This window comes from Marmota flaviventris, chromosome 2 (assembly GCF_047511675.1).
Source record: "Marmota flaviventris isolate mMarFla1 chromosome 2, mMarFla1.hap1, whole genome shotgun sequence".
Lineage (NCBI taxonomy): Eukaryota > Metazoa > Chordata > Mammalia > Rodentia > Sciuridae > Marmota > Marmota flaviventris.
Window position 1 is genome coordinate 197,094,506 of NC_092499.1, and position 127,527 is coordinate 197,222,032.

At 41.7% G+C, this 127,527-nt stretch overlaps 2 protein-coding genes and 1 pseudogene across 3 annotated transcripts; 2 read left to right on the forward strand and 1 right to left on the reverse strand.

Annotated features, from left to right (window-relative positions):
• The first annotated feature begins 13,469 nt into the window (after window positions 1-13,469).
• Window positions 13,470-67,762, forward strand: Stau1 (staufen double-stranded RNA binding protein 1). The gene is made up of 14 exons (XM_071609004.1): window positions 13,470-13,558; window positions 23,161-23,231; window positions 29,920-30,208; window positions 38,675-38,813; window positions 39,883-40,048; window positions 52,098-52,196; window positions 57,741-57,971; window positions 59,419-59,562; window positions 62,271-62,417; window positions 63,546-63,621; window positions 63,808-64,127; window positions 64,748-64,870; window positions 65,804-65,889; window positions 66,337-67,762. The coding sequence occupies exons 3-14, from the start codon at window positions 30,004-30,006 to the stop codon at window positions 66,350-66,352; spliced, it is 1,752 nt and encodes a 583-aa protein (XP_071465105.1). The 5' UTR covers window positions 13,470-13,558; window positions 23,161-23,231; window positions 29,920-30,003; the 3' UTR covers window positions 66,353-67,762.
• Window positions 25,658-25,755, forward strand: LOC114101479 (U6 spliceosomal RNA; annotated as a pseudogene).
• Window positions 67,763-77,121: 9,359 nt separating the features above from the next.
• Window positions 77,122-120,879, reverse strand: Cse1l (chromosome segregation 1 like). Of its 2 annotated transcripts, XM_027946423.3 has the most exons (25): window positions 120,735-120,867; window positions 109,871-109,966; window positions 105,568-105,710; window positions 102,946-103,047; window positions 102,729-102,874; window positions 102,274-102,364; window positions 98,811-98,918; window positions 96,086-96,178; window positions 93,543-93,710; window positions 93,299-93,428; window positions 92,109-92,174; window positions 91,509-91,711; window positions 90,849-90,933; window positions 88,168-88,229; window positions 86,307-86,443; window positions 84,738-84,841; window positions 83,195-83,292; window positions 81,849-81,999; window positions 81,513-81,721; window positions 81,030-81,127; window positions 80,848-80,933; window positions 80,374-80,455; window positions 78,773-78,919; window positions 77,931-78,162; window positions 77,122-77,365 (listed from the first exon to the last, which is right to left on the reverse strand). In XM_027946423.3, exons 2-25 carry the CDS (start codon window positions 109,953-109,955, stop codon window positions 77,276-77,278), a joined length of 2,916 nt encoding a protein of 971 aa, XP_027802224.2. In that variant the 5' UTR covers window positions 109,956-109,966; window positions 120,735-120,867; the 3' UTR covers window positions 77,122-77,275. The 2 variants fall into 2 exon arrangements, with proteins under 2 accessions (XP_027802224.2, XP_071465106.1); XM_071609005.1 differs by lacking the exon at window positions 109,871-109,966 and having other exon boundaries at window positions 120,735-120,879.
• Between the last annotated feature and the right edge of the window lie 6,648 nt (window positions 120,880-127,527).

The following is a 127,527-nucleotide window of genomic DNA, read 5'->3' on the forward strand; positions in this document are numbered from 1 at the left end:
GAGCCCAGGAGGATCAAATGCCAGTCTGGGCATCATAATGAGGCCTCAGCTAAAAAAAAAAAAAAAAGTAATTTTACCATTTATCAAGATACAAGCCATATTTTTTTTTTAAAAATATTTTATATTTTGTTTTAGTTGGACACAATACCTTTATTTTATTTATTTATTTTTATGTGGTGCTGAGGATCGAACCTGGCGCCCTGCCCATGCTAGGTGAGCGCTCTACCGCTGAGCCCCAACCCCAGCCCCAACAAGCCATAATTTTTAACCAATAAGCACGATGCATGTTTACATGTTTATATAAGGTGTGTTCTCTTTGTAAATTAAACCCAACAAAAAGTATAAGTGCCAAATCTCTCTCTCTCTCTCTCTCTCTTTTTCGTGTAAATGAAAGTCTATGTTAGAAAAAGAGTTGTGTGTTCTCTGACAGCTCTAGAGTTTGGAAATCTAGTAATGCAGCATTTTTCTTCACCAGCAAGAGGAAGAGGGTGGGGGAGAGAAGGGGACAGAGAGGCAGGGGGACAGGGGAGACAAGGAGAGAGAGGGGAGCTGGTTTCCCATCTAGGTCTAAAGTAACTAGGAAACGTAGTTTCCCCTGGTCTGTGAAGCAACTCCATTTCTGAAGGTGGCTGATTTCTAACCTGGCATTCCATACCCAGCCAAACTGTCTATGAAGTGTGAGGCTAGAGTAAAGATATTGGCAGATTTGAAGGAATCCAAAAATTATTTTTTATGTCCCTTTATTAGGTAGTGAGTGGATCACGAGAGAGAAAATCACGCAAAAGAACTCAGGGAATCCCGGACACAGGGGTGTAGAGGAGGAAGCACCAGTGGGTGCCTCAGTAGCCCAGGGATCTAGAGTGCTAGTCAGTAGGAAATGGAATTAGAGGGTCCAGCATGTCACCAAGGGAAAAGAAAGCAAGGTAGGGAGGGGGAAACTTAGAGGTTACCTGCTGTTTTTAATCTGTTGAGAGGTTTCCATTTCCTTCGGAGAGTCTGTGGATCAGCTGTAACAATACATAGACAACTAAGTGGAGCCAATTTGTGGAACAGATGGACCCCATGGGGTGTAGGCAGAAAGCGAGTTTATTCTTGGATGCAAAGTTTATTCTTTGCTCTTTGCCTGTTCAATTTGTCTTTGTGAAGTCAGTTCTCCCCACCCCCCTCGAAGGAAGCCTGGGGCAGGTCCTCTGCTGGTTTCAGTCACTGTCAGGTAATACAATTTACTGGGTTGCTCAAAACCCCAGACTCAGTTCGAAAATTAAGATGTCCCCACATCCCCAGGGCTGGGGTTGTAGCACGGTGGTAGACCACTTGATCAGAATGTGTGAGACCCTGGGTTCAACCCCCAGACCTCCATAGGTGTGCCTTAAGTTAAACCATATGACATTGCCACTTTTGTGAGTCATAAGTGGTTGAATGTTGGCAATTTCATTCGATTCAATTTGATTTGATTTGTTTAAATCATCTCCCCTTTGGTCCCTTAGGCCTGCTTTGGGCTGGCCAGCTAGGGAAGACAGAGAGCCTGGGGTGGGGGCCTCTCTTTCCCTACCCAGGTTGTCCACTCCCCCTCCACTCCTAGGCAACCCCTGACTCCTCCAGGAGCCTTGGAAGCAGGAGGGAAAAGAGGTGGTGGGGGCACTCTTTGACCTTGGCAGGTCTTACAAGAGCACTTGTGCTCATTCATAATGAGAAATGACTTCCATGAGGCCAAAGCCTCCATGAATGACCAGAACACGTTCAATCCTTATTGAAAGAATGAATCCCTTTGGCTTGGTCCCTCCTGTACCACACCGAAATTCACCCTCCCATATACAAGTTACCTTGAGATAAACAATGGGTTCTGCTACAGGATTGTTTTAAACTTATATTGTGAGGGAGTTGTTTCTCCCCACATTGGGTTATTTGATATTAAATTTGAGAAATAACCAGTTCAGTTAAGCCAACAGGGGCTTCTTGTTGATCTGGAAGTAACTCACGGTATTTACTTCTCACCTCACTTCCCTTGAAACCCATAACACTGCTGTACAAATCCTGTCAGGTTTTTCTAGACCAGTAGAAACAAACAGATATGTTAAGCTGAGCACTGTGGCACACAAGCCTGTAATCCCAGCAGCTCGGGAGGCTGATGTGGGAGGATCATCAGTTTAAGCCAGCCTCAGCAACTTATCGAGGTCCTAAGCAACTTAGCAAGACTCTATCTCAAAATAAAAAATAAAAAGAGCTGTGGATGTGGCTTAGTGGCTAAGTACCTCTGGATTTAATTCCTGGTTTAAAAAAAAATACAGTGAATATAAAATCTACCATTTGCCTGAGGAGGTATGCAACAATGTTGATAATTGTTTATAACAGTAAGAAATGACATCAATCTAAATGTACCTCAGTATAAGGCTGGGTAGATACAAGATGGCATATCCATTTGATGGCATACTATGACAGCAGTGAAAATTAACAAATTATAGCTTTGTATATAAATATAGATAAGCCCCTGCAGAATGCAGTTTTGAGTATAACGAGCAAGTCATACAAGAATTCAAGTGGTATGAGGTCACTAATATAAACACTTAAAATTATAAAACAATATTGTTTTAGGAAGTCTTCATTTAAAGTATAAGCATATAATTTTGCCACGCCACAGGACAAGCAAGCACTATGCTATTTAGACTTTTGGTTTCCAAAACTATGAGCTAAATAGACCTCTTTTCTTTTCCAAAGTCAGCATGCCTCAGATGTTTCATTATAGTAAGAGAAAATGGATTAATACAATATCTCAATTAGAGATCACTTTCTTACTTCATTACCCAGGTACTCAATTCTCTTCAAGCGCAAATACAGTTATCACTTTTTTTTTTTTTTTTTTAATACCAGGAAGTGAACCCAGGGGCACCTAACCAATGAGCCATATCCCCAGCCCTGTTTACTTTTTATTTTGTGACAAGGTCTCACTAAGTTGCTCAGAGCCTCGCTAAATTGCAGAGGCTATTTTTGAACTGGGATCCTCCTGCCTCAGCCTCCCAAGTCACTGGGATTACAGGTGTGGGTCACTGTGTCTGGCTGTTATCACTTTCTTTTGTATAATTCCAGACCTCTGGAATCCAGAGGTGCTCTGGATTATTTGTGTGATTTATATCTGTGGAAAATTTTCTGAATTTTCCTCCCTTGATCAGTTTGATTAGAGGCTTATCAGCTGTATTGATTTTCCCCATCCCTCCAAGGAAGGAGAATTTTTAAAAATGAATTTTCTCTATTTTCCTGCTTTAAATTTCATCAATGTCTGCTCTTTATTTTTCTTTCTTTTTGCTTGCTTTGGATTTAATTTATCTTTTTCTAGTTTCTCAAAGTGAAAACTTAGGTGACTGATTTGAGATTCTTTTCTTTTTTAACTTCACTCCCTCCTCCTTCCTTCCTTTCTTCCTTCCCTCCCTTCTCTCTCTTTCCCTCTCCCCTCCCCTCTTTTGTAGGGATTGAACCCGGGGTACTCTACCATTGAGTTACATCCTCCCTTTTTAATATTTGAAACAAAAAAAATTTTTTTGAGACATCTCTCTAAGTTTCCCAGGCCAGACTCCATGTTGAGATCCTCCTGCCTCAGCCTCCTAAGTAGATGGGATTACAGCCATGCACCACCTTGTCCAGCTTTCTGTTCTATTATAAATATTTAATGTTCCAACCTTTCCTCAAAATATTGCTTTAGCTGCATTCCAAATTTTTGATATGTTGTAATTTCATTTTAATTCAGATCACAATACTTTTAAATTTCTCAACCGTGCTAGAAACAAATTTACCAACTAGAGTGTAGCGGGCGGTCCATTTTGCTGGGGCTGCGGTACCAGTCAGCACGCCGCCTTCTCAGGTTGATTGTTAGCTTAATTTTCCCACCCCCATCCGGGAGGTCCATTTATCACAGCCTTCTTTCCATCCTGGATCCTGGTACATTCTTATTGACTTTCACACACTTCCAGATAGCAAAGTTTATTTTGTCAAGGATCAGAAATATTCAGAATCATGTACCTACCACTTTAGTAGCATATGGAATATTTCAATCACCTAAACACCTAAAAATTCTTCAAGGTAGCCTTGCTGAAGTCAATGACATTTCCCTTTCCCAATCTTTGATCTCTGTTTTGTCTTTATGATCCCCGCCCCCCAGACTGTCATATAAATTAAAGCAAATAATACATAGGCTTTTGACCTAGGTTTTTCTTTTCCTACCTAGAGAGGCATCCACGTTGTTTCATGAGCAGAGCTTCTATTCCTCATTACAACGGAGAAGCGGATCATTGTACAGATGTACCACGTTTGTTTATCCATTCACCTGTTGGAGGACATTTTGGTTGTTTCCATGTTTGGGCTGCTATAAATAAAGCTACTGCAAATATTAGTATAAGGTTTTAGTGTGAACGTGTTTTCATTTCTCTTGAGTAAATGCCCAGGATTGGGATTGCTGGGTTGTATGGCAACTGTATTTAACTTTACAAGAAATTGTCAAGGGCTGGGGCTGGGGCTCAGTGGTAGAGTGTTTGCCTAGCACATGTGAGGCACTGGGTTCAATCCTCATCACCACATAGAAATAAACAAAATAAAGGTATTGTGTCCATCTACAAAGAAAAATATATTTAAAAAAAAAATAAAGTAAATTGTCAAGCTGTTTTTCTGAGAGTCTGTACCATCTTATAGTCTCATGAATGACATGGGAACAATAACTAAAAGTGCTTGCTCTGAATTCTCCCATTTAGTATTGTTGTTCTGTACTGGGAATTGAGCCCCAGGGTCTTGCTAAATTGTGGAGGCTGGCCTGGAACTTGTCATCTTTCTGCCTTTGCTGCCCAAGTTGCTGGGATTACCAGCCTATACCTTCTATAGGTATAGGCTGTTATTTCTTTTTCTTTTTGGCAGCGCTGGGGATTGAACCCAGGGCTTTGTGATGCAAGGCAGGCACTCTACCAACTGAGTACATCCCAACCCTCCTGTTGTTGTTTCTAAGAACAATGTGTTATTCCTTTCCCTGAGCCATCTGTTACTGTTTCATTCATGTTTCTATTGGGTTTTTAATCTTTTCTTTATTCATAGAATCTATATGTTATAAAATTTGGCTTTTCTGTGATTGAAATGTAAACTTTTTTCCTAGTCGGTCATTTATTTTTTTCACTGCTGATTATATTTTTCTTTTAATGAAGTCAAATGTATACATCTAAGCCATATCCACAGATCTCTTCTTTTTTCCATATTTTATATTGTCACATTGTAATTGTACAGAATGGTGGAAATTCATTGTTACCTATTTGGACATATACACAAAATAACAAGATAATCTGACCCATATCTTTTCCCAGGATTTCCACTTTCCCTCCCCTTCTCCTTCCCCCGGTCCCTTTCTCCTACTCTACTGATCTCCCTTTAATTTTCACGAGCCATAGATATTTTTATTTAAGGGTTCTAAATTTGTCATTATAAAGTCTCTTCCCCCTTTAGTCATGAAAGAATTCTTCCTGCCAGGCTTGGTGGTGCACACCTGTAATCCCAGCTACTCGGGGGCTGAGACAGAAGGATCACAAATTCAAGATCAGCCTGGGTAATTCAGCCAGACCCTATCTCAAAACAAAATAAAATTAAAAAAAAAAAAAAAAAAAAAAAAAAAAACGCAAAGGGGCTTTGGATGTAGCTCAGTGGTAGAGCACCCTTAGGTTCAATCTCCAGTAATGTGGGGTGGGGGTGGGGGTGGGGAGAACTCTTCCAAGATTCTTCTGGCCTTTTATAGTATTCTTTTTTTTTTTTCCATTTAAATCCTTTATTCATTCAGCATCTTTCTTGGTATACAAGAAAGATGTAAGGATTTAGTACCTCCCCCTTCCTGAAGGCTACCTTTTGGTCCCAAGCTATTTAGTGAATGAAATCCATCTTTTCCTCACCAATTCAAAATAACACCTCCCCATCCCCCTATACTGGGAATTGAACCTAGGGACACTCTACTGCAGAGCATTCCATCCCTTTTAATTTTGTTTTGAGTCAGGTTCTTGCTAAATTGCTGAGGCTGGCCTTGAACTTGCAATTCTCTTCCCTCAGCCTCATGAGTTCATGGGATTACAGGTGGCGCCATTACACCTGGCCTCGAAATACCACTTTTACTGAAATATTAAATTCATATACATGTTATGGTCTATCTAGGAACTTCTCTTCTACCAACTTGTGGAACTAATCAGGCAATTAATTGTTTTAATTAGTAGTGCCTGGGCTGGGGGTATAGCTCAGTTGGTAGAGTGCTTGTCTTGCATGCACAAGGCCCTGGGTTCAATCCCCAGCACTTCAAAAGAAAAAAGAAAAATTAGTAATGCTTTATATTGTTTGCCATTTGCTCAGACATTTTCAGAATTTTTTTTTAGTTTTTCTTATTAATTTTTCCATAAGGGGGCTGGGGATGTGGCTCAAGCGGTGGCGCGCTCGCCTGGCACGCGTCAGTCACTGGGTTTGATCCTCAGCACCACATACAAACAAAAATGTTGTGCCCGCTGATAACTAAATATACATATATATATATTAAAAAAATTCATCTATTTACAATCCTGTTTGCGTTTTCACTGGATCTGTTACATATCTATATTAACTGATATCTTAAAACTAGTCAGAGGATATCTAACCAAGAATATAGCTTACATTTCTCTTTTCTCAAGTCCTTTTTGGGTCCTTCTGTAGAATTTAATATTTTTCTTTATGTGTGTTGTGTACAATTCTTGTTAAGTTTATTCCTAGGTATTTTTTTTTTCATTGCTTTTGAAATGGGATCTTCCATTGTGTCTTCTAATTATTGACTCCCTGAGCTTTCAAAGATCAGTGAGGCTATAGTTTTTCATCAGTGGATGAAAATCTATCATGCACCTACTGTCTACCTAGTGCTACATTAGGGGCCAGGGACACCATGGTGACAGTCTGAGTCCCTTCTCGCCTGGGAGTCATCTGGCTAGTCCTACCCAAACAGTGATACTTGGCAAGTAACTGAATAATTATAAGGGTGCAAAGTTCTCTTAAGAGGCCAGGGGTGGGGGCAGAGCAAATCTGTCAGGTGTTAACATCTGGTAACATCCTCACCCAGGGCTCCAATTACCACCCAAACTCACTGACTTACGTGTCTGTAAACCTGGCCGACTCTCCTGTGAGTTCCAGACCTGCCTGCTTGCTGGCCACTTCCACCTGACTGTTCACAGGCATGTCAAGCATGAAACCTGGAAAAAGAAAATCCTTACCCTCCAGAAATCGAGCAGTCATTATTTTTTTTAAATGCCTTATAATCAGTATTTGTTTGTTTGTTTATTGGTACTGGGGATTAAACCCAGAGGTGCTCTAACACTGAGCCACATCCCTAGCCCTTTTTATTTTTTATTTTGCGACAGTGTCTTGCTAAGTCCTTAGGGCCTCACTAACTTGCTGAGATTGGTCCCGAACTTGGGATCCTCCTGCCTCAGCCTCTTAAGCCATTGGAATTACTGGCATGTGCCAGTCTCCTTGTAATTAGTTTTTTTTTTTTTTTTTGTAGCAGGGATTGAATTCCGGGGCACTCAACCACTGAGCCACATCCCCAGCCCTATTTTGTATTTTATTTAGAGATAGGGTCTCACTGAGTTCCTTAGTGCCTCGCCATTGCTGAGGCTGGCTTTGAACCCACGATCCTTGTGCCTCAGTCTCTCAAGCAGCTGGGATTATAGGTGTGTGACACCACACCTGACCTGTAATTAGTATTTTAAAGGATACATTTTATATATTACAAGAATTGCCTGAATTCTGATACTGAGATTTAAGAGTGTGAATGTACCATGTCTTTTAAACACACAATCAAAGCCATTCATCACTGCTCATCAACCTGCTCTACCAGCATTCTGTAGCCGTTACTTGGGAACATCCGTCAGATGGCTTAAAACAATCCCCTAACACACCTAAGGAACGTTTCCTGTATGTTACATGGATATTACTTTCCAGGTAATGGTCTCTTCACTTTCTTTCTTTTTTCTCCACTTTAATTTCTTAAGTACCCAACTCTGCAAGCATGGTTCAAGGGCTTAGCATGGTTCAAAGAGATGGGGGAAAGGATACAACCAGGACTAGCAGTATCTGATACCTCTCCTGCCCTCTCCCCCATCATATCCATGTCCCCTACATTCTGCTAAGTAACTCCTGAAACCATCCACTTCCCTCTCACATCCACCATCACCTAACCCAGGCCACTGTCATCTCTCACCTGCTTGACGGTTGCAGCTAATTCATGGAGCCCCACTGGGACCTCTCTCCAGTCTTCTCTAACCAGACCAGCCAGAGGATCTTTGCAAAACTAAAATCTGAGCATCTTGCCTGGCACAGTGGGGAACACCAGTGATCCCAGCAGCTTGGGAGGCTGAGGCAGGAGGATTGCAAGTTCACAGCCAGCCTCAGCAAATAAGTGAGGCCCTAAGCGAGATCCTGTCTCAAAAAATTAAAAGGGCTGGGCATGTGGCTCAGTGGTAAAACACCTTTGAGTTCAATCCCCAGTCAATCAATCAGACAATCTCATTCCCTATTTCAAACTCTCTGGTTGCTTCTCATTGCTCTTTTTTTTTTTTTTTAAATATATTTTTAGTTGTCAATGGACCTTTAATTTTTATTTACTTATATGTGGTGCTGAGGATTGAACCCAGGACCTTGCATGTGCGAGGCGAGCACTCTACCCCTGAGCCATAACCCCAGCTCCTTCTTGTTCTCTTAACATGAAGATAGGGCATCTTAACAAAGGTCCATGCGCAAGGTACTTTCTGACCTTTGCTGGTCTCCAGTCTCCTCTGAGTCACATTCCCATCTACTCTGAATGGCAGCCACAATGGCTGTGTGTGTGGTGTGTGTATTTTTAAAACCTGGGTCTTTCTATGCTGCCAAGGCTGACCTCAAACTCTTGGGCCCAAACTATCCTCCCACCTCAGCCTCCCAAATAGCTGAGACTACAGGAATATGCCATTGTGCCTGGCCCACATGCTGTCCTTGATCTGTGCTGCTTCCCTATCAGAGGTAGAGGTAGTTTTTCTACCCTTGGATCTAGGCAGGCTTGAGTCTCTTGTGCAGTCAACAAAGCACAGTGGATTTTGCTCTCTGTGATGTCCAAGGTCAGAGCACCTGAGCAACGTGGCTCTGCTTGATGGGTGAAATATTTACCCTTAAAGCTTTCAGCTGCCATGTGAACAACTGGACAACACTGAAGCCACCATACCGTGAGGAAGCTCAAATTCACTCCTATGGAAAGATGAGATAGGTTGACTCTGTTGTAGTTTGTTGCTGGTTGCTAATAACAAAACACTGGAGACCTGGTGATTTACACAGAGGAGGCTGGAGCTGGGCACATGCAGAGGCACAAGACTAGAATTTCAGCTCCACCAGAGACCCAGGCAGGAGGATTGCAAGTTCAAGATCAGCTTGAGCAACTTAGCTAGACCCTGTCTCAAAAAAAAAAAAAAAAAAAAAATACAAAGGCTTGGGATGTAGTTTAGTAGTAGAGCATGCCTGGGCTTAATCTCAGGTATTGCAATAAAATAAAATAAAATTTAAAAAAAAAAGAGAGAGAGAAGGGGCTGGGGATGTGGCTCAGGTGGTAATGCACTCACCTGGCATGCGTGGGGTGCTGACTTTGATTATCAGCACCACATTAAAAAAAAAAAAGATGTTGAGTCCACCGAAAACTGAAAAATAAATATTAAAAAATTCTCTCTGTCTCCTCTCTCTCTAAAACAAAAGAAAGAGAAAAGAGGTTTATTTTCCCTCACTCCCAGTCTGGGAAGCCCATTATCAGGTAGCAGCATCTGTTCAGCCTCTGGTGGGGAAGGTGCTTTTTCAGTGCTTGGTGGAAAGTGGGAGGGCCAGTGGCTCATGAGGAAAAGGGAGGATACCAGGATGGACTTGCTTTGAACCAAATAGTTCTCTCAGTAAATCCAGTTCCACAAGCTGCATAAATTTGCTCATGGGAGAAAGGCACGAATCCATTTGTGAGGGCCCCACCCCATGACCTGACTGCCTTGCACTAGGCCCCGCCTCCCAACACTGCCCTATCGACAGTCAAGTTCCATCATGAGTTTCAGACCAGGAGTTTCCACCATGAGTTCCACCATGAGCTTCAGTGTTCACACTGTAGCACACGTTGAGGCCTTGGTCAGACTCATGTCTTACTAGACCTATGATGTTAGAGTCTGTAAACAAGTCAAAATAACACCTGGCATTTTGCCAGGGGAATGTTAGAGTTGTAAACAAGTCTGGATGGTGCCTGGCAAAATGCCAGAGGGAGTGGTTTGAGAAGTAACAAAACCGAGCCATTAAGTGTAGAGATTCCTGATTGGTTGACTGATGTATCTAGTTTATGCTAATTAGATAAGCTGTGTGGAATGTATAAATACTGCTCCTGTCCTGCAATAAAGGGCTCCCACTCCTGCTGTATCAATGTACACAAGTTGTTCGTCACCCCCCGGTTATTTTGCTGCAGCTGGACTGCAGCACTATGAGAGAAAGCAAAATGATCGCTATTCCTCTAAGCCACAGAGTTTGGGAGTGATTTGGGTTGGAGCAATAGTAACCAGAACCCGGGCTACATGCTGTCCCTCCCCAGGGCGGCGTGCGTGCCTTGCCCCGCTAGAAACACTCTCTGGGTCCTTTCTGCCTAGTTACCACTTACTTATCCTTCGGAGCTTTGCCAAAGCATTTGTTCCCTGAACCTCTGTTATGGTTTGGATTTGAAGTGTTCGCCAAAAGCTTATATGTGAGACAATTCAAGATAGTTCAGAGGTGAAATGATTTGATTATAATATTTAACCTAATCAATAAGTTAATACACAGATATGGATTACTGGGTGGAACTGTAGGCAGGTGGGGAGCAGCTGGAGGTGGTGGGTCACTAGGGGCTTGCCTTTGGGGTTTATAATTTGTCCCTGGTGAGGAGAGCACTCTATGCTTCCTAATTGCCCTGTTCTGAGCTGCTGCTTTCCTCTGCCCTCCTGCCATGACCTTCTGTCTCACTTTGGGCCAAGAGCTATGCAGCCTCAGTCTATGGACTGAGACCTCTGAAAACATGAGCTTATCTGACCAGGGCCAATGAGCCCTCTGTGTTCTAACCCTGCCCTGGGTTGGTGCATTTACACAGAAGGGCAGGCATTGCAAATGCAAATGTCAACAGAAACAGGAAAGTAACATCACTGAGGCACAGGCAGGCCAGAGACTGTGGTGCAATGAAAAGGACACGTCCCACCTGTAGGGTGCAGTGCTTTCCAGCATGCTCTGCACAGCCACATGGGCCTTCTTAGTCCAGAGATGATAGAGAACTAGATGATTATGTGTTAGAGTGATAGCAAGTAATTTAAACTAAAAACAAAAAAGAAAAAGAGTCCCTCCCATGACAACCTCAAGATATAACACTCCCCGTTTTGAGAACTACTCTGAATTTTGGCTTTGTGTAACCAAGGAATTATATAATAGGGTTTCTTAGGCTTGTATTTTTCTATTTGGACCTAAAGGCTGAGAGTCAAGTTCTCTTCCAAAGTCCAGTTGACCTCTTGATTACTGCCAAGTAATTTAGGAATCATTTTTTTTTCAGTTGTAGATGGACACAATACTTATTTATTTTTATGTAGTATTGAGGATTGAACTTGGTGCTTCACAGTGCTATGCAAGTTCTCTACCACTGAGCTACAACCCCAGACTGCTTTCCTTTTTCTTGGAAAGATGGAAATAAGAAATAGTGACTATAAAATATGTTACTCTAAATCCTGTGTTCCTTCCAAGATAAACTAGAAATATATATATATATATATATATATATATATATATATATATATATATATTTTTTTTTTTTTTTTTTAAAAATATTTATTTTTTAGGTTTTTTTTTTAAAGGTGGACACAATATCTTTATTTTATTTTTATGTGGTGCTGAGAATCGAATCCAGTGCCTCAACCATGCTAGGCTAGCACACTACCACTTGAGCCACATCCCCAGCCCTAGAAATACGTTTAAGAAGAAACGGGAATATGCAAAGCTCATGAAAACCCAAGCAGAAGTTGATTTTTTTTTAAATCAATAAATTACCTTTCTTATTTTTTAGCGTTCCTACTAAGAAACGAAAAGCAAGGGATTTTCCCATTTCTCTCAATATAAACAATCACCTTCGAAGAGACTGATTGTGCCCATGACCCCAAATTTGGTTTAGGGAAACCCTTGAGTATCTGCATCTTTACTGGTGAGTTAAGGGATCCATTCTGCTTGGAAGTTAAATTTTGAAAGTTAAAAAAAAAAATCCCTTTCAGGAGAGGACTGAAATTCAGTTTAACTGAATTTGCTTAGTACTGTCTTGGATGGGCACTAAAGGGACTGACCTGTGACTGTTTTGGGTGTCATGAAATTCAGTGTCATTGTATTTTACACCAAGTAAAGTAAGGAGGCCAGGCGCAGAGGCGTTCTCTAAGGCTTGGGCAGCCTTCAGAAGATTTTTTGGAGGGCTTCAGCCACAGTATCTCACGTTGTAAATTTTACAAAGCCAATTACATTTATTTGGCAAGGAAGATTGAGCAATAGATTGAGAGAGATTGAAAGAGATGGAACTCGGGGCCTTGCACATGCCGAGCACGCTCTGCCACGGAGCCGTCGATTTTATTTAGGAGTGAAGAAACAGGCCCTAGGGAGTCGCAGAGTTCCTCATTCACTGTTTCCGGACCTCGCTCGATCCGTGCGTCTTCCTAGAGCTCCAGGAGCGCCCCCTCCACCGGCCTGGGGCAAGAGAACTGCTAAAAGACGACGAGGTTATCTAGAGCTGGGCCAAAGCAGCAGCGAGCTGGCACTTCCGCTTTCTGTCTCACGTAGCAGCTGATTTTATTTGCCGTGTTTCCCCCCACTAGAACGGAAGCTCCACGAGGGCAGGGATTTTTGTCTCTACTCTCCAGTCTCAATTCTTCGAGCAGCACCATCCTTACACATAACAGGCGTTTAACAAACTGTATAGAAGGCGGAAAGAGGGATTGGGAGCGGGGAGAAAGTAGTGGCTGAGAAAGGAGAAAAGGGCTGACGGACGGAAGGAAGCAGGAAGCGTCAGGGAGGGCGGGGAGGCCCGCGGTCCGGGCCGCGCTTTGGGACCCACAAGCAGTGCGCGACTCCTAGCGGGACTACAACTCCCAGCAGGCTTCGCGGCCCGCCCCTCCGTGGCTCCCCGGGTGCCTTGCGAACGCAGGCTCCGCGCAGTGCCCGCCGGGACTTGTGGTCTCCGCCAAGGGTGGGGGGTGGGGCCGGGCATGGAGGCGGGCGGGGGCCGGGGGCGTGCGCCGGCCCCTCCCCCGTCACTTCCTGCCGGGCTGCGGGCGCCCGAGCGACTCTTCAGCGTTTGCGCCGGCGGCCGCTGCGTTTCTCTCGGCTCCCCCTTCCTTTGACCCCCGGCCCGGCGGCGCCCGCCTCCTCCGCGGCCACTCCGCCTCTTCCCTCCCTCCGTCCCTTCCTCCTCTCCCTCTTCCTTCCTCCTTCCCCTCGCCGCCGCCGCCCAGGACCGCCGGCCGGGGGACGAGCTCGGGGCAGCAGCCAGGTGAGGCGGCGGGCCGGGCCGGGCCTGGCGGGGCCCGCGCGGGCTCCGCGGCCGCGGGGCGGTGGGCGGCGGGTGGGCTAGGCCTCGGCGGGCGCGCGCCCGGCTCCCCAGGCGCGTCCCCGCCTGCGGGGCCTTCCCGGAGGAGGCGGGTCCTGCTGCGCCCCCTGCCCGGCGTCCTCGTTCCTCCTCTCCGGCTAGGACTAGAAACAGGTGCCGCGGCCGCCTCGGCCCCCTCGGCCCGCGCGCCGCGGCGAAGTTGCTCCGGGCGGGGTCCCCGCCGCGCAGACCTCCCGGCCCGGGGCGGCGGCGCGGTGGGTGCGCGCTCCAGGTGTCCAGCGGGGTGCAGATGCGGCCACCGAGAACTCTTTGTGCCGCGTCGGAAGAGGGCTAGCGCCGCGGCTGCCTCTTCAGGCTGTTGGGTCCAGCGACGTGGGGCGTGTGGAGCGCTTATCGGAGCGCCAGACCCCTGCGCGTCCCGGCAAACTGCCCGCGGGGTTTGCGAGCGATACGGAGGTGTGCGGCGGGGGCCGCGCGGACGGAAGCGGACCTACCTGCGCGGTGGGCTCCTGGGGCAGGAACGCGCTCTCCCGCCGCCCGCGCCGGCTTTGTGTTGTGCTCGCAGCCGAAAGGGCTCCGGCTCCACCGGGACGCTCCGTAGCAGGCGGGCTGTAAAAGGTAGATGCTGCTATTTCCATCGTCTCTGTTTGACCAACTGCAGGTATTCGGCTCCCGCAGTATGAGCGACCTGTCCCCGTTTCTGCCATCAGCCAGCTTCTCGTTGTCATTCCATTTCTGGGAAAGTTGCTGGCAGAAGCTTCCCTTGAGTTCAGCAGACCTTTCTGAAGCACTCGCTGTGTGTCAGGCTCTGGAGGGGAGTGTACCATGTTAGAAAAATGTCCTTTCACGCACTACCTGATTTCTCACTTTATAAGCCACGACTTGGCTTTGATTCCTCCTCCGTTCCTGCATGCAGACTTCCCTTTGAAACCCTGGCCCCTTCTCCCTGTTGCAGTATTGCTTGTGTGGAAGTTTTCTTCTGTTCCTTCCGAGATGCGCGTTTCAGTTTGCTCTGCCACTGATATTGGGGACCTTCCTAAGGCCACTCTTCCCTTCTGCTTATAGCTTTAATTGTTGATAGGATGGAGGAAAAAGACTTAGACGAAGTTTTGTTTGATTTTGATCTTTGAAGAATCGTGTGCTTACCAAATGTAGATTACATTGCTGCTTGTTGAAGTAAAAACTAAAAATTCAGCTGGAGTGCAGAGAGAGGAGTTTGGTCATCACAGTGACAGGTGGGATATTAATTGCATAGAGTTGCATAGGTATACCCATCTTTGAGGAAACGCAACTGGTAGATGTTAAGGTTTACCAGAATGTAACTGTGTGCATTGTTGAGAGTGATTCTCCTATACCTTAGGACCCTTTTAGACAGTAAATTTCCTTAGTGAACTCAGACTGGTTTTTACAGCCATCTCTCAATGATGCTGTGTCCTCTTTTTTTTTTTTTTTCTTTTTAAGTTATTGATGGACCTTTATTTTTATTTATTTATTTATATGCAGTGCCTCTCACATGCTAGGCAAGTGCTCTACCACTTATCTATAATCCTTTTTTTTGACACTTTCCTAGAATTTTCTGATAGAGTCAGGAAATAGTTTCTAGTTTAAAATCATTTTTCTAGTCTAAAATCTTTGTTTAAATGACTCCCCCGGCCCCCATCTTATTACTGGGGATTGTACCCAGTGGTGCAGAACTAATATCTATAACCTTTTTTTCCCCCCCCATTTTATTCTGAGACAGAGTCCTGCTAAATTGACCAAGCTGGCTTTGAGCTTGCCATGGTCTTGCCTTAGCCTGTGACTGGCTGAGAGTACATCCATGTGATGCTTCTCCTTTGTTTGAAAAACTTAAACACTTAAACAGACAATGGGAAGCCTACCTTCTGCCATATTTACGAATTATAGTGGTGCCAGGGAACTGGTGTTGATACACTATATAACATAAAAGTTTTTTCAAAACTTTTTTATTATGGAAAATATACAAAAGTCAAATAGTATGGAGGACCTTATGTATTGGTCACTCAACTTGACAATTATTAACTCATAGCTAATGAGTCTTATTTCCTGTTGTGCTCCTTCCCGTAAACTGGATTATTTTGAAACATCCTAAATACCATGTTACAATATTAATGATTTTGATTTTTTCCAAATTGCTCCAGGCTGTTAACCTTTTACAAAAATTAGTATTCTGGTGGTGTTTATTTATTTATTTTGCTGGAATTCTCATCTCAGTTTATATGTAATTACTTTGGGGGGGGGGGCGTTGTGTAGTTGAGTTGGCTCTTGATTCAGTGCTTTTCTCTCTTCAGTCATCCAGAATTTGATCTTGCTTATTTGTGCACAAAAGCAACACTTCTTGAGCTGTGTATGACCAGTTGAAAAGCAATCAGAAATAGATTCCCCTAATTTTGTTTTGGTGGAGACCTATGTGTTAAGCCACTTTAAAAAGTCCTTTGGGTCATAGTTAAATTACAATTAATAATTCATAATGAAAACTTGCAGTTTCTTTGTAGTAGTTGTGTAAATATATTGCTTTTACCTTAGATTAAGTGTTTAGCAAAGAATAGTTGATTTAAAAATTTTTTTTGTTGTAGAACTTTTTCCCAAAGATTCCCCATCTGTATAATTTACAAACAACAAATTTACTAAGTATAAATGAAACCTTAATTTTTGTCAATAGTATGAAATCACAAGCATAGGTGTTCATATTTTCTTTCTTGTCTGAGAAGAAATACCTTTTAGAATGGTAGTAATTAACAGGAATACTATAAATGTTTGCCATTGTTACTTAATTTTTAAATTTCTAGTCATTAAAAGTTTCTAGCATTTAGACCTGTAACATTGTTATTTCAGCTCTGTAGATTTACTTTTGAGCTTGATCAGTTACAGTGGAAATGTTATACATTATGTTTTAGTTATTACAACCTGGGAGGTGGGGAGGGATATGACTCTTAAAATTAATTTAGGAAAAAAGCCCAAATTTAATATCCAGAAAGGACATGAACATTTTAAAAACTTGTTTAAGCTAAGACTTGAAGTAAAAGTTTTTAAGTGTTTGGAATTGTTACCATAAATATAGTGTCTTCAGAATAAATTGCTCTCTTTTTAAGATTCAGCCAGAAAGCCCATTTATATACAAATTATTTTAAGTTTAGAAGTGAACATGACTCATGGAACGTTTTCCCTCATTTTTGAAGGAACCATCAGTTATTCCGGGTATAATCACAAAACAAAACTGCTTCTTCATCCGGAGTTGTCCCTAATAAGACAGTGTGTATTTTTTTTTTTTTTTTAACCTTTATTTTATTTATTTATATGTGGTGCTGAGAATCAAACCCAGTGCCTCACACATGCTAGGCAAGCACTCTGGTCACTGAGCCACAACCCCAGTCCCTACAGGTGGATTTTTAACACAGGTGGCACAACAGGAATCCAGTTTGAAGGCAGCTTTCTTTGAGGCCCTTTACTGGGAGGATAAGAGTGAAATTCACCAGTTGGAAGACCAAAGTCACATGAAAAATGTATCTTTGAGGGATGTTCTAGTCCTAGAGGGTTTATTTTTATGAGCCTCTAAACTAGATGGTCTTATTTGTTGTGATACTTGGTGAAACAAAATTGCTCAATTTGAGGATATATAAATTCTTCCTTCTCAGATGAGAGCTTTTGGATTTGCTTTCTTTTGTTTTAGATTGGAGTTTTAGAGACTTTAAAAATGTTTACAGAAATTTTATTACAGATTTGTTTGACACTTGATCTAAAATAAGTTGTTTAAATTGATTTCTGGTAGAGATCTTTGTGGTTGGAATGCTTCTGAAATCATTTCCTATGTGAACTTTTTTTTTTTTAATAAAAACTTTATCAGAATCAAAACTAGCATTTATACTATTTCAGAAAATATAAGTTAGAGATTGGGTCATAAGAAGACATGTTTGTTGCTGTATTTCCCCCCCAAGATTTTATTATGAAAAATTTCAAACATATACGAAAGTTTATGTGGTGCTGAGGATCGAACTCAGGGCCTTGCACATCTTGGTGAGCGCTCTATTTCCCAGCCCCAGCCCCAGCCCGGTTTTTTTTTGGATACATTTCAAAGTAAATTGTGACAGCACATGAAATACTTCAGCATGAATATTTATTACAGTTTTTGTTGTCATATTATATTTATTCTTATTTTTTTTTGTGGTGCTAGGGATTGAACCATGCAAGGCAAGTGCTCTGCAAGCTGAGCTATATCCCCAACCCTGATGTCATTTTATTTTTTTGTGGTGCTACCACTGAGCTACTTATCTAGCTATTCAACTTAATTTTAAATTAAGATAGCTCTATAAGTTACTCTAAAAGCCAAGAGATTTGTTGATTTTTATTTCCAGTTTTGCTTTAACTCTAGAACTTTCTGCTTTTAAAGCAAATTGTTTATTGAACTTTTGTAGTAAGATACTCATCTATAAATAAAATATTACAAAGCTTAAGTCTTGTTGACCAAATCCTTTGTTCTCACCTACTAAAGAGATAATAGGATTACAAATATATAGCTCTGTTGATCTTATCAAATGCCACTGGGTGGATGGCTTGGTTATCTTTCTTGTCAACAACTTAATGCTCTGAATTAAAAATTTACTGTAAAGAAAACTATTATTTTAAAAAGAGCTAAATAGGAAATAACATTTTTTGAGTATTTACATTCCTTAGTAGTGAATCAGATTGATGTAAAAGTAATGTCACCAGGTTATCGGAGGTAGAAACCAAATCTCTGTCGATAACCTATTTTCTGGGATTAAATGTAAAGTTCAACTTTTTTGTTAAGTGCAATAGTTAAGGGACTCCCTCAAAGTGTATTAACTGAAAACAAAAGTGGAAAAATCTACCCAAGAAAGTATTTGCTTTTGATTAAAAATTAGACTTCTAAATATTAAGTCTGTAACCCACCTGGCTTCTGTTTAATCGAAGATCTAATTTGGGAAAGAAGTATGAATAACTGTGGGGTTATAACAGTAATGGAAGCAAAACTGGCCATTTTGTTATATGACAATAGAAGTTTTTTTGTCACGTAGGCCAGACTATAAAGGCTATGAAATCTATTTAAGGCCCCTGGGGTCTTGCCCCTAAATGAAAGTGACTGTGAAGGACTAAGCCCTCACTAGGTTGCCTCTGTATTTGATGAGCTGTGGGATTGGTCACCCATTGAGTGGGTTGATTTTAGTTAGCATGTTCTCTGTTCCAATATAAAATTTTTTTTTACAAGTAGTATGTAGCTATAATTTATATTATGGATGTTCATGTGATTGAGAACAACATATGTGAATTTGATGGGTAATATTTGCTACTGTTTATTGAGCTCTTACCATGTGCCAGGTTAGAATTAGAATTACAGGGTGAGGGTTATTCCATGCAGAAAAGGAATCTAAAAGATCAAGTTGAATTTATCTAATATAAAAGCTGCATTTCATCGAGCCTTCTTTTGTACTAAGGATTGAAGTAGACCCGTTATGTTGTATTTCTAATACTCTGCAAGCATCTTTGCAGAATGAAGATACTGAGGCCCTTGAGTGGCCAAGTCACTGGGCAGGGTCCTGCGCCACCAGGTGTTAGTGCGAGAGCACAGGTTGGTTGAGCTCCAAAGCCAGTGCCCTTTCTGTGCAGCTGTGCGAGGACCTCTCTAATTGTGCTACCTCTCTGATCTTGCTTGGCTGCTTTTGTCTAGGATAATCGATTCTGCTTGTCACCAGTGCAACCCTGGCTGCCCTGGGATAAAGTTTTTTTTTCCTCCCAGAATGAACTTTGTTCATTGGAACCTTAGATCAATTTGAAAGAAGGTCTGCTTAGGTAATACTCAATGTTTTAAATCGGCCCTTTTGTTTGTGTGAAAATTTTAAGATAAAACTTTAAAGCTGATTCACAGGTTTGTGTGTGGAAGGGGTTAGAGGTATATGGGGAGGGAGGATATTTAATAACTTTGGTTGAAGGACGCTGTCTCCTGAATTATTATAACTCATCATTGAAATTAGTTGAAAATTATTATTGACTGTAGTCAAGGTTGCTGCTAAGGAAATAAGTTTCTTTTGAATTATCATACTTTGCTTTATTGGAAAAGAGTTAACTAAGTTTCCAGTTAACTTTGTAGGATAGGTGTTTGCTGCCCTCTTTACTTCCCAGCTGTTTCTTAAGCTAATGATGCTTAAGGCAACGTGCTGTTTAGTATTGAATTGTTTCCTAAACAGTCTCTCTTTTACTTTCTTTGAAGCGATGGTCTCCTGAACCAGCAGTCCCTCTGGTTCTTCACCAGGCAGTTGTCCCTCAGGGCTACTCTTGAAAATCTGGGTCAGTGAAATTAAATCTACCTTTGGGTTTGTGCTTTTAGGAGATGGTATATGAGATTCCATTCTATGTTTAACCACAATTGAAGCTAAATGTGTCTCAATCATAAAAAGGTGTTGGAAATGTGTCTTTCCTGGTCATGAAGCAAACAGATAATACTGCTTAGGTTGTTAGAATATTGGCTTCACTCAGGGATGAGTTTTAAGACCTCCCTGGGTCTTGTGTCATTCTCTCACATCTTTCCTTTTTCCAAAGTCCTGCTTTCTATAGATTAAAATTAATTAAGGCATGAGTTTTCTACTTTTGAAGATTCCACCCTGATATAAACAGGACCATTGTCTATTGATGCCATTGTGATCTTATGCAGAATGCTAGGCAGTCGGCTGTCCCAAAGAGGATAATTTATATGCAATGATAAGTTTGCTTATGCTTGGAAGCTTACATTCTTTGTTGTGCAATTTATCCAACCTGCTCATTGAGGCTCTCTGACCCTTTACCTAGATGACAATCAAATAGAGATAGGTAAATAAAGTGTCCTTTTGGTTTCTAGTAGGGTAAACCTGTATAGTCTGTAATGTTTAGCTGTGACTACTGCTAGATTAGTGATTTCTCTGTTGAGAATTTATTTAAGCACTAACCATAAAAAAGAGTAAAGTAAAATAATATTTTTGTATGAGATCCTTTCTAAAATTTGCTACATTTTTTCTTAATAGAGTACTTTAATGTGCTTTACTAGTAACATTTTATATCAGTTATGGTGTAACTTAATAAAGTAATGTGTAACAGCTCACTTTAGTGTGGTATATCATAGTTGCATCTCACCTACATTACCAGTTAATCCACCCAGGAATCATGTGATTACTACTTTAGTAATCTTATGAAATTGATGGTGGTAGCTCCATTTTGTATATTAAAAAGTTGAGCCTACATCTAACTTGCTGAGGTATATTCAGCTGAGTGGTGGAGTTGGGAGCCAACTCAGATCCCTGTCAGGCATCTTCCATCATGCCCCGCAGTGTGTGCCAGCCGGCTCTCTCTTCTCCTAAACTTACTGTTCACAGCCAGGGAGCTTTTATGGTGTTAGGTGTCTTTTTCAGTGATGAGGTGATATGTATTATAAAGTATTTGTTACTAATTAGAATGCTAGTGGGATTACTTATTTTAAAAATTTGTATTGGTTCAAGGTTTTATTTATACAAATTCCACGAGGATAGGGACTGTGTCTTATTTGTGCACATGTCTTTGTCCAGAGCCTAGAGTAGAGCCTGCAAACAGCAGGTGTTGATGTGAATAAAGCAGTGAATTAATTCACTCTCTTGCATTCTCGTATGCCTTCTTGAATGGGAACTAAGGGAACTGGACTTTCCCTGTAGTCTTTCTTACCTCTGCCATTGCTTCGAGTAAGTGCTACATAGGTATTTTATTAATAATCATGGTGGTTTGTATTTTCTTTTGAAGTTGATTGGGAGATTTCTAAAAATGGGTTTGCTCACGGAAGCATAGTCTCTGCTATGGGGAAAGATGTTTGAGATTCAAATGGTCGTAGACTTTCTGTATTTATTCTCTTTTGCTGTTATTGATGACAGTTGTTTCTTCTCCCTGTCATTATGTTGTGTATGACTCTAGCAGCTACATATTCTTTTTGGTACCAGAGATTGAACCCAAGGCCCCTTAACCACCAAGCCACATCCCCCCATTTTTTAAAATATTGATTTTTTTAGTTATAGTTGGACGCAGTACCTTCATTTTTTAATGTGGTGATGAGGATTGAACTCAGGGCCTTGAATGTGCTACGCAAGCACTCTACCACTGAGCCCCCACTCCCAATCCTTTTTATATCTTATTTTGAGACAGGGTCTCACTAAGTTGCATGGGGCCTTGATGAGTTGCTGAGGCTAGCTTTGATAGTGTGATCCTCCTGCCTCAGCCCCCTGAGCCGCTGGGATTACAGGCATGTGCCACTGCACCTGGCAGCAACTACATTTTCTATTCTAATTTTTTTTTCTGCTTTTGGCTAAAAAATTAGATATGCAAACTTAAAATAATTGTTGGGCCTAGCGGAGCAAGGCCTGCGTTCACTGTGTTTTGTGGTCTTAGGTATTTGTTTGGGCTCGAAGACTCTTTTTGGTTCTCTTCATGTCAGTTTTGGATAAGAAAGGTTATGGAACAACTGTGAGGTCTAGATTGGAAAATTGTTAGTACAGGTTGGATATACCTTGTCTGACATGCTTGGGAGAAGAAATGTTTTCAGATTTCAGAATTTTTCAGATTTTAGGAACTTATTCATAGACTTACAGATTGAGCTTTCTAATCTGAAATGCTCTTAAATCTGAAACTTTTTGAGGACATTTTAGATATTTTGATTAGGGATGCTCATCCTGTATACTGTTTACAATAAAAAGAATCTAAGTTATTAAGATACTGGAGAACAGATGAGAGCTCATGATTTTATTTCTGAAATAATTTAGACAGTGAGCATCAACTTTTTATTGTCTGTTAAGCCGGAGTGACAGTGAGAAACCAAAATGAGCAAAAACGCTTTCTGTGATAAAAATGCACAAAGCAGCTCACGTCCGGAATTCTATTAGTTATGGACTATTGCCATTTAAAGGGGAGGGGGAACCTTTAGATAAATCAGATCTGAGAGTTTGAAAATTAAATTTTGTCATTTCATATCCAGTTCTAAAAAATTGATTGTGATTTGTACTTACTAAAGATAATGCTTTTCTTGTGTTTTGCAATTTAATGTAATATTGCTTATGTGCACAATGCCTTTTGGTAATTTTTCCACATGAATGCATTTGTATTGTCAAACATATGGCAAGGACACGATTAAATGAAATATTTAGCTGATAGTTATTGGGGGGGCCCTCACAAGTTTGAAAATCAGGCTTGTGTGATTGGATCGTATATGATATCCAATTTCTTTAAAAAAACAAACAAACAAAAATCAAACCGTGAGGTAGCCAGGGCATTCTCATCAGGAAGTAATTGAGACTGAAAAGGGAGAGTTCTGTCTCCCCTGTTCGTGTCCCTGTGAGGCGCTCTTCACCCTCTTCTCAGGCATTGTGTCTTTTGTGGAGTCTGCCATGTGCTGCAGACCATGACATCATGCTTTCAGAAATTTTCTTGCTTGTAAATTTTAGGTTTTCCCCAAACTCAAGCAATATGTGTCTTCACTTTCAGAAAAAAAGATGTCCCCTGGTAAATTATTGTTTCTTATTTTCCAGGAGTTTCCTAACCACATAACCTCTCAGAACTGAGCAAAAAACAACATTGTTCCTGGAACGCCCTCTTTAAGGTACACATAATTTGACTTTATAATTTCAGGCTTGTCTTTTGTTGGTGATGCTTTGGAATAAGATCTTCATTAGCCTGTGTGGAAAATTATTTTTTAGAAATTTCTGACTATAATATTAGAGAAACAGAAGACACTTTATGTAGTTTTAATTTCTTTTTTTTTTTAAATTTTTTGATTTAATTAGAAAGTAATGCAGGAAAAATTGTTGGCAAGAATGTAAAACCCTCCAGCCAGCCTTGCCATATATTTTAAACTTACCTACCAGACTGAGAAGGGACCACTGAAGTTGTCATTAAACATAACTCCTTCAATCAGCATCTTGACCATAGAAGCTTTTGTGGTTTGCTTTCTTTTAAAAAGCCTTTGATTTCTCAGGATGTTTAGGTTAAATTTGGTTTTCAAACTTGTGGAACTAATTCAACATTGTTTTCTGTTGTGAGATAGGGTTATAAAGCAAGCTCCATTTACCACTGGCAGCTTGTGATCATCCAGACAAAAAAAGAGTTTTATTGAAAGAGAGTGTTCAGGATTTTGCAGTCTCTAGTCAGGGTACTGCAGAACACACTGCATGTGTTAACACTGCTTGTGTTTGTTAGCACTTTGCCTCTAAGAACTGAAAGCACATCACCAAACTGTCTTTGAGATAGTATTCATAGACAAGTTAACCTACTTGGGGGAATGAGGGAACTAAATACAAGGAAATTAGAGAAACTGTACAAAGTTCAGTGACTGAATTTACGCTCATCACACTGAATTTGTATAATGCTATACAAAAAATTGTATTACCAGGTCTCAGGATTCCTTCAGTATGTTTGCTCTCTGATTGCTTTAAGTGAGGCTTTGTCAAATATCCTATTACAAAGCTATCTGGGAAACTGAGGCATAGGGAAGTGGATCGCCAAGAGCTGGACATAAAATTACCATCTGAGTTGGGTGTGCACTGAGAGCCACAACTACAGGTTTGTACTGCTTTAACATTGTTGGTTACCGTTCAGCAGCAAGTCTGGTTTCTGAGAAACTGAGTCAGTTTTGTATGAAGATGTTGGTCAGTACACTCATGTTTCTAGGTAAATGGCACATGGTTACAGATAAAATGTTTCTTTTCTGAAGGGATAGGTATTCATTTTGGCTGGTTGAAAACATTTTCCTGTAAAAAAAAAAAAAAAAGAAAAGAAAACATTTTCCTGTGTTTTTCATAATTTTAAAAATAAAAACTGTATTTACAGGGCTGGGGTTGTGGCTCAGTGGTAAAGTGCTTGCCTAGCACATGTGAGGCACTGGTTTAATACTCAGCACCACATAAAACAATAAAGTTTAAAAAAAATTAAAAAGTTTTAAAAAGATTGTATCTACAAAATTAATGTGTTTGAATTTAGTTACTTTTAAGAATGACTTATTGGGAAGAGGGTGAGGGGAGCTTGATAAGGTTTTAGGGCTAGAAATGAAAAATAAGGTTTATGGCTTGTTAGACTCTAGAGGTAAATTTTTTTAACTTGAGTATTGTGTTATGGTTTTTCTAGGGTGAACAATTAATAATGCATTCTCTTTTAGTGTTTCTTTAAACAGACCACCCAACAGTCACATTTGTATGGAAAGAAAATCTTCCTTTGCCTACTTGGCATTGGGCCAAGTGTGAGACAGGGGCCACATTCAGTCACTTATACTGAAGGCAGACATCTTAAACAGTCTGGGTTGTTTCCAAGTCATTATTTTCAGCTAATTTTATTGTCTTCCAAGTGAGAGTCACTCCTCAGGAATAATTCTCCTGTGTCTTTCTCTTGAGCATCAAGTACATAGTGGTCCCCCCCCCCCTTTTTTTTTTTTTTAGTAGTTTGGCCATATTTCTTTTAAATAACTTTTTATTATTTTGTAATTTCATGTGCTTGACATTGACCTTAAAGCTGTCATTTTGAAAATGATTATGTAGGATGATAGTGGCTGCCATGTATTTATACTTGTGGCTGTACTCACTGTAGATGTTTGGATAATGTTTGGAGCGAAAGAATATTTCTTGGGGAGGTGGGTGGGATAGAGGGAAGCAGTGGAGGGGAGTGAGCTTACTTACAGAAAACCTATATAGTCACATTGTGGTTAGAAAAATGGGTCTGAAAATGATCTTGGAAGTAACTCTTGGATGTATGGAATGATTAGGCATTTTAGGTGTATTTCAAGGGTTTTGAAAAGGATTTTATATTGTAGGAAAAGTGACCAAATTTCTCTGGGGATCGAGTCTCTCAAAAACTAAAGGCATTGGGAATATAGCTCAGTCAGTAGAGTGCTTGCCTTGCATGCACAAAGCCCTGGGTTCAATCCCCAGCACCCCCCCCCCCCCAAAACATAAAAAACCACTAAAAAGAATAATGAATTTATACTTGGTTCTTTAAAGATCTCTTCTTGTGTCTTTGATAGAAAGTTTAACAAGTAGTGCTTGCTTCCACAACAGATACTAAAATTGGAGTGATACTGAGATTAACTGGCCCTGTACAAGGATGACACACAGATTTGTGAGACATTCCATTTGTGTTGATATTGAGAAAGCATTTCTTTGTTTTACAAGAAAGTTGTAAATAGGTTCTTTTCAGCACTTGGGAATGTTCACTTTGCCATTTATGGATTCACATGTAGTAGATGGTTAATAAATTTTTGTTGAATATTGAATGAATTTGTTCTAAAATTGCAATTGGTATTATTAATGCTCTCATCCTCTCCCATACTGGGGCTGGAGTCCAGAGAGTCAACTGTGCATGCCAGGCAGGCACTTCTGAGTTACACCCCAGCCTGTTGATGTTTCATCATGGTAAAGAACTGGAGCGCTCCTTTGTATCTGTGTCTCATGTTACATGAGATTTACTGAAGGACTTGCAGCGGGTGAAATGTTTGTGGTAATCTTAAAAGGAAGTTTGCCCAGAATTGAGATACCTTCTTTTTTTGTTCCTTTTCTTTCTCTATTTTTTTTAAAAAAATCACTTATTACAAAGGAGAATGACATGTTGATTACATAAAAGTGGAGCAACAACATTATAAGTCATGTTAATTCAGTTAAAACTGGTTAATGGAAATGCTTAATTAGTTATACTATGAAGATTTTATAGTTTGTTACTTGACAGTAAGACTAAGCACTATTGCAGATAGTTTTATAAAAACTGTTTCTAAATGGATCTACTCTGCCTTCTTCTGTATTGAATCACTAGGACTTTGTGCTCAATATGTTCTAGTGATTGTGGATTTCTGCTAAGTGAGGCTTCTGGTGCCTTTTAAGCATATCATGTGTAATTTATTTTTTAATTTTTATATTTTGGGTACTGGGGATTGAACTCAGGGGCACTCGACCACTGAGCCACATCCCAAGCCCTATTTTGTATTTTATTAGCGTCAGGGTCTCACTTAGTTGCTTAGCACCTCACCATTGCTGAGGCTGGTTTTGAATTTGCGATCCTCCTGCCTCAGCCTCCCTAGCAGCTGGGATTACAGGTGTGTGCCATCTTGCCGGCCACTTCATGTGTAATTTAAAACAGGGAGGGGTGGCTTTCATAGGGATCACAGGCCAATGTCCCCCTTCCTTATAACCTACAGAAAGTTCTTGACACTTGTGAAGTGATAGCTGCCACCTAAGGTGAGACGGTATTTGTCTGGGTAGTGGGAGGACAGTTTTGGAATTAAGGAGTCTTTTCAAGGAAACACCTACAACTCCATCGTTTCTCCCCTTTTTGTGTTGTGGTGCTCATGTATGCTCCATAAACATAGGACTGAGAGGAAGCTTTCCTGAGCTGGTGGATAAAGCCCTTCAAACAGGACAGAAATGACCTGGCTGTGTGGGAGGCAGGAGCGACAGCACAGGCTTCACAGGCAAAAGCGTTTCCAGCCAGGACTGAAGGATCTTTGTATTTCAAACTTTTCAACTTCATTTTACTATGTATAAAATATTGTTCTTCTCTAAGATTCCTTTTTGGTGGGGAGGGTACTGGGGATTGAATTCAGGGGAACTCAACTACTGAGCCACATCCTCAGCCCTATTTTGTATTTTTTTAAAGACAGGGTCTCACTGAGTTCCTTAGGACCTTAGTTTTCCTGAGGCAGGCTTTGAACTCTCATCCTCCTGTCTCACCCTCCTGAGCTGCTGAGATTACAATGCTGAGCCACTGTGCCTGGCTCTAAGAAGACTTTTAATAAAGCATTTTGATCTCTTGAGTGAGTCTTTAATTTATCTGGTGGAAACAGTCCTCATGGACATTTAAAGGAAGAGACTGACGTTTTCATTTAAGGATGTAATCCTCAGGACAAAGTACGGGTAAGCAACCCATTCACAGTTTATGCAGAAGCAGTGGCTCCAAATAGCCATGATTCCCTGAAGGCTGCCGTGAACTTTATAAATAGCAATAGCTAAAGCTTTGTTTGTTCTTTGAATTACTGTAAGTAAGCTTTATTTATTATTATTATTTTCCCCATTCATAACTACAAGGTTTATCCTGGTGTCTCTGGCCCCTTTACACAGAGATAGTGACAACCAAAGAATATCTTCAGGCATTGGCAGATGTTCCCCTGAGTGGACAGGATTGTCTCCTTGAGAACCACTGCTATACATTTTCTTTTCAGGCTTAAATGAGTCACATTTAAGTGTTAAATGAGCAATTGACTAAAGTTTTATTGTCAAGTGAGTAGTGCTTGATGAATTTTACTTTAGTTTTTGCAGAGTTAGGGATTGAATCCAGGGCCTCCCGCATGCTAGGCAAGCACTCTTCCACTGAGCTACACCTCAGCCTACTGCTTGGTAAAATTTAATGTTGGTCTTATTAGAAGTTTAAAATTTATTAAGTACCATCTCATTGGAGAATTTAAGCATTTTTTTATTAGTAGTTTTTAACTACTTGTTTCAACCAGTTGTTAGCTGTCTCCTCCAGATGACTTGAGGTGAACATTTTGGGGGCAGTTTCTTAACTTCTGGAAACCCCACGTATTTATGACTGTAACTGGAAATGCTGGCACAGGGCCTGCTTTAGACAGCATTAGCCAGAAAGGATCCCTTTGGGCCCCACCCTTTCTAATTTTAGGTGTTCATTCAGAGTCTTAGACCCAGGGTAGAGTTGTTGCTCCTTCTGGGATGGGGGTAGATTCTTGGCTTATTTTCTGACCTTGTGACTTATTCTCAGTATCACGAAGTTGTGTGTACACTGTAAGTGATTTTGTTGTTCTTGTTGTTAAATAGTGCTCTCTAGACAGTGGGGAGGGAGATTGAGTGGGGAAGTGAGGTATTTCTTATTTTGGCAGCTGAAGGAAAAAAATGAAACAAGATCATGGCTTTCTTAAAAACCATTCTGGACTTGTTTCTCGACACTGGCAACTTGTCTGCTGAGACTATTATCTAGATCGTCAATGGACCGCCTCTGTTGTTTTGTTCTGATTCCAAAAGTAAGGAACTTTTGAAACAGCAGCACTGCTGGGGATTTTGGTAAATGAGGTTGTGCTTTGCCTTGCCATCCCAAGTCACATTGCAGCTGAGTTTCTTTTGGGTTTTGTAGTCTTTTTTGTTCCTGGGCAAGAGAATATGTGGCAGGACTCCTGTAGTAACTTATTTGCTCTGCTCATTGATCTTTTTCTAGGTGTCTGGCTTTAAAAATCATTTTGAAACTTTTTAAAAAGTTAAAGTAACAAGCAATCATGTTGTAATAGAACTTCTAGTTAGTCAGTGTGTTGGCTTGGCTTTGGTTGGCTGTTTTCCTGAGAGATCTGTCATTTCTAGTCTTTGTTGCTACACTGGTTATTTGTGACTTGCTTAAAACAGTTTTCAGCTTTTTGAAGGATGGAGGTGACTGTAAGGAGACTGTTCCTGTTTTTGATTTGTGAAGAAATTTACATGCACGTGTAATGATGTCTTTGCAGCCCTTCTAACTTAAAAACACAAAGTGAACAGTCTCCCATGTGCGCCACCCCTGGCCCCAGGAGCAGCACCAGCAGTCTGAAGTCCACCCCTCTCCTCTGCATCTTCTTCACTTTCACCTGTAACACTTCAAATATTATGGAATGGTCTTTGCTATTCTAATCATTCCTTGTGGGTGCAGCAGTTTTCTGGTTTAAGGTCTATAATAAAATGAGACCACCTGATACAAACAGATTAGGAAAACAGATATGTCTTCTATCATCATAAGAAAAAAGAAACAGCAAAAGTGAGAACTTCCTTCCTTCTTTTAGTCAAATAAAGGAAATACTCCAAGAGTACCAGTCTGAGCCTACGGACCTTAGACGGAAGCAGTGTTTATATTAATCTGGTGATGGTGTTACTAACCCAGCTTGCTTCCAGTTTCTCATAATTTTGAGACCAAAAACCTTTACTATACCCATATACTATAAAAACAAAGCAAAACAAACCTCTCCATGCTTTTAAATTTGTATTTTTGAGTGTAGGCTGTAGTTTGCAATTCCCAGTATTCAACAATAAGTACTCAACCCTATTGCCTCTCTGTGAAATGAACATGCAGGACATGTGGGTATTAGAAATCATTCTAAAAACACTGTAGGACACACAAGGCGAGACAACTTGATGTATACCATGGAGAAACATTTCTAATAAATCGACATAGCTACATGCTAAATGGGACTATTTTCATAATTAAGTAGGTAACACCGATTTTGACTGAATTACATATCTCCTCTATAATTTACCTTTTTATTTTCTTTCCCTTACAACTTTTAGGTAGAACTTTAGACTTCATAGCACTGAATTAACCTGCACTGAAAGCTGTTTACCTGCAGTTGTTCACTTTTGTTGAAAGTGACCATGTCTCAAGTCCAAGTGCAAGTTCAGAACCCATCTGCTGCTCTCTCAGGGAGCCAAATACTGAACAAGAACCAGTCTCTTCTCTCACAGCCTTTGATGAGTATTCCTTCTACTACTAGCTCTCTGCCCTCTGAAAATGCAGGTAGACCTATTCAAAACTCTGCTTTACCCTCTGCATCTATTACATCCACCAGTGCAGCTGCAGGTAAGCGTATGAATCCAAGTGTCTTCTGTTTCAAATGTTTTCTCAGCTTGTTTTCTGATCTGTCAAGTAGGTTGCAGGTGTAGGTAGGGCTCACATTTACCTTCAAGGAGCAGAAGAGAAGATAACCAACCATGCTTCTGTATCCAGATCTAGAACACTGGTTGTGGGGTTGATGGAACCTCATGTTGACAGACCATTTGTAATTTGTGAGAAAGATGATTGGAAGCTGCTTACACTGTAAAGCCTGGTCTGTTATAAAGTGGTAGCTGAAAGAAAGAATTGAACAGTAAGTACCACTTTGGACAGTTATTGTTCTATGGGAAATTTTACTTTTAAAATTATTTCCCAGAACTGATGATTCTTGTTTGTGCAAGCCTTCCTGTATGGCTACAGGATTTTATCCCAAGGAAGGGGCAGCCAGATTCACTGGAAGGCAAAAGAGTACGTTGGCATTTGTTGATTTTTATTTTGAACAAGTGACTTTAAATTTGGGAGGTTCCAGAGGTAGTTCAGAAACCACAGTTGGACCAATTAGAAATGGAATAAAGAAGCAGAGATTTAAAAAAAAAAAAGTATATGTTGTATATATACACGTATATGTGAATATATATGTATATATATTTAGAAGCATTTAAATCTGATTATCAGGAAATTGAAAATGAACTAAAGAAAAGACTCAACACTTGGGGGGAAAAAATCTAAAAATGACATTATGTCTCCCCTTTCCCTGCAAAGTGGCAAGACCAATTAAAGAAGTGAGGTGGAGTCACCTTGCAGCAAAGTCTCCTCAGCCCTGCCTCATTGCCTGGCAGTTTTCCTTGAATTTCCTCCTTTATCCTCTCATTTCCTTTATTTTGTAAATCTGTTCCTCCAGCTTTGCTTCTCCTACTCAGATGCATGGCATCTTCCAGAGAACCTCCAGGATTCCTTGGACTGCCTCTCCAGATGGCATTCTTGACTTGTCACCATTCCCTAGAGACTCTGTTTCCCCAGATTTGCTGTGTATGACTGTCTTAAAAGGAAGAGGCACAGACTAGTTCAGTCCTGTGGAGTTTATTGCTTTTTCTTTTCATGTGTTCTTTTACCCACATTTTATTGACTTTGTAAAACTCCTACCCACTGTGGCCATTTTATTTTATATGTGTAATTGTCAGAAATAGATCATTGGAGGTTGGCAGACTCTGGAGAAAGGACTAGGGATGCTCCAGGAATGAGAAGTCGGGTCTGTGGAAAATGACAGACCTGTTTGATAGATGGTATTGGCATGTTGAATTTGGTGAAATACCAACAGGCTGCATCTGATAGCTGCCACGGTAACCAATTTCTCTCTGCTCAGAAGACTTCCTTGCTACCCGTCTTTTGGGCTGCAGTAGCAGTGCACCATCAGATTCCAGATGTTGCTTGCTTGCTGAGGTTTGGTAATTCCTCTGACTGCTGTTCTCTCTCTTTGGAAGACATATCTGCTCCTTGGTTACATGGCTTTAACTAGTTCAGAAAAAAACTCAGTGGTGTCTTCTCTATGTTTGAGCTCCCAGCATTGTTTGCAGATTTGCATCACTGCTGCTGATGTTCTTAGGTTTGTTCTCCCTCTGTTTTTATATCCCTGGGGGAATAGCAGTCTTGAATACTCCTAGTAGATTTCAGCACTCTTACGTTATTTTGCAGTTCCTTCTGACGTGGCAAACCCCAAAGAGAAAACCCCAGTGTGTCTTGTGAATGAGTTAGCCTGTTTCTCCAAGATTCAGCCTGAGTGTAAGCTTTTGCGTGAGCAAGGTCCAGCTCACTGTAAGGTAAATATTGTCCACCTGCTTATGCATTTGTAATCCACCAGGAAATTTTATTTATTTATTTATTTTTACTACTTTTGAAAGTGGTACTGTGATTTAAAATGTGTTTTCATACTGTTAAGGCAACAGATGCAAATATGTAGATTTTTGAAGAGTTGGCTCTTTTTTCATCCTTGTGGATTAACTCAAAGAAAATATGTGCTGCTTTTGGGGATATTTGGCTTTTAAAACTCCAAATAGTGTGTGGTTGTTTAGGATTCTGAATAGACGTTCCCAAGTGCTGTGATTGATTTCCCATGAGTTGTCCAGGCCCTTGGTTGCCTCCTGTCTGTGGCTGTCCTCTGGCTCCTTTCCTGTTTGTTTGCACGTAGACAGACAGGGAGAGGTAGTGCATGTGTGCTTGTGTGTGTGTGCGTGTGCGTGTGTGTGTGTGTGTGTTGCTGGGAAAGCAGTGTGCCACTTGTTAGCAATCTAGGTCAAAGGTTTGATGATGAAAGGTAGAAATTGGTCTCAGTGTTTTGGATTGTCTGTAATTTCAGTTATCCTTGTCACTTTCCTAATCTTAGAGAGTAAGGACTGGTTATGGCTTTAAGTTTTGCTAATTATTATTGCTTTCGGTTCTTAAAATTTGCTGCCTGTGCTAAAGTTCATTTTAGACTTTAATTTTGGCATATCTGGCTTTATCTTTTTCGGAAGTGGTTCAAAGGGATATGGTGTGGGTAAGGAATTGGGCCATCTGTTTCTGATCCAGGCCTTGCAGCAAAAATATTAAGGTTGAGTTACTTCCTTCATTATGCCTTATTTTTCTTCACATGCAAACCTCAGGCCTTGAATGAAGTTAGATTTCATTTTACTGAAAGTAACATCAAGGTCCATGGTAAATAGGCACCACAGTATACCTGGGTGAGTTGCCTTTGGAGTCAGATGGCTCTGGGTTTGAACCCTCACCAGCTCTGTGACCTTGAACACATTGCTACTTTTTTGAACCTCAGTATCATCTATAAAATGGGGATGATAATACCTACCAATTAGGTCTGTTGTGAGAATTAAATGTGAAAATAACAAGTATGGAGTGCAATGCCTGGTTCTTCGCAAATGCTTGGTAAATAGTAGCTACTGTTATTAAGCAATAATGTATTTAAGAAAAACAGAAGTTTCACACTCACCTAGTTTTAAAATGTTATTCTAAAGCATAGAATTATGTTTGAAGTGTTCCTTTGTATTTGGAGGACAGTTAGTCATTTTCTGTAACTGTTGTGTTTCTTCTACAGGATTTTTTTCCTTTTCTTTTGCAGACCTTAACTTTGGGATTCCCTTTACTAACTATTTTTAGTATTTTTTTGGAACATGTACTTTCTAACTTGAACTTTAGCCCCTTAAATAGTTTCACTATATTATATGTTTGTCTATAACTGCATTTTTTTTTTTTTTAAATCCACAAGTTGTTCAGAAAAGAAGTTCTTCTCTCCTTGGTGATGGTTAAGAGTGTTTAAAAAATTAGAAGTCTGATGTAGTATCAAAACCCAGATTCTAACCTTGCTGCCAGACTTCTGCATAGAAGGCCGCAGAGTGGCAGCACACTGGAGGGCGGGTCCTGGGGACTGGCAGAGCTCACTGTTCATGAGGTTAACTGCTTTTGTTTTTTAGCATTTTTTCCCCTCCCAGCTTCTTTTCATGAAATGATCACCAAAATGAACCAGGGATGACACTGCATTGTGGGCGTCTGCTATTGGATTTCTAGGCCAGCCAGGGTTTTGAGTTATGCTGTTTGGTACTTCAGTGAGTAACCGAGTGAACTGTAGTATGGAGAGACCCCTAATGTTTCAATGGAAATAAAAATTCTTTAAATTTTCCTATGAGTAGAATCAAGATTCACTGAGGGAACCTTGAAGTTAAGACCTGCAAGAAAAATCTGTGAAGTCAGCCCCATTGCCTTAGGCACCAAGTTTAAATGTCCTAGACACAGCCAAACTGGTGTTTTCTCTGTGAATTATTTATAAATAAGGAAAAGTGATATCTGGTGATAAAGGAAATCAGAAAAATAAAAGCTGCAGTTGATTTTGTTAAGTTCCAAATTTTGTAGTGTCTCAAACCTTTTTGGGGCGTATCAGGCAGAATCACTTGGGAGCCTACTGAAAATACATCAGCCCAGATGTCCCTCCTACTGTTTGGTCCCAGTCCTGGGAGTGGGACCCCGTGTCTGTGCTTTTGCAGGCTTTCCCCCTGCTGCCTCAAGTGAAGCCACAGTTAAGGAATCACTATGCAGTGATGTTTTTTGACAGAGTATTAGTTTAATAGTGATGGGATTGATAGAACCTAATTTTAAGAATGAAGATGTGCATTTGGAGCACCTTTATAAAGGAAGAAAGCCTTGCCTTCCTCGGCCTGTATTGAGGTCAGATTGAACTGTTTTGAAGGCCTTACCTTAGATTTGGGTTCAGAAACATTTTCAGGTCTTTGCTTGCTGTGGGACTGATTTTCTTCTGAAAGTGGAGGCAATGTCTGAATAGTATAGTCTTAGGAGAGTAGAGGACAGCAATTTAGAACCTTGTCGGCATTCCCAGATTTTTTTCAGGTTTTTGTCTAATGGGTTTACATTTTAGACGAGTCCTCAAACACATTACATTGTCTTAATTTGTATGATACTAATATGTTTAAATCAACTTTGCAATATCTCTTCTATGAGAAGTAATTGGAAGACACTATTTGGATGTCTCCCAAATAGTTAGTTGTTTGTTTATGGTACTGGGGATTGAACCCAGGGGTGCTTTACTGTTGAGCTACTTCCCCAGTCCTTTCTTTCTTTTAGGTTTTGAAACAGGTCTTGCTGAGTTGTTCAAAGTTTATTAACATTTAAGAAAATAGTCTTTGGACTCTCTGCTTAACTCCATCTTTCAAAGAATAATATTTTCATGGAGTGCTGTTCAATTCTAGTCAGTGGATACTAGAAAAACTTTTTCTACTTATAAAAACAATAGGAAGGAAAATAGGGTAAAAGAATAAATTACTAAGTCAATGACCAGGCCTTGTAGCCATGACCATAAAATGTGTTCAAGGTCCAGGTGACATGTTACAGCTGACATCAGATTTCTTGAATTGAGAGCTTATACTTTTTATTTGTTGGTATCTTAGTACCGCTAATGTTTGGAGATCAGCACTGGGAAACTGAAGGAAATAGTATTTTAAAAAAAAGCCCAACACAGCAGGGCGTGGTGCGCATACCTGTAATCCCAGCAATTTAGGAGGCTGAGGCAGGGGAGGCTTGAAAGTTTTGAGACCAGCCTCAGCAGTAGTGAGGTCCTAAGCAACTTAATGAGACCCTTCAAAATAAAAGATAAAATGAGCTGGGGATATAGCTCAGTGGTTAGACCTTCTGGGTTCAATCTCCAATACAAAAAGAAAAGGCAAGCTTGAACTGGAGCTGCTGTCAGAACTTTGAAAGAAATATTTTTTTCTAAACCCATAGCCTGCCCTTTTTATAGCAAAGGAAGAAAATAGGTATTATGTGTGGCCCAAGACAGGTTCCTTTCCCAAAGTGTGTCTGGAAGTACCTTTTGGTATGCATGTGGATAGTTTCTTAACTAATTTATAGGTTTTGAAAGCACAGATCCTACACTGTGGCATACACCCATCTGTTGCTTCATTTTGTTCATTTGTTTTTATGTGGTGCTGAGAATTGAACCCAGGGCCTCAAATGTGGTTGGCGAGTGCTCTAACACTGAGCCACAACCCCAGCCCAGGAATTCTTATCCTGACCCTAAAGCAGAGTTCTTTTAATTATTTATTTATTTGTTATTTTATAGTTGTAGATAGACAACATGCCTTTATTTTATTTGTTTTATTTTTATATGGTGCTAAGGTTGAACCTAGTGCTTCACACATGTTAGGCAAGTGCTCTGCCACTGAGCTACAACCCCAGCCCCTAAAGCAGCACTTCTCAGTCTACAGTCTCTCTTCTGATGATCTGCTAAGCTGGTCACGGGCAGGAGGCTTCCCCAAAACATTTCTAAGATTTCAGAAAAGCATAAGGAATGTACATTTTTTTTTTCTTTGATAAGGTTGTACAGATTATTAAGAACATGGACTTTAGGTGGGATCATGTCAGGTCAGTGTGTAATACTGATATAATCTGTTGATCAGAAGCGCTGATGTCAGTAATGTTTCCTGATGGTTCAAAAGGAACTGAAAATAACTTATATTTTTACTTACATATAAGTAGGAGGTCATAGCTCTTTAAACAAGGGCCTCAAGCAGGGACAATACAAATCAAGAGCTATGTCTGTGGAAAGTTGGGGACTACTGACCCAAAGGCTGTGGTTGAAGTGGCTGTTTTGGCAAAGTCCCCTCCCATGAATGAAGTCTCCCCAGGCTGGGGGTAGGCAGGGACTAGTCTGGAAAGTCTCAGTCAGACCTTTCTTTTTGTCTTTGATTTCTTTCCTTTTTTTTGGTACCAGGGATTGAACCCAGGGACGCTTAACCACTGAGCCACATCCCAGCCCTTTAGAAACAGTTGGTAGAGTGCCTGCCTCGAATGCACAAGGCCTTGGGTTCAATCCCTAGCACCACAAAAAAAGAAAAATAAAGAAACAGGGTCTCGCTAAGTTGCATAGGGCCTTGCTAAGTTGCTGAGACTGGTTTTGAACTCTCAACCCTCTTGCCCCAGCCTCCCAAGCCACTGGGACTACAGGTGTGCACCACTGCACCTGGCTGCCTTTAATTTCTTTATGGTAGTCTTCGAATTCATTCTCTACTGCAGGTAAATTCTCTGGGTTGTGCTGTTCTTAAAATGATTTAGGCTGAACTTAAGATGCAACTATATAGATTTTGTATAAAGTAGAATTCTAACACAAGGATGAAAGGCTGGTGACTACTGTGACCCTCTGGTTGTATAGACCCCAAGGATATTCTTAGAAATTGGAAGTCAAGCGCAGTGGCTCATGCCTTTAATCCCAACTGCTTGGGAGGCTTTGGCAGGAGGAGTGCAAGTTTAAAGCTATTCTCTGCAGCAGCAAGGCGCTAAGCAACTCATTAAGACCCTGTCTCTGATAAAATACTAAGTAGGGCTGGGGATGTTACTCAGTGGTCGAGTGCCCTTGAGTTCAATCCCCAGTACCCACCACAGCCCCCCACCCCCAAAGAAATTTGATTAATGCACTGAGTTTGGTCAAAATAGTCTATTTTTTCTTTGTTTTCCTGTGGGGCGGGGCGGGGCTGGGATTCTAACCTAGGGCCTCATGAATACTAGGCAAGCTCTCTACTACTGAGCCACAGATCCCTTCCCCATAAAGCAATTCTTTTTTTTTTTTTTTTAAATACCAGAGATTGAAGTCAAGGGCACTCGACCCTTGAGTCATATCCTCAGTTCTGTTTTGTTTTTTATTAGAGACAGGGTCTCACTGAGTTGCTCAGCACCTCGCTTTTGCTGAGGCTGGCTTTGAACTCTTGATCCTTCTGCCTCAGCCTCCTGAGTTGCTGGGATTATTGGCATGTACCACTGCGCCTGGCCTTGTTTTTATTTTTTGAAGGATTGTTTTAAAATGTGCTTGTGCACTGTCATTGACCTTTTCAGGCTGGTTTTCTTTCTTTCTTTTTTTTTTTGAATGGGGATTTAGCCTAGGATGCTTATATCCTGGAGGCACATCCACAGACCTTTTTATTTTGAGATAGGGCCTGGCTAAGTTGCTAAGGCTGGCTTTGAACTTAAGGATCCTCCTGCCTCACCCTCCAAGCTGCTAGGATTACAGGCATATGCCAATCCACCCCACTGATTTTCTTTTTAAATGGTTTATGAAAGTTTATGAATTGCATGAACAGAGAGAACAAATTAAAAAATTAATAGTGTATATTTTCTAAAGACAAATATGAAAATTCTGAGGTAAAGACTTGCTCTGTGATGAATGAGAGTGGATCTCGTTTTGCTAACAGATATGATCACTAGTCAAACGCCTTGTGATATAAAGGATGGAGGTCATCTGAATATTGTTTGGACCCAAGCTGGCTTCTCCAGATGAACTTACTTGCTGTTGCCTCAGTGATCTTGACCTGGGGCGCCTGCCCATTGCATTGTCCTTCTCCTGTATGTCTCTCAAGCTCAGCACAGTGCTTTGCATACAGTTAGTATTTAATAAATGCATTATTCAAATAAGTGGTATGAACAAACATACTTCTGCATGTAAGCCAATAATAGTAAATCAGAATAAGCAAATTTATATTGGTAAAGCATTCTCAAACTATAAAGTAATTTGGACAGTGAAGCAGGTTTTTTTTTTCTTTTTCTTTTTTTTTTTGGTAGTGCTGGGGATTGAACCCAGGGCCTTGTGCATACGAGTCAAGTATCCCCAGCCCAAACAGGGTTTTTAAAGTGGGAAAACTGACGCATATTGTAACTTATTTCTGACAACTGTACAGTAGGGCTTTTACTGGTAGTGGGTTAAATTATTGTGCTCTCCGATAGCTCTTCAAATATATTTTATGCTGTTGCCTGTGTATTAATCTTGAGAAGTCACAGCAGATTCTTGGATTTCCTGACCTGATTCTAGCAGTGAAGTACTCAGGCCCTTTTTGTAATGCATCATGAATATAATTAGTAGAAGGTATGCTGTTCTTTTTTATTTTAGTGATCATCATTCTTATGTCAGGAAAAAAAACCCCAGTTCTCTGTGTTGATTCTGTGTTGCAGAAAGCATAACTCCTACTGTTCAACTAAATGCACTGTGCATGAAACTTGGAAAAAAACCAATGTATAAGCCTGTTGACCCTTACTCTCGGATGCAGTCCACCTACAACTACAACATGAGAGGAGGTGCTTATCCCCCGAGGTACGTATGTGTGACCTTTTGTAAAATACAGGTAAAAATATATCTGATCTCTTATACAGACTATTATCTGTGAATTATATGAATAATGACTTTGTCTTCTTTGGGCCCGCCAAGTGGAGAATAAATTTGGTACTTGTGCCTTTGGAACTGTTTTAGTGCTCTTTTAACTTCTGTTTTTGGAAAGAACCCAATCATATTCCTCATGAGCACTGTTCTTGGGCCCCCAGCAGTCTAGCTGGAGAGCACCCTCGTAGCTACTTTGTGTAACTGAATCGTATTTGAACATGATTCCTACAACACCATGATTCTCAGCATTTGTAGATTTCTTGATTATTGTTTATTTGGTATCTTTTGACTTTTGAACTTGTATGTTTTGTAAATGGCTTTGGTGAACTAAAATATTGACATTTGAAAATGTCCCATGTTGAAAACCTCTGGAAGTAATAAGACATAAGACATTGACGATCAAAATGGAAGTATTTCTTTCTCTGCCTTCCTTCTGCATTTTAGAAATAGAAGTTTGAAGTGCAAGAAAGCAAACTCTGCAAGGTTATGGACAGGTGGGGCTTCTAGAAATGAGAATCCTTCCTTTCTTTTTCTGTGCTGGGGATGGAACCCAGGGCCTTCGGCATGTGAGGCGAATGCTCTCCCACTGAGCCACCTTATCTCACAATGAGGGTCCTTTCTAAAAGACTTCCTATGGAGACAAGCAAGAGAAAATCTAAGCAGAAGCAAAGCAAATTAACTTTCTGTTTCAGCCAAAGTCTAATCCGTTTTAGATTTTGTCAGAATAGGCTAGCATTATAAATTAAACTAATGTAATTTATAAGCTCTTGTGTATTAAATGAAGAGTGAATTACCACCCAGTATTTAGTTATATAATAATTGGAATTCATTTTAAAACTTTTACAAAATTTCTGGACATATTGATTCATTATTTTTTGTTGTAGCAAGCGAATGTTAATGTGATTAGGTCATAATGAAGGAAATATTTGGAATTTGCCAGAGAACGTATGGGTGACTTATCAACAACTCAAAACTAATCTTCTTAACTCCCTTTTATTTTTAGGTACTTTTACCCATTTCCAGTTCCACCCTTACTTTATCAAGTTGAACTTTCTGTGGGAGGACAGCAATTCAATGGGAAAGGAAAGACGAGACAGGCTGCGAAACACGATGCTGCTGCTAAAGCCTTGAGGATCCTGCAGAACGAGCCTCCGCCTGAGAGACTGGAGGTGAGGAGTAGCAGAGCTGGAGGGCCGGGAAGGAGCCTGTCAAGGTCCTTTTTCTAAGGTTCATTGACAGCTGCCTGTAATTTTTATTATTTGATAGTCTACACGATTTTGTATCCTATATCTTCTTGCCCCACCCCACCTTTCCTTTTTCAATACTTAGCAAGAAAGTCAAATGTCTTCTGGTTCACTCCTGACATGGTTGAGTGACGTGAGTGTGGGGTAAACACATTAGAAAGACTGGACGAGTGCTGACTGTTAGGCTTGCCAGAGTCTGCCGACAAGGTACCAGGTCAGAATTTTTGACCTGTTTTACGAGGTCACTTTTTATTTTGTAGAAGTGGTTGCTATTCATTGTTGTGTAACAAACTATCACAAAACTTAATGGTGGTTTGAACATCACTAGGCATTTATTTTGCTCATGAATCTGTGATTGAGTTAGGACTTGGCAGGGGTGGTTTACCTTTGCTCCATGTAGCTTTGGGGACCCACTTTCAAAATGGCTCATGTGGCTGATAATTCAGTGCTGGCTGTCAGCGGGAAGCTAAGCTGGCTTTTTGTCCTGGGAACCTCAGTTCGTCTCTTAGTGAATCTGCAAGAAATGCTTACACTTTCTCAGGGTATGATAGCTAGGTTCTAAGAAGGAGCATCCTAGAAGATGGGAAATGGAAACACCTTCCAGTTTCTTAATGCCAGTGCCAGTATCACTTCTGTTATTTTACAGGGCAAGCTAGGCACAGCTCTCATTCAAAGGAAGGAGATAATGGAAGCTTACATTTAATTTTGCTTACCTAGAAGTAAAAAAAAATCACATTATTGCTAGGTGTGACGGTGTAACACCTGTAATCCCAGCTCTTTGGAAATCTGAGGCAGGAGAATTGCAAGTTCAAGGCCAGCCTGGGCAACTTAGATCCTGTCTTAAAGAAAGGAGGAACTTTGGGGTATAGCTTGGGGTTCAAATCCCTGGGTTCAATTCCCAGTACTTTACCCCACCCCACTCAATTTATATAAGTCCACCATTTTAACCATCTTAAATGTACAATTCAGTGGCTTTTAGGACATTCACAATGTGTAGAACCCTACTTCTGGATGAGAGGCATATCAAAGAATTTGGGACCGTGTTTTAAAACCACCATGACAGGAAAATGATTCTAACTTTTTGTGACTAAGTAGGAATATCATTTTTAGGAAATCAGTGACTCCATTGCTACTGAGGTGACAGGCCAAAGCTTTAGTGACTTTCTATGGTAGGGTAGAGTTTTATCACAAATTCAGTCACCAAAGGTCTAGAAAGAAAGCTAGTGAGTCGAGAATGTTGAGGTCATGGTTCTGTGTAATCCAGTAGGGATTGTCATCTAAAAATGCCCATGGATGACATTCCACTTTTCCTCCCCAGGTAGCAAAGTCACAAAGAAGATAGTCTTGCCCAGAGCATAGGGCTAAGTGTGTGATGCCAGGTGGGGACGCACATAGACCCTGGGCAGCGTCTTGCTGAGGTCTGACCTATACCCAGCTGGTGGCAGTGTGACAGCCCAGCGCAGGAGGGTGCTCTGTGGCTTCATGGCTAGCCACACAGGAGCACTTGGTGTTTCTTTTGTTTGCAGTGTTCCCGTTTTCCATCTTCATCACATATCCTAAGTCCAGTGGTCACAAAAGATCAAATAAAAGAATCGGACGGTAACTTAAGAGAAGATGATTTAATGAAGTTAAAAAGAAGAGTCTCTCAGTGATGAGATTTGTTAAAATACCAAAAGGGTAGTGTGATCTGGGTTATGTTGGAGACCTTTCATCCTTTTCACTTGACTTTGATGCTCATATAATTGCAGTCAGATGGAGTAGGTATTTCTCAGTTCCTTCTAGCCAACAGTTGATAGATGATTGCTGAATGGTGGTGTGTGGGTTGCCTGCATCAAAATCACTTGAAGTCTAAGAAAAAATTCCTAGGCCTACCCCACTCGATTCTAAAGCAGCAGGGCTTGGGTAAAACCCAGCAGTCTGGCTTTCGCTTTTGTTGTTTACTTGCTCTTGGGGTCAGTCTAAAGCAGGAGCTGAGAACCATAGCTCCTGAGTATTGTCAGTGCTTCACTGTTGCCCTTCGAGTCCTCCTTGGGAGTGTTCACAACATTGCTACAAAGGGAACGTACCTGTGGGTGGGAGTCTTGGAGTCTGATGCCTGGGCTGGGGCAGTGGCTGTAGCAGATGCTTTCCAGGGCAAGTTCCTTGAGGAGCTTTGCTGGAGTGATGTTTCAGTCTCCTCATGAACTTTGGCTTCCCTTCTCTTTGCTCCTGAGCAGCTCTGCATGGTTTGAAGTAGAGACAATGCCTTTCGGAAGTGTCTGGAAGACAGTGATTGAGAAACAAGGAATCAGAAACTGGGATGAGAGTTTTTCTTAGAAGTAATAAATCACCTAAATGTGCTGCCCCCTTGATTTTGCCAGGCCATCTTGTTGGTGGGGAGCAGGGAGTAAATATAGCCTTTTTTTTTTTTTTAATATTTATTTTTTAGTTTTCAGTGGACACAACGTCTTTATTTTGTTTTTGTGTGGTGCTGAGGATCAAACCCAGCGCCCTGCGCATGCCAGGTGAGTGCGCTACTGCTTGAGCCACATCTCCAGCCCAAGATAACCTTTTTAAAATACAATTTTATTTTTTTTAAAGTAATGCATGTGAGCCAGGTCATGGTACACACTCCTGTAATCCCAGCTGCTCAGAATTTCTGAAGTAAGAGGATTGCAAGCTTGAGGCTACCTGGGCAATTTACTGAGACCCTAAATAAAGTGAAGAAGGTTGTGGATTTAGCTCAGTGGTACAGCCTTTGCCTAAATGCATGAGACCCTGGGTTCAAACCCTAGTACAGAGGGAAAAAAGAAGTACATATGAATTATAAAAATTTTTGAAATAAAAAAAAGGAAAATAAAGAATTTATGAATTTGCTACTTGTAGTTAATCACTCTACGTGTTTTGGTGGATGTTAGTACCCACATAAGTAAATACACGCACCTGTGTTATTTCATAAAAATGGGATGATATGGTACAGTAACACCTTTTCCACTAAAGTGTTTATCATGAAAATGTTATTATGTCACTTACTTATAATTCCCTGGGGGACTCCTTTAACACATACCTAAGAAATTTTAAAAATACATATTTTTAGTTATAGATGGACACAATACCTTTAATTAATTAATTTATGTGGTCCTGAGGATTGAACCCAGTGCCTCAAACGTGCTAGGCAAGCACTAAGCCATAACCTCAAGCCCCGCTAAGAAATTTTTAATGGCTGTAATGTTCCATTGTGTAAATATAGCAGTGCATTTTTTCAGGAGGCCCTTGATTGAAAAGCTAGATTATTTGCAGTTTTCCTTATGATGAAATGGGTAGTGAAGAATATTGCTGTAGTGAAATCTTTGTGTCCATGGTATTTCCGTGAGCCATAATCAGAGGAACAGAATTCTTAACCAAAGGCAAGGTGATATGTGGCTTCAGACCCTGCCAATAGGGTGTAAGCAGCCTGTTTTCCCTTGTAGGAAATGATCATGTTACACGTATAGTCAGTTTTGCTGTTGAAAACTTGTAGAGCATGTGATTGCGCAGTGGTCAGTTGCTCCTCTTCAGGAGATAGCTGGCAGAGTAGCATTCTTTGTCCACTGCAGGTTGGTCAGGTCCCTCCTCCACATTATGCAAGGCTTGCAGTGAAAACTCCAGTGTCCCGCATGGGCCCCGCCCTCTAGAGCCTAGTGCAGCGGAGCCATCAGACGTTAACGCGGGTATCCTCAAAAAGCACAGTGAGTGCTAGGAGGGAGGAGTGGCAGGATCAGAAGGGCACTAGTGCTGTGTCCTGAGGTCTCCCCGGGAAAGTCATTTCAGCTGAGACCAAGACAAGTAGAGGTGCAGGACAGCACATTCCCAGAGAGGGAGCAGTGGGTACAAAGGTCCTGAGCTGAGAAGGCTCATGAGGTTTTGTTTTGTTTTAAATATAAAGTTTGTGTTGATAAAGGATGACTTATTCAGCATGTCTGAGCTGTTATGAGCAGGACAGTCATGGCTGTAATATCTGCAGTAGAAAAACCCAGGAGCTATCTTCAGTGTTCATTACTAGGGAAATGGTTAAGTAGATGTAAACATTTATTCCTGGGAGTACCAGGGTGTGGTAGATCTGCATAAGTGGGCATGTAAGGGGGCCAGAATCTACAGTGGTAGGCAGGATACAGGGTTGTTATGCCTACAGTGTGATCCTGCTTATGCTCAAGCAAGCAGAGAACTCCCCAGGTAGGTGTATATGTATGTGTGCATGTGCAAAGTGAATATTTTGAAGGTTATAGCAGACTTTAGATGTAGTTTGATCCTGGTGATAGAAATGAAAAATTTTTTATTAAATTTTTTTTAATACTTTCTTTATTTTTGTCAAAATAAATGAATGGAACTTTGCTGGTCTTGAGTCCTTATCTTCTCTTGGGACAGGGCTACATTTAAGTAAGACTAAAACTAAAATGGAATATCTTTACCCTCATGCTGCCAGTATCCAGTGGACCCAGTTTTCACTTTTGAGCTCTTCTTCAAGCCCTTTAAGGAATGATATCACATGACTCTTACTCTTTTTCTGGGATCTTATAAAGAACTAAGGGAAAACATTTTATAAAATAAAGTAAAAGTCACTCTCTCTTAAAATTAGCACATGTCCCTTTGGATCTTTTTGTCCAGTTTTATATTATAGCATCTTCAGAATCTTAATTTCCCTATGTTTTGGAACATTTTGCCATTACTTATCCTACATATTATTTCAACACTGTTCATCATTTGTTTCCAAGTTTACTAAATAAGGCAAAAATCACCAGAAAATGGAGGAATTATGAAATCCCTAGCAGACGATATGGCAAATAAAATAATGGTCATTATTGCATCATCCTTTAACATTCTCAGGGCCTTGCCCAATGTATTGCAAGAAAATGTAGCCAGGCTTGGCGGTGCACTCCTGTAATCCCAGCAGTTTAGAAGGCTGAGCAGGAGGATCACAAGTTCAAAGCTACCTGCACCAAATTAGTGAGGCCCTAAGCAACTTAGGGAGACTCTGTCTCAAAATAAAAAGGGCTGAGGATATAGCTAAGTGGTTAAGCACCCCTGGGTTCAATCCCTGATACCAAAAAAAAAAAAAAAAAAAAAAGACTGGAGACACCATCCATTGAGTCTCCTCTTTTGCCTTTCACTGAACCCAGGTGAGAAGTCAGGATTTTCATTTTCCCATCCATAGTGGAAAGATTGAAAGAGGAGGTCTTTTTCAGTTTTTAGTCTGGTTGGAAGAAAAACACAGAGGCTGATGGCGGCCCTCCACAGGCAGTCTTAGAGGGCACTTGGAGCAGCTAAGTGAGGTCTCAGACTGAGCCTGCAGATGATAGCTTAGTTAAATGTCCTCAAACCCAAGGACTGGTGAGCAAACAATACATTTCTGTGTCAGAAGAAAAGGAAATGTGGAATACTCATTTAGTCTGTCAGGAAGGACTTCCTAAACAACAGTTATCAACAAGAACCTGGGCCATCTCGTTCAGATTAAAAAACAAAAGCATGTGTAACAACATTTTTTCATCTTTTATGATGTTTGACTCCAACATTTATTTCTTAACACTTATCTACAAAATAAGTGGACAAATGTGTGCAAAGGTGATTGGAAGGGAGTAGATCATATAAAAACAACAAAAAATCATTAGATTGATCTTTTTTGGTGTCTATAAATACAAGTGAAAACATTTTGCAGCTGAGGAGCAAAAAAAGATGGTTGTTCTTTCTTCAGCAGCAGTTTGCATCTGTTTGAGAAATAGACAGGACCACACAGGAAGGATCAGAAGTCGTGATAAGCAAGAGCCTCTGGTGTTTGAACTCTGGTGTTCTGTAGTGGGTGGCGCTTGGCTCAGGCAGGACAGGAGATAGGTGGGGAGTTGCATATGGAGTGCCCATACTAGGAATGAATGCCTTTCAGACCAGAAGTTTGGGGAAAAAGTTTAGGTTTGCTGTTTTAAAATTCTTGTTAAAATATCAAATGAAATGACTTATCTGTTTATTATGCCTGTTATTTGTAAAAGTGACTAAATATAGAAAAATAAAAAGGGTTTATTGGAGCCAGATAATATTTTTCCTGGCATATTGAGGGTCAAGCATAGTTCAGAGTGCTTTTTCTTTTTCCTAGTGTTCCTTAGATTTTAATACTGGACCGTACACTAGGGAATTGATGTTAACAGTACTTCCCACTTCGTGAAGGGAAGACTAAGGGCCTGCTAAAGGTTCTTCATCTTACTGGGGATGATATTTGTAGATATGAGTCATTTGCTGCCTCCCCACTTGCAGTATTTGGTCCAACCCAGATGATGTAAAAATACATACATACATATATGTGTGTGTGTGTGTGTGTGTGTATAATTTGAGTATTGGAGATTGAATTCAGGGGCACTTGACTCCTGAGCCACATCCCCAGCTCTATTTTGTATATTATTTAGAGTCAGGGTCTCACCGAATTCCTTAGCACCTCACTTTTGCTGAGGCTGACTTTGAACTCAGAATCCTCCCACCTCAGCCTTCTAAGCCACTGGGATTACAGGCATGCGCCACCGTGCCTGGCTATATAAAAAATAATTTTATATATAAACCATGTAAACATAGTTTGTATACTTATTTTATATATAAAATAATATAATCTCACTTTCAAATAAATGTGTATGTCATTTCCTGTTTTGCATTTTTATTTCACTGGCTGGTTTGTCCCTGTTGACATTCCTCTAGAAGCAATGGCTTAGAGCAGTGAATCTTAGTCTGGTTGCTAGTAAAGTCACCTGGAAACTCATAAATAAATACTATAAAGTGGATATCCAACCCACAGAAACTTGAATTCATTTGTCTGGCGGCGGCTTCTCCGCCAATTCCTTGGAAACTCCAAAGTGACTCTGCTCTGGTTGAGAATGACTGGCTTTAAGGTTAGAACTTGGCACTAGATCCATTATTTTCGTCAGTCTTGTGGAACCTCAGTAGAAAAGTAGCATTACATTAATATAAACCTGAAAACTTTGATTATACGATGTTGATAAAGGCAGGCAAGAGAATGATTTATGTGAACATTCAAAACATAAATTCATACTATAGAGAGTTTATCCATTAAAAGAACATGGCTGGGCATAACCCACTTGAATCAAATGTATGAAATATGATATGTCAAGAGCTTTGTAATGTTTTGAACAACCAATTAAAAAAAAAAAAAAGAACATGGCTGGGAAGGCTACAGTCCCACGTGGTGGGTGTTAACTACCAGGGGAAGGCTGGTGAGAAGGCTTCACTGCTTTTCTTAAAAAAAATGAGCTGGGACTGTAGCTCAGTGGTAGAGCACTTGCTTACCATGTGTGAGGCACAGGATGTGATCCTCAGGGCTGCATGTAAATAAATAACTAAAAGGTATAAAAAATACAGTAACATTTTTAAAAATGATGTCACTAGTACTTAATGTGGGTATTTGTTAAATCCGGGATTTTCTGTTACATTGTTATCTGTATCCTTCTGTGTGCTTGAAATAGTTTAGAACTAAAAATAAAAGTTAAGGGCTGGCATTGTGGCTCAGCAGTAGCACACTCGCCTAGCATATGCGAGGTTCTGGGTTCAATTCACAGCACCACATAAAAATAAGTAAACAAAATAAAGGTATTGTGTCCAACTACAACTAAAAAATAAATTTTAAAAAAAGTTAAAACACATTGCATGATCCCAACTACTCAGGAGGCTGAGGCAGGAGGATGGCAAGTTTGAGGCCAGCTTGAGCAACTAAACTCTATCTCAAAAAAAGGGGACTGGGGAACACTGGGGGCCTAGCTCAGTGTAGAGTGCTTGCCTAGCATATGCAAGGCCCTCGTTCCATTCCTAGGACTGTAAACAAACAAACAGCTACACAACCATAACAGCAAAAAACTACTAATTGGACTGCAGAATGAGCAACACATTTGAAAATTGGGATATATGCATGGCTCTTGAGGTCTTCTGTCAGCTTCAGCCCCTTTATTTCCACATTTTGTTCTGGTTGCACATAAGGAGAATGTTTGTGTTGACACAGCTACTTAGCATGAGCAGACTTTTTCTTTTTTTCCAAACAACTTAAATTAAAAAAAAATCTTTGGACACTCTTGAAATAGCTGTCAAAAGGCTTTCTTATGCATAAAAATGAATTAAATTGGCACAAGTTAATGTTTTGACAGTCTCTAGTGTATTAATATTTGTTAGGAAGCACATACCTTTTTGATAGTTGCTTTTTTAAAAATTGAGATGAAGTGTACACATGGAAATTTTTTCAGTGTACAGTTCAGGGGCATTAAATAGATTCTCAGGGTTGTGCAATCATAACTGTCTATTTTCAGAACTTTTTCATCATCCCAAATAGACACTGTACCCCTGAAACAGCAAGTTCCCACTGCCCTTCCCCCGTCCCTGGCGTCCGCTGTTCTGTCTGTGCATCTGCCTGATCTAAGTGCCTCCAGTGGACATTTGTTCTCCCGTCTTGGCTTTTTTCACTTACTATCATGTTTTTAAGGTTCATTCATGTTGTGCAAGTTCCAAGTTTTGTTCCCTGTGAAGGCTGCATTTTGTATTTAATCATGAATATTCTCCATTTTGTCTGTCTCCTCGAGTGCCAGTGGACACACCGGGTTTTTACCTTTCAGCTGTGGTGAACGAAGCTGCAGTGAACAGCGGTACAGATTCTGTTCAGGGCTCTGCTCAGGTTCCTGGTGTACACCTTGAGTGGGACTGCCGCATCATAGGCCGTTCTGGGCTTCACTTTTTTTTGGCGGAGGGGAGGGGAGGAGTACCAGGGATCGAACTCGGGGGGCACTCGACCAGTGAGCCATCCCCAGCCCTATTTTGTATTTTATTAGAGACGACGTCTCACTGAGTTGCTTAGTGCCTTGCTGTGCTGAGGCTGGCTTTGAACTCTGATCCTCCAGCCTCAGCCTTCCAGGCCACTGGGATTATAGGCGTGTGCCACTGTGCCCGGCTGGGCTTCGCTTTTGGATGGAGCACCCAGCTGCTCCACAGCAGCTGCACTGTGTGCTGCCCCTTCATGTCCACCAGCATTTGCTCTTTTCTGCGTTTTTGATAGTAGCCATTCCTGTGGGCATGAAGTGGCGTTTTATCATTTTGTTTTGCATTTTTCTAGTGACGTTGAGCATGTTTTTAAATTTATGTCTTTTTTAGCTGTAGGTGGACACAATACCTTTATTTTGTTTATTTATTTTTATGTGGTGCTGAGGATTGAACCCAGCGCCTTGCATGTGCGAGGCAAGTGCTCCACCGCTGAGCCACAACTCCAGCCCCGACGTTGAGCGTGTACTGTTTTTTGGCTTGTACTGTTTCATGTACTATCGGTCATTTATGTATCTTTGGAGAAATTCACATTTTTGAATTGGTTTGATTTATTGTGTTTTTGAGTTGTAGTTCTTTGTGTATTCTTCTTATGAACCCTTTATCAGAAATTTGACTTGCGAATCCCATCCTGCAGGTTGTCCTCACTATGGTCTTTTTTCCCTTTGAGATAGGCTCTCACTCTATTGGCCAGGCTGCTGTCGAACTCCTGGGCTCAAGTGATCTCCCACTTCCACTTCCTGAGTAAACAGGGTTACAGGTGTGCACACTAGCCCAGCTTGCCTCCTTCCCTCTTGGTAGTGTCCTTTGATGCACAAAACTTTTAATTTTGATGGACTATAATTAATCTATTTTTTGATTTTGCTTGTGGTTTTGGTGTTACATTTTAAAAAATCTTGCCAAGTCCACTGTCATGAAGCTTTTCCCCTCTGCTTTCTTCTAACAGCGTCACAGCTCTAGCTTTTTCACTGAAGCTATCAACTTTGAGTTCATTTTTAAATATGATGTGAGGTAAAGATTCTACTTAATTACCGCCCCAACCTTTGGTACCAGGGATTGAGCCCAGGGGCACTTAACCATTCAGCCATATACCCAGCCCTTTCTATTTATGTATTTATTTTTTTTAAAGTTTTTTTTTAAATTTCCTGCTGAACAGTTCTTAATCATTCCTATTTTTTTTTTTTTTTTAGAGAGAATTTTTTTTTTTTTAATATTTATGTTTTAGTTTTCGGCGGACACAACATCTTTGTTTGTATGTGGTGCTGAGGAAAGAACCCGGGCCGCACGCATGCCAGGGGAGCGCGCTACCGCTTGAGCCACATCCCCAGGTAGCGCGGCCCGGGTTCGATTCTCAGCACCACATACAAACAAAGATGTTGTGTCTGCCGAAAACTAAAAAATAAATATTAAAAAAAAAATTCTCTCTCTCTCTCTCTCTCTCTCTCTCTCCCCATCTCTCACTCTCTCTTTAAAAATAAAATAAAATAAAATACATTGCTTTTTTTCCCCCAAATATTTATATTTTAGTTATAGGTGGACACAATGTCTTTATTTTACCTTATGTGGTGCTGAGGATCAAACCCAGTGCTTCACGCATGCTAGGCAAGCACTCTACCTCTGAGCCACAACCCCAGCCCACTTTGCTTTTTTTTTTTTAAAGTTTAAAATCTATTTAAAAAACAAACTTTAGCTGGTGTGGTGATGCACACCTATAATCCCAGTAACTCAGGAGTCTGAGGCAGGAGGATTACATGTTTGAGGCCAGCCTCAGCAATTTAGTGAGGCCCTAAGTAACTTAGCAATGTCCTGCCTCAAAATAAAATGGCCTGGGGATGTAGGTCAGGGGTGGAGCACCCCTGGGTTTAATGTCCAGTACCAAACAAACAAATAAATAAATGAATTTCAATCCCGTCTTCTGTGGAACTGCAGCCTCCTAAGGCTCCTTGTGTGAAGACTCTTGGTCGTGTCTTGGGCGCCTGTGGAGCCAGCTCCTCAGGAGTCTAACCCAGGAAGATAGCTTAAGCCCAGGAGTTCAAGGCTGCTCTGCACAACATAGTGAGATCTTGTTAGAAAGAGAAAAAGGCATCTTCCTGCTTAGGGTTAGTGGACCATCAGAATGTTACGGGAATACTGAAGAAGCTCAGAGTAGTGAGCCCAGGTTGGGAAGGAAAGCACCACCGGGAAGGAGAGAAGGACTCGTGAATGGCATAGGGGATCAGTTCATTTTGTCTGGAATTATACTCTAGATTGTAGCAAATTTTTTTAAAACCTAGGTTTGTGTTCTCTCTCTCTCTCTTTCTTGTTTTACTTTTTTATCACAGCTGGATGTGTTCATCCAGTGTGGATGGGAATCTACCTGATAAAATTGAGGAACTGTCACCTTGGATAGTCTTGCCCTATGTAGCGCTTTCAGCTGGGAGTCCTGCCTGGTAATCCTGATCTTGGAAACAGGACTTTACAGATTCTCTGACAGAAACTCAGAGGCAGTAATGTGAAGGGGAGCTGTTCCTCTGCATGTTTGGGCACTTTGCTGTCGCCAAGCTCATCTAGTTTCTGGTGCCATTGCTGCAGTGCAGTGTAAAACCTGGGATCACCTCGCAGAGGGGATGTCCCTCCCTGCTCCTCTCTGGTCCTGTTTCTGGCTGCAGGGCTGTGAAAGCACCTTGTTATAAAGATAGACTCTCTGTCCTATGTTGAGGACAAGATTTCATTAGTTTGCATCTTGAATTTTGCCAGTGCCTGAGTATAACATGGCAGTTATAGCTTTATGGGATTTTATGGCCAAACAAAAAGCCCCCATGTGCACATTCCACACAGACCTGTGTGTTTGACTCTCCCCAGTAGTGGCCTCGGTGCTCGAGTACGTTGGAGGTCACGTCTTAGGCAGTGCAGGTGTCTCGCAGCAGCGCGGTTGGCTGATTGATACCACAGGTCTGCTGTGTGCGCCTTGTTATGGTGGATCTCTGAGGTACTTTCTGACCCATGTTGGACAGAGTCCTTTTTTTTAACCTTTAAAATTCAGAAACACATGGTACACATGTGACCTTGGTCACTGGTTTACTGTTAAGTCCATAAAGACAAGGTTCAGTGCCTTTAAGGTTTATTACTGAGGCTGGAATGTTAATGCTTTTGATAAAAGATAACTACTAAACAGTTATTCTTCTTTTAGATGAATGGAAGAGAATCAGAAGAAGAAAATCTCAATAAATCTGAAATAAGTCAAGTGTTTGAGATTGCACTTAAACGGAACTTGCCTGTGAATTTCGAGGTAAGTTTATTTTTCATGTAGGACTTTGTATTATAAAATATTGTAGAATTCCTCATAGGTGTGATTCCCCCCCAAGTATCATTTGAATAATATAAAATGTGAACCTCCACATTTAAGATTCAGAGTTTCTGTTCAGCAAAGCAGTGTTATTAATTTCTCCTGGAGTCTTTAACCTAGGGGTGTCCTTGGCTCTGTAGCCTGGCCATGCGTGGCCTCAGTTCGTCTGTGAATGTCCTGAGGTGGCTGGCAGAATACTGGTCTCTTTACTCACATACTCTTTAGGACAGAGGGTTCCTTGCATTCATCAGTCTTAAAAGCATCTTTTCCTCCAAAATATTGAGAATTTCTTTTAGTGTCCCAAACAGCCTTATCAGTAACTTTGAAAAAGATACTGGTTTTGTCATTGTCCATGTCTGCCCCCTGCATCATCTGTTTAAATCACTTTCATTGGTTGTTGGGGATTTTGTAATCTAAAAGCAATTTTAGGGGCTGGGACTGTGGCTCAGCGGTAAAGCGCTCGCCTAGCATGTGAAAGGCCCTGGGTTTGATCCTCAGCACCACTTAAAAATAAATAAAGGTATTGTGTCCAGCTGCAAATTTTTTTTAAAAAAGTGTCTGATTAAAATAAATAAATAAATAAAAGCAATTTTAAGGGTTCCTTGTTCAAAATTGAAAATAAAATTCATTTAATGTTTTCTTTAGAAACAACATAGTCTGTCCATAGACTGGGAAGGTAAAGGAGGATTTTTTTTTTTCTTTTGAATTTTCCCTTATGGTTTGATGCATGGCAAATTTATTCTTCTTGATCCCATACTTTATCATGGAATTATTTTTGCAAAGCCTATGTGAAGTTTATTATCCTGTAAAATACTTTAGCTTTGTAGCCTCTTTTGTAGTTACAGGTGACCCTTAGATTTCATTGCCTGTCTTCAACTCTGTACCTTCTCCTCTCATGTGCTAGTACCCTGAACTCACCCCATATTTATTCCCTCACCTGCCCCTGAGTGAGGCCAATTTCTGACCTACAGCCTTGGGTGCTTTCTGCTTGCCAAGCAGGACTGGTCTGTGTGCGGGGATCTTCCTTGTCCCCTCCATTGCCCCGACACCTCCCTCTACCCTCCCTGGCTCCAACAAGCGAGAGGAGGCTCTGTTTCCTCCCTCCTGGGGTAAGAGCCTCCTGCTCCTGCAGGCCTTGCCACCTTTCTCCTTATGTTGGGGCAGCAGACATGGGGTCGGGGAAGAGGGGAGATGGGACGACTGGTTGTTGAGTAGGGACTAGTTGGGACCTGCACCCCAAAGTATTCACAAGACCTCCCTGGGCACCTGTTGTAAGAGAGGGAAGAAGTATCCCTTTTCTCCCCTGCTTAGGGTTAATATGACAGGAAATTTTTTTTTTAAAGATTGGAGGGAGGTGTGTCAAGACTGGGAGAGTGGAGATGCCTGGCCCCTCACGTCATCTCAGGGTTAGAGTTGACTGCTTGTGGGGAGGGCCTGGATTTCTGTGAAGTTTGTCACCTGCTCACAAGAGTTGCTGCCCTGCCTGAGAGTTGTAGAACTTTCTGGAACTTTATGCTGTTCTGTGCATTTTCTCTGTGGAGTCTGGGGTGGGGACCAGATTGCTTCTCACCTCCATTTTTCTTTATCTTTCAGATTTGTCTTTGAAACCTGTGTTAAGGAATGTGTAACGTTTAAGAAGTAGTCACATAAGACAAATTGTAGGAGTGCCCTCTGGTGGTTAATATCTTTTAAAATTTTTTTTTTTTTTTTGGTAGTTGTAGATGGGGAGAACATGCCTTTATTATTTATTTATTTTAATATGGTACTGAGGATCAAACCCAGGGCCTCACATGTGCTAGGCAAGTGCTTTGCCACTGAGCTACAGCCACAGCCCGGGTTAATATCTTCCTAATTAATACTTTTAAAACAGTTTGTTGGTGGCACAGAGTTTGTAATATGAGTACTTTTCATTGTGTAACTCCTATGTCAGGAGGTTCATATTCTTTATTACATTGAGCAAGGACTCTGTTTTGCATCTAGAAGATTGCCTGGTGCATATATCAGATGCTTAGGAACTGTTTCCTGAATAAATTAACAGAGTAGTCAATTTTTGATAAGATTTTGGTTGTCAAGTCTGTCATGTAGGAAGATAGGTTAAGGGTTGATAGGAGAAGGCAGGAGCCATCGAACAGTGTTTTGGAAAAACGAACGCAGCCTGCCTTTGATGGAACGGCTTGGCTTGCGGAAGCTGTGCAGACCTCACAGGCCCTGGGCGTGCCCTCGCTCAGGGCAATCACACCCCCGAGAGCCCCAGGAGGTCCTTAGGAGATGGTGAACACACTCCTTGGGGGACAGGGGCTGTGATTTTGAAGTGAGCCATAGGGTTGGCTACCCTGTGATTTCAAGTCTGGTCTGAGGATGTGGAAAGCATTGTTCTGGGAAGGAATATTCCAGAATCTAGGTGTCGTCGTAAGGGGCGCCTGAGGAAATTTTTTGGCAACCCCTGCAGGTGCCTGTGTAGTTTGGTTCTTCGTAACACCTCCTTTTCCCTGAAGGGAATGGGCTTTGAAGGGGACAGGCTTTGGGGCTGTGGTGCCTCTTGACCCCCTTCAGCCCTTGCACAGCCAATTCTTGGGCTCAAGCTCTTTCCTGAACAGTTTTTCAACCTTTTATTTAAAAAAATTTCAAACCTATGGAAAAGTTGCAAGAACAGCATAGTGAATGTGTCCTTCACTTAGATTCAGCAACTGTGAACATTTCACCACATCTCCTTTTCTTTTTCTGTAATATTGTTTTGGTTTCCATTTTTATTTTTGCTGAATCATTTGAGAGTAATTGTCAGATATGATGCCCTTTATTTCCAATATTTCAGCATGTATATTTTAAGAGTAAGAATATTCTTTTAAAGAAACACAGTTAGTTGCCTAATAGAGTAAATTCAGCACTCTGCACTACCATCACCCACACATCGTGTGTTCATGTGTGGCCACTTGTCCCAGTGGTGTCCTGGATAGAAATCTTTGCTGCCTCTAGTGTTCAACACAGCGCCTCACCTCAAATTCAGTCAAAGTCTGTTTGCTCTCCTTTAACCTCTGTCAGCTCCTCAGTCTTTGACGACTTGGACATGTGTAGAGGTCACTTGTAAAATGGTCCTCATTTGGGGCACATCTGATTGCTCATGCATTATGTGTGCTTTGGCAGGACACCTCAGGAGTGATGTTGGTCCTTCTCAGGGGTCACATGTTGTCTGTTAGTTTTAGGGCTCTACACCAGAGGTGGGGACTCTGGAGGCTCTGCCCTCCCAGCCTCCCCTATAGCTCCTGGCAGTGAGGATCCTGGAAGCGTCGCCCATCACTGTGTTCAGGAGGATGATCTGCGTTTACGCATTGACATTCCACTATCAAGAGAACTTCTTCACCCTCTCTCGCATTATAGCTGAATAGATGTGTTTCTTTTTATTTTATTTGGGGTATTTCTCCTTGTCATATTCATTCATTTTGATGCCCAGAGTGCCCCTCAGACTGGCTCCTGTGTCCTTTGACTTGCTCCATCACCTTGTTTGGTGTGTGGAGGGTCGGTTTCTTGAGGTAGTTTATATGAAGTCACCCTGTTTCTAGCGTGGTGTGTTAGGACACGTGTACATAGTTGTGGGCACATGTCCATCAGGATGCAGGACATCTCTTATCCTGTCAGCCTCTGGTGGCTGCTAATCTGAATTCTGTCCCCATAATTTTGCCTTTTTTAGGATATTATGGATATATATGGTTTTGGTTTCACATGCATGCCATGTTTTTGAGCTCCCTCCAGATGTGTGCATTGGTAATTTATTCCTGAGTAGTAGTCTTGTGTAAGAGTGTGAAACAGCCTAAGCATTGTCCAGGAGAGGGGCATTTGAACAGATTCCTTTTGGGGACTGTTAAGAATAAAGCTGCTGATATTCTTCTGTAAGTTTTCTTGTGTACATGTGCACTCAGAATCACTGAGTTATAGGGTAGATATTTTAACTTCAATAAAAAATTGCCAGTTTCCCAAAATGACTGTACCGATTTGCGTTCTAACACTTAATATTGTAAACCCCCCTCTCCATCCCCAGCATGGTAGGCAAGTGCTCTGTAGCACTGAGCTGTATCACTGGTCTTTAAAAAATTTTATTAGATACATATCTGAATATGTACCTGCCAACTTTGTGGACATCAGGTTTTCTTCTGAGACCTTTATGGTTTTAGCTTTCACATTTAGGTCTGTGATCCAAGTAAAGTTTTTTCTTTTTTAAAATTACAGGACAGGGTCTCACTGAATCACTCAGGTTGGCCTTGAACTTGCCATCCTCCTGCCTGAGCCTCCCAGGTCACTGGGGTTACCAGTGTGTGCTGCTGCACCTACCTGAGTCCAGTTAATTTTTGTTTATAAATCAGTGATCACGGCTCAGTCTCCCCAGCACCTTGCCGTGTGGATATCTAGTACCTCTTTTAAACTTTTTGATTGCTTTTGTGTTTGCTGAAAGTTAAGTGACTATCTCTGTGCAGTCTATTCCTGTACTTTGTTCTGTGGATTTGTTTGTGTATCCTTACTCAATATTATGATAGTATAGCTGCTGTAACTTTAGAGGAATTCTCGGAATCTGGTAGTGTAAGTCTTCTAATGTTGTTGCTCTTTTTTTAAGTTGTTGTGGCTAATGTACATTGGATTTGGTTTTTATTTTCCTTCCATGTGATTATGTGATCGCTTCAGTATATAGTCATTTCTGTTGATACTCAATTTTAGGTCTCCTAAAATTTGTTTACCTAGCTTAAAAACGAGTGTTAAACACAAATGGTTCCAAAATTTCAAAACTACACAAAAGATGTGTCTCCTGCAGTGTGTCTCCATTCTGACCCTCCCACCTGTGGTAGCTTATTGTTGATTTCTGCTTTATCCCTCCTGTGTGTCTTTTTGCAAAAATAAGCATATAAACACATGTGTCTATATATATAATTTTTACGTATTTGTGAATACATTTATAAACCTTTTTTCTTAGAGTTAAATTACTAGACCGTATACTCTCTGACTGTTCCTTTTTTCCACTTAATATATGCTGGAATTCACCTTCTATCAGGGCTTAGAGATTTTTAAAATTCTTTTTTACGGTTGCTTAGCAGCCAGTATTTAGCAAGCTCTGTCTTGGCTGGAGACTCCGAGCAAATAATAAACTTGAACTCTGTGCTGCAGTGATTTCTGGGCTTTTCTGGGCCAGCGTCTGCTGGTTGCAGTGGCTCACACTGAATTCAGGACCTTGGGGAAGATGTGAGCCATTCTGATGGGGTGGAGTGAAAAAGTCCCCCTTTCAGGCCTGAGTGTTTCAGGCTCAAGAACATAAACCAGTTTGAAAAGTAGGAAGAAAGGGAAGGAGAGGCTTTCAGACCCCGGGGCTTGCTGTCCTGCTATAGATGTGCCTTCGTTTCGTGGTCCCTGTCCTGGTGCCCTTGACCTGTGTGCTTCACGAGGAGAGAGTGTGCCAACCAGTGTGCCCCACAGCTTGTAGCAAGCGTCTGTCACACTTTCACTCAGTCTTTCCCTCTGACACAGGTGGCCCGGGAGAGTGGCCCGCCCCACATGAAGAGCTTCGTGACCAGGGTTTCGGTTGGGGAGTTCGTGGGGGAAGGGGAAGGGAAGAGCAAGAAGATCTCCAAGAAGAACGCGGCCCGTGCTGTGCTCGAGGAGCTCAGGAAGCTGCCCCCTCTGCCTGCCATGGAGCGTGTGAAGCCCAGGATCAAAAGGAAAACCAGGCCCACAGGCAAGGTGCGACCCTTTCTGAACAAAGGGCCACCATCATTGCCCCACGGGGTGGAGGGTTAGAATCCTGGTGGTGGCTTCTCCAGAGCCAAAGGGGCAGGACTGAAAGCACATGCTAGGCCTGATAGACACTTTACAGACGCCACACAAGAGCCACAGGTCAGGTAAAGACAAGGCCACTGAGTGGATGCAGGACCTCATGCCTGCCTGTGGGCATATGGGTGAGTGGTGGAACCTCTGTGCAGTGACAGCTCTGGTCCTGAGGTGGTGGGAGGGACATGTGAGGCAGGTGGGGAAGGAGTTTACTGAATGCTGCTTCCTTTTGGATTTTGAGCTCTACTAATGGACCTGTCAGAACATATTGATCCCTCCTCACAGCCAGAAGAGGGACAGGGTTCCACTGGGGGACGTGTATGAGTGCTAGGATTTTCTTCCTTAAACATTAGCATTACACTCTTTCCTTTGTGCTTAAGGGGTCCTGGAAATGCTCCTGGTAGTGGAATGGATGAGTAGTACTTGGCACAGAAGCAGGCCAACAGGCAGGAAGTAGGATTCTTAGCTTTTTCCCATCAGTTGGAGGTTTTTTTTGTTTTTTATTTAAAGGGGCAGGACTAAAAGCACATGCTAGGCTTAAAAAAAAAAAAAAAACCTTGGTGTAATGGTTTCTGGATTTTAAGTCATTGTTAGGGAAGCTGGAAACCATCATAGTGTGGTGGTCTGTCCTCCACATCTGTGTTTCCCATCCATGGAGTCCCTCAACCTTGGAACAAAAATACTTAGGAAAAAAAATGTCTGGTGGCATTATACAGAGCTTTTTCCCTTGTCATTCTTCCCTAAACAATACAGCATAGCACCTCTTTACATGGCATTTGCATTGTTATAAACTGTCTAGCGATGATTTAAAGTTCGGGAGGATGTACAGAAGCTCATGTGCACACTGCACCATTTTACATAAGGGACGCGTGCAGGTGGAGATTTTGGTGTCCTTGTAGGATCCGGGAACAATCCCCTGCAGATACTGAGGGACAACTGTACAGATTTCTGGGGAGTTTTAGAAATGGGAGTTTTAAATTTTTCTACCTCTTTATTTACTGTCATATATGGAAACTTTTTAAAGAGCAGGCACTCAGCTTGGTGTAGTGGCTCATGCCTGTATCCCAGCTCCTCTGTAGGCTAAGGCAGGGGATCGTTTAAGGCCAGCCTGGGCAACACAGTGGAAAAAAGAAAGCAAGCCACCATTGCAGTGATGCTCGCCTATTCAGTGAAATATTGATGTTGCTTTGGTAAGACCTCACCTCAGGGTGATCAGAAAGTCATAAACATCTGATGAATTCTGAGCCATTAAGTCAGTGTAAGGTCTCATAGCTCCCGTCACATGCTGACTCTGAACCAGCCGGGTCTTTCTTGGGAGCAGTGTGGCGCACAGTTTCTCCATATAGTGTTTCTTCCTCAGCTACAGACAAGCCCAGAGTATGGCCAAGGAATGAATCCCATCAGCAGACTGGCCCAGATCCAGCAGGCCAAGAAGGAGAAGGAGCCGGAGTACACGCTGCTTACCGAGCGAGGCCTCCCCCGTCGCAGGGAGTTCGTGATGCAGGTGGGTGGCGTGGCTGGGTCGCCCTTCTCTGACCACAACCAGACCCTGTATAAGTCCAGTCCAGGGGCTGGGAGCTTTCCCGAGGAGGCCAGTCCACTCTGCCATCACGAAGAATGTGCTGCTTGCAGTGATGTGGCAGTTTAGAGATGCCCACTGGCCGCTCACCTCAGGTGCTGCCATGTCCACGGGAGGAAGGTGGAGAGAGCGCTGGGCTGGTGGGTTCTGGGTGAGTCTTTCTTCCTCATCTCCTTGGAGGTTTATGATGATCTTTGCAGAAGATGACTAGTACATGTACTATCGACAGATCTGTTCCTGCTCCGTGTGCAGGGCCTGGACCATGGGGTTGGCTCTTCCTTATACTAGGGTGACGCTCACAGGGGCACGGAGGGTTTCTCCTTGTGCTGGGTTTATTAAACAGTTACTTCTCATGGGCACCTTAACTTACTTGCAACCTAAATTTAATTATTTTCTAATGAAAAACAGAATACAGCGGTCTTTCCCTATTCTGAGGTTTTACTTTCTGGAGTTTTTCCATGGTCACCCTGGGTCTAAAAATATTAAATGGAAAATTCCAGAAATAAACAATTTGTAAGATTTTTTTTTTTTAAGAGAAGAGAGAGAGAGAGAAGGAATCTTCTTTGTAGATGGACACAATACAATGCCTTTATTATTTTTTTTATGTGGTGCTGAGAATCAAACCCGGGTCCTACCCGTGCTAGTCGAGCGCTCTGCCGCTGAGCCACAATCCCAGCCCAACAATTTGTAAGTTTTAAGTTGCACACCATTCTGAGTAGCAGGGTACCTTGAGCCATTCTGCTCCATCCCAGAAAATTCTTTTGTCCAGCGTACGCACGGTGTATACTCCACCTGCTCATTCACCATGTAGTAGCCACCTTGATTACTAGATGGACTGTCATGGTGTCAGGGCCTGGTGACTGCAGTGTTGGGCGTCCACTGAGGGGTTGTAATGCGCCTTCTCAGATAAAGGACCTGCTGCATTTGACTCTTGTGTGGCAATTTGCAGCTCATGAACTGTCTGTCATCCTGGTGTTTCTTCTGCCGTGTCAGGAGACAAGAGGAGATGAGCCTCACATTCTCTAAGAGGAAACCACACTTTTTGGAGAGAATCGGTTTGCCCGAGACAGGTGGCTGGGAGACAGCCAGATGGGAATCAGTCCTAGGATCCTCTTCTACCAGGGAAGGGTTTCCTTGATCCTGTCCTTGTGACATTGTGCTTTTGGTTTTAGCAGCCAGGTACCTTGGTCAGCACCAATTTAGGAAGAGGGTGTAAGCAGGTGTGCCAGAATATGTTTAGCAACCAGCTTTTAGGGAAAGGTGGCATGGCCGGAAGGAGGTGCCTAGGCAGATGTCTCTAGAAGCACATGCACGTACATTTGGGCATACTCTAGATTCCACTGATGGAAAGGGGTGCGGCACACAGCTTGGATAGGATTCTCTTTTATTTGTTTGTTTGTTTGGTTTTTTTTATACATAACGGTAGAATGTATTATACTCTATGTATCACACATACATAGAGTATAACTTCCCATTCTTGTGAAAGTTATATTGTCGTGTGTTCATATATGAATATAGGGAAGTTACGGAAGACCCATCCCCCCCTCCCTCACATATAATTCTCTTTATCATAAATTTCATACACCTAGAACTTCACTGTGAAAATCACCAACACCAGTGTAACAAAATCAGCACTTAATGCTTTATTACAAGATCCGGTTTAGCTGGGCGCACCTGTGATTGATCTCAGCTACTTGGGAGCATCACAAATTCAAAGCCAGCCTGGGCGACTTAGCAAGACCCTGTTTCAAAATTTAAAATAATAAAAAGGGCTGGAGATATAGCTCAGTGGTAGAGTGCCCCTAAGTTCAGTCCTCAGTACCAAAGGGGAAAAGAAAAAACAGTATCCAGTTTAGCAAAGAGGTTTGCTCATGTTATTGACGAATCCATAATTTAGATTTTAATTCTAGCATGAATATTGGTTGGTTGATGGTTTTGTTTACCTTAATAAATAAGATGAAAGGAGAGCCATGACGATGTAACTTTGCCCATTTATAAATGATCAGTGCTTTCTCTGCTGAACTGGATAACTTTTACAGCCTAGCAAATGCTTCAGTTTCTTGTAGAGTTTAATGGCTGCAGACTTCACATACTTTTAAACTTAATCTGCATTAATAACCTTTTCTCCAACACTTTTAAGTCCAGAATTTGTCAGTAAATAACTTAATATCAAATAGGAACACTGGTGGATGTCTGTGGTGCATATATTCCTACAACAGCTGATTGCAAGTTTTTAGCACCTCTGGTCTTGTAGTTGGGAAAAGAGATGTGCAGTGGCAGACAGGCGCACTGTCGTATCCGACTTCCTTACGTTGATATGATGATGGGCAGCCCCTCAGGAGCAGAGATGGCTGAAATGTAGTCAAGTGGGAAGTGCTGAGTTTTGAGTATTCAGTATCCCTGTGAAGTATACGCTTATGTCATCTACGGTTTCATAAAGGCCATGTTTAACAGCCAGCTCTCCAAGAGATATTCAGTAACTGGCTCGCGTGGAGTGGGGCAGGCAAGCTGCAGAGCAGCCTGTCAACCCTGCCATCCAGCTTTGCCCGTTGCCAGGTTCCTTGGCCAGCATGCCAGCCCTTGCCTGCTTGTTGCTGAGGGTAAGCACTGCCTGTTCTGACTGCCTTGTTCAGGTGAAGGTGGGAAACCACACCGCAGAAGGAACGGGCACCAATAAGAAGGTGGCCAAACGCAACGCAGCTGAGAACATGCTGGAGATCCTTGGTTTTAAAGTCCCACAGGCCCAGCCCACCAAACCTGCGCTCAAGTCAGAGGAGAAGGTAAGCGCTTAGGGTCCTGCTTACAGCATGGCTTCCTCCCCAGCCCTAGGAACCCCGGCACCTGCGGGGCAGGCCCAGGGCGAGGTGTCCTCCTCCTCCCTGCAGTGGAGCCACTCTGCCAGCAGCCTCTGAACAGTTTGGACCAGATAGTGCACTTGGGGATTTCCTACCCAGGGGCTCCAGACAAGGCTTGGGGCCAAGCACTTATGTGTCAGTGTCCTTGCAGTCTGTGGAGACTTCACTGGAGGGCAGCTTGTTCCTGTCAAAGTTTGTAGGATGATGGGGCCTGACTTTAAGGAGGGTGATTCTGTCATTTGTGCTTTGAAAGTGAAGCCTACAGGAAAGATTGATAATGCTTAAACTTCTGTTGTGGAGAAGGCTTTGGTTTTTCTGGGCCAGTGAGCTGGTGTGATATTAGGCCAAATCTGTGGGATTGGGAATTCTTTTCTTTTAATAGAACACAAGATGAAAGTGATTCCATATTGAAAAATGCCAGCACAGCCTTGGATGCCCTCTTATTTCCAGTCACTGACAACCTGTTGGGATAAACCTGAAATCAGGTGTGGCCACTCATCTCTGCCAGTTGTATTGATAAAGGCCACACAGTTCATCATTGGGACCCCAAACATTTGTCTTTAGAGTTGGTATTTGGGTTTTTCATTTCAAAAATCTTGTAGAGCATTCATTAGCATCCTTATCTTGTTAGTTTTCAGAAACGGATCAAATTTTAGATAGCAACATCCCCCACCCGCGAAGTGTTACCTTAAGAAGTGTCATCTGATTCCTAGATTGGGAATCGGCTCCAGGAAACAGTCTTGATACGTGGTCAGCTTCCATCTAAGAGCTCCTTTCCCACTTGGATCTGCTCCGACAGACTAGCACCTTCTTCTGGTCAAGCCCCCCACCTCCAACCCCACCCCATGCTCCGAGGGAGAGCAGCTCTGCCTGTGCGGGGCTGTCGCCACCCTCGGTGTTCTATGGATGGGCAGGTGTCGGGTAGGGCAGGGTTTTCCAGCTGAAGACCTCGTTTGAGCCAGTTGGGTTTGTAGTTCTGGGTAGCAGGAACTGCGATGTCAATGGCTTCATTTATACTCATACCCGTCCTTCTTTCCCCCCCTCCCATTTAAGACACCAATAAAGAAACCAGGGGATGGAAGAAAAGTAACCTTTTTTGAACCTGGCTCTGGGGACGAAAATGGGACTAGTAAGTGTGATCTTCGTGTGATCCAGATGTGGTCCTGGGGATTGCATGCTTCCTGAGTGAGCGGTGTGACTCGCAGTGTCAGCAGCTATGGCCCCCTTGGAGCTGGGGTGGCGGGCAGTGGGTGCAGTGTCGGGCGTCCTCTGGTGGTGTACGTGGGTTTGTGTTTATCTGTGTGTCCCTCCTCAGGTAATAAAGAGGACGAATTTAGGATGCCTTATCTCAGTCATCAGCAGCTGCCTGCTGGGATTCTTCCCATGGTGCCCGAGGTCGCCCAGGCCGTAGGAGTTAGTCAAGGACATCACACCAAAGATTTCACCAGGGCAGCTCCAAATCCTGCCAAGGCCACGGTAACTGCCATGATAGCCCGAGAATTGTTGTACGGGGGCACTTCACCCACAGCCGAGACCATTTTAAAGAATAACATCTCTTCAGGCCACGTACCCCATGGACCTCTCACAAGACCCTCTGAGCAACTAGACTATCTTTCCAGAGCCCAGGGATTCCAGGTAACTGGTAGGCCTGAGGTGGGAGGGCTGGGCTCCTCTCAGAAATTGAGCTTCGCACTCTACGCAAAATCAGACTCTTGCTGGGAGTGAGCTCAGTACTAGAGCGCCGGCCTAGTGTGTGTGAGTCCCTGGCTTCATCTCCATGCACTGGGAAAAACACAGAAGGAAGAGTAAAATGAAGTTCTGTGCCCCGGGGGTGGGAGGTTGGGGGGTGGGCAAGCAGTGGCTTGGCAGAAGGGTGATCCTGGACAGGGAAGGAGGTACAGCCAGAGTCACAGGCCTGTAGGGAAAAAGAAGGGCCTTGTCCTTTCATAATACCATTTTCAAGATCTAAGCAATCCTAAAAACAAAGCCTTTAACCTTTAGTGGTAGTTGCAACAGATCACCTGAGCTGACCCTTTGACCATTTGGGAAGGTCACAGCCTCTTCCATGCCAGGCATCCTTAGTTGGTATCTTCTAGGTTCCTGTAAAATTCTGGGCTGGTCCCTGAGCATCCAGGTGGGTGGTGGTGGTCACAGTAGGTAGGGTGCGTCCCAGACGCTGGCCAGGAGCTGCCACCCTCCACTCATTCATGCTTGCCACCTCCCTGCCCTGGCCTCAGTTCTCTTTCCCCCTCCAGGTTGAATACAAAGACTTCCCCAAAAACAACAAGAACGAATTTGTATCTCTCATCAATTGCTCCTCTCAGCCACCTCTGATCAGCCACGGTATCGGCAAGGATGTGGAGTCCTGCCATGATATGGTACGTCACCCCTGACCGGAGGGTTGGTGAGTGAAGCTGAGTGGTTATGTGGAGCTTGTCCTGGCCTCGGGGAGAGGGGAAGCCACTCTTCATAGATCTCGTCAACAGCTGCTGGACAGTGCTGGACAGTGCCTGTCTGTGAAGACCGACTTGGCTGGCCGGGCGGGTCTCTTCCTCTGTCTTACCTGTCAGGTGGCCTCGCCCTTCGCTCTCCCAGGCTGACCTGAGGGTTGACTGGGACCCTGGGGCTCCTCCTGAGACTGACTGTATTTACTTCATTCCCCACCGGCTCTGGGAATCGGGGTCCATGTCCGGGCCGCTGTGTTAAGCCCCTGTTCTGGTGTTCTGTTTAGATGAGTTTCTTAATGAAAAACACTAAAACTGAGAAAAGGGATTGGCTAACAAATCGAAGCTGTGGCAGTTCACTTAATGGAATATAATGCATGCATCAAATTAATGTCTGAAGATCATGTAATAAAAAGGAAAACGCATGTTAGGCTTTTGTTTGATAGTAGTATAGAAAATTCCTGTAGTCTGGTTACAGTAAGGTGTTAAAACTCCTAAGCGGCTGTCTGGAGGCTGGGCTCAGTGGTAGAGCAGTTGCCTGCATGTGTGAGGCCCTGGGTTTGATCCTTAGCACCACATATAAATCAATAAAATAAAGATCCATTGGCAACTAAAATATTTTAAAATACTAAGGAATTATTTCATAAAATGAACAGAGGTTGTGATTCGGTGAGGTAACTGTGACTAATCTATTTTATTAAATGTGTGTTTCAAATTAAAAATTCAGACATTTTCTTTGGTGGGTCCGGTTTACGAAGTTGCCTCATGTTTGCTGGGGCAGCAGGAGACCCCTCCTTCCCTGCTGGGGTGTCCTGCTGGAGCTGCCCGCCATGGCTGTGGTTTCACTCTCCCTTCTCTCCCCCTTAGGCTGCGCTGAATATTTTAAAGTTGCTGTCTGAGTTGGACCAACAAAGTACAGAGACGCCAAGAACAGGCAACGGGCCAGCGTCCATGTGAGTGAGCCGCCCGGCCCCCACCTGCATCTGCGCCCCCGGCTGCTGGCTGGGAAGCTGCCCCTGCCCCGAGCGTGCTCTCCCACCCACCTTCTTTAGGCGGAGTGCTGCTTGTTCTGGGTTTGCCACATTCCCATGGCTCAAAGCTGAAGTGTTCCTAAGGGTGCACAGTGGCAGACCTGGCCCTGCCCCGTCCCCCGCTCTCCTGCTCCCCCAGGGCTCGCGTGTTCACTAGTTGTGTAGCTCGTGCTCTCACTGCCCTGAGGCGAGCGTCCTCTGTCCCCCCTGCTTCCTTCACCCACGGGGTTGCTGGGAAGCTCTGCTCTAGCCTGGCATCGCCAGCGGGGCCTGCCCTGGTGGCCCTGGGGGTTTGCTGAGAGCAGTGTCCCCTCAGCACAGGGCTCTCACTTTAAAACTGGTGTCATTTTCATTTTTCCTTCCTTAAAGGTGTGGGAGGTGCTGAACATTTTCTGGCCGTGAACCATTTTGAAACGCAACATATATACTGAACACACTGAAACTGCTTTGAAAATTTGGAATTTCTGATACGTCCAAGTGGGCTGAGAGATGTGGTGGGTCAGAGGCGGGCGGCAGCATGGAGACCACAGCGACCCGAGGTGGCCAGCGGATGAGGCAGCTGCTGGGGGAGAGGCTCGTGGGCATCCAGCGGCGGCTCGGTGCTTGGCCTTTTTTTTTTGTCTCTCTTTGCTGTGTAAAAAAGAAACAAAACATGAACGTTCTTGTCCTGGTGACTCAGACACTTTGGGACAACCCTGGACAGCCACGCTGGAGAGAGGCCCTAGACCGGCCCCAGAGCTAACAGCACCAGAGAAAATCCAATGCTTCCTCCTCAGCTGACCTACCTTCCTAGCGGGCCGGCCACCCACCGCCTACGTCGTGCCCACCCTGAACACCACTTCCTCCCCAGTGAGGCGTGCTCTTCTTCGTTTCATTATTTTCTTTTGATTGATATGACACTATATAAAGTTTTCATTTGAGAGTTTCTCAATTGTATCTAGTTATATAGCACAGTTTAGAAACTTGTCTGAGACTGACTTTATCAGTACCTAACCGGCAAAGATCATATCCATGTGTGTGGTTATGCGTTCCTATTTCATTGGACTAACCCAGGACCCTTTCAGTAGTGCAGGTTGTGGCCCTTTGGTTTAGCTGAAAAAGTCCTGGACTTCTCAGAAAACTTGATGAAGTCTCCCACAGTTGTATAAATTGGACAATTTAGGAATTTTAAACTTTAGATGATCATTTGGTCCTTTTCTATTTTATTTTTATTTTTGTTAATGCAACAGGACTTAAATAAATGAACTTTGATCTTTGTTTTAAAGATTATAAAAAAATTGTGTCTATCCATCTGGCTCTTGAGGACGTTTAGCTTTCACCACACTGCGGGGTCACGCACACGGGCCCGCAGCTGACTCTCCTCGAGTGCTTGATACTGTTAATGACATCTCCGTGTTGGGCTGAGAAGAACGACCGTTTGTATATACAGCTGTGTTGCTTTTGATGCTGTGCTGTTGTACACACAGACGTGTGCACAGAGTCTGCTCTGTCCTGGTGAAGAGCACGTAGCCCTGCCGGTTCAGTACTGCTTCCACCCGTTGTCACGCTGGAACTTTCTCCCCATGGAATGTAAGTAAAACTTAGTGTTTGTCACCAATAAATGGTAATACTAAATTTTTTTTTAATTTATTTTTAAATGCCAGTATGTTAGGTTGGTCTCCTTCCAAGTCATCCCTCCCCTTTTTTATTTTTAAGAAAAAATGATTTGTAATGCTTGTGATTCCCTCTGGGCAAAATCTGAAGATCTGAGATAACTTTATATCAAACCATTGATCAATAAACAGCTACTAATGAAGTTTCTGGTCCTGTTGAGCAGTAACTGAAGAAGCCAGGGAAGCTGTGACTGAGGAGAGGGAAGTGAAGTGTCGGGGACAAGGCCAGCCGGGGAGCACATGGGAACACTTGGTGCAGGTGCCCTCCAGCCTGGTAGCTGGTGGTTAAGGGGCAGCTGGTGGTTCTGTTGACATTCATTCATTTCTGTGGTGCTGGGTATTGAACCCAGGGGTGCTCTACCACTGAGTTATATCCCCAGCCCTTTTTATTTTGAGACAGTGTCTTGCTAAGTTGCTAAGGCCGGTCTTAAAACGTGTAATCCTCCTGCCTCAGCGTCCTGAGTACCTGGGATTACTGTCTGATAAAAAAAAATTTTTTTAAGAACTATAAGGTTATAATGGCGGTTGTCTATGAAGTGACCATCTGACTTAACCAAAAGTGATCTGAAGGCATTTTATGTCTTCAAAATAACTAGACATGGGCTGGGGCTGGGGCTCAGTGGCAGAGTGCTTGCCTAGCAATGTGTGAGGCACTGGGTTCGATTCTCAGCACTGCATATAAATAAATGAATAAAATAAAGGTTTATCAACATCTAAAAAAAATACATTAAAAAAAAAAAAAAAAACTAGACTAGTGGGACAGTGACTTCCATTGAGGCAGGTGCCCCTGTAGGTTCAGAAGCCCTCAGGAGAGCCGGGTGTGGTCTGCAGCAACCAGTGTTCCTCATGTAGCTGGATGCTGAGTGGACAGTGGCACTTGGAAGGTGTCCATCTTGGGGTCTGCGTTTCTGGCCTGTTCCAGGCACTCCACAGAAGCAGCAGTGGCCTGGGCGAACTTGGGTCCACTCAGACCTGTTGACGTGAGCGTTAAGTGCTAAAAGCATCACAGTGAAAACCAGGATAGTTCAAGAAGAGCACATTGGCAAGCTTTCCGCCCCCTCCTCTCTGTACATTAAAACATAACCATCTTTTTTTTTTTTAACCTTTAGAAAGTGAACTTGTTTTGAAGTTACTTCAAACAGAAAAGTTGAATTTTACTGAAATTGCATCTGTACTCTCCCTGTCCCCCCAATTCAGATATTCCACCAAGTCAGGAAGTCAGCACCACCACCCCGTCCCGGGACCTCAGTTCTGGGCTTGTCGAGCAACACACGTTGCTTTGACCTTCCGGGCCGTCTGGTTGCTCGGCCGCCTGGCTGTCCTTGGAACTTCTCTGCAGTTGACCCTCAGCCTGCGTCTGGCTGATGATGACCAGGCTCCGCAGTACTTCTGAAGGGAAAGCCACAGAAATGACTCTCTGCCGTGTGTCACACCAGGGTTGAGGCGTAGGTGTCCATCAGCGTTGGTCACCCACTTGTGTCAGGTTGCTCCACTGTGGGTCACGCTTCCCTCGGTAACCGCGGGGTGTTGTGGGAGGCTAGTTCCTGCCGCGCTTCCTCCTTCCTTGCCCTCCACTGGCAACTCCCACTGAGCCCGCGCTGCACTCCCGAGGGCTCTTATTTCCCATTGATTCCGAGTATCGGCAGCTGATGCAGTCCTAGGTCACCATGGTAAGAACCCATTACCACCACCTGTTTTGATGCCTTCATCTTTTTTCCCAAAAGAGGCCACCAGATGTCTGTTCAAGGTGTCCTTTTAGCTGTGGAAAAGCATGCATACTTTATCACCTTCACCATGTTTTTTAAGTGTACGGCTTGGTGTATTATTTCCATAACATTCTGCCGTCCGTGCCTCCATGTCGGGGCTGTAAAACTGAGGCTGCCCCCGTTGGCCCGTGACTCCCCATGCCTCCTTCCCCCAGCCCCTGGCAGGCACCTGTGGTCGTGGTCATCTAAGTGTGAGTGGACTCCTGTGGCCTTCTTTGAGACTGGCTTGTGTTACTTTCATTTCGTGGTTTGCGCCGTCCCTGGGCGCCTCCACGCTTGGCTATTTGAAGTAATGCTGCTGGGGACATGGGCTTAGGTACCCCTCTGAGGCCTGGCTCTCAGTTCTTTGGAACATGGACTACAGGGGGTGCCACCGCATGCTGCGGCAAGGCTGTTCTCTAGGAACCTTTCCCACAGTGCTCTGTGGTGTTGAGGGGGCCCTCCTTGGCGCAGGTGATTCCGCCGTAGTTTTGACTGGCCTTCTCTGTGAGCGCGCTGCTTGAAGCCTATTTGTGGATCCTCTCTGGAGAACAGTGTTCAGACCATCTGTCCATTTTTAAATTGGGTTGGTTGTTGAGATCCGGAATTGGCTGGATATTCTAGGAGTCGGTCCTTTATCAGATACACGATTTGTGAATTTTTTCCTCCCATTCCATGAGTTGCCTTTTTACTGTTTACATATATATTTACACACACACACATTTTTTTCAGCACTGGGGATGGAACCCAGAGCCTTGTGCCTGCTAGGCAAGCTCTTCAACACTGAGCTGCCTCACCTGGAGCCTGTAGGTGTGTTTTTTTGGTAGTGGGAATTTAAACCAGGGTGCTCTACCACTGAGCCACATCCCTAAGCCCTTTTTATTTTGTAAGCTGCTCAGGGCCTTGCTGAGGCTGACCTCAGAACCATATTCCTCCTACCTCAGCCTCCCGAGCCCTTGGGTGTGTGCCACTGTCCGGTTCGTGTGCCCCTTTGATGGACAAATTTCATGAAGTTGCCTGTGCCGTTAGTATCACATCCAAGAAATGGCTGCCAAATCCAGTGCTGTGAAAGAAGCATTTGCTGTGTTTTCCTCTAAGAGTTTTATAGTTTTAAGCCTTACATTAAGGCTCCTAATCCAACGTGTTTTACCTTCCTGGTGGGCATTTTCTCGGCAACCTTTGTTCTTTCCCTGTTGAATGGTCTTGTGCCTTTGTTAAACACCTATAATCCCTGTTACACAGGCTGGGTTCAGGCCTCCGCACTGTAAAGGAAAGTCACTTGACCATATTTGTGAGGGACTGTTTATAGGTTCTTTGAGTCTATTCCCTGATCTGTTTTGTCTTTTTAGCAAGATTTGAAATCAGGAAATGTGAGCCCTCCCTCCAGTTTTATATTTTAGGTTGTCTTTTGTTAATCAGGGTGCCTTGACATTTCTATTTGAATTTTTGGATGGGCTTTTCTGTTCCTGCACAGCTGCAATTTGCCACGCTGTGAGTGGACTTACTGAATTTCAACTTGTTAGGATGCCTGGGATTCATCTTGTCCTTTTCCGGTCTAAAAAAAATAAATATTAAAAAAAGAGCAACCAGTGCTACTGAGGTGTTAGAGGGCCTGGGCCCAGCGGTCTGTGTGGGTGTCACACGCATTTGTGTTCACCTGTGGCGCTGAGGATCAAACCCAGGCCTCACACGTGCAAGGTGGGTGCTCCACTACTGAGCTACAGCCCCAGCCCAGCCCCGTCCTCTTCTCCTGCCCTTCTGTTCCTGGAATATTCTTATGCCAAGCTCAGACATTCACTGGGTGCTTTATCTTAAACCCCCACAAAGGCATGTGAGCTATAGCACTTGGAAAGAAACCTGAGGCTGTGGATGTGGTGCTGGAGCTCACCTGTTCCATACAGTTAGAAGCCTAATGATTAATGAAGCAGCACAATTTTTTTCTTGGGAGTTCTTTGCTACTGTGTATTTGTACTGTTTGTTTTAATGCATGTATACAAAATATACAAATATAGAATGTATGTGTGAAACTATTCTAATTCATCATCGTTTAATTGGCATCCCACTGTTAGAAATGTGTACTTTATTATGTGCTTATTAACCCCATTTCAAATTTTTAAAGTCCTTTGTATATTCTTTCATAAACACTTAAAACCACGCTGGGGCTGGGTGGTAGATTGCCTGTCCAGCATTTGTGAGACCGTGGGTCCAGTCCCAGGCACTGCAGACCAAACCAGAACCAAAGAACCCCACAAACTGCTTCGACCATGCGCCCAGGAAGACTGCAACGGCAGCAGCGGGGCAGTCTGTGCAGCCACAGCAATTGTTTAAATGGAAGGCAGCACCTGCGTGGCCATAGGGCGTCAGCACTCGACTTCACAGCCCCAGTGCGTGGGTCCCCGTTCCTTAGGCAGGGCTAGCAGCCTACCCACCCCCACCCTAGGTCATCACTGTGTTCTGACGGATTGGTAGGCGGGGCGCCCTAAGGACTCTGCTTCTTTCTGGCTGCTAAGGGACCCAGGTTGGCTTGAGATGCTCTGGTTTGCAAATCCCTTGGGCCTTTGTTTCTGTGCAGATATTCCCTTGGGGTCTGGCTCCCTGGTGTCCACACCTTATCCTGTGTGGGGGCTTGCCGAGCAGATCCTGTTGGCAATATGAGGGCCAGTTTGAAATGCATGCCTCCAAATTCTCTGGGTTCTAATAAGTTGTTTCCCTGGTTCCTTGAATTTATGGACAACAAAGGCTGCAGCAGATGACAGACAAGAACACAGGCAGTCCTCAGACCTTTGCCAGCCTGGCTGGACAGGGAGTACAGGTGAGTAGCAATGCAGTTTTGTCTCCAGGACTGACCCCTCAGGCAAAACTGAAACTGCTAACTTCACCTTTAAAATATGAGCCCCTCCCGTTTTGTGACCACAAATTCTATTTTCAAAATTTTGGCCACTTTATCTTTCAAAAGTGAACTCGTTTTGCTACGTCATAATTTGCCCACATTGAGCGTGCACTTTGTCAGCTGGAAGGCAGCTCAAAAGATCTCTGGGTCATGTTCCCATTGGCTTCGATTTCTTAGCCAATCGCAGAGCTTTTGGCGCAGCAGGTCTGGAGAGGGACAGGAACATGCGTTTAGCCCCGAGTTCCCACTACTATTCTAGTATGACCAGTGCTCCTTTGGGTGGCACCTGCCCTGTAAATCCTCTTGCTCTGGCAAAATGGAGGGTGGCCTGGGCATCTGGATTCCAGAAGCACTACACCTGATTCTGAACACAGGTACTTGGGCTTCCCTCAACATCATTAGGGGAGGGCTGGGGGGGGGGGCACCCTAACTCACAGCAGGAGGGCAAGATGCCTGGGGGTTGGGGGCTCTGCCTGGCCTCCCTACAACACTTCTGCTTCATCTCCGGCCTGCCACATCCCTCCCCCTGCCCTGCTGGACCCACCTGGAGAGACTTTGGATATTTTCTCAGCTGCTATTTGCTGCAGAAACCCAGGTACATCACTCCCCCTCCAGACCCAAAAAGAGTGGCTCTGTCTGCATGATAAACCCCCTCCCATTTTGTCTGTCTCCTTTACCATCATGTCTGAGATGCTCCCCTCCTTCCATGGAAAGTGCCTTTCACGTTGCCCATTTAGACTTCAGACACTCAAGTCTTTCCCTCTTAGAAAGCACAAGAGGTAAATGGCTTCATACAAAAAACAGCTCCCAAGCTGGGTGCACTCCTGTGATCCCAGTGACATCTTGGAGACTGCGGATATACCTCAGTGGTAAAGTGCCCTTGGATTCAGTCCCCAGCACCAAACAATAATCCCAAACTGTGAACGGTGGTGGCACCCTGGGTGGGGGTGTCCATTAGCCTATGGCCAGTGTTGCTCAAGCCACAAGTTATTTTCAAAGGGTTCATGAAGAACAAGTCTTGCCTTAGAGTCACATACCTGAGCCACTGTATTTGTATAAAGAAACAAGCAAGGATTTGGGTTTCAGAACAAATATTCAACTTTTTGGACTGCTGCTGGGGATGTGGGCGGGGCTCCCAGTCAACAGGGCAGCTGATAGTACACTAAGGAGCATCCAGGGTTCTTACATGCCCTCATCAAGGGATTGTCCCCGACTTCTGCCAAACCAATGGTGGCTAAGGTGGGTTTTAATCCCAGCTCACTCTGGGGAGACCAGGCAAGTTCTTGTACCTCAGGACTAAGGTTGACCTATGAAGACTGTCAAACCAAAACACACCTTAAAACCAAACAACAGCCAGGCATGGTGGTGTGTGCCAACCCAGTGGCTAGGGAGGCTGAAGCCAGAGGATCACAAGTTTAAAGTCAACCTCAGCAATTAAGGGACACCCTTTCTCTCAAACATTTAAAAAGGGCTGGGGCGTGGGCGTGGCTCCATGGTAGGTGATAGAGCACTGGGTTCCATTCTCAGCACTGTATACAAACAGTCCACTGACAACTTCGGGGGCTGGGGTGGAGGGGCTAGGGACATGGCTCAGTGGTTAATCACCCCTGGGTTCAATTCAGGGACGAAAAAAAAGTAAAACCAAAGGAGAAGGGTGGGGGGGGGGGGACACATGGGGTTCCAGCTTTAGGCTGAGCACAGACATGAACAGCAAGGGGCATGGGAAAGGCGGCCATCAGCAAACAATAAAGTGGAGGGTGTATCCTGTTGACCCCCCAGGAAGCCAGGGCCCAGGAATTGGCTGTCACAGGTCAGTGGGGCTTGGCACCCATCTGCCCACAGAGCAGGGGCAGCAGCCCCAAGTGCCACACACTCAGATCTGAGAGGACGCTGGTGCTTTCCAGGAAGACTACAAACAATCTGAAGGTGACAAGGTGAAATGGAGATGGCCTCTGAGCACTGGACGCAGGCACATGAGGGGAGGCCTACGGTCCACGTGGCCTGTCACACGCTCTCTTGATGGTGCAGGGAGGAAGATGTGACCTTGGCACACACACAGTGCCGTCACACCAACTCAGGCACTGTGCTCGCTCTCAGCTTTTCAAAGGGAAGTGCAGGCAAAGCACAGGAAATAGCTCTAACAGAGTGAAATGCCACTGATGTCAACATGGGAAAGTGAAGGCAGGACGTACAAACTGGAAAGGTGGCCAGGGCTGAGGATGTGGCCTTGGGGAGCAGCCGAGCAGCCTTGGCTCAGCTCCAACGCTCTTTACTGGTCTTGGTGCATGCCACAGGTTTAAATGCCAGGGTGGTTAACCCCGTGGTAAAGAAATGCTATTTTCACTCCTCAAAATGGCAGCAAAAGAAAGGCCCACGTGAATAGGGGTGCGCTGTGCAGTCCCCCATGATGCACATGGTGCTGGCCCAACAGCTGGCAGGGGGTGGGACACAGACACGGAGCAAACAGGATGCTCACCTCCAAAGCTGGTCCTCAAGTACCCCTCCAAGGTGCCCAATGAGGGCTGTTGCTGTAGACGGATCAAACGACAGAGCACACCCAGTGATGGCTGTATCTACCAATGAACATTAAATGTTTAAGAAAGTTAAACATAACAGAACTGTAGGCAAGGTATCAACTGTTTAGGGGAAAAAACAAAAAGAATCAGGGTTTCAAACAGGAATTTGAATGATCTTTAATTTTTAAATATTTTTCTGTATCATCCAAATTTTCAAAGACAAATACATTTAAAATAAGTTTTGTCTAGAAGGAAAAAAAAAGTTTGTAAAAAGATGATCAGATAGCAGAGAGAACCAGTGGACCCAACAGCAGCTTGAAAATTGACAGTGGCCCCCTTCAGTGTACAAAGGCCCTGTGTGGGGTTCGTCCAGGCCCAGATGTGTTCCGCAGTTTCTCACCCGCCAGGGCTGTGGCATCATCAGCAGGATGAGGCGGTGTCAGCGCTGCTCAGGAGAAAACCCCCTCCCAGCCTGGTCCCGGCCTCAGCCCCAGCTTTTATGTCCGTCCAGTGCTTATCCTGAGAAGGTTAAATTTCTTTTCTTTTTTTTCCTCCTGTTAATGGTACCAGGGTTTGATTAATGGTACCAGGGTTTGAACTCAGGGGCACTTAACCATTGAGCCACTGCCCAGGCCTTTTTATATTTAGTTAAAGACAGTCTCGCTAAGATGCTGGGGCTGGCTTCGAATTCACGAGCCTCCTGCCTCAGTTTACCAAGCCACTGGGATTACAGGTGTGTGCCACCGAGCCAGGCAACCACTCTAAAGGTGGACAGTATCCGCTCACCTTTCAGAAGAGGGTCCAGTCATCTGCTCCAGGTCACAGTAACAGACCTGCTGTTGGAGCCTCATGGCTAGAGCTTGAGCATCACCACTGAACTAGAATCACTGCGCAAAATGCCCCTCCAACACCGCAGTCTGCCGTGTGTCAACATGACCTTTAAAAGCCAACTGGGAAAGCTGCCTCAGATGATGGGATGAGAAGCCTCAACAGAAAGCATTTTAAACCGTGTACTCAATCTTTCAACCCGAGGAAGGAAAATGCTGAGGAACTGATCCATCCCGAGTTCAGATGCTGAGCCCGCGCCCTCCATAACAGTCCCCACTGCGCACTTTAACTGTCCCACAGCATCAGCAAGAGCCAGGCCGAGAAAATCGGAGCAAACGAGCTATCACCGTCGATTTTCTTTTCCAGCTTTTTAAAGGCTTTCTTTAAAAATTCTTTGTATTTAAAAAACAGACGCCAATAACACCTCAATATCCTTCCAATGAGCATGTAAGCCCAAACAGGACTATATCCACTGCTGTGTGAAAACCATCAGAACGATCTGATGGTGGAAATACACTCTGATTACTAGAAATTTCTCCAGCAGCACTACAAAAACAATACATAAAAACATTCAAGCCAGGTGCATGAGATTGAAAAGAAAAAAGGAATCAATACCTTCTCTGATAAATCCACTACAATGAATGGAGAAGTGACCAATCCAGCCCAAGTAAACTGCCTCACCAAATTTAGATATTCTGACTCTCCACTCCCTAAAAACAGACACTACAGAACTCTGCAGGCCAGGCCACCAGAGAGCCAGTGCAGCCTGGCTGCCCTAGACCTCAGATTCCATGAAGCGGAAGTCAAGACACCTTTGACCTTCAGAAGGAAGGGGACTGGAAAAGATCTCACCATCCCACTGTCTCAGGCACCCTTCGGTGCCCACCTGTGGAGCCAGCAGAGGACGTCCCCCATAGCAGGAAGTGCCTGTCCCAAACTCATGCTGTTGCCCTGGGTTCAGTCCTAAATTTACATGCCTCCGTTCCCTCTCTCTGTGTGTGTGTGTATACAGACATTAAAAAAAGGAAAAAAAAGATTAATTGGGATTGAACTGGTTTAGAAATCAGGATTTTATGGAGTCTAGAGGGGAGGGGGGAGAATCTGAAGAAGTTCTTCATTATAAAAGTATCAGACAGCACCGAGAACCTACCCTTGTGATGTTCTTAGATGCACGTCTTAGGGTTTACTTTATTGCTGATTACAGACTTGTAACTATTAAATGTGTGCTGCCTGGCAAGTTACACAAGTGATTCTTACATTTCCAATAAAAGCTTAAAGAAAAACAGACAAAAAACTACAAAGGGTGAGAGAAACACGAATGGCAACAGCTTCAAAATAAAGGATTTAGTAACAGAAGAAGCCTCCACAGGTGGTGTCTGCAAAAACTTAAAATTATCCAACTCATGCAGACGTTCAAATCAATGTCAGACACTGAACTATTAATACTTATCCCTCGAAGCTGAAAACTAGAAAAGCCACCCACTTATATTTAGGATCACACAAACCACCTAATTTGCTCAAGGTTCAGCTTAAAGCAACATTTAATATCCTTTACAAGATGGAATCTATGACACATTCAAAAGGAAAACTTGCATTTTTGTTTAAATGCAACCGTGCTCAGAAGTCTGTGATTTCCTAAGAAACCGTGCTGGGTTTAGCCAGTTAGGAAAACGCAGCTCACATCAGTGTCACACTGGCTGCCTGGAGGTAGCCTTGGAGGTACTGGAGCGCTTCTGCATTGAGGCTGGTGCTCACCATGGATGGAACCTGCAAGAGAGGGAAACCACATGCTGGAAAAGTCCTTATTGGTTCACGAGGCACAATGAAGTACTCAGGGTGAAATGACATGATGTCTAATACTTGCTCTAAAATTCTCTACAAAGAAAAAAAAAAAAATGAGAGGAGAAGGCCAAGTCCTGGTGACCATCACAGCCGAGTCTGTGACAGGTTATTGAGCTGTTTCTGTGTCTGAAGACCTCCCTAACAAAACAAAATCAGGTCACACATAGTACAGCTACACAGCTGCATGAGATTTACACCACGATCCACCATTTAATGTAAAAATACAAGTGCCAGGATTATTTTATACTGAGAAACACATTTCCATTCAAGGATTTTTCTCCTTTTATTTTCACTCCTAAAACCTTCATTTAGAATATACTTGCTGTATATAATACGGAAAAAGGGCTCATCATTTAAATTAAAAAATATACTTCAGATCTAAACTCGGTGGGCTGCAGTGTGATCACCTGCCCAGTGGAAACACACACCCAACCACTCTACTATCCTCTCGCTTCCACCAGCCAAAGCTCTGTGACACAGAGACACCTACCCTTCCCGGACAGGCGGTAGACAGCTTGTGAAGTGACTGTGCCAGGTGAATTTTGGGGTTGTTCACCATCTGACCTACAGGGTCATGCTCTTTTTTCCCAGCAAATGCCAACTGTGAGAAGGCAGTCTGGTAACCTGGGGTGTCTTCGATGTCAATGAAATGCTCCTCATCTGGAATGGTGTCATCCTCGGGTAACTCAAAAAGGCCAATCAGAGACTGTAATAAAGGAGTCCTAGTGTGGAAGAAAACGAGACAAAAGCTTGAGAAAACACTTCAAAGACTTAAAAGCAACAACTCCTCCAAGAAATAAAACTAGACTCCCCAGTCTGAGGAGCAGGAAGGGAATTTTGGAAGTAAGATGGCCACAGTGCTTACTCCTATCCAGAAACCTTCAACTCCTTTGGCAAGAGCACCTCAATTTATTTTTAAGAAACAATTCAATGTTAAACCAAACCAAGGAGCTTGAATGAATGATAGGAGGTTAGTTAGAAAAGCGAGCACTCAGCTGCCAGATCACTCTGGGGAAGAGCTGCCTGCGTAGATCCAAAAGGAAGAAGCAGAGGTGAGAGGTCAAGAAGAGGAAAGCCACCGAGACACCTGTGCTGACAGGCAGGCGCCTCTCCTGCCCCCAAAGTTCCTATTTCTAAATTCAAAAGCCGGCTTGGTGGGGCTTTCTTGGTTAAGGCTGTCACAAAACAGTCTTGGAAATCATCTAGAACAGCCCTTGAAGAAGGCCCGTGAACCACCACCATAAAACAGGACCCTTCTAGGCTCAGAGGGATGCACAACCCATGGCTTAGACCTGACAGTACCAGGGGAGAAGCTCGGCATGGAGCACTTACCATAGCTTGGTATATTCGGTATCCATCATTGGGGGACATTCTGTTAGTAATTTGGTTATGCCAACAGCACAGATCTTTTTCTCTACATTTCCAGATACTTTCTGAATTTCAGGAATTATGATTTTTTCCAAAACCATTCCAAACATTCTGTTAACCAATAGCAAAATAAACACTCAATGTTAATAATATTACCACTATAAATAGGGTTGAATATTTTTATTTGTACTCAGTGACTCTTTATGAAGTGAGTAAACTGCTAAATAAAAAGACTCCTACTATTGGTTAGCTGAACTAAAAACCTCCCTATCAACCTCTACCCTATGGTCAACTGCCACCATCTTTTGTGAATAAACCTCACCCACACGATTACGAAGGAGAAGCTTTGCAGCTTTGTTTGGTTCTGGTCTTTTATGCTTTTAAACTACAGCATCAGAGCCTGGCACAGTGGTGCAAGCCTACAATCCCAGTGGCTTGGGCGGCTGAGGCAGGAGGTTCACAAGTTCAAAGCCAGCCTCAGCAAAGTAGCAAGATATCAAATTAAAAAAAAAAAAGAAGAAGGAAAAAAAAGGGGGGGTGGGGGTGGGGAGGTGGTTCAGTGGTCAAGTGCCTTGGGTTCAATGCCTGGTACCAAAAACAAACACCCACCCAATCAGTCAAGCACAGTGACGCCTGGAATCCCAGTGACTCTGGAGGCTAAGGTAGGAAGACGGCAAGTTCAAGGCCTGCCCAGGCAAGTCAGCTGTGTCTCAAAATAAAGAATTATAAGAGCTGGGGATACCCAGTTCAGTGGTAGAGCACCCCTGGGTTCAATCCCCTGTGCTGAAAACAAACGAAACCAACAAAACCCAAAACAAATGACCCCATCATTCCACCATCAGCAGTGACTGGTTTTAAAACATTTCTGGATCATAAACTTCACAAATTTGTTTGCTTATGTAACTTTAAGTGTCCATGTTAATGACTTTTTTTTTTTAAAAAAAGAGAGAATTTTTTAATATTTATTTTTTAGTTTTCAGCGGACACAACATCTTTGTTTGTATGTGGTGCTGAGGATCGAACCCGGGCCGCACGCATGCCAGGCGAGCGCACTTGAGCCACATCCCCAGCCCCATTATTTTTTAAAAAATGATTTGGCCAATCATTATATATTATTGAAAAGACACTGGAAGTAATTGTTTTCAACAATTCTAAATGATGCAAAATCTTTCACACTTATGCTTTAATAAATTCTATGAGGGGCTGGGGCTCAGCGGTACACCATTAGCCTAGCCCATGAGAGGCCCTGGGTTCAATCCTCAGCACCACATATAAATAAATAAAATTAAGGTATTGTGTCCAACTACAACTAAAAAAATAAGATAAAGATAACAGTACTTTGTGTTATCTGACATAGCAGAGAGAATGCCAGAGGTTAGGGAACTTTTGAGAATTAGGAAAATGATCACAGGGTTCTTTCTTTACAATTCCACACCTAAGAATATTTTAGAAACAACAAAGATACTAACTACCCACCAAACCAAGAACCGTGAAATCACCCCTTAAATAGATACTGGTCAAACCATACTCTTTTAAAAACAAAATTTAATAAAAACCCAACTTACTTTGGTTGTATACCATCAAATATTTCTTGTAACGCTAGCGCCCCATATTTTATGCAATACAAATTAATAAAAACTAAGAAACCTGTTAAGAGAAAATGCAGAATGTCAGGAGAAGGACTCACCACCCATGCAAAATCATTAAACCAGCAACTACCCTTGGCATTGCATTTATCTTCTGAGGCAATTTAACCTAGAGATTTCTGTCTTTATGTTATAAACCTTTATGTGCAATCTCTGATTTGTATTTCTTTACACTATTTCTACTGGAAAAGGGTTTTAATACCTAAACTTAATATAAAGCAAACTATGGAGCATAATAACCCGTTTGAAACTACAGTTAGCAAAACACATTTTCAAGGTATTTTCTATGCAAAGTTTACAAAGGATAAAAAGTACATTATCTAATCACAAAGTTTAAGGGTTTTAGGCTAATTTCCATCTGCTGCTGTAAATCACCCAAAATAATTTACTTACTCTTGATAAACTTTGTTGTTTTGGAATTCTGAAGTCTTTGGAACAGTAGAAGGAAAATTTGTTTCCGGTACTGGTCAACGGATTCACTAAAGAATTGAATAAACAACAATGAAAATCCAGCATTTTTCTGAGCACCTAACAAAAACCTGATTAAATGCACAAGGTCATGTAGTCATACTCACGGAGGCATGTGTTCTATTATACTATTTAGAAGATAGAAACCTTGGTGGTCATTTGCTTTTGATGCAATCAACTTCTGGAAGACACCCAGTAACCCGGGCTACAACATATCAAATGATAAACAATTTAAGAGGTAAAGATTAATTATTCCCAAACAGGCGATACGTACTTTGAAAAGGGGTTCACGCTGAATATTCTACTTTTCCTTTTCTCTTTAGTTCTTACTTCTGAAAGGTAGGGGGGAAATCCCACTGTAAAAAGCCCCTAAGTTAAGTTCTTGAAATTAACCTTTCTGCCTTTTTTCTCCCGCCATGAATACACGTAAGTAATAACTCAAGGATTAAACCATACATTAACATTTTCTACTTATTACTTTTCATTTTATAACGTTTAATTATTTTAAACAAAGAAAAACTAAAATCCTACCATTCCTAGTTTCTTCAAGCTACCTTAGAAAATTGGAATTCTAAACACGCCCCACTCACAATCCTGTCAGCCGCGGCGCTGGCTATGGTGTTGGAGCCACGCTCTAGGAACGCCTGGAGCAGCCGCACCAGGGCAGGGATGTTCCCTGTTCTTTCCCAAAGCACTGGCTGTAGTAGGTGAGGAAATAAGGCCATGTAGGAAGACGGGATGTCATTTTTGTGCGTTTCCAGAAGCAAAGACATCACTTGAAAGACGTACGGAATAAACTCTGTCAAACAAAGTAGAAGCAGCCGTTGGCCCCAGAGGCAGTGGCTCCAGGGCGCAGGCGCACCTCGCAGAGCCGCAAAGTGCCACCATCTGGCTTCCGCCCATCACCAAAAACGCAGGTTCCCTACCTTGTACATCATTTTGTAAAATTTCGGTAAACACCAGAAATAAAGCCTCCTCAAAGTTCACCACCGCAGCAGGGTTGGCTTTGCAGGTTATCCTTATGGCCAAGCAGATGGCCTCGAACATGTAGTGATTGAAGTGAGGCTTGCTCGGGTTCTGAAATCAGAAAAACCCAAGAGAATCCCCCAAACCTAATTATTCCTCTCATAATCCAAGTGACTATAATAAATATCATTAAACATAAAACACACCTAACCTTTCTAAAACATATCTTAAAAAATGAGTATTAAGGGAAAAAAATCCACGAAATTAATACTTATTTGTTTGGATTACTTTCTTTCTTCCTGTTAGCACCGGGGATGGAAGCCAGGACCTCAAGCATGTTAGACAAACATGCTCCCACTAAGCTACACCCCAGCCCTGTCTGGATTTTTTTTTTTAATGGTCAAAAGTCCACTGTAAGAGAAGTGATTACAGAAGCCTCAGTCCCTACCTTGGAGACATGTCTTACGCCTGTGTGCTCTTGGAGACAGTGGTGCATGCAGGACCTGAGCAGAGCCGGGACACCAAATCCTGCTCCGCACGGATCTTACAACCAGTGGGTCTCATGCCGTGTCACAGAGGGATGACCCTCCACACCCAACAGTTTTCAGTTTTCTTTTTAAGCAAGGAAATTATTTTCCTCCAATGAAAATTCACCTTGCAAGGAACGCATACCAAGCACATTAAGCCAAACGACGAGAGTGTACTCGGGCAGCGACAGGGAATCTATTATCTTCTCCCTCTATCCCCAAGTAGATTCTTTACCTAAAACTCAGTTGAAAAATAACTACTCGTTTCTCAAGTCCCTCCCACACTTCATTCGAATTTATCTTGTCATAGCGTAGCTAGAAATTAGCATCTGTAAAAATCGTCCACCTCAAAATTATTTTTTATTTTTAAAATTTAGTATTAATATTTACACATGAATCAAAATATGTAAAATTTTGGCCAAAAGAGTGAACTTCATTTTGGGGATGTAAGAGCAAGGAACAAGAGACACAAGAACTCTGGTTTGTCATTTTGTAGATAAATACTCTCTTTTATGCCCATACAAAGCTTATCTTCTCCCATCTAAATTTTAGTTCATTTGTACTTTCTTGATTTTTTACACAAAGGTGTTACAATGAGAACAAAATCTGAGTCTATACTTAAAAGAGGACCTGTTCTATCCTCGGCTTTCAGAAAAGCACATCAGCTGCTGGTCAGTAGAAGGCACAGACCTTCCCCCACACTTCACCTAGGCCTGAGTTCAAGGGCCAACAGTTTGGAGCAAGGGAAAAACCACCTCACTTTCAAAATCGGCCGTTACCTTACTAACAGCTAACAGCTTCTGGGTAAGCTGAGTGATGAGAGTAGGGATATAGGGGATTATGGCTTCTTGCAGGAGGGAGAAACTTCTCATGATAGCTGTAAAATACAAAAAGAGCAAAACAAAGAGTCTAGTTAAACCTTAGGGTAAAACAGTGACTGGAGGGGGAAAGCCCACTAACTCCTCAAATACCCCCCCAAACAGCTCTCTGCATTTAAAAGTAATTTTCCCCTCCTGTTCTTAGGACAGGGGTTGACAACAAAATTTAGCTGGGGAATACTCAGTACTTCCAGAAGGCCCAAAACGTAAAGATTTTTAAAAGTGACAATAAAAAATAACTAGATGACTCAAGAGGCGGACAAAGAGAGGGAAGGAGCAGCCGCCAGGTGTGGGCAGGAACTGCCTCAGGCTTCTCATTTTGCACCACTGGCAGAAATGGCTAGCCCTAGCTTGAAGGACCTTGGCCCAGAGCAGACGGAGAGCAAAAGCGCCTGTTTCCCTCAAAAAGAGATTAGGAATCCAAGAAAAAAAATCTGAAAATACATATAAAACCAGAGTCCATACTACAAAAATGCTGCTCATTAACAGATGCCTAAAACAATTTGGCATGGGAGAGAAGTGTATCTGCAAGCTAACTGTGTGTGACAGTTCTCTTTCCACAAACGTCACTTCCAGAATAAATGTTGATGGCCAGGCACCTAGCATGTGCCAGGTTAAGGGGCAGAGAGTGATCTCTCGCCTCTAAATGCACACAGGCTTGATTCCTCAGGCTGAGCTGAAGACGCACACCTCTGCCTCCCCCCCAAACTTCCCGGAGAAATGAGCTACTGTGTAGCCACCAACTCAGGCAGGATTATAAATAATCTCATCTTCCCACTGCTTGTATGCTTCCCTAACGGGTTAGAGGGCTGCAGGACGGGTGAGCCTGCCTGCCCTGGGCTGGCAGAATCCTGCTTCACCGAGCAGGCGTCACACTGCACATTCCCAGGTCCCCTCAGGAACACAGCGACAAAGACCATAGACGCTCAAGGTGCTGGAAACCCACAAACACCCCGAGATGCACAAAAAGACTCCCCAGGAGTCGTGACCCAAGCAGGAAGGATCAGGGCCAGTTTGTTTGGAAAGCATTTCCTGTGACCCACACACTCTGTTTTTGGGATGCAACAGTGAAGAGAGCGAAGCTTATCCCTGAGCTAGAGCTGGCACCAGGGCGCCCTCCTCAGGGACCCCTGGGAGCCTGTCATGCGCACCCGTGCTTCACGGAGCCCTAGCACAGCATACAGGCAGAGTTGCCACATGATCTGATATTTGCCCTCAGAAACTCAACATAGGAAAGAAAAAACAGTTTGCTATGTTTTCTCTAAGGGATTCAATATTAAGCGTAGGCAAAATGGTTCTGAGAACAGTTATTAATAAAGAAGCCATTATTTTTACTTTAAAGTATTTAAACCTACCTATACCTGGGTAAACAATATTGAGGGTTTGCCCTTGTGCTCTGAGGTCAGACACTTAGTCACATCTGTACACCAGGGAGAAGGCCTACCTTTCATAATATATTCATTTTCTGAAGAGCCAGGAAGTGTGAGAGCTTTGAAAAGGTTTGTTAGCAGAATCTCAACAAACGGTGCGATTTCTGCAGCTGTAAAACTATAGATGAAAAAACAGCTTTCAGTCACTACAAACTCTTGAGCTCATCACAGGAATACCCCTGGCAACTACTAAATCATACTTCTTGGCATAAAACTGAGCCATCTCCCACCACCGACAGTTGGTAGACAGCTTTGGAAGAATTTTTTACACATACTTATGTTAAGCACCAAATTAGGCACATGTGGGATGAAACACAATTGATCAAACCAAGAAACCAGGTGAACCCAAAACCATCTAAAACTGCAAAGGGCATCGTTGGTTCATTGTTCAATGAACACGAACAGCACTCAAATTTCAGGGATCTGTGTCTGTTTTTCCCTGGGGTGGAGCAGATATTTTTTGCATCAGTTCTGGGCCCGAAGACAGGTGATTGGCTTGACTCTCCCGAAAGGATGTCCTTTCAACCCTTCAAGTGACCAAAGAGCATCTACACCAAGTTCTTGGTGGAACTACAACTGTCTTCCGTCTCCTGCCCAGAGCTCAATCTCAATGAACACACTGTGCAGAATGGCCACAACACGAGCAGCCCACCATTCTTCAGCCTTTTTGGGGGGACTAGGTGGGAAGTACAGGGGGACTGAACCTGGGGCTTTCCACCAATGATATATACCCCCAGGGGCGCCCCCCACCCTTTTTCTTTTGTTGTCGTTATTTTTTTTTCTTTTAAATCTTTTTAAGATAGCATCTTGCTTCATTACCCAGGCAGGCCTGGAGCTTGTGATCCTCCCGTCTGGGCTCAGTGTGTCGCTGGGATCACAGGCGCTCGTCCACATCCCATCTTTGGATCAGGCCAGAAGAGCGCCTTTCTTGGTCTCCAGACAATCACTTTGACTCAACCGTTTGAGTTTTCAGAACTGAGAGTACCACTACCTCACTGCACTCTTAACTGAAGACCTCCTATTGAAAGGCCTTCTGAGGAATTGTTTTCATCTGAATCGTATACACTGAGTATTTTAGGTCCCTGTCCCCCTCTTTCCCTTGGCTGCTAGAAGACTCCAGGTAAAATTGAGAATTTCTTTTACTATATAGGATCTTCAGATACACAGTTCTATTTATTAATCTTACCACCATTATTTTTCTTTATTCTACTTTATTTAACTTTATTGTCAGAATGCATCTATTTTACGCCTATGTTCCTAGAGACTTGGGAGGCTAAGATAGGAGGATCACAAAATTCAAAGGCCAGCCTCAGCAACTAAGTGAAACCCTGTCTCGAAATAAATAAAAAGTTCTAGGAATGTAGCTCAGTGGAAAAGCATTTCTGGTTTCAACCCCCAGCACTTAAATAAACAATAAATAAAGCAAGCAGGTATCTATTTGGTAAGCTGCTTCAAATCCTTTAGGAATAAGACAAAGTACACATTTATTTGTCTAACTACTAATGAAATTTTCACATCTTCGACCATTACACACCCCTGCCCCAAGCTAAAAATATCTAACCCGCTTGGAATCCAGAACTCACAGAGTGGCGTTGTTAGGTCCACGCATAGTGAACAGCCTTTCGAGGGCATGGGCTGCGTAGGTGTGTACGACAATGCTCTCAGCTTGAAGATGATTGATTAAGAGAGGAACAGAGACTAATAGATGCTCTTTTGGTACCTAAAAAATATCCAAGAGTGCTATCTTTGAGTAAAAGATCATCTGAAGACAAGGATTTACTGATGTTAGAAACAAGTCTTTTCTTCTCCTCTTCTTCTAGCTCTGTTATAATGGGAGGTGACAATTTAGAGAAGTCAGAATTTCTACCTCCACATCAGGACTCCATTGGCCTTCTCACTCTATCTTCCAATTCTTTCTCTGAGCACAAAAGTGTCATCAGAGCAAAATCTTATAGAGAAGTGAACATGCCATAGAAGGGCAAGATCATGGAGAAGCAGACTAAGAGTTCACTAATATTAAGAGTCATATTTATGAATAATTTCAAGATAATTTAATCCTTTTTATTTTTTTGGGGGGGACTATATATATATTGGCTAATATCCCAAGGATATAAAGGACCACAAAAAAATCAAATTGCATTCAATAGTCTTACTATAGTGAAAATATTGGTAATTATTTTGAAACTACTTACGCATTTTAGGATAAGGCAAATAAGTAATTTAGACATAAATGTAACATTTTTAAAAGTTTTAAAATACCTTATATAATCTTAAATTGAATCAGGAACAATTTTATTTCATTGTCAATGTATTTTCGGGCTCTTCCCCTATGAAAAAGCCTAGAACCAGTGGTAATTCTTTAGTAATGTGCCTAGTACTCAGACATAATGATCTCTAAATAAAACTCCCCCCTTTTAAAAAAAGACAAAATATAAATGAATTAAAAGTACACATTTATTTTTCTGACTACTAATGAAATTTTCACAGATATCTTTGACCATTACACACCCCTGCCCCAAGCTAATTTAGGTCTGGCCAGGAAATGTACAAGAGCCTGGAATATCTTGTTATATACAAAAGAATGGAGGCTACTAAAAGCTCCTGGGTTGAGGACAAGTCACAGAAACCTATGTGAAGAGGCCCAAAGATGGACAACTGCAATACCCTTAAAACCATCACCTGTCATCTTTTGGGGTTGCTAAGGCACCAGCTCATTACTACGAAAACTAATGGGGGAGGGAGGAGGCAGGTAAAAATTTATCCTGTGTTTCCTGTTCGAACTGGTAATTAACATCCACTACAACATAGAGGTGGTGGTTGTACAACATAATGAATATACCACTGAAGTACATAAATGTTAAGATAGTGAATTTCATATTATACAAAGTATACCTTGATTTTTAAAATGAAATTAAAAACTGGTAATGGAAAGTTCTTCACCTGAATCCACCAATCACTCTAAAAGTAAACATAAGTCACTGTATATGTCCTCATGAAATCAAAGGGTACTTACAATACATTCATATTCCTCCCAATTCAAATCTCCAACTCTACCAATACATAAGCATGCTGGGAAACAGAGGAACAAGCTAGAGTACCACTGGGGTGCAATCAGTCATCAGCAGAGTGCAGGAGACTTTCCAGATGAATGACTGACAAGTAACAGGCATACAAGGGGGAGGGGAAAGGATCTCTTTTAAATTAAGAGATTTGAGACATAATCATAAGTAAAGTGGGAACACTGTTTGTATTCCAATTTTTAACGAAGCCATTATAAAAAGGCAAGATGCCAAAGGAAAATTAAGCATCATCTGAAATCCTAAGTTATTAAAGAGTTAAGGTTGGATTGGTTAGGTGTAGATATCAAATATGATGGCACAGATAAGAGAAGCTGGTATTTGTGATAAAACTCCTAAGTGGCATAACAAATAAAAAGGCACTTACTTGATTCCTAAAAATCATAATGTATTTGATACCATCAGCTTTAAGAACAGGAAATTCATTCACTATTAAAAAAAAATAAGTTAAAGTTACGTAAGTGATAAGGATAGTTACTCTCCAAATGAGTTACAACAATGAGTTTTAAAAAATAACTAAAATGTCAAGTAATTAAAGTATACTTAATTATATCATGACCTACTATGTAGCCACTAATTCAGGCAGGATTATAAAGAATTTTATCTTCCCCTTGCCTTTAAGCTTCTAAACAGATGAACACATATTACTTGTACAATCACTAAAATGAATGGTGGTACAGCTCAGTGGTAGAGTGCTTGTCTAGCACAACTGAGGCACTGAGATCAATTCTCAGCACTGCATATAAATAAATTTTTTTTAAAAAATAAAGGTCCATCAACAACTTAAAAAAAAAAAAAAGTGATTTGGGCCATGTGCAAATACATTCCCAGAATACCAGCTATACTGAATCAAGATCATTCTTTCTGAGATTTGCTTTAAATTACTCTAGTGGTGGGAAAATAAATCAATGAAAGGGATAAAACACTTCCCAGTTATTAAAGAGGGATGATGATCACACAGAAGCTCATTATAATACCCTGTCTACATCTAGGTAAATGTAAATTTTCCAAAAATTTTTTTTTGAAAAAGGAATTATTTTGCCAGGCACAGTGGTGCATGCCTATGATCCCCTGGGGACGCAGGAGGCTGAAGCAAGAGGATAATAAGTTCGAGACCAGCCCTACAACTTAGTGAGACCCTGTTTAAAAATAAAAAAATAAAAAGGGCTGGAAATATATCTCAGTGTAAATCTCCAGTATTGGGGGAATAAAAAGGAGTGTGGTGCTGGGGTTGTGGCTCAGTGGTAGAGTACTTGCCTAGCTCATGTGAGGCTCTGGGCTTGATCCTCAGTATCACATAAAAATAAATTAATGAAATAAAGGTATTGTGTCCAACTACAACTAAAAAAGTATTTTAAAAGGGGGGATTGTCTTAATCTAGAATAATACACACTCATAAAAATAGGAAAACTGTTGTTAATTTATCTGTTTTGGGCCGGGGTTGTGGCTCAATGGTAGAGCGCTTGCCCAGCATGCGTGAGGCACTGGGTCAATCCTGGGAACCACATAAAAACAAACAAATAAAATAAAGGTATTAATAATAATAATATATATTATAATATATATATATATATATATATATATATATATATATATATGTTTTTATTTATCAGTTACAAGCACTTTGAAATTGTACTTCAAGTTTTAAGAATTCTTTCTTTTTTTGGTACCAGGGATTGAACTTGGGGGCACTCGATCACTGAGCCACATCCCCAGTCCTATTTTGTATTTTATTTAGAGACAGGGTCTTACTGAGTTGCTTAGAGCCTCGCCGTTGCAGAGACGGGCTTTGAACTCAGGATCCTCCTGCCTCAGCCTCCTGAGCCACTTAGATTACATGTGTGTGCCACCGCGCCTAGAAAGAGTTCATTTTTCAAATGGTAAGGAAAAGGAAACCACAGAATAATTCCTGTTGATACATGATAACAAATTAAGATTCAGTCCACTTAGCCCTATCTTCCTTCCAAATAAACAACATACTCTCTATCAAAAGTTCATTTCAAGGGCTGGGGCTATAGCTCAGTGGTAAAGTGCTTGCCTCGAATGTGTTAGGCAGTAGATTCGATCCTGTGTGAAAAGATACTGTGTGTTCATCTTCAACTCATTTAAAAAAAAAAAAGTTAATTTCAAGGGCCTGAAGTTGTAACTTAGTGGTAGAGTGCTTGCCTTGCACACGTGAGGCACTGGGTTTGATTCTCAGCACCGCATATAAATAAATGAATAAAATAAAGGTCTATCAACAACTAAAAAATAAAAAAATAAAAATAAACAAAGTTCATTTTAAGCCGGGCACATCTAAAATCCTAGCAGCTCAGGAAGCTAAGGCAGGAGAATCTTGAGTTCAAAGCCAGCCTCAGCAACTTAGCAAGGCCCCAAGCAATTCAGCAGTGAGACCCTGTTTCTCTAAAGAAAGAAGAAAAAAAAAAGAAAAAGAAAAGAAAAAAAGGCCCAGGGACATGGCTCAGTTGTTAAGTGACTCTGGATTCAATCTCTGGTACAAAAAAAGGGGGTGGGGAAGAGAAGAAGAAAACGTTAATTTCAGAGCCAGGCAAGGTGGTGTATATCTGTAGTCCCACCCAAAACAAAAGATTACAAATTTAAGGTCAGCTTGGATAACTTAGCAAGAAATGTAAATTTAAATTTATTTATTTATTTTTTTTTTAAAAAGGGCTGGTGATATAGCTCAGAGGTAGAGGTTTCCCTAGTAAGCACTAAGTCCTAGGTTTAATACTGAGTACTACACACATTAAAAAGTATTAAAAAGTCAATTTCAGGGCTGGGGTTGTGGCTCAGTGGTAGAGCACCTGCCTCACATATGTGAAGCCCTGGGTCTGATCTTCAGCACCACATAAAAATAAATTAATAAAGGTATCATGTCCATCTACAACAACAACAACAACAACAAAAAAAAAAATCTAAATTTTTTTTTTGAGTATCATGGTAACACAAAGAGTTCTTATTATGTCATAACTTCATAGTATACTGATACAAATAAAAATTTCAGGTATAGTACAAGTTGTAAGAAAGAAAACATTCCACAAAACTCACCATTAGCTGATTTTAAATCAGGGAGGATATGATTCACAAAGAACTCAGTCAGGTTTACTAGTTCATTAGCTTGAGTAATTCCATGCTGAAAAGGAAATTTGTAACAGGGTAAAATAACACTAAATGCCTGCATATATAACCAAAGCAGATATTTAATCAATATTAGAAAAGCACAATAAAAACGCAGATGAACATTTCAAAATACAGTTTATATATAAAACAAGATTATCTTAACAGACAACAAAGAAACTTGTCTAAACTGAATAGCTAAGTTCAAGTTAATCATGTTTATACAGTGAGTGTCAGTGTATAAACATAATAATAACAAATGTGGCATCTGTAAAGAAACTTAAGTGCTTGGGGCTGAGGTTATGGCTCAAAGGTAGATCGCTTGCCTTGCACATGTGAGGCACTGGGTTCGATCCTCAGCACCACATAAAAATAAATAAATAAATAGAATAAATGTTAAAAAAACAAACAAACAAAGAAACTTAAGTGCTTAATACATCAAGAGAAAGCTATCTTTCTCTGGTATTTTTTATCAGAACCAATAGGTTATCTTGTGAAACAAATTGTATTATGAGAGAGAGATTATTCCTTTTTTAATTCTGTGGTTACTGACCTCTGTTACAGAAAGAAAACTACACTGAAAAGATTTACCTTCTGTGTTTGGGCTTTTGATGCCAAAGATGTCACCAGGTAAATGGCAGCATCTTTGTGCTTCCAATTGACAGATGGATTTTTTGCATATTCCTGGAGCATGGAATTAACATAACCAGAGAAGATTCCTGTCACAGGTCCCTCAAAAAACTTGCATAATCCTCGCACCAGATCACATGCAGCCCTTCGTCTAGTATCAATATCTACAAAGTCAAAAGGAAATATATCTTGGGAGAAAGAAAGCACCAGCAAACAAGTGATCCAGCTTATATAAAAAAGAAATTGCCACCCAATAACTGTCAACAATGCAAATCATAAAAAGAATATTGTCTCCCTCCATAAGAAACACAAAATGAGAATAAAACCAAGGAGTTCATAGAATTATCATAAACATTACCTAGAATATAAAATAGGGCAAATGATTCAATTTGATACTTTTGGGCAGGGCATGTAAGTGCTGTTTTTTAAAGCTGTTCAAGTTAAAGGAGGAATACCGTTGTTAGTACAAATCCTTATCCTAGCTCCTACTCCTCCCCATGGAAAATAGACTTAAAAGTGGTCCTAAAAGATTTATAGTGAAAAAAAAAAAAAAATACACACCAGAGCCTTCCAAATCTCTTCTTATATACTCTTCAGAATTATCTTCAAATGCTTCTTCATCAGCAGCTACCAAGAAAGTTGAAATTTACAATCATTTCCAGAAGATACAGCGAAGCACACTTTCCTATCTAATGACTTCTTCAAATACTCTTTACATCATCACCTTGAGTAGAAACCATCACAATGAAAAACTAGTATTAGGTAATCTCCACAGCTTTGAGACACTGAGTGTCCCTGGAATTGACTGTCACTAATAACTTTCAAAAGTGGGGGGCTGGGTTGTGGCTCAGTGGTACACGCTTGCCTAGCACGCGTGAGGCACTGGGTTCGATCCTCAGCACCACGTAAAAATAAAATAAAGATATTGTGCCCACCCACAACTAAAAACTAAAAAGGAGGAGGAAAAAAAAAAAAAAAAAAGAACTTTCAAAAGTGGGTGTTGGAGATCAATCCAGGAATGCTGACTTTATATTGTTCCACATAAGGACATTAAAACAAACAAACAAAAACAAAAATAACCATACTCACCATTTTTTGATAAGTCATTTAAACAAGTAGCAGAATAGCAGACAATATCAGAATAAAGATCTGTCCTTTAAATGTAGTTTTAAGAAAACACAGAAGGAAATAAAACCTCACACCTACTGTCTTTAATTTACCATTTTGTTCCAGATTGACAAGCAATCACTTACTGTAATATAAAACCTAATCCCTTCCATCTTCACTACTTTTCTTTACAACTATGAGAAGAGGCATACATACAAATAGAGGCTCTTAGAACTATTTAACTTTAAACACAAACTAAGTGGGTTTTGATCTGTATATAATTAGTTAAATCACATTTCCACTGTTTGAAAAACAGGTATTGCCTTGGTGAAGCACTAAATCAACAAAACCGAATCTTTTCCATAAATTGAGAACCTATATTTCTTCTGTGTAAGATATTCAAAGACTTAATCAATATTTTTATGAAAAAAAACAAAACAAAACAAACCTTACAGGTACAGCAAGCCCATTACAGCAAGACTTATGTCACAGATGCCCCATTTTCTGCCTTGGTTTAGAAAATAGGCAATAAATAACCTGCAAGGAGTTTTATTTGACTATATCATCTTGTAATCAATTATATTGAATGTTTCAAAAAAATGAAGCGAAGACTTTTGAAGTTTATGCTAACACACTTTAATTACCTCTAAATTCCATGTTAGGCACAATAACCTTTTCACAGATACTTGTCAGTGTGTTCTGGTCCTCAAACAGATTCTTATAATGAGGTCTTTCACAAACTGAAGCCAGAAATTGAATTGCATTACTCACCAACTGAAACAAAGCAAAAAAATAAGAATATTTTAAAAACAAAACCAAACAGTTCATTTTTGAGGAAGGGTCGGGGGGAAAGGAAATATCTTTCATTTCTCTCCACCACCATCTTACCAAATCATATTTAACCTCTTGACCTGTTGTAACTAGTAAATTCCAGATGGCTGTGACAAAACGAGGCAGGTACCGCTGAAATTCTTCATCATACTTTTGTGCATAGAGAGCAGCATTATCACAGATCTGTGATTTTAAAAGCTCCAATAAGCCTGCTTCCTCTTCATCCTTACATAAAAGAAGAAATAAAACTCAAAACATGTGACTTTAATGGTTTACAAATTGTTTATCCAAGTTTCCATATTCTCTACCATAAATAAGGGGAGTAATTTCTGAGTGAGACTCCTATTTATTTTTATGTGGTGCTGAGGATCGAACCCAGTGTCTCGCACATGCTAGACGAGCACTCTACCATTGAGCCAAACCCCTGCCCTGAATGAGACTTTTAAAATTTAAATTTAAATCAATTATAGTAAACTACATCTATGCCAACAATCTGATGGGTACATTGGCTCACACCTGTAATCCCAGCAACCCGGGAGAGGGTAAGGCAGGAGGATCACAAGTTCGAGCCCTGCCTCAGGAAAACTTGGTAAGACTCTGTCTCAAAATTTAAAAAAAAAAAAAAAAAAAAGGGCTGGGGATGTGGCTCAAGTGGTAGTGCGCTCGCCTAGCAAGCGTGAGACACCGGATTCGATTCTCAGCACCATATAAAAAAATAAAATAAAGATACTGTGTCAAACTAAAATATAAATATTAAGGGGCTGGGGATGTGGCTCAAGCGGTAGCGCGCTCGCCTGGCATGCGTGCGGCCCAGGTTCGATCCTCAGCACCACATACAAAGATGTTGTGTCCGCCAAGAACTAAAAAATAAATATTAAAAAATAAATAAAATAAATAAAAACAAAACAAAACAAAAACCCAGGACTGGAGAGGGTAGGGATATATCTCAGTGGGAGAATGTCCCTAAATTCAATTCCTAGTATCAAAAAAAACAAAAACAAAAAAACAGTGAAATATTTCTTATTAATCACTACAAGTAGCCTCAAAGTTTTCAAATTAAAAAAAATCCTTTTTTTCTGATTGCAGAATTACAAAATATTTCCATATCACACTGAAAAAAAATGCCTATTATAGAAACCTGAATGATAAAGAGCACATCACACTCTCTGTAATAGTTAAGATACATCCTTGTTGCCTTCTCCCAAAAGGTTTATCATTTCAAATATATTAAGATGTGCATTTGCACATCTTTTGTCCCTACCCACAAAAAAGCTAATGCTACAGGATTCTCACATACAGTGTTTGGTTATAAAATAGAGAACTACCATTAAAAAACAGCCATGCTCATTCAAATACCTTATAGCACTGTTTCTGGCTGCTTTCACACAACTGCAGCATCACAGCAACACAAACCATCTGGCTGCACCAAGCAGAAAATGTTTACTAGCTGGCCAGTTATGGAAAATGTCTTCACCCTAACCTAACTGTGACAGTGATTTGGGCCAGACATCACAGTTTGTTCCTTAAAACCTAAATTTATTGCAGATGCAAGTGTGAAGAAAATCTTTGTTTTTTGAAGGAGTGGAATTTTTTGGTTTTTTTTTCAACAATGTTCTTAGTGGACTAACATAATTATTTTACAGGAGCACATCTTTTTTGTTTCTTTTAACTTACTCAAATGCAGACTTTTTTTTAAATACAGCAATGGTCTGTTTTCCTTTGTGTATCCCACCTTCAAAATCTGAACTGCTAATTCTCATTTGTTTTATCTGGTTTGCTATACATTCTAAATATTTTATTTTTTAAAATGGACACAGTATCTTTATTTATTTTATTTATTTTTATGTGGTGCTGAGCATGGAAACCATGCCTCACACGTGGTAGGCAAGTGCTCCACCGCTGAGCCACAATCCAGCCCCTAAAAGTTTGTTTGTTTGCTTTAAAGGTATTAGAGATGAACACAGGGGTGCACTACCACCAAACCCTTTTCATTTTTTTAGATAAGGTCTCACTAAATTGCCCAGGCTGGACTCTGACTTGCAATCTTCTTGCCTTCCCCTCCCAAGTAGGTGGAATTACATGCATGCACCACCAGGCCCAGCAGAAGTAGATCTGGAATATATTAATACATGAGCAAATGGGCAGCACAAAATAAGCACTATATGTTGAAAAGTACATACTACAAAACCCAGATCAGAAAACTTTACATATTATGAACGTTTGCAATTTTCCCTGTTGCCCAACCTATGAATGATTTTTTTAAAAAGAGGCTAACATTATAGGTCTAAATTTCTGTAAGAATATTCAAAGACAAGTAACTTATTTCATAGAATATTTGTGACTACTTTAAAGCTTTACTTTCAATAATGTAATAAAATAGCCTTATCTGTACACTGCAACTTAAGCCAGGTCCAAAATATGACTTTTTTTTTTTTTTAACATATTATACATAACCAAATATGGACTATCAAACAGAAGAAATTACTTGCACTTGTAGAATTCTATCTATTAACATTCTGGAACAAACAGGTTTTCAGAGGGTACCCAAACAACTCTTAATGAAAGAAAAATGCTATTTATGCAACAATTTAAATACTTACATCAGTTTGTAGAAGCTTATTATCCAGTGTCAACAGGGTATGAAAATGGTTCATCCAAGTTTCCATATTATCTTCAAAAAATTCAGGAAGATCCTAAAAATAATTATATTGACTTGAAACTTTCAATTAAAAAAATAATAAGTATATTATTCAATAAATTTCTCTATCACAACAAACATTTTATGCATGCCTATGGGCTTAAGTCCAAACTGCTGTTGAAAAACGTTATTTATTATGACAAGAATTCTCTGCTCCAGCTAGGTCTGTGGCAGCTGAATAAACCACTCTTTTCCTCTTTTTGTGTATTTTCATCACAAATGGTGATACCCTCTACCCAATCCCAATCTATTTACTTCCTCAAGGTCCAGCCACATTACACAGTGCCTTTCCTTAAATGACAGTTTTTGCTGGGGGCAGTGGTGCATGCCTATAATCCCAGCAGCTCAGGATGCTTTGGCAGGAGAATTGAAAGCCAGCCTCAGCAAAAGTGAGGCACTAAGCAACTCAGTGAGACCCTGCCTCTAAATAAAATATAAAATGGAATGGTAATGCAGTTCAGTGGTTAAGCACCCCTGAGTTCAATCTCCAGTACAAAAAAAAGCCCAGTGCTTACCAATATGCCCCTTTTCTTTCTGAACTACTGCACTTACTGTAAGATGATGAGCAATTCAGACTCAAACACACTATCTGATATAGTTGCTGATTTCCTGGGGCACAGTACAATACTCCCTTCTTAGGAACAACCCCCTAAGAGAGATGACGCCTCCTTTGGGTTCCTTGTGTTTCCCAAGCTTCATTTCTCCTTTTAAGAAACAGAACTCAGGGGCTGAGATTGTGGCTCAGTGGCAGAGCACTTGCCTAGCATGTGTGAGGCACTGGGTTAAATTCTCAGTATCACATGTAAACAAATAAAGATCCAATTCTATTAAAAAAGAAACAGAACTCAAAAGAAGGTATAATATAAAACAGTATTAATTTAAGTAAAAATTTCTCAAACTGCCATGTAGTTAAACACGTATGTGGGGCATATCACTTGGGCTGTTTTCTTCTATTGTACCCAAGAGAATACAATTTTCTTCTGGGTAATGCATTACCACTATGAGTGTAGTCATGATGTAAGGATAAGTTCATTACTGCCTATGAATAATAAAAAGGCCAAATCCTAGCTGTGCATAGTGGCTGAGGCAGGAGAACCTCAAGCCTCAGGCCATCCTAGGCAATTTATCAAGAACCTGGGGATGTAGCTCAGTGGTAAAGCACCTCTTGGCTCAATCACGATAGTCAAAAAAGAAAAAAAAGACGAAATCCTTCTTTTTCTTAATATACAGCACCCTGTGTCAGTTAGCACACTTAGCTTGGTCCTGGAGCTCTGAATCTTAAAATTAATGAATCTCAAACAGAAAAAAATGATTGGAGGCTACAATCTCAATAACAACACAGTAACCAGGCCTCTTTTTTTTTTGAGTTGTATATGGATACAATACCTTTATCTATTTATATGTATGTGGTGCTGAGGATCGAACCCAGTGCCTCAAACTTGCAAGGCAAGCGCTTCAGCACAGAAAAACTCCAGGCCTTTCTTGCTATTAACAAAAGTTCTTTTCCTCTTTGAAGCCTGGTACTTCAGTCTTCTATCTTCCCCATATCTTCCAATAAAAGCCCTTTTGTACAAGCTAGCCAGGGACCCCTAGCCAAAATATTGTTGCTCTAATGTTAATATCCATGCAAATGAACAAAAGAGGAAACCTTAGTTCTAATTTCTCAGTGCCTTCAATCAAATAGTATACTCTAAAAGGGTGACATGGGATGTGAGGCTCCCTTAACTTACTGGATCCAAAAGAAAGTTATTTTCTCCCATGAAACATCCATTAGACTGAATCAGGCACAGTGGTGCACACCTGTAATCTCAACTACTAAGGAGGTTGAGGTAGAAGGATCACAATTTCAAGTCCAGCCTGGGCAACTTGGTGAGATCTCTTTCAAAATAAAAAGAGCTCATTAGTTGAGTGCTTGCTTAGCTTGTGAAAGGCATGGATTCAATTCCCAGTATTGAACCAAACAAAACTGGATAAAGTTCATGACGAATAGGAAGAGCATGGCATGGTGGTGCATACTTTTACTTCCTGCTACTTGGGTGGCTGAGGCAGGAAGATTTCTTGAGTCCAGGAGTTTGGGGCCAGCCTGGACAACACAGCAAGACATAATCTCATGAAATAAAGAAAGAAGGCAGGAAGGAAGGAAAAGAGGGAGGGAAGGAAGAAGAAAGGAAAGAAGGAAGGAGAGAGAAAAAGGAGAGCCAGAAAAAGTTTTCCTTCAGAAAAATTAATACTGGCACAGAAGTCTTTATCCACTGGATTATGTTTGACATCAAAAACAGAAAGAACGGGGCTGGGGTTGTGGCTCAGTGGTACAGCACTTGCCTCGCATGTGTGAGGCACTGAGTTCGATTCTCAGCACTACATACAAACAAACAAATAAATAAAGGTCCATCAATAACTAATAAAACATTTATAAATAAATAAATAAAAATAAAGGTATTGCGTCCAACTACAACTAAAAAATAAATATTAAAAAAGAAAGAAAGAGAAAATAAAAAACAAGAAATTAAATGAGGGCTGGGGACATAGCTCAGTTGGTAGAGTGCTTGCCTCACATGCACAAGGCCCTGGGTTCAATCACCAGCATCACAAAAAAAAAAAAAGAAAGAAATTAAATGAAAACTTACCTGAAAGTTTAAACTGTAGAACAATTTTGAGATTAGAATCAAGGAAGAAAAAAGAATCCTCAAGGCAGAGGCATCATTTGCATGGGTACTACACAGTTCAATGGTGGCCTTGGAAAGGAATTTAGGAACATGGTTTTAGTGTTAAACCCCACACACTCATCTTAGTGAAATACCCTTGCTTTCTGCTGACACTACTCCTATTTCTTCTCTAAAATGTAGCTTTAAATCATAGTTTATGGTTAAGTAACTGAAAAACAAGCATACATTTTTAACTTATCCATAACATCATTCGGAAAAATCTAATGCTAATATTATGAATTATACCAGTCCAATCACCTATGTACATATATATAAATATATTACACAAAATTATTTTTATGCTCATTAAATAATTTCTCTGCCACCTGACATGTTGTTTCTAATTTTGCTCTTTATTCTAACTATAATAGGCTTATCTACAAAATTTTGGGGCATACCTCTAACTTACACAGTGCAAGACTCTAATAAAAGTTAACACCAAGACAGCACTATATAAAAGCACAGGTTTTGAAAGATAGATCTGCATACAACCCAGATTCTATTACTCATAAGGAGTGTTATTTGAAGAAACTAGGTTATTTTACTATGAGCCCTAATATCCTTACCATTACATGTGAATAATGCCTATCTTAGAGTATGAGAATCAAATGAGAAAATATACATAAGAAGTCCTACTCTGTGTACACCTACTATGTAAAAGACACTCAGCAAATATCACTTCCTATATCCTTGAGTTAGGGGATGTAACACTAAGAGTTTCTCAATGAAACTACAGCATATATCATTCTTAATGGTGAAATATTGAAGCCTTCTCTTGAGATCAGGACTAATACAAAGATGCCTTCTATTACCACTTTAATTCAAAAAGCATTGTGCTGAAGGTCATAGACAATGTACTAAAACAAAGTAAAAGAAGTATGCAAGCATTGGAAAAGAAAAAATAAAACCATCATTATTTGCAGATAATGCAAGTGTGTTCACAAAAAAATCCACAAGAATCTTCAGCTAAACAGTTATACCCAATGAGTTAACCTAGAAAGGTAACTAAACATAAAGTCAATATGCAAAACTTAATCAAAAAACCCACATTCTTCTACAAAATGATAAAAATTATGTATATACCCTATGTATCACAAGAGTAAAATTTAAAACACCATTTAAACACTATCTGGAAAAAAAATAAAATAAAATGCTCCAAAATAAATCCAACAAAAGACATACGTATCCTCTACTAAGAAAACTATAACCCAATGTTGAGAAAAATTAAGAACTAAATAAACAGGTGTACCCAGTCATTAAAAATTAAATACTCTACAGATCTAATTTCTTTCCCAAATTGATCTACAGAATTGATAAAATCCCAAGCAAAATTAACCAAAAAAAGGAAGAAGAAAAAATAAATAAATAAAAATAAAACAAACACAGCTTTTCTCAACAAAATATCCCACTCTGGAAAAGTAGTACAATTTCTATACCAAATGAACTTGGCACAGAATATTTCACTGTAATATGGTTAAGACTTTTTTTTTTTTTTGCAGGGGGTGGGGTGTGTGTATGTGTAGGGTACTGGGGATTGAACCCAAGGTTACTTTATTCCTTGGCTACTATGTCCCCAGCTCTTTTTTTTTTTTTCTTATTTCAAGACAGAGCTTGCTAAGTGGCTTAGGGCCTCACTAAATTGCAGACTGGCAGTCCTCCTGTCTCAGCCTCCCAAGTTGCAGGGATCACAGACCAGTAAGCCCAGCTGGCTAAGATTTTTGACATCATGAAAAAGAAATAAACATCTTCACCAATCCAATAGGGGGGAATCAATTATCCCACTTGACTTAATTTTATTATAGTAATTAAAAATGTACTATGAAACCCTGTGTATACTCTACATTACTGAATATTACATAACCTTCTTATATATGTTTTTTTTTTTTTTTCCTCTTTTGCTTTACTGAGGATGGCACCAAGGCTGCTTTACCACTGAGCTACATCACTAGTCCTTTTAAATGCCAGGTGTGGTGGTGCACACCTATAATCCCAGTGGCTCAAAAGGCTGAGATAGGAGGACTGCAAGTTCAAAGCCAGCTTCAGCAAATTAGCAAGGCCCTAAGCAGCTCAGTGAGATCCTGTCTCTAAATAAAATACAAAATAAGACTGGGGGTGTGGCTCAGAGGTTGAGTGCCCCTGAGTCACCCCCACAAAGAAATCACTAGTCCTTTTAATATTTTGAGATGGGGTCTTGTAAAGTTGCTAAAGCTGGCCTTGAATTTGCTATACTTCTGCCTTAGTCTCCCAAGTCACTGGGATTACAGGGAAGTGCCAAACATCCAGCTAACCTTTCCTTTGAAAATAAGAAATGAACAGCTTTTCTGGAGTTAGCGCAAGACTTGGTATGAGTCAGGCATGGTGGTGTATGCCTGTAATCCCAGTAGTTCAGGAGGCTGAGGCAGGAGGATCAAAATTAAGAGGCCAGCCTCAGTAATTTAGCAAGACCCTAAGCAACTTAGTGAGACCCTGTCTCAAAATAAAAAAAATAGGGCTGGGGCTGCAGCTCAGTGGTAGAGCACACATGAGACACTGGGTTGAATCCTCAGCGCCACATAAAAATAAACAAATAAAATAAAGACATTTAAAAAATAAAAATCAATAAAGAAATTTAAAAGGCAGGGGGATATAACTTCTGGTAAAACACCTGTGGGTTCAGTCCTTGGTACAAATAAACAAACAAAGCTAGGGTTGAGCCAGGTGCAGTGGTGCACACCTATAACTCCCTGACTTGGGAGTCGACAGCAGGAGACTGCAAGTAAGAGGCCAGCCTGGGAAACCTAGCAAGACCTTGTCTGAAAATAGAAAATATAAAATGCTACGGGATAATTGCTCAGTGGTAGAGCACTCCTGGGTTAAATGACTAGTACCACATAAACATAACAAAATAAAAAAACCCTAACAACTAGGTTTAAGATCAGCCCCTATTAGCTGTGTAAACCCTCTTTCCTGTAAAAAAGGAATTAACATCTTTTTCAAATCTTATACAAAAACCAAGAACATGTTTAGGAAAGTAGCTTATGCACTGAAAAATGAAATAATTAATTTAATACCTATTCAAATCAAAATGTGGATCTCTTTCTTTAGAGATACATAATTACTTGGGTGAAATAATATGATGCCTAGGATCTGCTTTTAAATATTCCTACAAAAGTAGGGGAATAGGTAAAAAACCCAAAATATTGGGTAATTGTTATACTTACATAATGGGAGTTCATTACATCATCTTCTCTACTTCTGAATGGTTTGAAAGTTTTCAAAATAAATGCTGCCTCCATAAGAAAAACCACTCTACTAAATAACCCTTCAAGCATTTCAAAATTTACACAAAAATTTAAGCAATTTTAAAATACTAAGTTATTTAAAAATATCTCTTATTATTCCATACCTTAAAGAGATTAGTCAAAGGCAAGGCAAAGGCATCCAGAACAAGCTTAATTTCAGTCCATAACTCATTTGACTTAAATTCATGACGATATCTAGAAAATTAAGGTAAAGTAGATAAATTTACAAATTTTGTTTACTCACTTTAGGTCTTCAAAGACGGATGTTCATTAAACATTTGAGTAGACAGACATCTATGACTAGATGGTTTCCTGAAATTCAAAGGGAATTCTTGGTTTTCTTTTTAAAGGAATCAAAACTAATTATTTCACAGGCAATAGCCTAATATAAAATAAACATGTTACTTGAGAAGAAACCAACATAATAATGAACCAAAAGATTTATGCTCTTAATTTAGAATGGTATTACTCAAAGGAGTAAGAACAGTCACAAAAATATAACTATATAGCAAATATCATAGAAAAAGCATATAAAGAAAATGAATTTCTACATTAATACCTTTTAAATAATGAATGTGCAGTACGAAGGACTCCATTAATAACATGGAAATCTCCACTCTGAAAGCGATTCACCATTTCTGTCAACAAGTCGGGCCATTTCTGAGGGAAATCTTCTCTGCCAATAATACTAATAGCATCACTCAACTGGGGAAGGAACAGATGAATCAGATGACTGTCGTACCCAGGAGCCTACCTAAAAAGCAGAGATACATTACCTGCTTCTGAATTTGCTCTGGGCTGCTCAGCATCAGGTGCACGATGTTGGCTTTAATGGCTACTCGATCAGCTTCACAAATTTTGTTCAGCTCATCTTCAACCTAAAAGAAAACATCAATGAGTACCATGAAATCCACATTCATATATATAAGTCTGTAGGTAAAAAACAGAATACTTTTAATTTCCCAGTTTTCCAGGGGGGGGAAAAAAAAAGGTAGGCTGTTTTCCTTAGTTTCCCTCTACATAAATGGGTCACAAATTCCTTTGATAATCTGATGAAAGCATGAACCTTCTCCTCCCTAAAATGTACACTCCTTCCCAAATTTAAATATTTCAAATATAAATAATGAGGTTCTCTGACTGCCTAATGCCAGTTAAGAATTTCAGTTCTGGGAAGGAGGGTAGCTCAGTGGCAGGAATGAAAGGGGCCCTGGATTCAAGCCCCAGCACTACCAAGACAAAAACAATTCAGTTCTATATATAAACTAATCAGCAAAACACATGGTTAAGATTCTTTTTTAATATTTTTTTAGTTGTAGATGGACACAATACCTTTATTTTATTTGTTTTTATGTGGTGCTGAGGATTGAACCCAGTGCCTCCCATGTACCAGGCAAGCGCTCTACCACTGAGCTACAACCCTAGCCCTGGTTAAAATTCTTTATAGTCATTTTTAAAAGCTTCAAGTAAACTTTCACCTTATTAGTTAAAATGCATCTTAGACTGAATCACACAAAGAGGTTCTAGAATTCTCTAGTTTTATAAACCAAGACAGAGAGACTAACATGCCTAAGAGTAGAGGAATGGACTTTTAAGCAGACATTTTAAGAGTTACCAAATCATTTCACCTATATGGTAATAGTTGACTGACTATAACTGTTTTGTGAAATCTTCTATAGGATCAAGAAAAAAGATCCTAAATATTTAAGCAAGTTTAAAGCTGACTTTTAGAACTGAGAATTTTTGTCAATTTTAATGGTTTCTCAAATCCAGAATTATTGATGTGGGGACAAGTGCACGGAGTACTGCACACATGGTATACGTTAAGGGAGTGGCAAACCACTCCCCAGTGCTAGTCATGTGAGCGACAAACCGCTAACCCCTAACCCCGCAGGCACAGCCCTGGGCCAGAGGCTGCATGTTGTATTCCCTGCACTTGCTCCATGGCCCGCTCTTCGTTGTAGGAACAGTTGGCCAGAAATTCTATTGGTGGCTGCCTGTAACCTGCTTAGCTGCTACCTGAGTATATATACATGGTAACTGTGCAATAAAATCAGACCTGCTTCCTGCTTGGCCTCTGGAGGTCTTGATAGCGACTCCGTAGCCACACTCTCCTCTACCCTGTTCCATGGACCTCCTCGCTGGACGAGAGAGAGCCCATGCACACTGATATCTTGGACCAGATAACTCTTTATTGTGAGGAGCTACCTTGTACACTGCAGGATGAACAGAAGTAGGCTTTGGCCTCTACTCACCACAGGCTAGTAATGGCCCACAACTATGACATCTCCAGATATTGCCAAATGCCTCCTAGTGGGCAAAACTACCCTCATTTGGGAATCATTGTTGTGTGTGAAGGTAGGGAAAATTTATTATTTCCCTATTTCTTTATTCATAATTTCACGTAAACTGTTAAACTTGTAGCACAAGAAAGTTTCCCCGTAATAAATTAGAACATATCTCCATATCCTACAAGACATAGGGCAATCAAAATCTTTTACCAAAAATTAAAAATCTAGCCGGGCATGGTGGCGCACGCCTGTAATCCCAGCAGCTCAGGAAGCTGAGACAGGAGGATCAAGAGTTCAAAGCCAGGGGCTGGGGATGTGGCTCAAGCGGTAGCGCACTCGCCTGGCATTCGTGCGGCCCCGGATTCGATCCTCAGCACCACATACAAACAAATGTTGTGTCCGCCAATAACTAAAAAATAAATATTAAAATTCTCCCTCTCTCTCTAAAAATAAATAAATAATAATAAAAAAAAGAGTTCAAAGACAGCTCAGCAATGGCAAGGTGCTTAAAGCAACTCAGTGAGACCCTGTCTGTAAATAAAATACAAAATAGGGCTGGGGATGTGGCTCAGTGGTCGAGTGCCTCCGAATTCAATCCCTGGCACCGCCCCCACCCCCGGCACAAAAAATTAAAAATCTAAATTATTTTGCATTCCATTGGGGGGGGCTTTTTTTTTTTTTTTTTTTTTTTTAAAGATGGAGGTCTCACAGTGTTCTTAGGCTGACCCTGTCCTTCTGCCTGTCTCCTAAATAGTTGGTATTACAGGAACATACCACTATACTCAGCTTAAAATTCCAATATGTGATTTTTTTCAGTTTTAATTTTCCCAGTCCACAACATCAGTTACTTCAATTATTCATTTAGACTCTCTTCTCACATATCATCTCTTCAATAGGAAGTGACCTAGAGTTAAATTTCAATCATAAAGGAGATTTAAATCAAGTCATACCCTTCAGCAACCTGTTATGAGTTGAAAGAATCAGTAAAAATTCAAATGAAGTAATTTAAATTTTGGGGAACAGGTCCTATTTAATTTTAATCTGTGTCTCAATCTCTTAAGAGCACTGGTTTTTATAAATCTTAAAAACACACATACACAAAATACGTACAATTCTCCAGTTCCTTTTAATATAGTTTTTGAATGTTACTGAAGCACAAACTTTGATGACATTATCTTGGGACTTCTCCAATAATGTTAAAAGCAACAGTGGATAATTCTGATTTCCTTCTACAGATTCAAGAAATTTCTCAGCTGTAAAAGAATTTTCATGTTAGAAGACTTGTAATAATCAAAATCTTTGCACTTTATATTCGTATGAACTATGTATATCTTTAAGTAAAAGGATCAAAAAATTTAAATATTAGGATATTGTCCCTTAGAACCCACTGAAGGTCTATAGGGCCTCATGTTTCTTATCTACTACAATGTTTATATGGCATTATATAATGCTTCAATTTCCAAATCACTTTATCATCCATTAATTCATCTGATTCTCACACAACTATGAAATGTCCCACTGGGATGATCACTTCTTGTGAAGAAGCTGCTTCCCAAAGAGATTAAATAACTTTAAGGTGAAAGCCATATATTCTGTCTTGTTCTAGAAAGGATTATTATTAGTAATATTAATACTAACATTTCTTTTATAGGACTGGGATGAAAATCAAATGAGTTAATTCATGCTAAAATTTATTTTTAGCCACGTGGTTCTGGTGTGGTGCTTTACCCATATACATTATTTCATTAAGTTATCACTATTACCCAGAAAGGTGGTAGCATCTTCATTTTACTTATTTATTTATTTATTTTTGAAGCAGGGTCTTGCTAAGTGGCTGAAGATGGCCGTGGACATTTAATCCTCAGTCCTCAGCCTCCTGAGTCACTGGGATCACAGGCGTACACCACCAATGCCCTGATATCCTCATTTTGCAGTCAAGGCCATTGAAAGTTTGAGCTAAGAAGCTTTCTTCACTGAAAAAGTTTTAGTCTAATCTTAATTCTATCATATCAGCCCTAAACTTAGTCCTGAGTATTAGAAATGAACTTACACCAAGATTTTATCCAGATATTTTCAAACCATTTAACACTCTGGGATAAATTTCCAAGATTTATTTATCTCAGTGAAAGACAGTATTTGTTTTAATTTTTCCTACTGTTTCATAAGGAAATAACCATTCCCAAATTCCAATAATTTTTGAAAATCTCCACCCTTACTCTTTTATTTTTCAGAATTCAATAGCACCACTTAACATCTTCCCTTTTTCTGGATGGAGTCCCAAGAGTTTAACAAACATCCTCAAACCCTTCCCTATTTGTGTATATTATGCCCTTCTTGAAGAATGAGGATTGGCGATTTGAAAATGTTTTCAGGAGGGAATATTACTGTGGTTTTGTATGAGTACAGGTTTTGGTTGTCTGACTACCTTTTTAAGGGTCAGCATTTCATATAGGGCCAACACAGTTTATTTATGACTTGGGTAAAAGCCCAAATCTCTTTACTAATTGCAATCAATACTGTGGAAGCAATCTTCTCACAAGTTTGTCTACTCCTTTCCGTGTCCATTTCCTTCAACTTATAGAATACTGACATGTTTCCCCATATTCAAGAAGCCTCAATAGGTCTTCCAGTTCATCCACGCGACTGTCACATTCAGTTGAAGTACCTATAAACTAGGATCCATACACATTTCCATTTCCAGAACACTCTATAAAGATATTGATTGCCTAGCATATGTAAGGCCCTGGGTTTGATCCTCAGCACCACCAAAATGAAGGGGGGGGGGGGGATTATTTCTACACTTTGTCCTGGATTCATAAAGCGTAGTACCCTAACCTTTCAAAGATATACATACATAACTCTGTGTATGTGTGTATATACACATGTATACACACACATACATTTACATCCATTTATTTTATTTTTATAGTGCCAGGGGTTGAAACCACGGCCTCAAGCATGCTAGGTAAGCACTCTACCAGAACTACATCTCTGGTTGCTAAAAAAAAAAAAAAAAAAATTTATTCAGCCTTGCATGTGCTAGGCAAGTGCTCTACCACAGAGCTACACCCCCAGTTCCCTAAAAATATTTTTTAGTAAGCAGTGTTGTCAAAGGTTTTCTGAGAAATTCTAAGAAGATTAAAGTCATTAACTTACCTTTATTCAGAAACACATTATTTCTTCTTCCTTTTTTTTTAATGTTTATTTTTTAGTTTTAGGTGGACAAATAAAATAGATTTATTTTATTTTTATGTGGTGCTGAGGATTGAATCCAGTGCCTCACGCATGCTAGGCAAGCACTCTACCATTAGGCCACAACCCCAGCCAAGGGACACATTACTTCTTTAAGCACTAATAAGAAAATCAATTTGCCTTCTCAGAAATCACCCACATGCCAGAGGTGGTGGTAAGCACCTATAATCCCAGTGGCTGTGGGTAGGAGGGCAGGTGTGGAGGGATGCCTTGTCAGAAGGATCACAAATTCAAAGCCAGCTTCAGCAACTGAGACCCTAAGCAACTCAGTAAGACCCTATCTCTAAATAAAATACAAAAAATAGGGCTGGGGGGATATGGCTCAGTGGTCGAGTGCCCCTGAGTTAAATCCCCAGTACCCCCTCAAAAAAGAGAGACACAAAGTCTTCTTTATGAGCATGACATTAAGAAAGTTCTGGGGCTGGGATTGTGGCTCAGCGGTAGAGCGCTCGCCTAGCACGTGGGAGACCCTGGGTTTGATTCTCAGCACCACATAAAATAAATAAAATAAAGATATTAAAAATGTTTTAAAAAAAAAAAGTTCTGAATAAGCAAGTTAGAAGTATTTCTGGTTAAAATGTCTTACATCAAGGACCACCAACTGACTGCTCATAAGACCTATCTGTTCTCCAGAAGCAGTGTATTTAGTTTTCACTGTCTCAAATTATTAATTAAAAATAAATAAAAATATGTATGTATACACACACACACACACACACACACACACACACACACATCCAGGGGCACTTTACCCCCGAGTTATATCCATAGTACTCCTTCCTAAGTTTTTTTAAAATAATTTTTTTAGTTATAGGTGGACACAATACCTTTATTTTATTTATTCATATGTGGTGCTGAGGATTGAACCCGGTGCTTCACATGCGCTAGAGGGCACTCTACCTGAGCCACAATCCCAGTCCCTCCTTTTTAAATTTTTGACAGGGTCTAAGTTGCTATAAGTTGACCCTGAACTTGTTACCTTCCTGCCACAGCCTCCTGAGTCACTGGGAGCACACCACCATTTCTGGCCTGTTTCTGTTTTTTTTTTCCCCCTGAAGTTAGTTGCTATCATTTAAATGAGAGCTAGATGGGATGGTGCATGCCTGTAACCCCAGTGAATTGGGAGGCTGAGGCAGGAGGATTTCAAGTTCAAGACCAGCCTCAGCAACTTAGCAGAGCCCTAAGCAACTTAGCAAGAACTTGTCTCAAAATAAAAAGAAAAAAGGGCAGGGGATGTACGTAGCTCACCGATAAAGCACATTTGGGTTCAATCCCCAGTACCCTTTATCAAAATATGAGGACACTTCATATAAATATCCTTATTTTTCAAGCAAAGTTGGAAATGTGATCTTATAAAATTGGCTTGAATCTCCAGATTTAGCTGGTTCCAAATAATATTTGTCCCTTAACCAGGGCATGTACTGATAAGATGTTACCAGTCTCAACTTGGCTGATCTCCCTCATTTATCTTCACACCTGACTCCTATTGAACATCTGTGGTTGAAATTCTAAGCTTATATGGAGTGTGTAATGGAAACTGGTGAAACTCAGGAAGGGAAAAAAAAATCTAGGTCTTAGAAAAGATACTAATTAAGTCAAAATGCACAGGAGGATAAAGAGACAAGATCTGATTATTTGGCTCTATTCACTTAATCACTTTTTAAGCAATTACTCTTATCTATGCCTAAATATTTTACCACCTAAGGTAGGCAGGTTTTAAGCAAGGCTTTTCAGGAAAGCTAAGGGACAAAGCATTCTGAACAAATACTTTTCTAAGCATTCTAAGATAGTACCTTTATCCCAGAAAATGACAAGCAAAAGCGATTTTACTCAAAAACAAAGAAATCATGAAAACACCACGAAATAGCAGTTATAAGCAGCCACTCACTACACACTATAAACTAAGCAAAAGCATCCAAGTGCAAAACTTTCATCTTCTGAATTTACAACCAATCAGATAAAGATTACCCTCAACTCCCTTTAAAGAATTAATCAGGGGCTGCGATTGTAGCTCAGTGGTAGAGCATTTACCTAGCCAAGTGTGAGGCACTGGGTTCGATTCTCAGCACAACATACAAAGAAATAAAAAAAAATAAAGGTCCAACAACTTTAAAAAAAAAAAGGAATTACTCAACCAGAAAGCAACATTTATTCTCTTTACCTGGTCGTCTGATGGCAGGATCAGGATCAAGGGTCTTTTTTAAATATTCTGTTAGTGTTTGCAGATTTGCGTCACTGAGCTCCATTGCTATAGAATCTTAAAAAAAAAAAATGAAGTATGGGTAATTGGTTACTTAGGGACACAGTGATTTACATATATGAAGCTTTTCATATATGGATTTTCTCTCTGAAAGTCATGCATTTGTTTTCAATAAGGGCTATAAATAAGCCTGACTCAACTAAGACAAAAATTCAGAAGATGGGCTCTTAAAAAAAAAAAGTGATAAAATTCTGAGATAAGTGAGAATAAACATTCCATAACCAATAAGTTTATTTAACACAATTTAAAAAGTCCAGTAAAGGGTGAAAAATTACTCTCAAGCAATGGTTTTAATAAGTCCCACAGCAAGAAATTAACATTTTTCTTTAGTTTGAGACAGTTCTGCTTTGTTGCCCAGGCTGGTACTAAACTTCTGAACTCAAGTGATTCTTCTACTTCAGCCTCCCAAATAGCTGGGGCTATAAGCACACCTTCATCCCCAGTTGCAAAATTAAAATTTAAAGCAGAAACCAGGTGCATAGTTGTAAACCCAGCTACTCAGGAAGATGAGGCAGGAGGGTCTCAGGTTCAAGGCCAGCCTTGGCCAACTTAGTGAGACCCTGGGTTCTAAACAAACAAAAAAGGCAGTGAATAAAGATCTGATAAAAAGTTCTGAGATTAAAGAAGGTAGAATACATTCCTTTATGTACAATATGCAATGACAAGTACTGACTACAAACTACATGCCAAAAATTTACATTTAGGGAGATAATTCTAGAGCCCAGAAGATGACAAGTTGTGATCACGATTTTAAAAATTAGAAAAATGTTTTTTTCCTTAAAGTTTAAAACAAAAATCACAAAATATGCTTATGATTGACCAAAATTTTCACAAATAATCTTACTAATTTTAAGCTAATTAAATGGCCTATGTAACTATAAGTGATAAAATAGGATAGAAATACCCACATAAATCAAGAGATTGATCATACAGCATGAAGACTATAATTAATAGTAATACATTGTATACTGGAAAATTACTGAGTAGGTTTCAAGCATTCTTACCACACACCACAGATGGGACTGGGTAAAGGTTTCCCGAGGACACATGAGGTCTTGGGTTTGATTCACAGCACCAGAAAGGGGTGGGGTAAGGGTGGGGTAACATCTATTAATTAGCTTGATTGAGGCATTCTATAAATGTATATACATTTCAAAATATTCTGTTACACACCATAATACCTATAATTTTGTCAATTAAAAAGAGAAAAATACACGTAGAAAAGAACCATCCACACAGATTACAAGTGTTATTTGTACCATGCACATTATTACATACTAACCAAAAATCTTGGAAATGTTTGCAACAGAGCTTTGTGCTCTTTGAGTTGTTGGTGAGAATTAAAGTGCAAAACTAGGGACTTTTAGACAAGGCAGTGTTCTAAAATTGGTCTGTAGTACACAACTAAAAAATTTGCTAAACTCATTAAATGGTATACTTAAAACAGTTTACAGAATGTAAATTATAAATAAATGCAATAAAACTATTTAGAAAACTCAATGTATGTTTAAATCCCATTAGGCAGCTTTCACAGCTACATGTAGCTGGCAAGAGAACTGGGAAAATGTAGCCTTTTCAGGGAAACCAAGTACCAAAACAACCTGAGGCTTCCATGATAAAGGAAAAAAAAATACATAATTTATGTAAAATGGAAAAAAGTCAAGGGTGCCATCATTCAAATTATGTCATCAGCCAGCTGCAATGGTGCACACCTATAATCCCAGCGGCTCTGGAGGCCGAGACAGGAGGATCTCAAGTTCAAAGCCAGCCTCTGCAAAAGCAAGGCACCAAGCAACTCTGTCTCTAAATAAAATACAAAATAGGGGTAGGGATGTGGCTCAGTGGCGGAGTGCCCCTGAGTTCAATCCCAGGTACCCCCCCAATTACATATATAAAAAATGTACCAAAACAACAACAACAAAAACAAACCTACACTCTCAAATGTAAACAGTTTGAACACGTATGTGATGGATACAGGAAATTTTTATTCTCTTCATATTTTCTCCTTTAATGTCCTACAATTACCTATATGTATTATATATTTATAGTCACAAAGTTTAAAATTTTTATTTTAGTTTTTAAATGTCTATAACAAAAGTCATTTAAATTCCTACCCTCCATACTAGCTGGGAAGACAAGACAAACTGAAATGCCAAGTACAGGCCTATGATCCCTTTTTGCAATCTTTTTTTTTAATTATTATTTTTTAGTTGTCAATGGACCTTCATTTTATTTATATGTGGTGCTGAGAACTGAACCCAGTGCCTCACATATGCTAGGCAAGCACTCTACCACTGCGCCACAACCCCAGACCCCCCTTTTTTGCAATCTTGAAGTGCAAAAAAAAAAAAAAAAAAAAAAAATCAATAAATTGGAAGGTTTTGTTTCTTTTTTACAAGTATTTGGCAACTCATTTGCCAGTATAACCTGGCCTAAACTGCCTGAAACTACACATTTTGTTTATCTCACTTATCATGTAAATTTGTTTTACTAAAGAAATACTAACAACTGGGGCTGGGGATGTGGCTCAAGCAGTAGCGCGCTCGCCTGGCATGCGTGCGGCCCGGGTTCGATCCTCAGCACCACATACAAACAAAGATGTTGTGTCCGCCAAAAACTAAAAAATAAATATTAAAAAATTTCTTAAAAAAAAAAGAAAAGAAATACTAACAAGGGATAGGGGTGTGAGTCAATGGTAGACCCCTTCCCTGCCATGTACAAGGCCCTGGGTTCCATCCCCCAGCATTACAATAAAAAAATAAAAAAACAACTATTTGTGTCTGATTACAAGGTATTGTCCTAAGCCCCACTAGGGATGTCACACAATCTACACTATGTGCATACAAAAAAATTATTAATTATGGGACATATCTGTCCCCTGAAGTGTCAAATGAATCCCACAGACAGCATCTCAAGTACTAGGAGGTTAAGAAGAAAGTCACTGGAGTGAGGCTATCCAGGATCTAAGTCTTGAGCTGAATCTTGAAGATCTTCAGATTTAGAGAGGCAAAACAGAAAGAGGACCCATCTCACAAAAGAAATAGTGTAAAGGAAGAAACAGGAAGAGAGGAATAGTGGACAAGGAGAATAAGATCAGATCATGGAGGGTTCTCAATAATACTTGGATGAAGAGTTTCAGGACAGTATACAACAGGAAGCCACTGAAGGTTTTTTTTTTTTTTTTTTTTTAAGATTTTTTTAGTTGTAGTTGAACACAATACCACTTATTTATTCATTTATTTATTTATTTTAATGTGGTGCTGGTGATTGAACCCAGGGCCTCGCACATGCTAGGCAAGCGCTCTACCGCTAAGCCACAACCCCAGTCCCCCACTGAAGTTTTTTTTTTTAAAGAAAGTGTAGCATAGGAACTCTGGGCTGGTAATGGTCTACAGGATGGAGTCAAAGGAAGGGAATAAGAGAATATTATAAAGCAGGGAGGCTTTATAATATGTTTTTCATCATTTACTTCACATAATCACTTTATATAACATAAAATGAAACTCAGGTTTAACTTACTTGCCCCCAAGTCACACAGTTAATAGTCAGACATGGTGGCACACACCTGTAACCCCAGGAGGCTGAGTTGATCACAAATTTGAGGTCAGCCTCAGCAACTTAAGGAAAGCCAGTCTCAAATTAAAAAATAAAAAGAGCTGAGGTTGCAGCTCAGTGGTTAAGGGCACCAGGATTCAATCCATAGTAACAAAACAAAACAAAACAACAAAATCCAGATGTAAATCAGTCTGACTCTAAATGTTTTCCCTCTGTCTACTACCCAAGGCTACCTCTTTAAGTGGAAATAATGAGGGGACTGAATGAGGGTGGAAGCTCAGAGAAAACAATAGAAAGGCTGATGTGAAAAGAGGGCAGCCAGAGAAGAGGGAAACAAGTAGTCAAAGATGACTCGGATTTTGAACAGTACTGTTTTGAATAGTATGGTTACAAGGTCGGGGGACTTCACCTTGAAACAAACAAAAAAGCTAAAAAAAAAAAAAATAATAAGGAAAGGGTCATATATAATGCAGCGCATGAGCATGCACAACGCAGGTTGTTCAGCAGCCAGAAACCAAGACCTTCTAAGGACAATTATCTATTTGAAACTATCCGTATTCTCTTTACTTCAGTCCTTTCCCTAATTACATTTTTTTTTTTTTAATCACAAGGGAAACCAAGAAGATTGAGTGATTTAAGGCTCCATCAAGCTGAGTACAGTAGTCCACGCCTTTAATCTCAGACATTCAGGCAGCTGAGGCCTCCAGGAGGATCACAAATTTGAGCCCAACCTCAGCAATTCAGCAATGCCCTAAGCAACTTAGTGAGACCCTGTCTCAATTTAAAAAGAGGGGGAGGGGGCACCTAGGGATGTAGCTCAGTGGTTAAGCACCCCTGGGTTCAACCCCTGATATAATCCTCCCACATACACACAAAAGGATTCCACCACCTAGCTGTTCCATCTGCTTGACTCAGAGCAAACCCTCTCAGTGTAAGCATCAAGTCCCAATCAACCACACATACAATTTATTGAGATTACCTTTTCTTGTTTTTTATATCAAAAGTTTGGAAAGTGCTACCTATTATATCCTGCCACCCTCTGGATATTCACAACACAAAGCACTTTAAAGGGGTTGGAGATGTGGCTCAAGCAGTAGCGCGCTCGCCTTAGCATGCATGCGGCCCGAGTTCCATCCCCAGCACCACATACAAACAAAGATGTTGTGTCCGCCAAAAACTAAAAAATAAATATTAAAAAAAAAAGCACTTTAAAGGATTCAAGAACTCAGTAAGGTACAATTTACATTATTTAATCCAGTTTCCCCCGTTTCTTGGACATACAATCCCTTTCCTATGGAACACACTTCGGAAAATAATGATTTAGTGAATCCATTTTCCTTTTTTTTTTTTTACGGCCACAGGGAATGAACCCAGCCAGGGCTTTACACATACTAGGAAGGCACTGTAAAACTGAGCTACGTGACCTTTCTAAATTTTATTTTGAGAGTGTCTCACTACATTGCTGAGTCTGGCCTTAAAGTTTTGATCCTCCTGCCTCAGCCTCTCTAGTAACTGAGATTAGATGAATGTAGTCTCACCACTGCACGGTCCCATTTCTTTCTTTTTTTTTTTTTTTTTTGGCATTGAAATGCTGAATCTGTTATGAAATCATGAAAATTTGCCATTGCCAAGCAAAATCATCTACAACAGTGTGCCTGGGTGCTTTAAAAAAACTTCTGGCCTTTCTTTGCCTTGCCTTACACAAATTTATTCTACCTTTGGGATTCATGCAAGGAAGCATGATAGAAATGGGGGAGAGGGGGTAGGGCACACATGGTGCTGTATGCCTATAATCCCAGTGGCTTGGGAAGCTGATGCAGGAGGATTACAAATTCAAAGCCAGCCTCAGCAACTTAGTGAGGCCCTAAAAAACTTGGCCAGACCCTGTCTCAAAATACAAAATTAAAAAGAGGTCTAGGGATGTAACTCAATGTTTGAGCATACCTGGGTTCAATCCCTGGTACCAAAAAAACCACCACTAACAACAACAAAAAAGGCCTCGGGGTGGGAAGAGCATGTACAGATTAATTAGATCTGAGTTTTTAAATATGGTCCTCAGTAAACCTGATTTCTTTAACTTTCCTAATTATGTTCTTCTAGCACTTGTACATTTCCCAATTAAAATTTCTTAGATAACTCATAATTACTTGTATTAAAAATCCCAACTCCATTCTATGGCAATGTCTATGCAATCTGATGTCAACTTCTTCTTTTACCTTCTTCCTAGTTCTTGCTATGTTCCAATCACAACAGCCTCTCAAATCAGCCCAAACAGTTCTTATCTCTAATAATGCTGTTTCTACTTGACAGTGGGCACCATTTAGCTCACAGCTCACTACCAACTCTTCAAAAAGGCCTTCTCACTTCATTCCCACTTGAAATCATCATTGACTTGTTGTCTCTTGCACACACCAGACTATAAACAAATGCCATAGGCAGGGCTTGGCATGCTTTTTGTCTCCGTTCACCCATGTCCTTTGCATTGCCTAGTAGGCAGCAGATACTTGGTGAGCCTTTGTCACATGAACTAATGGACGAATCGTCAAGGCACCCAACTAAAACCTGAGTTCCCAATCAAAATGAATTCCAAGCTTCTTAAACTGCCTACAAAGTCTCTGACAATCAATTATCAGCAGCCTCAGCATAATATAGAAACTCAGTTACACCTGCCAGATGAACAGGTAATTACCTTATCTTCAGTGATTATTTCTATTCATTCAAAAGTGCTTCCGGAAGTGAATTCTGAGATTTTTCCTTATTACTGTTCACACACTTTTGTTTCAGGCTCTGCACTCACTAGACCCTCTCAGGGACAGCTCTGCCCCTAAAAAACTACATGGCTCACCGTCCACTTTATTCAGGTCTCTTTTCAAAAGCCATCTCTTTTCTGAGATGCCTCTCAGGACCATCCACCTTAGTCACTCTCCATCTTCTACTCTTATTTCCCAGGTAAATATTTTTGGGGGGGGGGGTGCCAGGGATTGAACTCAGGGGGCACTCAACCGCTGAGCTACATCTCCAACCCTATTTTGTATTTTTATTTAAAGACAGGGTCTCAAAAAAAAGCACCTTGCTTTGCTGAGGCTGGCTTTGAACTCACAATCCTCCTGCCTCAGCCTCCGGAGCTGCTGGGATTACAGGTGTATGCTACCAAGCCTGGCTTATTTCCCAGGTAAATTTTACTGGATATATTTTGTTTTCTTACATACCATGCTTCTCCCTCCACTAGACTATAACTCCATGACAGTAAGGACTTTTTTTGTGTTTGCTCACTGTTCTCTCTAGGGAGCTTACAACAGTGATGGGCACCTACCACTTATTTGCTGTACTATTTTAAAAATCTAGATACCCTTGACTGACTTTCGCATCAAAGTACCATTAATCTTCATATTTATTCTGGTCAACTGACAAGGGGTAAAAACACTGATTCTAAAACCATCCAACAGAATAACACCTAAAATGACAAATTTTGAGGTATAAAGGTGGGCCTATTTTTAAAAACTGGGGCATGGGCTGGGAAGTAGCTCTTGCCTCACGTGTAGAAGGCCTTGGGTTCTGGGGGGGGGCGGAAGGGTAAGGGGGGGGGGGAGATGCAGATGACTAAACAAAAAAACCCCACCTGGGGTATAATATAAATATGAATGCTACAACCACTAAAAGTTAAAGTACTACATAGGTTCTAGAATCATAATGTTAAAGGACTAAATATTTGTCAACAAACCCTTTCTATGTAAACTCCTAAGCAACTTAATGAGACCCTGTCTCAATTAAAAAAGAAGGGGGGGGGGGGCACCTAGGGATGTAGCTCAGTGGTTAAGCACATAAATTCAAACATAAGTTGAGCATCCCTACCGAAAATTCTGAAATCGTAAAGGCTCTAAAATCTCAAAGTTTCATACCTTGGAGCAGATCGGATTTTGGATTTTTGGACAGGAATGCTCAACTTGGTGAAGCCTATGCAAATATTCCAAAATCCAAAAAAATTCTGAAACTGGAGACATTTCTTGTTCCAAGTATTTCAGATAAGGATGCTAACTCTGAAGTTAGCTTAGTTCTGATTTAAGAAAGTATGACAAATCAAGAGAATTTTAGGGAACACTTCAGTTATTCACAATATATCACCAAGACCAAGATTTATTTAAGTTAATCCTATTTACCCACAGGTGAAGGTACTTTGACACTTCAAAATATTAGCAATATATAGTGTTGATATAAAAATACTCATATGGGGAGTGGGGGTGCATGCCTGGAATCCCAGCGGCTTGGGAGGCTGAGGCAGGAGGATCATGAGTTCAAAGCCAGCCTCAGCAAAAGTGAGGTGCGAAGCAACTCAGTGAGACCTTTTCACTAAATAAAATACAAAATAGGGCTGGGGATGTGGCTCAGTGGTTGAGTGACCCTGAGTTCAATCCCCGGTAACAACCCTTCCCCCAAAATAAAACAAAAAACCCCACTCATATTAGAAATGTAAAAATTCACTTCATCAGAACATGATAGTTTACTTTCTCCGTGGATCTTTGGAAATCCCTACCAATTAAAAAATAAAGGGCTGGGGATGTGGCTCAAGCGGTAGCGCGCTCGCCTGGCATGCGGGCGGCCCGGGTTCGATCCTCAGCACCACATACAAAAAAACAAAGATGTTGTGTCCGCTGATAACTAAAAAATAAATAAATAAATATTAAAATTCTCTCCCTCTCTCTCTCTCTCTTTAAAAAAATAAAATTAAAATAAAAAAATTTAAAAAAAACAGGTACCATAACAATTTCATATGATAAATTTATCTAAATCCCAAATTCTTCTTGTTGAATGAATGGTTAGGCCTCTTACTACAGGCCCACAATTATAAAGATTTTGTGAATAAAAGAAAAAGTCTTGGTATCCATCTCACAAAAAAGTTGACCAAGATGTGTGCCCTTCCCTTGAATTACTTCCTTCACAACAGAGAATAATTCCTGAGGCCTTACATCTTGAGAGAATGAAAGAGATCTAACAAATGAAAACTATCTGGTACACATAACACATGAGCGTGTGCATGTGCACGCGCGCGCGCACACACACACACACACACACATAACACCTCAACCTATCCCTCTGTTTAAAATCACTGTAATCCGGGGCTAGGGATGTGGCTCAAGTGGTAGCGCGCTCGCCTGGCATGCGTGCGGCCCAGGTTCGATCCTCAGCACCACATACAAACAAATATGTTGTGCCCGCCGAAAACTAAAAAATAAATATTAAAATTCTCTCTCTTTAAAATAAATAAATCGCTGTAATCCACCATGTGAAAATCAATTCTAAACTTCTTAAACTGCCTACAAAGTCCTATATAGTGTGGTTCCTGGATAATTCTCCATTTTTGACACAGCACTATAGCAACCTGAATGTTCCTAAAAAATCCCAATATTCTAAGCCCATTTCCATCCTTGAGCTTTTGCACTTTGTATTCCCTGCCTGGGAAGTTCAGTTCCCTCACCTTTCCCTGAATGATCTCCATTCCAAATGTCACCTCCTCAGAGAGGCCTTCTTTACCTATCACATCATTCTGTCACTTGTCACTATCTGAAATCACCTAATTTATTCCTGTCCCCTCCACATAAAAGCTCCAAGAAATGGGTGTTCATTTTTGTTTTTTCCACTGTATTTGTATTCCCAGAGACTAAGTGGTTGTTTAATAAAGTTACAAAATGAGTAAAGAAATGCTCTCCCATTCATCCAATTCAGAATAGGAATTGGTTTCTCTATACGGGACCCCAGCTGATACAAATCACAATAAGCACAAAAGAATTCCCTTGTATTGACGAAAAGAAGGGAAAGATAAAAGGTCATTAGCAGTAAAAGACTTACTCAAGAGCCTCAGGAATTATGGGGAGAAAAAACACTGGGGGGGGGGGCTCACAAAAAAAAAGTCAAAGATGAGAAAAAGAGTAAAGGGTCCCCTTCTGTTCATCCATGGAAGAGTGATGCCTCTGCATCTTCCTTGTGGCAAGCATATGTGGGACTCAGCAGTAAGCATGACGAGACAAGACCACCAAAGAGCTTACATCCTAGCAATTAAGACAAGAAACAAGTAAATAATAACCAAATGTAGATAAAGTAAATGCAATGAAGTAAATAAAACTAGGATAATGTTGATGTATAGTCGAGGAAAAAGATTCTTATGTAAGTGGATCAGGGGAGGCCCAGGGTGAAGGAAACGTAAAGGAAGGGGAGGGAACCTGCCTTGCAAGATCTGATGTTGGCAATTTCCAAGCAATTGAAAGCACATGCAAATCTTCTAAGGTTGGGATGAGGTGGGAATACTTTAGAAAAGTCAGGTCAGTGTAGCTCCAATTGCTAAGGAAAAGAAAAAGAGACGGGGGTAGCGGTGCACCACGGCGAGCTCAGGCAGGACCCGAATAAACCGCGTAAATAACAGCGGTTCCTTCAAAGCCGCTTTCCTAGGTACATGTTATCCACACCACTTTGCAGGTAAGGAAACGGAGGTTCGGGAGATGAAGTGACTAAGTTACACTCCAAGGGAGAGGCTAAGCGTGGAGTGAGCCCAGGCTCCACAAGACGCGGGAATGCCATGTTACTGAGCAGTTATGTGCTGCTCCAAGCGCAAGGACCAGAGTTTAATCCTCACAAACAACTCAGCGAAGGGACATCGCAATGCCCCGTCCACTGCCGGGAAGAACGAAGCACAGCGTGACTAAAGAAGAGTGAGCTCGGGGCCGCTGCAGCGCCCGGAAGGGACGACCGAGCAGCGCCGGAACCCACACTCAACCCGGGCCCGGGCAGGCCTCCCCGCGCATATCGCCCTCACGCTGCGGGCCGGCGCGCCGAGAACCGACGCGCTGGCGCCACCAATCAGGGGCGGCCTTCCCGTGCGGCGAGGCGGCGGGGCGACCAATCAGCGCGGCGCCAGAGGGGAAGGGGCGGGCACTCCGGCGGCCCACGTTAGGCCGCGCCTCAGCCGCCCTCGCCCCTCTCAGGCCCCGCGCCCGCCGGACCTCGCTGGAGATTAGAAGCCTCGGGATGCTACGAAGCCTGTCTAGGCAGGCGCAGCCCTGGCCTGAGTGCGCGGCCCGAGGCACAGGCCTCCATTCCGCTCTCGCCCCAAGGCACGGACCCCAGTTCCCGGGACTCAGGAAGTGCCTGGAGCGCCTCATCCTTCCCTCAGCGGGCTCCCAGAGCCACCCTGCTATGCCATGCTGGTCTCGCGCCTCACCTCGTCGGGATACGGTGACACAGGAGGGGATCCCAGCCGCGGACTGTAGCCGGCAATACCCACTCCCGCCGCTGCTCCGCCTCACATTCAAACCCTGGCAAAATGGCGCGGCGGCGAAGCGGTACCCAAAGCGCATGCGCGAGCGGCGCCCAGACCGGGGGCGAGGCCAAGAGTGCGCCGGCCCCTCCCGTGCGCCAAAGGCCAATCGCTAGGTGGCTCTGTTTTTTGCGCTGACGTCACAGGTGACATTGCCCTTTGGCCGTGACCGCTCTAAGGGACTTCCCAGTCTCTGTTTTATGAAACGAACGCAGATTCAGATTCAGCGAGTGGTTGCTGGACTGTGTGACCTACTTTGATGTCAGACTGGACACGTAGTAGAGCTCGGATAACTGCCACGTTCGTGCAGGAAGCAAAGCGGACCGAGGAACTCCCCGCCCCTCGTGGGGCTTCTGTTGTAAAGGGAGAAATGTAATAAACAAATGAATTAAGAATTCCGTATCTTAGTAAGTGCTATAAGAAGAAATTTTAGAAAACCAGATGGTATGATGGTATGATAAGCAGTGACTTGAAAGGTAAATGGGATGATCAGAGAAGCCCCTCTCCCCCCAAAAAAGAAATTGACCTGACTTTCAACAAGGAGACAGGCTCCAAGGTCAGCCTGGCCAACTTGAACTTCCAGGAGGATGAGAACAGAGGCTCTGAGGCAGAATGACCTAGGCTGGGAGGGCCTTCATGGAGTTAAGAGAAGCCAGCAGGGGCCAGGTGATGTAGGTCTGATAAGACCAGGTCTTAAGTGCATCCATTACAGAACAAGGACCACATTTATATTTTTAAAGGCCTGACATTACTGTGTAGGAGAATGGACTGCATGGGGGAAAGGCTTGAAGCAGAGAGGCCAGTAAGGAGGCTGTTGGAGGCATCCAGGAGAGCAATAGAATGGCCAGGATTAGGGTGAGTAATGGTGCATAGGAAATAATCTTAGGTTGGGTTTTAGAGGTAGAGCCCAGGAGGATCCAATGATAACACCGAGAGTGTGCATGGGGCCGGGGAGGGCAGGGACCAGTCCTCAGTTTGCCTACCTCTCCTTTCTCCCTCAGCAGACCCAGCTGCCTCCACTCAGAGCCCATCCTTTGGAATTAATAGCTTACTACTGATAGACCCAACCTGATTTTTTCTTAAAATTGGGAGCCATCTCACCACAAACCATGAAAAGCTAATTTTGGCTTTACTATAAACTACTGCAAATTCTGAACCTGCTTGGAATGCCTGCCCATGCCTTGAACTCACCCATGCCTGGCTCTCTGACCAGATAGCAGCCCTCTCTGAAACTTTAGTGACACCTCACAAATCTTGACCTTCCCTGGCCAGATATTGACCCTCTCTGAGGCTCTAATGACCTTCATAAATTCTGATGTCGGGGCCAGCAAAAATGTAAACTACCATTTGTGTTATGCTCGTCAGAGTTTTGTTATCTGTAACCCCCTTTTGTGTAACTTTCTGAGCTATAAAGCTGGGCTGCAGGAAAGCTGTGGCTGCTGTTTTGTTCCCTCTGTTTTGGGTGGGAGAGGCAGCCCGACCAGTCGAAATAATCAGCTTGCTTTAATTTGATTTTAATTGGAGTCAGTGGTCTTTTCTTGCATCCTGGTCTAACAGCTACTCCAGAGACTGAAAGGCACCTGTTTGGTCATATTTGATAAAATAAATAGTACAAGAACACAAAGGTATATTGGTACCCTGGTTACAAAAACATAAATCCAATATCTGAATAAAAATGTAAAATGTTGCTTAGTTTGAGTGAAGAGGTTATGGATGTATATGGTATTTTATTATTTATTATTTATCTGAAATTCACATTAGATAGGACATCCTATACTTATCTAGCAGGTAAGCAGGATGGCTACATTACATCATTGTATTTTCTTCATGGTACTTATCACTCTCTGAAATTAATTGTCCCTTTATTTATTGTCTCCTCCCCCAACCCGCCTAAGGACTATTCAAGAAAGGGGCTTATAAATCTTATTTATAGCTGTCCCCCAGCATCTAACACAAAAAGTAACTTCAATAAATATTTGTTGGATATTAAATGGTGTTGAATGAAATGTGTATAAATAGGTGCAGTCCATTGAGATACAATAGACATTGGTGAAAGATATATTTTCTACAAGCAATTGTGTGTGTGTGTGTGTGTGTGTGTGTGGTGTTGGGAAATTGAACTCAGGGCCTTGTAAAAGCTAAGCAAATCCTCTACCACTGAGCTATGTCCCCAAACCACAATCATCTTAATCATACTAAACTGCTTTCTTGGAATATTTTCCTCTAGTCCCATGGATAATGAATCTGGCATCTATTGTTTTCCATCTCTGAGATCCAATCACAAAGGACACTGGCTGGCATCTGTTAGAAAACTCTTAAGCTATGCCAAGATGATCTTGTCTTTGGATACAATTCTGGGGGTGGGGTCCCCAACATTTCCTTTTGCAGCCACCATAAGAACCATGCAGGCAGGGACCCGAGAGAGGCCACTCAGCATGGTGCATGGTGGATACCTGAGTGCTCCTGTGGGAATCACCACCACATGGACACCTGGACTTGTTACAGCAGCTAAAGGACTAGGTTGGAAATAGTTGAGCCACTTCATGGAACAGGAAACTAAGTATTAATTCATTGTTTTCTTTCTTTCCAAACCATGATGAAATTATCTGTCTAATGTATGGGAAAACACCATGAAAAGACATATTGTCTATGATGTACTCCTGAAGAGAATGATCTTATTTTACATTTTATTTGGATTCTGAAAGGTGTGGGCACACTTGATTGTGTTTGGGGAGAACAAGTTTTCTTTTGGTTCCATTTCATTGTTTTTAAAATTGTTTTTGTTTTTTGTGGTGCTGCAGATTGAATTTACTGAGCTAACCCCTGCCCCCCCTTTTTTTTAAAGAGAGAGAGAGAGAGAATTTTAATATTTATTTTTTAGTTTTCAGCGGACACAACATCTTTGTTTGTATGTGGTGCTGAGGATCGAACCCGGGCCGCACGCATGCCAGGCGACCGCTTGAGCCACATCCCCAGCCCAACCCCTGGCCCTTTTTAAAATTATATTTTGAAATCTGGGGACACAGCTCAGTTGGTAGCCTTCCATGTGCAAGGCCCTGGGTTTGATCTCCAGCACCAAAAAAAGAAAAAAAAAATTATTTTGAGACAGTGTCTTGCTAAATTGCCAAGGGTCTTGAACTTGTGATCCTCCTACTTCAGTCTTCCAAGTAGCTGGGATTACAGGCATGTTCCAGTGCACCTGGTTTCTTCTCATGTATTTTTTGGGCAGTGGGGAAGGAGCCCAGGGCATGTGTTCTAGCACTGAGCTCCATCTGCAGCCCTGCCATTTGTAGTTTGATGTTGATCTCTCTCAGTCCTCCTTGCCTCCCCCGCTCCCCTGTTTGTGCTGCCTCAGGCTCAGCACGCCTTCGGATCCTTGCTATGGCCCCCACTTGAGAGGTGTCCAACCCTGTTCCAGTTGCTCCCTTCCACGGGTCAGCAGTCCATGGGCCAAGAGGGTGTGTCATCACCAACCAAATGCCCCTCCAACACACTCCAGTGGCCCAGGGCCAGGCGTCTGTGGATACCTTTTGCTAGGCCACTTCATCAGAGGCCAATTACACGTCAGTGGTCAGTGTGTCGTGAGAAAGGCCTCCCCAGGCTGTTACACTCTGGTGTGCAGCTCTGAGAAGCTGGAGGATCCCACCTTTGAACCTGGTCTTCCAGGTCACTGAAAGGTATATATGAATAAAGGAATGAAGACAGGATCTTTTTTTTTTTTAAATATATTTTTAGTTGTAGATAAACTCTATATCTTTATTTTTCTTATTTTTATGTGGTGCTGACAGTCGAACCCAGTGCCTCATATGTGCTAGGCAAGTGCTCTACCACTGAGCCACAGCCATAGCCACAGCCCCAGGATCATTTCATCTTTGTTTTTGTGGTACAGGAAATCAGTCCCAAGAACATTCTACCACATAGTCTTGCTAAGCTGCCCTGGCTGACCAACTTGCAATCCTCCTGCCCCAGCCTGCCAAGTCTGGGATTACAGTATACACCATCAACCTGGCCAAGCAGAATGTTTTGTCTATTAGCTTGACATATAACATATATTTATATTCACAGCATGCGAGCCTTATTTGTACTTTGAACCCACTGCAAATGTTAGTACTATATTAAGAATATTCTCTGCCAGTGCACAGTGGCACACACCTATAATCCCAAAGATTTGGGAGGCTGATGCCGAAGGACTGCAAGTTTGAGGCCAGCCTCACCAACTGACTAAGCAACTCAAGGACACCCTGTCAGGAGCCATCCATGGGCTGCATGTAGGCTGCCCGTGCATTGAAGCCTATTGAATAGGAGAATCTGGTGTCTGGGAATGACCAGTGGACCTTTCCTCTGGTTGACCGCCCTGACTCATTGTGATCCCTATTCAAGCTCTGCAACAGGTTCCACACAAGCACTGGAGAGGGGATGACCTCCTGTAGCCACCCAGCCCCTCTGAGATGGGTATGACCTGCCAAGGTGCCAGTCAACCTTCTGACTGCAAGACATCATGAAGCAAGACTCGGCCCTTGAAGCCTCGTCCCTGCCTTTGATGTTCCCCCTTAAATAAACCACAGAGCCACCTTCTTTGCTAGCTCCAGCTCTTGTGTGGACGGTGTCTACCAGGGGCTCTGCTTTTGAAAGTATATTTCTGACTCTCTGTCTTTTGTTCTTCACTGATTATTTCAGACTTTAATTTCTCAGGTGCCTTACACCCTCCTCAGCAGGAAGAAGAATCCCCCATTGAGACACTGGCCGTCACCCCATAAGACCCTGCTCAAAATTTTAAAAATGAAAAGGCTTGGGACTACAGTGCAGTGGTAAAGTGCCACTGGGGCCAACCCCCAGTGACCCCCCCAAAAAAAGGTTCTCTACCCCCAAGGGGCGTGTCCAGTGCCCCACATTCTCACAGTCCGCTCTCCAGCGCGTCAGAACAGCCCTTCCCCGTGTGGGCTCCTCAGGGTGACTGAGCAGCAGGGGGCAGTGGAGAGAGGGAGAAGTGGGCAGGGCGGAGGGACAGGTGGGCCCTGAGGCCAACTGCAGGGCTTTGAGTCAGCCCAGTGGCCCTGAGCAACCTGGGCCCCAGGTGCCCCTCTATCCAAAGCAGGGATGGTGCTGACCAAGACATGCCTTCTGGGGCTGCTGTGAGGACTGGAGGCCGAAGAATGGGTGGAATGGTGAACAGAGGAATCTTCAGTCGGGAAGGCCTAGCAGGGGGCGGAATGATGTTTTCTTTCTGTCTTTATCTGGGTAAGGAGAAATGGAACCCCATTAAGAGCCCAGGGCTGTGGAGATTCAGAATGGTGCCTCACCAGCAGCCTCTGGAGGCCAGGAGCCTTGGGGGACTCTCTCAGAAGGAAGCAGGTAACCAGGGCTGGGTAAGCAAGTCAGAGGTCTGGTCAAGATGGTTTCCGACTCAGGTGTTTGGATGCCCGAGCAGTTCAACCTACACACAGGAGCTTTGGAACATCAGCTCCTTAGGGACCAGGACTGCGTTCTGCTGGATGCCCTACTTGGTTTTCCCAAGGTTAGCCTGTGACAGCAGGCAGTGTGGTTGGTGTGATGGTGAAGAGTCCATGCTGTAGAGACAGAGCCTGGGTCAGGGTCCCCACTCTGCCACTTCCCAGATGTACAATCCACATACACATCCTCAGTGGGCCACACTGGGTCAGATTCCTCATCTACAAAATGGGGGTGTAACTGCTGCCTACTACTTGGGATTCCTGTCAAGTTTAAAGACATTGTACGCAAAGCATTTAATTAGGTGCCTGGAGTACAGTGAACCATCGCCAAATGTTAACTTTTAAAAGGTGGCATTAGAGGCTTGGTGTGCAGTTCAGTGGTAGGACACCTGCCTAGGTGTGGGAGACCCAGTAATGCATAATGGAAAAAAAAGGAAGAAGAAGAGTAACATACGTGGCTTGAAACAGTTAATTCCCAACAAAGGCAGAAAATCAGCACCAATTCCTTTTGCCCAGAGTTCTTCCTTCCAGGGTCCATGATCTGTCCACTGGCTTCTCCTCTGGAATGGTGCTATTTTTACCTGCTTCTTAAAGACCACATCAGGAGCCAGGCCTGGTGGTGCACACCTGTAATCCCATTAGCTGGGGAGGGTGAGGCAGTAGGATCGAGAGTTCCAAGCCAGCCTCAGCAACTTAAGGAGGCCCTAACCAACTCAGTGAGACCCTGTCTCTAAATAAAACACAAAATAGGGCTGGGGATGGGGCTCAGTGGTCAAGTGCCCAAGTTCAATCCCTGGTGCCCCCTAACAAGAACAACAAAAAAACCCAAAACAGCAGGAGAAAATCAACATGCAATTATTTAAGCTCAAAATCACTCAGCTAAAATGTTTACTAGAACACATGGATATTGCTTTCTATCCTTTTCTTTTTTTGTAGTGCTGGGAATCGAACCCAGGGCCTCGTATTTGCTAGGTAAGTGCTCTACCACTGAGCTATAAATCTAACCTCCTGGGTATTTTCTTTCTCTCTCTCTCTTTTTTTTTGGTACCAAGGATTGAACCCAAGGGCACTCTATCACTGAGCTACATCCCCAGCCCTTTTTATTTTGAGACAGGGTCTTGCTAAGTTGCTGAGGCTGGCTTTGAACTTGTGATTCTCCCTGCCTCAGCCTCCTAAGCCACTGGGATTACTCATGTGTATTTAAAAAAAAAAAAATTGTTGTAGATGGACAGCATGCCATTATTTAT

Bases quoted from the DNA above. Each gene is read 5' to 3' on its own strand.
- Stau1 (XM_071609004.1), top strand. From the start codon at position 30,004: ATGTCTCAAGTCCAAGTGCAAGTTCAGAACCCATCTGCTGCTCTCTCA. The intron at 62,418-63,545 runs GTAAGCGCTTAG...CTCCCATTTAAG, and splicing joins CGCTCAAGTCAGAGGAGAAG to ACACCAATAAAGAAACCAGG. The intron at 64,871-65,803 runs GTACGTCACCCC...TCTCCCCCTTAG, and splicing joins TGGAGTCCTGCCATGATATG to GCTGCGCTGAATATTTTAAA.
- Cse1l (XM_071609005.1), bottom strand. From the start codon at position 120,870: ATGCGCTTTGGGTACCGCTTCGCCGCCGCGCCATTTTGCCAGGGTTTG. The intron at 102,365-102,728 runs GTATTAATGTAG...TTAATTTTCTAG, and splicing joins GCACATTCATTATTTAAAAG to ATATCGTCATGAATTTAAGT. The intron at 83,293-84,737 runs GTAGGCCTTCTC...TGTATTTTACAG, and splicing joins AAATGAATATATTATGAAAG to CTATCATGAGAAGTTTCTCC.